The sequence below is a fragment of the Microcaecilia unicolor genome, chromosome 11 (genome assembly GCF_901765095.1).
Source record: "Microcaecilia unicolor chromosome 11, aMicUni1.1, whole genome shotgun sequence".
Taxonomy (NCBI): Eukaryota; Metazoa; Chordata; class Amphibia; order Gymnophiona; family Siphonopidae; genus Microcaecilia; species Microcaecilia unicolor.
The window spans coordinates 159,818,368-159,962,546 of record NC_044041.1 but is presented as its reverse complement, the minus strand read 5'-3'; the positions used below and the strand labels follow the sequence as shown (position 1 = coordinate 159,962,546).

Sequence of the window (144,179 nt, the reverse complement as noted above, 5' to 3'; positions counted from 1 at the left end):
AATGTTGTTACTAATTGAGATTCTGCCAGGTACTTGTGACCTGGATTGGCCGCTGTTGTAAGCAGGATACTGGGCTAGAAGGACCATTGGTCTGACCCAGTATGGCTATTCTTATGTTCTTATGTAATGTCAGTACTATCCCTAGCGGCAGGGATGTAGCCGGGATTCAATTTTTAGCGGCAATACATTTTCTCTTCACTCAACCTCCCATCCCCATTGCCACAGTAATAATTTTACCTTTGCTGGCAGGGATACCCAATCCCCACTAGCTGATGACATCCGCTGCCCAGAACTGCAACAGTGTGCCTCAGCGGGGAAGAAATTGGTGGCTTTCTTTCCAGACTTGCACATGCTCAGTTCATGCGCAAACTGAGCATGCGTAAGGAGTACAGGTGTTGGCGGATAGAAAGGAGGCCGCCAATTTCTTCCCTGCTGAGGCAGCCCTGGGGCAGTTCCAGGCAGTGGATCTCATCAGCTGGCAGGGATTGGGCATCCCTGCCAGCCATTCACAGGTACTTTGGTTTTGAAGGGGGCCTGAGCCCAAACTGGGGGATCCAAGCCCTCAAGGTTATGCCACTGCCTAGCAGACCATAAAACATTATGGAATGTTGGGACCATTATGTGCATGTGATGGGGTTTATAGAACACTGCCTCTCACCCTTAAGAAAAGTCCCTCTGTAAGTAGCCTGGGCCACCTTAAGAGCACTGATCCCGCCCTGGGAGGAAGTGAGTCAGGAGGGGTAGAGTTAGTACCTGGGAGTTTAAAAGACAGGGCCAATCTAAGGGTAGGGAGGCCAGGAAAGGAAGAACTGGTCCCAGCATACGCCTTTACCTTAGGAGCAGGCTCTGTGGGTGCTTGAGCACCCCCAATATTGAAAACATTCCTTGTATATATCCAGGGAGGGGTTATTTCTATTGGGCTTAGAACCCCCAATAATTTTGAAAAGTTGGCTCCTATGGCCTTTATAGAATACGTTTAGCTGCTGTGATCTGAATGAGGTAAACCAATCTTTTATTTGAAAAAATTGTGAGCCTTGTTCCAGTGGTGTAGCCATAGATGGGCCTTAGGGCTCAGGCCCACCCAACAGTAGAACATGTTTTGCGGTAGCTGGTGGGGATCCCAAGCTCTGTCAGCTGAAGACTTCCCCCTGATGGTAATGAAAATGCTGCTCTCCACGATACTGGCACCTGTGAATGCTCAGTTTTCAGTGCATGCCTTATGCAGACTACCAAGGTGGACAGAAGCATTTTCCCACCAGCTGAGATATTTTTTTGGTGGTGGGGGGGAGAACATTTGGTGCCCACCCGCTTCTTGCCTAGGCCCACCCAAAATCTGCTGTCTGGCTACGCCCCTGCCTTGTTCTGAGGTCTGGCTGGAGCCAGATCTGGAAATACAAAGAGAGAAAGAAAGAGATAAACTACAACTGTGTTTGGGGTGTGTCTGTCACGTGCCATAGACTGTGTTTTGGACCCGGTAGGCCACAGGTCCAAGTAAATTCTTTCCCCCCTCTAAAGATTTTACTTTTTGTTCTAGGCCTGTGAAGGAACAGGCCTCAGATTTAAGTTAATAAAAGCACTTATTTTATGTTTACAATCTTGTCCGACTGTGATATTGACAGGGCCACCCCACAACCCTCGCTCGGGGTCTCAGAGTGCAGTTATGGAGACCATATTTTCAAAAGGATGAAAACAGGATGGAGTCAGTCCAGAGAGCAGCTACTAAAATGGTAAACTGTCATCATGATAAACCGCCCAATATTCAAAATTATTTCACCGGCCAGGAATAGCACCTGGCCGGTTAAATACTTTCAAGTAGACTATCTGCCGGTATTCAGTGGGAGATAACTGGCTATCTATCTCCCACTGAATGTCCCAGTCAGCGGCTAACCCGGTCACTGGCTATATCGTGTGACATAGCCGGTTACTGATTCTATAAGCAGGTCTATCTTGGGCCACTGGAACCTAGCCAGTTAGCCGAACTGGCTATGTTTGCAGCACCAAAATAACCCCAGAAATTCAATACTGGTGGCAGGATATGGCTCCAGCATTGAATTTCCTGGTTCACTGGTGACAGCGGGTGTTAGCTGGTCTAACTCCCACTGTCTCAGTATCAAGACCAAAGGGTATGGGGACTTACTTAAATATTTAGCCATATATACCCTGCAGGAAACGTGGGAAAAACTGTGATACAAACATTTAAATACCTCCAAGGTATAACTGCACAGGAATGAAAAGAAGCTCTTGAACAAGCTTCTCCATTCACTCCTTAGGACACACCCACCAGTCAGATTTTCAGGATAGTCATGATGACCATGCAAGAGAGAGATTTTGCATGCATTGCTTTCGTTATATGCCAATCTCTCTCCAAGGACTGGATTCAGAGCCTCTGCTCTAGAATGAGGGGTCATAGGATTAGGATGAAAAGAAGTAGATTCAGGAGTAATCTAAGGAAATATTTCTTACCAGAAAGGGTGGTAGGTGTATGGAATGGCCTTCTGGCAAAGATGATGAGGACAAAAACAATATCTGAATTCCAGAAAGCATGGGATAGGCAGAAGATCTCATAGAAAGAGGAAGGGATTGTGCAGCTGAGCAGTTGGTCTAGATAGGCAGGACTGGATAGGCTATTGGAGTTTTTCTGCTTTCATTGTTTATTTATTTGACTTATTTAATATACTATCTTTCAAATCACAATGTCAATGCAGTTAAGACAAGTTCAATTGACTGATGTGCTGTTTATTTAGATAAACATCTAACAATCAAGCATTAATGGATACAACTGGAGGGGGTATGAATAGAATGACAATTTATTTTCCAGTAGACATTGAAAGAGTAACTGTAAACATTAGGAATAGAGTCAGAGAAGTGGACATCCGCCAACCAAATCCGCCCCTGTTCTGGGTGCTTGGGCTTCATATGGAAAACACAGATTATTTGTATCAAAGGCTTGATTAAACATCCATGTCTTTAGGCCTACTACTACTACTACTTAACATTTCTAGAGCGCTACTAGGGTTACGCAGCGCTGTACAAATTAACAAAAAAGGCCTGCTTTGAATCTAGAATAAAAGCCTTCATATCTAAGAGTTTGGGGAAGAGAGTTCCAAAGCTGAGGCACAATACAGCTCAACACTGCAGAGCAAGAGGAGTCCAACCATAGATTTTTATGAGATGGAACTTTCCAACAGTTTGCCTGTGTGGACCGTAGGCTTTGCATCAGTCGATAGGGAAGGAGGAGAGAATGTAGGTAGGAAGGTACCCCTGTATAAAATGTCCTATGGGCTAGTATGAGGATCTTACATTTAATCCTTGAACATACAGGCATCCAGTGCTGTTTAGAAAGGTAGAGTGTCACATAAGCTGTGGACCAGGATCTTTAGAGTAACCTGATTGCTGTGTTTTGTAGCAGCTGTAGGCGCTTTATTTGATATTGAGGGCAACCCACTAATAGGGAGTTACAGTAATCAATTCTGCTTATCTCTAAAGCATGATTTAAGAGCTTGGTTACTTTCTGATCTAGGAAATGCAAAAGAGATCTGATTTTCCTCAAGTTATATAAAGTGAGCTTTTAACCATTTTTGAGATATAGAGATTATACAAGAGCTCTAACCTGCTTAGTCTTTCTTCACAGAAAAGCTGTTCCAACCCTTTTTATAATTTTTATTGCCCTTCTCTGTATCTTTGCTATTTCCACTATATCTTTTTTTTTTTTCCGGATATGGAGAGTAGAACTGCACCCAGTACAAACTTTTTGAACTTGTTTCCTTTTCCTCATTGCATCATTGCCCCCTAAATACATGGGGAGCCACACTCCCAAACTCAGAGCATGAGATCCACCCATCCCCAGCACACTAGTGCCAGTATTCACACTTTCCTTATTTCAACACAGCAGGATCCATGTCAGCACAGTACTGCACAGATTTGCACTCTCATAAGAACACAAGAATTGCTATACTGGGTTAGACGAAAGGTCCATCTAGCTCAGTATTTTGCTTCCAGCAGTGGCCTATCCAGGTCACAAGTACCCGGCAGAATCCTAAGAAGTAACAAGATTTTTGCTGCCATCCTCTTCCCCCCTCCTGGCTTTCCCCAGGTCTAAATTAATAAATGCTTATGGACTTAACCCCCCAGCATTATGGAATCTGGATATCAAATCAAACTTTTCAAATCATTCATCTGTCTTTCTTCACGGCATTCTTTCCTTCTTCTCTGCTCCCTTCACCCCCCACCTAATGTTAGCAGTTTATGTGCTGCACACACTTTCACAATGACTCACTTTTACTTCCAAGTATTTATTACCTAACCCTGAGGCCACCACACTCCGCTGGTTCCTTTGAGAGAGCAGACTGACTGACTGAGTTCCCTCCAGAGAACAAGGCACTGATCCTTTGGAAATGACCTGATCTGCTTGTTAGATGGGAGGAGGAGGATGCAAAACCTGAGCCTGGGTGACATCTGTGGAGAGAGGGCCTCCACTGATAAACTAGTCCCAGAGATCAGGCTGAGGTGGATGTCTGGGCTTTAAAGGGGATTTCCTCTGCTTGGGGAAAAACGTATTTATCAAAGAGTGGGGGAGTGGCCTAGTGGTGGACTTTGGTCCTGAGGAACTGAGTTCAATTCCCACTTCAGGCACAGGCAGCTCCATTGCCCCATGTAAGATGCATTGAGCCTGCCATGAGTGAAAAAGCACGGGGTACAAATATAACAAAAATAAATAAATCATTCTAGGGAGAATGAGTGCCTGAAGTTCCAGTCTTCCCCAGCAGGAGATGCAGTATGGAATGGTGCAAGAGTGTTTACTCTAAGGGTGTTCACAGCTCTTGCAGTCACATTCTTTTCCAGAAGGGGGCAATGTAAGAATGGTGCTAGAATGCTGGCTGAGGGGAGGGGAGGGGATGGGATGTGCTTACTAGAGCTGTATCAAATAGCATAATTTACTATTTGGCCAAATACAAATAATTAAATATATTATTCAGCCAAATACGAATAATGGGCATTGAGCTTTAATATAACAAATAATAAAAGAAGCAACATGAAATCAAAGATCGAGTGTTTATTTCAGTAGGATTTAGCATAGTAGAGCCCCAGATTATTCGTATTCAAATTTAAATCACTATTTGGCCAAATCAAATGGAGTATGAATAGTCAGTACAGCCATAGAGCTTACAGTTACTCCAGTCTCATCCTCTCCCAATGAGAGATGCAGTAGGGGAAAGATGTAACAACCAAAAAACTAAGCTATAAAAGATTTTAAACCAACATGATTTGTTTGGCGACTTCAGTAAATGGCTGGGTCTGAGAATTACTTTGTATAGTAAAGCCAGCAGCCTATTCTGACCCTGATCTGGCTGTGGACTTTTATCCTGTACCCCAGCCTTTCCTCCACCCCTATTTTGAGAGATGCCTCAGGATGCTGAGTGCCTCTTAGGGCTCCTGAACTTCCTCTCTCCAGGTGTCAGGTAGCTGTTCCCATCCATCAGATGGTGACCCATGTGCAGCAGTGTATGTTGGGAATGTGAAGGGATGAGCAGTCCGTGGAGCTTCCTACAAAAATACAGCACACAGATTCCCTTTCAGGCAATGCTACATGAGAGGAAACTTGCTATGCTGCTGCTTGTGCTGGACCTATTCTCTGCTGGTCATTTGTAAGCTCTACAGGACAAGCAGCTCCCTTGCCTGCTTTACCTAATAATCACATTAGTCTATTAGGACTTAATATAGCAATATCATTGCTTTAACCAAAATAAAATGTACAGCAGGAAATCAAAATGAAAATCTAGAAAACTGAAAAAGTTTACAAATAACACTGAGAGGATTAGTGTGACCTCTTCATACCTTGCCTTTTTATTATGAACCGAACCACATGTAACCAGATCCAGCCTCAGTGCCTACATAACAACCCCCCCCCCCCCCCCCTACAACCACCTGTCCCTGCTCTCTGTGTCATTGCAAGCGGCATAGGGTTACAGGCTGAGGATTATGGCAGGATCAGTTGCACAGCAACAGAGGCTGCCAGATGCCAGCAAGGCTCTCTCAGCCAAACCAGTCCTGGGCCACAGGCGTAAACTGATACCGTTTCCATGACAACCTCAGGGGCAGAACGATGGAAATCGCCAGCTCTCCTAATGCTGCAGAAGGAAACCTTATATACCTTAGGTAGGCTGGTCATATAAGTAGCCCCTTTCTAGGCTTATTATAGTATTAAAAGCTCTCCATGAATTCCTAAGTGGAAAAATTTAATTTAAAGGCTAAAAGATCAGAAACCCCTCACTACTTTAGGAAGTGGGGAGGAAGGGGGAGAGGAAAGACTGAGGTGCAGCTCCCACAGAGGCCAAAGGGATCCTGCAGGAAGAGACCCTCCAAGACATATCAAGACCCTTCAAGAAACATGGACACCAAGGCTTGTCCCATTTCCTCAGTCACCCAGAGTTACACAAAAGCAAAGAATCACTGTGCCAGTGGCTGCAGGTAGAATTCTGCCCTGTTCACCTGGCAAGAGTTTTACAGTTTACAGTATATTAAGAACTTGCTATACCGCCTTTAGTGTAACCATAGCAAAGCGGTTTACAGATTAAATTACTATTGAAAAGAATGTCATAATCAAATAGGAAAGATTAAGCGAAAACATGAAGGATTGCCTGAGAAGAACCTGCAGCAATAGAGAAAAGATGAGGTGAGGGACCCTAGGGGGCACTGCAGTGGACTTCACAAATTGCTCCCAGCTGCATAGCTCCCTTACCTTCGGTGTTGAGCAAACCCACTCCAAAACCCACTCCCCACAACGTACCACTACCATAGCCCTAAAGGGTGAAGGGGAGCACCTACATGTGGGTACAGTGGGTTTTGGAGGGGGTTGGAGGGCTCAACATTTACCAGCACAAGTGTAAGAGGTGGGGGGGATGGGCCTGGGTCCACCTGCCTGAAGTGCACTGCACCCACTATAAACTGCTCCAGGGACCTGCATACTGCTGTGATGGAGCTGGGTATGACATTTGAGGCTGGCATAGAGGCTGGAAAAAAATGTTTTTAAATTTTTTTGGGGGTGGGAGGGGGTTAGTGACCACTGGGGGAGTAAGGGGAGGACATCCCTGATTCCCTCTGGTGGTCATCTGGTCAGTTCAGGCACCTTTTTGAGGCTTGGTCATGAAAAAAATGGAACAAGTCGGCCAAATGCTCTTCATGGATGCCCTTCTTTTTTCCATTATCAGCCAAGGATGCCCATCTCTAAATCACGCCCCAGTACCGCCTTTGGTACGGTGCTGACACGCCCCCGTGAATTTTGGTCTTCCCCACGACGGAAAGCAGTTGAGGACACCCAAAATCAGCTTTCGATTATGCCGATTTGGGCGACCTTGAGAGAAGGACGCCCATCTCCCGATTTGTGTCGGAAGATGGGCGACCTTCTCTTTCAAAAATTCACCTGATAGTGTCAGAAGAGAAGCCAAATATACTCGAGTGCCAGTATGAAAATTCTTATGGGAGTAGCAAATCTCCTGGACCGGATGATATCCATCCCAGAGTACTGATAGAATTAAAAAATTAACTTGCAGAACTATTGTTAGTAATATGTAATTCATCTTTAAAATCGAGTGTGATATCGGAAGATTGGAGGGTGGCCAATGTAACGCCAATTTTTTAAAAAGGTTCCAGAGGTGCTCTGGGAAATTATAGACCGGTGAGGCTGACATCAGTGCTGAGCAAAATAGTAGAGACTATTATAAAGAACAAAATTACAGAGGATATTCAAAAGCATGGATTAATGAGACAAAGCCAACATGGATTTAGTGAAGGGAAATCGTGCCTCACCAATCTATTACATTTCTTTGAAGGGGTGAACAAACATGTGGATAAAGGTGAGCGGTTGATATTGTGTATCTGGAAAGACGTTTGACAAAGTACCTCATGAAAGACTCCAGAGGAAATTGGAGAGTCATGGGATAGGAGATAGTGTCCTGTAGTAGATTAAAAACTGGTTAAAAGATAGAAAACAGAGAGTAGGGTTAAATGGTCAGTATTCTCAATGGAGAAGGGTAGTTATGGGGTTCCTCAGGTCTGTGCTGGGACCGTTGCTTTTTAACTTATTTATAAATGACTTAGAGATGGGAGTAACTAGTGAGGTAATTAAATTTGATGATGGCACAAAGTTATTCAAAGTTGTTAAATTGCAAGAGGACTGTGAAAAATTACAAGAGGACCTTACAAGACTGGGAGCTGGGCGTTTAAATGGCAGATGACATTTAATGTGAGCAAGTGCAAAATGATGCATGTGGGAAATAGGAACCCGACTTATAGCTACGTAATGCAAGGTTCCACGTTAGGAGTCACTGACCAAGAAAGGGATCTAGGTGTCGTTGCTGATGATACGTTGAAACCCTCTGTTCAGTGTGCTGCGGCGGGAAAGAAAGCAAATAGAATGTTAGGTATTATTAGGAAAGGAATGGAAAACAAAAATGAGTACATTATAATGCCTTTGTATCGGTCCACGGTGCGACCGCACCTTGAAGATTGTGTTCAATTCTGGTCACTGCATCTGAAAAAAGATATAGTGGAATTAGAAAAGGTGTAGAGAAGGGCGACAAAAATGATAAAGGGGATGGGACAACTTCCTTATGAGGAAAGGCTAAAACAGCTAGGGCTCTTCAGCTTGGAGAAAAGACGGCTGAGGGGAGATATGATAGAGGTCTATAAAATAATGAGTGCGCTGGATAATGAGTGGCGTGGAAAGGGTAGACATGAAGCATCTGTTTACTCTTTCCAAAAATACTAGGACTAGGGGGCATTCAATGAAGCTACAAAGTAGTACATTTAAAATGAATCAGAGAAAGTTTTTCTTCACTCAACATGTAATTAAACTCTGGAATTCGTTGCCAGACAAGGTGGTAAAGGTTGTTAGCTTAGCGGGGTTTAAAAAGGTTTGGATGGCTTCCTAAAGGAAAAGTCCATATACCATTATTAAAATGGACTTGGAGAAACTCCACTGCTTATTCCTGGGATAAGCAGCATAAAATGTTTTGTACCTTTTGGGATCTTGCCAGGTATTTGTGACCTGGATTGGCCACTGCTGGAAACAGGATGCTGGGCTTGATGGACCTTTGGTCTGTCCCAGTATGGCAATACTTATGTACAGTGATGAACATATTACATAATTTACTCTAGTAAAAATAAAGTTATTGCCTAATATAATACTTTTTGAGTAAAAGTAAAAGGAACATAACTACAGTGAATGCAACTATTGTTGATGCTTTTATCCCAACAACTTTATTGCTCTACAATACAAACCACTTTGTTTTTAATAAAACAAAATTTTTGAAAATGACTGTTGCTCAAGGAAGCTCACGTGTGAGTTTTTAATCCAGCGCAGCTAAAATGGTTTAACAACTGCACTAGCAAAAAGTGGATTGTTCAGTCTGATAAAAAGTTTCTTCAAATTAGGCCAGGTTACAATATTACTTATGTCTTCTGACTGGGTCTGTAAGTTTTAATCAAGGGAATCTCTGAAACACTTGACTTCAATATAGCAAAGAGTACTTTATCATCATTATTGTCATTATCATCTGCATTAGAAGTAGTGCTGTCTAATTCATCATTTGCATCTTCATTCTAATCTAATTACAAAGAAGGTTTTCACAAAGTTGGAATCATTGTCTGTTGTTGTAACAATTTTTCATCTGATGGCAAACTCTGAAAATCTTTGAGAATTGATGCAAGGACTTCAAATGTGTGGGAACTCTTCAGTTTTAAGGCCAGACAAACAAACTTCTTCCCTATCAATCCAGTGAACAGTTACCCCAATGTAAATTTTTTCATGGGATGATGAACAGTCTGTTGTGGTGGAGACATGCACCAAGAATTGTTACCAGCTTCATCTTCACTTTAAAGTGACCCAACTCATCAGTATTCTGTTTGGCTGGAGACTAGTAACCAGCTCAACAGACACAGGCAACTCCACTGTTGTATAGATTATGCTCACTGAAGAGCAAAATTTAAGATGAAATGATTCACTGCTTGTGTGACAAGGTTTGCAATAGCAAAATCCTGTTCCCAGTTTTGCTGTTTCATTTGGTTTACTGAGAAATCATCACTTACATCTCTCTTCCGCTGTTACTTTTAACTTTTAACTTCAAGCATCAGATGTAGCAGAGTAAAAGTAGTAAAAATTAGCAAAATTATTACTTTGTCAAAAGTAACAAATGTTATCCTGTACTTCTTTACAAGTAAAAAAAAAAAACTTTTATTTTATAGCAGGTACAGATATTAAAACTCTGGATTAATGTAGCCAACTGACTCAAAACTATGTTAAAAAGAAGCTTGCATGCCTAACTGCACCTGCAATTCGTGTGTCTGATACTATTCTCTAAGTGTGCATATTGCTAGGTGGAACACCCGTGACATGCTCCTGCTGTTATGTGCCATGAGACTAGTGCACCAGTGTTACAGAATAGCACCTATCATATCCGTGCATAAATGCTAATTTGTGACATCATTCACCTATTCTATAACTTACAGTATGCAGAAAGTGGGTCCAAATCAGCAAACACATGCATGCCTGGCCCATACATGTGCAGGATTCCTTGGCTGTGAGGCCCCTGGCCATGTAGCGCCTGCAAGGAAAACCCTGTACCTGGGATCCAGTGATGGCAGTACACGTGTGGCCATACATGTGCAGTGCTAGCCATACAGCATCGTGTGACCAGACTCCAGTAAACATTGAGATCCGTGGTCAAAGAGCTATGCCAGGCGTCATGTAGTCAGCTTTTCCCAGCAATGCCCAGGACACTACTACTACTAATTATTTCTATAGCGCTACTAGATATATGCAGCACTGTACACATTATATGCAGGTACTTTTTCCGTCCCTAGAGGGCTCACAATCTAAGTTTTTGTACCTGGGGCAATGGAGTGTTAAGTGACTTGCCCAAGGTCAGAAGGAGCTGCAGTGGGAATTGAACCCAGGTTTCCAGGATCAAGACCCACTGCACTATTAGGCCACTCCTGTACTCCAGAGCCCTGTGTTTGTGGACCAGGTTCTGCAATATATACAGCACCGATGACCAGGACGTGCAAGATGAAAACCAGAAGGGAGCACAATTTCTCAGATAAGGACAGCAACCTTCTGGCATTCCTAGTGCTACAAAATGAGGAGAGCCTCTTCAGGGAGGGCAGGCAAAGGGTACCCGAAGCTGCAGTATATCAAGTTTTTAATAAGCTATAACTGTAAATGGTCTGGGAATAGATCTGGAAGACCCTGGCAAGGTAAGGACCTATAGTGCCAACAAGTCCCCACATCCACACGATACCCTGAAAAGCCACACAGCTAGTAAGATGTTGACAGCACATGTACCCAACTGTAGACCTCAGAGGTCACTGTACTGTGGAAGGGTGGCAAGTACTCATTCACACTATTCACATGCAACACAGAGCAGCTGCCATGTGAGGTGTGACACCCATGGCCACAACTTTGCCACATACACGTAATGATGGCAACTACCTGGGCCACCCACCCAAAATTTACAGCCCACCATACCGCAGTCTCATCATCCTCCCAAACCCAACCAATAACTGTGTTGTGGAAGCAGATGACAGCTTGATTTGGAGGATGTCTGTCATATAGGTGTACACATTACCCCAACTCCCCCATGTGCTGCCACAAGTGTGTCATTCATGGGCTGTATGCCAATGCAGCAGGGAGCATCATCCCATAATATATACAGCCCTGACCCAGGGATGTTGAGGCACTAAAGAGCTGTTACAGGGCCATCTGGAGGACCAACCCCTTCTTGCCGGTACACACCAGGCATTACCTTCAACAGTAGAAAGGTATGTACCCTCAAAACACACACCCCTATTGCCTACGTCAGCTTAGCAAAAACATCGCTGGCTCTGTCCTAAGCTGCTGCTGCAGCATCCACATCTGAACTGTGACATGGTGGACAGTCATGATGTCAACTACCTCTCCCTGGCTGCAGTCAGGGTTACAAGCTACATCACCCTGCAAATTTGTTATCTATTGCTGATGAATTGAGCTAGCGGGTGCTTATTGAATTTAATGAAGTTGCTCCTGAAGAAGCTAACAAAGTGAAATGAATGGCCCTGTTGGGCTTAAAAAGATATGTTTCCAATGACTGTTTAATATAAGAGAATTCCTTATTGTTTTTTTTATCAATGAAATAAGACACGAAGGCAACAGTTTTAGCATTATCACTGCTGTGTACAAATTCAGGAGTTTTTTTTTTTTCAACAACGATTGATATGCTGTAAGGCTCCAGTCACAGCATTTTAATGACGAGGGGCCACTGAGGGTTTTTTCCTCTTGTATGCAAACAGCTATTGTTTGATGTATGATTTTTTTTTTTTTTTGTTAAGCAAGAATGGGGCACTTATATAGCAACTAATGATAATGGTGAGCACAAACCAGTAGGCTACTCCTCTGCTCTGTAGGAATCTGTAGAACCACATATGTACATATGTGTATCAGATGTCAAGCTTCTTTGGGTCACAACGGTTAAGTGCATGCTCTGGTTAACTGCATGCATTTCTTTGGTCCCAGACCCTTGCACTTAAGCGGATTGCACTGTATATGACGCCTGCAAGCTTGACGGCTACTGAAGTGATATACATTCAGGTACAGTAGATGTTTTTCAGGTCTTGGAGGGATCACGTTTACAAAAAAAGTTGAGTGGGGTTTTAACCTTTGTCCCTTGGTCTACAGTCCACTGCACAAACCAGTAGGCTACTCCTCTGCTCTGTAGAACCATCTGTGTGGCCATATTTTTGAAAATGATGCCAGACATTCATGTCCCTGTTTTTTTGTCATTCAAAAGTTGGACCTTTCACTTTGGAAAATTTCTATTCATTTTGGATGTTTTTAGTGTAACAATGTCCATCTCACAGCTATCAGGAAAGCTAGACGGTTTTCCTGTTTGATTATGGATGTGAGATGAACTTAGACATTTTTTTGAAAATGCCCCTCCACATATACTATTGGGCAGAGGGTCCCCCAAGAAGACTCCATTAAATGAGTAACAAAGGAGAATAAATGTTCCTTTAAACCTTTATAAGATTCAGCAGGGAAACCACCATCTCTTGCAGCCTTTCCTACAAAGAGGTCCTTAATAGTTTCTATGACCATTGTGCAGTGGACTGTAGACCAAGGGACAAAGGTTAAAACCCCACTCAACTTTTTTTGTAAACGTGATCCCTCCAAGACCTGAAAAACATCTACTGTACCTGAATGTATATCACTTCAGTAGCCGTCAAGCTTGCAGGCGTCATATACAGTGCAATCCGCTTAAGTGCAAGGGTCTGGGACCAAAGAAATGCATGCAGTTAACCAGAGCATGCACTTAACCGTTGTGACCCAAAGAAGCTTGACATCTGATACACATATGTACAGTACTGTTTATTATTATACGTACAGTATACAGTCTCCGTTAACTGACATTAGGCTTACTTGAAGTAATCAGTTATAGTCCTCTGTACAATCTTGGGTCTGTGAGTTCCATAGACTACATCTACCAGACGGTAAAAACTGTCATAGCACTGACATCCAGTGGCCTCCAGATAGGCCCGCATGGTTTTGAGACTCTCCAGCGCTCTTGAAAAAGTGACAGGAGGAGGTTGTTTAATTTTGTCAGCATGTGTCTCGCTGCTCATTTCATCATCTGTTCCATCATCAGCCGTTGTTGCCTGCGTGTAGGCGCATATCTTGACATCAGTGCTGTCTTCAGCATTTGTAGATCGTAATCAACAGCTACGCAGCGATGGAACTCCTCTTCAGTAACACTGGCTGGGATGCCGATAAACTCTACATCTGACGCGTTTGCAACAGCTGCATCTGTTTCGTCCCTCTCCACATCCTTAACAAAGCTTGCCCGCTTGTAGCAGTTCACAATGGTTGCCTGTGTAACATGATTCCAGGCTTCTTTCTGCATATGTAGGGAATCCAACAGTGATAGATTACGAGCCAGTTCAACAGCACGTTTATCCTTACCAGTCTGGTCATCCATAATGCTCATCAGACGATGTAGCACAAGAGCCCAATAATGTTATTTGAAATTGGCTATTATGCCCTGATCCATAGGTTGGATCAGAGAGGTAGTGTTTGGTGGCAGGAAGACCACCTTGATGTTAGACAGCCTGACATCATCCCTGTGTACTGCACAATTATCACGAAGCAGCAAAATCTGACGCTTTTGTGCCCACATTCTAGTGTCTAACTTCTTTAGCCACTGCTTCCAAATTTCCCCAGTCATCCATGAATTTGCGTTAGCCTTGTATGACACAGGAAGTCGCTTAACTTTCTTGAAGCAACGGGGCTGTTTGCTGTTTTCAATGACGAGGGGTTCCAACTTCTCACTCCCATCCATATTGCAGCAAAGGAGGATCATCAGTCGGTCCTTCAACGTTTTACCTCCAGTAGTTTTGGCATGTTTGAATGCAAGTGTTCCATCAAGAATCGCTCGCCAGTGGAGACCGTTTTCATCACCATTGAAAATGTCACGAGGTGCAAACTCGTTCAAGATGGTAGGAAGAACTGAAACAACCTAATTTTCAGCACCAAAGTCATCAGCGTCTTGTTTCTCACCATGCTGTTTCTTGAATTTTATGCTGTTCCTCTCCTTCCATCTTTCCAACCATCCAACAGTGGCTTTGAATTCAGTTAGTCCAAGACTTTCAGCTAGCTGGTTAGCTTTCTCCATAAGCAGTGGACCACTGACAGGAAACTGTCTGCTCCTGACTTAAGAAAACCACCGAAGAAGAGCATCTTCTACCTCCTCATCTTTTCCTGCCCGTTTTCGTTTCCGTTGTGGATTTGTATTGTTTTGCCAGTCTTCCAGAAGCTGGTCTTTCTGCTTCAAGACACGTGAAATTTGACTGGGATTGACACCATATTCTTTAGCAATAGATGCTTGACTTTGTTTGTTTTCTAAATTTTTAAGAACTTCTATTCGATCAGCCAGTGTTAAAGTCTTACAGTTCTGCCGCGACGACGAAGACGACCCCGGTGTACGCTCTAACAACATTCTTTCGCTTAGTCTGCCTGTGGCAGTTAAAGAGGCAGTAAATCTGAAATCTCATTGGTTGTCATGCACCAATCGGCTTCCATATTCCATGCGCGCGCTTATGCGGAGTCTCTCCTGCAGGGGAGCGGTCTTGAACCATGCATATAAGCGAATCTTGCACTTATCAGTGGTGCGCTAAACCGAAGTTTGTCCCCATAGAAATTGATGGTGCCAAAAACAGGACCGAAGTACGGCATGCAGTTAAACAGAGCATGTGCTTATCCGACGTGCACTTAAATGGAGTGCACTGTATTTAGGTACACTAGGTATTTTTCTATTTCTGGAAGGTTCAGAATTTTTTTTTTAAAGTGGGACTTCAACCTGGATCCCTTGGTTCACAGTCCACTGCACTCACCACTAGGCTACTCCTCCGACCTAATTGCTGCTTGCTTTATTTATTTATTTAACCATTTCTATACCACATAATCCAAAATTCTCAGCGGTTAACAAAGCATGCATACATAAAATCAAACACTGAATTCTTACAAACGTAACATTTCAAAAAATTAAAACATATAAAATTTTAAAAATTTATTTTTGAGCTTCATTCTAATTACTCAGACAACATTATTTCTGCCAACTCAATTCTGATCTTCTGCTACCCCATACGCTTGTTTAAAAAGATAAGTCTTCAACTCTTGCTAAAATTGTTTTACTTCCTGGAGTTTTTTTAAAGCCTTAATGGTAGGCTGTTCCACATAATAGAGCCTGCTAAATAAAAATAAAATAGCTTCTCTATATTTATTCAATTGCACAACCTAATATGATGGTACATCTAAATATGCCTGCTGTGCAGACCTCAAAGCTCTCAAAAGCTGATAAACATGCAGTTTTGCTACCAACACTTCTGATACCTGACCAGTTAAGATTTGAGAAGCATTGGGTGCAGACTGAAAAAGATTACTTGTCTGCTTTCTCTGTCGCTAGGAAAGCGAATAGAATGTTGGGTGTTATTAGGAAGGGTATGGAGTCCAGGTGTGCGGATGTTATAATGCCGTTGTATCGCTCCATGGTGCGACCGCACCTGGAGTATTGTGTTCAGTACTGGTCTCCGTATCTCAAAAAAGATATAGTAGAATTGGAAAAGGTACAGCGAAGGGCGACGAAAATGATAGTGGGGATGGGACAACTTTCCTATGAAGAGAGGCTGAGAAGGCTAGGGCTTTTCAGCTTGGAGAAGAGACGGCTGAGGGGAGATATGATAGAAGTGTATAAAATAATGAGTGGAATGGATCGGGTGGATGTGAAGCGACTGTTCACGCTATCCAAAAATACTAGGACTAGAGGGCATGAGTTGAAGCTACAGTGTGGTAAATTTAAAACGAATCGGAGAAAATTTTTCTTCACCCAACGTGTAATTAGACTCTGGAATTCGTTGCCGGAGAACGTGGTACGGGCGGTTAGCTTGACGGAGTTTAAAAAGGGGTTAGATAGATTCCTAAAGGACAAGTCCATAGACCGCTATTAAATGGACTTGGAAAAATTCCGCATTTTTAGGTATAACTTGTCTGGAATGTTTTTACGTTTCGGGAGCGTGCCAGGTGCCCTTGACCTGGATTGGCCACTGTCGGTGACAGGATGCTGGGCTAGATGGACCTTTGGTCTTTCCCAGTATGGCACTACTTATGTACTTATGTACTTATGTCTTTGAATCACGAATAAAAGGTAACACTAAAATAAAGGAGCTAATCTTCAAACTCATCGGGCAGCAATTAAAGTGCAATTAGGCATTTTCAGAGAGATCCCATACCGCTTTCCATTTACGCTGTTACAGAGAGCATTAGAAAAATTACATACGAAACACTGCAAGGATTTATGCCCACTACCAAAGGTAACAGGATGCTAGAGCTATGAGCTCAACTGAGTCTTCTGCTATGCATTTACTACAGCAATTGCATGCTCAGGTATAACAGGTTATGGGAGCCGTTGATAAGCTGAATCAGGGACGTAGCCATGGGTGGGCCTGGACGGGCCCAGGCCCAGCCACTTTTGCTCCAGGCCCGCCCAGCCTCTTCTGCCCACTCTCCCGGTCCGCATGCTCACTTTTACTGCCCTGAAGCGCCGTTCTCCCTCCAGCACCGGCGATTCCCATAGCCAGCCTCTGTCAGCGCACGCCGTCGGAGCCTCTTCTCAGGCACGTCCCGCCTACTCTGCAACTTCCTGCGTCCCACCTTTGCGGAAAACAGGAAGTTGCAAAGTAGGCAGGAAGCGCCTGAGAAGAGGCTCCAACGATGTGTGCTGGCAGAAAGCTGGCTAAAGGAATCGCCAGTGCTGGAGGGAGAACGGCGCTTTAGGTCAGTAAAAATGACCAGAACTGACCATGTTCAGGGGGCTGTCAGGGGGGGGGGGGTAGCGGGTGGAGAGGAAATGCGGCGGAGGCAGCGGGTGGGCGGGGTGGCAGCGGGTGGAGAGGAAATGCGAGGCCTGTGCCCACCCAGTCCACCTCCAGGCCCATCTAAAAATTAAACTCTGGCTACGCTACTGAGCTGAATCAACAGGTGGACACTCTTTCTGCTACTGTAACTGCTACTGGAGCTATTGGGAACCAGGGGCATAGCCACGGACGGGCCTGGATGGGCCCAGGCCCAGCCACTTTTGCTCCAGGCCCGCCCACCCTAACTAGCCCCAACCCAACAACATCCAAAACTCATTTTACTAACCTGACTGAAGTCATGACTGCAGAAGCAGAGTACAGCCGGCTCAGCCTTCCCCTTCTCTCTCAGCTGTGGTCCCGCCCTCATTTTCTGTTTACGCAAGGGCGGGACGCTGAGAGAGAAGGGGAACGTCTTTGTAGTTTCTCCTGGGCCAAAATCGAAAGGCACTCAACCTGCATAGGCTCAGACTTGTTTCATGAAGCATGATCCCAGCTGGGGAGACAGGATTTGGGCAGAACACTTTTCCTCCCCAGATGCAAGTATTGGTACCAGTCCTGCTGTCGGTGAAGTTTGACCCTTGTGTGGAAGCCCTAATTGACTCTGGTGCTAGAAGTAACTTCATCAGTGAAGTCCTAGTACGTGATCATCAGATCCCTACCCAAACATTGGCTCATCCCATTCCGGTGTCATCTGTGTTTGGTCATGTTCAAGGAGTTCTACGTTCTAGGACCATACCCATCCCAGTGCAGGTGGAGGTGTTACATCAGGAGACTATCTCCTTTTTTATACTTCCAGCCACTATCAATGCTATCATTGTAGGATTACCATGGCTTCGTCAGCATAACCCTCATATTGATTGGGAGCGGGTCAATTGTTGGCCTGGGGCCCAGCTTGTCAAGAATCCTGCCTGGATAAAGTATCTCCAATGCAACCTTTGCTTCATTTGGCTCAGCTGGATGTACAACTACCAGCCATGTACCAATCCTTTAAAGATGTCTTCTCCAAACGAAGAGCTGAAACATTACCCCACATCGTTTATATGATTGCACCATTGAATTGATGCCGGGTACAGAACCACCTTGGGGTAGAGTGTACCCTTTGTCTTGCCTGGAGACTGAAGCAATGTCTATGTATATTCAAGACAATCTCACTTGTGGATTTATTCATCCCTCAAAATCCCCAGCAGGAGTTGGATTTTTCTTTTGTGGGGAAAAATGATGGAGGTTTACTTCCTCACATCAACTACAGAGGCCTCAATGCTATCAATGTGAAGGATAAATATCCATTGCCGCTCATTTCAGAGTTGTTTGATCATCTTCAAGGGGCCCAGATATTTTCCAAATTAGATCTACGAGGGGCCTACAACCATATTCAGCTACGAGAGGGTGATGAGTGGAAGACCACATTTAAACACATGACGGGCACTATGAGTATCTAGTGATACCCTTCAGGTTGGCTAATGCCCAGCTGTATTTCAGTCCTTTATGAATGATATCTTTAGAGATCTCTTGTACAAATTTGTCATGGTATACTTGGATGACATCCTTATATTCTACAAGTCTTGCAAAGAACACTATGATTATGTGAAGACAGTATTGCAGCGGTTGAGGGAGAACCAATTTGTTTGTGAAACTAGAGAAATGTGAATTTAATTGTCCTGAACTGCCTTTTTTGGGATATTGTTTCAAACCAAGGATTGAGGATGGACCCCAGCAAATTATCTGCAATTTTGCAGTGGCAACAGCCCACAGGGTGTAAAGTGTTACAATGCTTCCTAGGGTTTGCCAGCTACTATAGACAATTCATTCAGAATTATTCTTCATTGGCTGTTGCTCTTACCACCCTGACTAGAAAGGGTGCTGACTCTCGTTATTGGTCTCAGGAGGCTTGTAAAGCTTTTGAGAATCTCAAACAGGCTTTTGAATCAGCACCAATCCTGCAACATCCTAATCCAGTGAAAAACACTTTTGTGGAAGTAGATGCTTCATCTGTTGGCACAGGGACAATATTATCACAGGCCTATTCCAGTGGGAAGCTTCTCACATGTGCTTCTTTTTCTAAAAAATATACTCTGGCCGAAAGAAATTATTCTATAGGAGATCAGGAGTTATTAGCCATTAAATTGGCTCTTGAGGAGTGGTGCCTTTTACAGTATTCATGGATCACAAGAATCTTATTTATTTGCAAGATGCCAGATGACTGAACTCTCTCCAGACTCGCTGGGCACTATTTTTCTCAAGCTTTAATTTTTCTTTGACCTACTGTCCAGCGGAGAAAAACACAAAGGAAGATGCTCTCTTTAGATCTCTGGAACCAGATATCAAGGATGAGTGATTGTAGCATGTGATTGATCCTGCTGTTATCATTCTTGCAATGGTGGCAGCTATACCTCCCGGTATGACTTTTGTGCCTCCTCGTTTGAGAAAGTGCTTCGATGGGGCCATTCCTCGTGAATTACAGGACATCCTGGTATCGTGGGAACGAAATGCTTTATATCACAAATATATTGGTGTCCCACACTTGACCATGATGTTTAAGAATTTGTCTCTGCTTGTCCGAATTGCGCTCAGCATAAGGTTGTTCATCAAAGACCCCAGGGATTGCTTCTGCCACTACTGGCACCTGAAAACTCATGGACCCATATAGCCATGGATTTCATTACTGACCTCCAATCCTCTGAAGGGTATACAGTCATCTGGGTAGTAGTAGACCGGTTCTTGAAAATGGCACACTTTGTGCCCATGCTGGGACTTCTCTCTGCTGTGAAACTTGCACAACATTTCATCACATCAGTCTTCCATCTTCACGGTTTACCAGAGACTATCACTTCAGACCATGGAGTACAATTTGTGTCCAAGTTCTGGTAAGCCCTGAACCAGGCTCTGGGTGTGAAGCTGAATTCTCCCTCAGGATATCATCCTCAATCAAACGGCCAGACCGAGTGTACTAATCAGTGTTTGAAACAGTTCCTGCGAATGTATGTTAGTGCCCATCATGATGACTGGAGTAAATTGCTTCCCTGGGCAGAATTTGCCCATAATAATAGAGAAAGCTCTGCCACAGGATCTTTTCCAGTTTATATCATTTATGGGCGAGATCCATGTATCCCACTACCTTTGAAGGCTATTTCTGATGGTCCAGCTGCAGCCAGAGTTGTAACCTCCCTCCGGTCTATTTGGCAATCGGTTCAGAAGACACTTCAGCAAAATACTGCCCGTATGAAGTGACAAATGACAGACACAGACGACTGGGGCCTCTGTTCCATTCTGGTAATTTAGTCTGGCTTTCCACTCACCATCTCCAATTGAAGACTCCTTACACTCGGTTTGCTCTGCGATTTGTGGGTCCATATCCCATAATACAGAAATCAACCCAGTCAGTTACCAACTCAAACTGCCAACCAGTTTGCGAGTATACAATACTTTTCATGTGTCTTTGCTTAAACCTGTGGTTTTAAGAAAAAATTAATTGTCTTCACTGTCTTCTCGACCAGCAGTGTATGCCTCCCAAGGTGAATATGAAGTACAGAGATTCCTCAATGCTCGACACCATAGAGGACAACTACAATATTTCATCTCTTGGAAGGGTTATGGACCAGTGGATAACTCTTGGGATGCTGCTACCCAAGTTCATGCCCTCATGTTGGTTCAACGCTTTCATTGACTCTTTCCTCATGAACCTAAACCCTGCACCCGAGGTAGGAGTGGCCCTTGAGGAGGGGGTGCTGTCACAGTCTTACTGTGATTTGGCAACATCCAAGGACCAAGCTGACCTGTGAGAGTGAAGAGGAGTCTACAGCTGCACCCACCAGCGCTTTGCCAGGCACACATTGAACCATTTCAGGGATTGGACGAGCTGGCATCTGATTTGGATGACATCAGATGCCGGACCCGATTTAACCCCACCAATATTTGAATCAGACGCTCTAGCATCAAAGCCACCCTAGCCTTGGTTTGTTGGTGCTGTGGGTTTTGAGACGTATGCTGCTTGTGCCAGTGTGGGTTCGCCTTCAGCCCTGTGCTTGCTGAGTATTGCTGCTTGAGACTGTGTGAGCTTACTTCTTGACCTTGCTTCTGTGTGTGTGTTACCAGTGTGCTGCTTGTGTCAGTGTGGGTTCGCCTTCAACCCTGTGCTTGGGGGGAATCCAAGATGGCGTTTTAGTGAGTTGCTACACCGGACGCCCAGAGATGGTCTTGGAGTCAGGGCTTTGAAGGATTACTGAACCCAGTGAGAAATGGGGAAAAGGAGAGGAAAAGTAAGGGTAATTCCCTCGACTCCAACCGGGACTCACCTTCCTCAGCAATTGACTCTCGAATGCTACGGGGTAACGATGGGACCTAGACAAGCGTCTTCCCCCGCTACCGGTGCCGACTTGCTTGAGTCGGCTGGCAGTGTAGACGGGGTTTCCTTAAGCCCCGTTGAGCATGCGGCTCTCTCACAGCCAGGAGAAGGAAGCATGGAAGTGGAGTCTGTAACTCGGCTTCCAGAAGAGGAGCCGAAGGAACAGGGAGGGAACCTGCCCATGCAAGATGAGGTGGAAGAGAGAAATCTGGTAGGAGAACAAACTTTTAATTTTTCATCAAAAATAATTACTGATTTAAACCAGATTCTTAAAGCCCCCTCTCATTGGGATCAGTGAGCAAACCAGCCGTAGTGACAATGGAGTCACTCTGGGACTTGACTTTCAATTTACATTCTTCCCTTCAATTTTTGATATAAAAAAATAATATGGAAATAAAGGTTTTGTCCGAGGCAGTCCTAATCCAAGGACAAATTAATACTCAACAGATCTCTGGAATGAAACAACTTGGGGAAAATACATATAAGTTGGAGCAATTGAATGAAGCGTCAATTAAAGAGAAAAATTTTACTATGCGTAAAATGGATATTTGGAAAATCAATCTAAGAAGCTTAATCTAAGGCTAACCAATTTCCCAAGGTCTCCATTGATGTCGGCTGTAGATATGGTTAAGAAATATCTGGTTGAGGTTCTAGGGATGCTGAGTGACTCACTGCCTCCTATAGTGCATGTGCAGTATATTCAGAATAATATTAAATTTGGTGAAGGTGTTTCTCAACCACATATAGGAGATGGTATGAACTTAACATCCTTTTTGGAATCATCATTGGAATTTATTACCCAGAGAACTACTGCAGTGGTGTCATTTGCCTTGGAAATGGATAGAGATGCCGTGTTGAAACTTTTCTTTAGACATTTGGGTTCTTTATTCTTAGGTTCTTTTTTATTGGACATATAAAAAAGGTATCATCTCATTTTCTTATCCATGTTTTATTTTGTTTGATTTCTATTGATAACCTTTAAGAGTGGACTAACACAGCTACCACACATCTCTTCTTAGGTTCTAAAATAAGAATGTATCCAGATCTATCTAGAGAAACACAAAGAAGGCGCAAGGCCTTTTTGGCTATGCGTCAGAGAACTTTGGCCTAGGGGCCAATTTTGTACTCAAATTTCTATGTATATGTCGAATATTATTTCGGTCAAAAAATTACCAATTCTTTGATCCTAAGCAATTAGAGGATTTTTTAGTTTCAAAGGAAGAAATGAATGCAAATGTGATCGTTCATTAACAGAAGCACACTCACTGTATAATAGCTAGGGGGAAGGAAATAGGTCAGCAATAACTCCTGTTTTGAACATGTTAAAAATGTATTATTAATATTATTTTTATTTCCTCTCTTGGATCTATAACTTTGGTATTTCCTAACTATAAGAGTCGAAAGTGTTAAGTGAATTTCAACTTAATGTTAATAGTGTTAATTATTTGAACATAATGTTACAAATTGCCATATCATCTCTGTTTGAGTTGTATAACATAAATTAAATTAAAAAAAAAAAAACCCTGTGCTTGCTGAGTATTTCCTAGGCAGTGTGTTGCTTGCTTCTTGACCTTGAGTCTGTGTGTGTTTCCAGTGCAGCGCGCGCTGCTTGTGTCAGTTTGGGTTCACCTTTACCCCTATGTTCGCTGAGTGTTCCTAGGCAGCATGTGGCTGCTTGTGTTTGAATGGGCTTGCCCTTGGTATTCTGCTTGTGAGACCTACACAGCATGTCAGTGTTTGTGTTTGAGTGGGCTTACCCTTAGTTTTGTGCCTTGTGAGTAAGCCTACGCAATGTTTTGCTGCTTGGCCCTGTGTGGGCTTGCCTTTAGCCTACAGTAGTGATGGCAAACCTATGGCACACGTGCCAGAGAGGGCACGCAGAGCCCTCTCCCTTGGCACGCGCACCGTCGCCATCGCTGGTCCGCCCACTCTCCCTCCCTTCGGCCTCCCTCCCTCCAACCCAACAAGCATCAGACCGCCCGCCCGTCCTCCCTCCCTCGTCCCTCCCAGCACCAGGAACCCCCCTCCTCCTAAAATTTAAAAAGCGTACCGTCCTCGGAGTCGGGGTTAAGGCGGCGTGCGTCGGCAGCAACAGCGAAGCGTGTGTTCTTCACTCGGCGCGCCTTCGGCCTTCCCTGTCTCTCAAGCTCTGGTTCCCCTCGTAGGCGGGACCAGAGCTTGAGAGACAGGAAAGGCCGACGGCGCGTCGTGAAGAACATGCGCTTTGCTGCCAACGCACGCCACCTTAACCCTGACTCCGAGGACGGTACGCTTTTTAAATTTTAGGAGGAGGGGGGTTCCTGGTGCTGGGAGGGAGGGAGGAAGGACGGACGGGCGGGCGGCCTGATGCTTGTTGGGTTGGAGGGAGGGCGGGAGGCCTGCCTGGTGCTGTCTGTGTGCTGCTGGGTGGGAGGGAGGCCTGCTGTTGTGTGCTGGGTGGGAGAGAAGCCTGATGGTGGGTGCTGGGAGGGAGGGAGACCTGATGGTGGGTGCTGGGTGGGAGGGAAGCCTGATGGTGGGTGCTGGTTGGGAGGGAAGCCTGATGTTGGGTGCTGGGAGGGAGGGAGACCTGATGGTGGGTGCTGGGTGGGAGGGAAGCCTGATGTTGGGTGCTGGGAGGGAGACCTGATGGTGGGTGCTGGGTGAGAGGGAAGCCTGATGCTGGGTGGGAGGGAAGCCTGATGCTGGGTGCTGGGTGGGAGGGAGGCCTGATGTTGGGTGCTGGGTGGGAGGGAAGCCTGATGGTGGGTGCTGGGTGGGAGGGAGGCCTGATGTTGGGTGCTGGGTGGGAGGGAGGGAGGCCTGGTGCTGGGTGCTGCCGGGTGCTGGGAGGGAGGGCAGGGGGGAGAGGAGGGTGGCTGGACATTTGTGGCTGGAGGGGAGAGGAGGGTTGCTGGACATTTGTGGCTGGAGGGGAGAGGATAGTTGCTGGACATGGATGGAGGGCAAGAAATGAAGAAGAAAGGAGGAAAGTAAAGAAATAAATGGAAAGGAAGCCCTGGAAATGGAGTTAAGAGAACAGATAGAGAGCAGCAGAATCAGCGACTAGAACCAATATGGATAGAAAAACAAAATCACCAGACAACAAAGGTAGGAAAATCATTTTATTTTCATTTTAGTGTTTTGAATATGTCGAATTTGAGAATTTACATCTGCTGTCTTATTTTGCACTGGGTATACTGGAGCTGTAACAGCTTACAGAAATGATTTATAATGGAAGAAAATCATGTTATTTTTTTCTCCTATACTAGTATAATATTTTCAGTGATGTCTGTTTATATGCGCCATGGCTGGTGTAAGGGGTCTGGCTATCATAGGGGTGGAGTCATATGTGGTGACCCCGCCCACAATGAGTACTGGCACTTTGCGATAAATAATTCGATTTTGGGTTGCTGTTTGGGCACTCGGTCTCTGAAAGGTTCGCCATCACTGGCCTAGAGCTTGCTTCTGCCCACTTCTTCTACTCTTATCTTCCCTTTCTTGCTCATTGCTGGACTCTGTTAAGCAAGGGTTCCAGTTCGGCCTTGCAACCCATATGAGTGTTCTGCCTTTGCCTCCTGGTTTCTTTGTGCGTGCTGGGCCTTGCAGCCTTTTAGTTTCCCTTTTGCTAGCATGGGTTCAGTCTGACATAGGCCTCGGCCTTTGTCCAGGGGCTCACTACCAAACATAACAATGAGTAGGCATGGCTCCTTGTTTCTTTCATGTAACATAGTAAATGATGGCAGATAAAGACCTGAACGATCCATCCAGTCTGCCCAACAAGATAAACTCATTTTACATGATATGCGATACTTTATACCCGAGTTTGATTTGTCCTTGCCTTTCTCAGGGTACAGACCATAGAAGTCTGCCCAGCACTGTTCCTGTACTAAAAGTTCTGAAGATTTTGGAATCTCCATGTAGAACCCCAAAGAGTAACATAGTGGCAGATAAAGACCTGAACAGTCCATCTAGTCTGCCCAACAAGATAAACTCATTTTACGTGGTTTGTGATACTTTATATGTATACTTTATATATCTAATATAATAAAACGCACCGTGAACGTTCTAATGAGGACAACGTTCTGTGAAGCCATCTGACGTCACTGAAGCTGTAGGGTTCGTGGATTCGTGGTGTGAAGCCTTCAAGCCAGCCAGCCGTCTCTGCCCCGCCCTCGCGAAAAAAACAAACAAATCGGGAAGCGAAACGTCAGGGAAGGAGGCGGCGCTCCCGACGTCTAGCCTTCCCTTCGCTGTGTTCCGCCTTCAAATAAGGCGGAACACAGCGAAGGGAAAGCTAGACGTCGGGAGCGCCGCCTCCTTCCCTGACGCTTCGCTGCACGAACCGCCACGGAGGTAAAGTTAAAAAGAATAAAAAAAAAAAAAAGGGATGCATGGATGCGAAGGGGTGGGGGGGCATGGATGCGAGGCATGGATGCGAAGGGGGGGGGGGGGAGAAGAGGGCGGGCCAGGCTGGGACATGGGAGAGAGAGTAGCATGGATGCGAGGGGGGGGGGGTCATGGAAGGGCGAGAGGGGAATTACTGGAAATGGATGAATGGAGGGGGCAGGGGACAGAGGAGCATGGATGGGCATGGATTGGGAGGGCAGGACTCAGGGAGAGAGGGAAATTGCTGGATAGGGAAAAATGGAGGGGCCAGGTGACAGATGAGCATGGATTGGAAGGGCAGGACTCAGGGAGAGGGGAATTGCTGGATAGGGATGAATGGAGGGGACAGGTGGGCATGGATGGATATGGATTGCAGAGCAGGCCTCAGGCAGAGAGGGGAAATGCTGGATAAGGAAAAATGGAGGGGCCAGGTGACAGAGGAGCATGGATGGGCATGGATTGGAAGGGCAGGACTCAGGGAGAGGGGAATTGCTGGATAGGGATGAATGGAGGGGACAGATGGGCATGGATGGATATGGATTGCAGAGCAGGCCTCAGGCAGAGAGGGGAAATGCTGGATAGGGAAAAATGGAGGGGCCAGGTGACAGAGGAGCATGGATGGGCATGGATTGGAAGGGCAGGACTCAGGGAGAGGGGAATTGCTGCATAGGGATGAATGGAGGGGACAGATGGGCATGGATGGATATGGATTGCAGGGCAGGCCTCAGGCAGAGAGGGGAAATGCTGGATAGGGATGAATGGAGGGGGCAGGTGACAGACAAACATGGATGGCCATGGATTGGGAGGGCAGGGCTCAGGGACAGAGGGGAATTGCTGGAAAAGGATGAATGGAGGGGGCAGGGGACAGATGGCCATGGATTGGGAGGGCACGGCTCACACTCTCTCTCTCATATACAATGTCTTTCTGACTCTCACTCTCACACACTCTGTCTCACACTGTATCACATTCACTCTCTATGTGCCACACAGTCACTCACGCACTCGCTTGGTGTCATACACTCACTCTCACAGAGAATCTGTGTCTCACACACACTCTCTCTCTTGCCCACACACACACACTCTCTCTCACACTGTGTCTCACATACACACTTGCACACACTCTCATTCTCACACACACTCTCTCACAAACACACTCACACCCAGACTCACTCTCTCTCTCACACACTCACACTTTCACTCTGACTCTCAAACAGTCACTCTCACATACACTCTCCCAAACATACACACTCCAAGGAAAACTTTGCTAGCGCCCGTTTCATTTGTGTCAGAAACGGGCCTTTTTTACTAGTATACATATATGTATATGTGTATACCTTGTTGATTGTATGATGCCTGGTATGTTATTTAAGCTTTGAGGTACCATTCTTGTCAAACTCTTCTTCCCAGGGGGTGGGGGAAGAATGGACAGAGGAGGAGGGTGGGTGGGTGGGTGGGGTTGGAATGAGGATAATGGGGTTGTATAACTTGATTTGTAACAAATTAGCTGTAGAATTGTTCCGGTGCCTAAGAGAGCTCTTTTCTAGTGATGTGATACACTGGAAGAGAGGTTTTGGACTGCTGAAATATGTTTATGCATCACAGCACTAGAAGACAGCTCTCTTATGCCCTGGAGCAGTACTGGTTTGGATGATCCAGTATGGGGACAGGATGCCTCTTCAGTCAAGCTAAGTATCTGTGGAGCTGTATTTTGATATAATTCATGAATTACCTGCAGTATTTATTGGGACTAATGGGGATTTGATGTGGAAATTTGGGGGTTTGATACTAAAACTGACTGTGTGGGTTTTGGCTATTTTTTCTGTTTTTTTGATGAGCAACTTTTTCTGTTTTGGGGAGTTTGTTTTGTTATTGCTGTTGTTGCTCTTTTTTCTGGAGTTTGTGGTTTATTGAGGCCAATGATAATATCTGGGAATTCATTTGGAGGCCTTGTTTATTTAAATTTTGAGATGTTTGTAGCCCCCCATAGTCTGTGTTAGCCATTTGGTTAGCAGACTGCATGTTTCATGCTTTTTTAGGATGTTTTGAAAATTTGTTACTCCTTGTGTATTTTTTCTGTTTTTATTAAAATAGCTAATAACACTAAACCCACCGTATGTGTAAAATAAGAATTCAAGATGATTCTGAGGTTCACGCAAACAAGTAAGGCTTTTTAGGACCAACCGGCTCAGTCGCGTAATTTGATTGAGGACATGGAATAAGAGGGAGGGAACTGGGAAGGGAGGGGGATATATATACAAAACAGGAATGGGGCATGTGTGTTGTTTGTACCATTCCTTTGGTTGATAGTTTGGGTTTCTTATTATCTTGCTTGGTTGTATCATTTTTTTCCCATGGATTTGTTATTGAAGTTCCTATGTATTGTATGGTCTTTTTTGTGTGCCATTCTTTAATTAATAGATTTTTTTTTTTAATTACTATTATTATTTGAGTGAATAAATGAGTGATTGGGGGAGTTCTCAGTATACAACAACGTGACTCTACGAAAATAGAGGAAGTTATCCCACATTCAGGAGGGGGCTATACACTACATTCAAAAATCTTGGACTGCCTTCCCTCATCTCTTCATACATCATTGGGCTCTCCCCATGTGCCCATACCCAATGTGTAATGCAATGGCAATATGTGACATAAAAGTTCACAATCCTACAGATTCATCTAAGTCAAAATTATAAATACACTGACATCACTAATCATGGATCAACATATGATAGTCCACTATGGTCCCAAAACTGAAGATAGTAAAGCACAAGCTAGGCTTATCTTGATTCAAATCCAACTTGGCAGATTCTGCAGAGTTCTGTTTTAGAAAACACTTCTTCAGGAACCCCATCAGAGCTTCTAAACACAGACCATTAGGACTGGTCCTTGTAGAAAAATATAGCGAAAAGTCATCTTTCACCTTCTTTTGATATTTGGGTTTTAGCATTTGGTTTTTATTAAAATAGACCAACATGGCCATGTTTCATCTATGAAATCAGACAGTAGGACTTGGGTAACGTTTTGGATTTCCAGGTTTTGGAATAACCATGATTTGGGCCATCCACAAGGAGTCTGGTATAGACATTCCCTCAAATTCTCTATATGGCATCCAAAAATGTGCGTGGAAATCTGTGCACACTGCCAACTGCTGCACACAGCTTAATTGGTTAAAAGCCAATCAGCACCGATAATTGACTACTAACAAGCAATTATCAGCACTAATTGGACTTTACATGCACATCCCTCTAAGTGAATTCTATAAAGTTATGCGCTAGTTTTCCAAGGCGCACAGCTGAAATAGGCGCACAATGAGGGCATGTCCAAAATGTGTGTGTGCTGTTATAGAATCATGCGTAACTGCGCATAAACTGGCCGCAGATATGCGTAACTGCGCATAAACTGGCCGCAGATATGTAGGCCTCCTCAGAGGAGGTTGTTCAGCACTAAGTGCGATTCTGTACAACATGTTTTTCTGTGTTGTTTTTCACAAGCTTTCAATGGTGTTTAGGTCAGCTTCAAATGTGTTCAGGACCTTAGGTGTGCTGGAGGGTTTAGGGTGCTGCTTATAATTCTGGTGAATGGGCCATGGTATAAACAGGTGTTGCAACCTGTATTGTACCTCATATCTCTTACTAGGGTGCTTTGTGCTTGGCCCAAGATCTGGGATACCTACCCTATGCAGTCCCTCATTGGAACACTAAAGAATGTATGTAGACCAGTGGTCTAGTGGTAACAGCTTAAGCCTGAGAGCCTGGTGACCAGGGTTTGATTCCCACCTGATCTATAGCTGACCTACTCACCCAAGCCTATACTAGTGTTTTGAGACAACCATACCTTGTGGATATATGGGATCTGAGAAAAGGTGTTTAAAGTTGAATATTGGGAACATGTAACATGGCCATTTTGTCCTCTGAAGGATCCCTTAGGTACTTTGCCATAGCAACATCACTGGACCTCTCCTTTGCTACATAGGATGTGTTATAGATTGTTGTATAACAGGCTGTTTGGTCTCTCAGACTTCAAGGGAACCTCATTGTTTGAGTCTGCAGACTGTAGTCACCTTTCCTCCAGAGATATACGCACTTCTTCACTCAGAGATATACTTATTCTCCCCCTAAGGCATCAGTACAGACACCTGTGAGCTACAGCTCTAGAACAAATGAGGTGGCCTAGTGGTTAGAACAGTTGAGGGTGGTTATTCCAGATCCCTAGGAAAGTTGAGGGTGGTTATTCCAGATCCCTAGGAAATCAGGTGTGTTATCCATGTGGAATACGCACACTGAAAAGTTTGTTTTCAGTGCATTCTGATGTCTGAATTCCGCATCAAAATTTTCACTTTAAATTGATGGCGGCCAAGGTAAGTGGTGTTCCTTCTTTTGGGATTCAAACACTGTGTTGCCATGTTGCAGATGTTATTTGGAATTCAGATGTATGAAACAGGGGTGATATGATACAGATGTTCAAATATTTAAAAGGTATAAATCCGCAAACGAACCTTTTCCATAGATGGTAAGGCGGTAGAACTAGAGGACATGAAATGAGATTGAAGGGGGGCAGACTCAAGAAAAATGTCAGGAAGTATTTTTTCACAGAGAGAGTGGTGGATACTTGGAATGCCTTCCCGCGGGAGGTGGTGGAGATGAAAACGGTAACGGAATTCAAAAATGCGTGGGATAAACATAAAGGAATCCTGTTCAAAAGAAAGGGATCCTCAGAAGCTTAGCGGAGATTGGGTGGCAGAGCCGGTGGGGGAGGCGGGGCTAGTGCTGGGCAGACTTCTACTGTCTGTGCCCTGAAAATGGCAGATATAAATAAAGGTCAGGTATATACATAAAGTAGCACATATGAGTTTATCTTGTTGGACCGTACAGGTCTTTCTCTGCTGTCATCTACTATGCTACTATGTATGCATTCAGTGCACTGCTCAGCCTATTCACTTGCATTCTGTCGTTGCTATTCTGCTGTACACCCTGGCCTCTCCCTGCCCTACCTGTGTCCATTTCTCTGTTCCCAATCACCTCCTGTGCCTTACCCCCACCCACTTTTCCCTTCCATGACCCTTTTATGTAAAAGTATGTGTGTATCTCTGTGTGTGGGGGTGTCTCTACAACTATTATTTGTCTGCAGTCTATCTGTGCTGTGTGGCTGCCAGAGAAGGCATGAATGCTGTCCATATCATTGCTTCTGCATTTCACAATCTGCAGAGGCACACACAAGGGGAGAGGGAGAGGTCTGATGCAGTTCATAGCTAGTGTATACACAGAGAAACCCTGTGATAGGGAGACCAAGTACCCCTGTGGGCAGCTGCAGGAAGATATGGAGGTCAGTACTTGGAGGGGACATGCCCTGCCACTGTTAAGGTCAGTGCCGCCTTGGCTTCCCTGGACACAGGAACCTGGCCACCTTCCCTGGAAGATGGTGCAGACCTTAGGCAGCCAGCCATCTCATGTTGCATTGTGATGTTCCTGGACTGTTGTCTGAACAGGCCTACTCAGAATAACAGCAGACCATGACAGCCTTGTATGAGTTGGCAGACCTCCAAGGTATGGAGAGTGCTACAAATACTCAGTGGATATGCTGACACCAGAGATAAGGTCGTTACTTTTTTAAAGTACTTAAGTAAAAAGTAAACATACTAGCTTCAAAAGTAGTGAAGTAAAAGTAGAAAGTCTTATTTCTCCCCCCCCCCAAAAAAAATACTCAAGTAAAAGTAAAAAGTACAGCTCGTAAAACTACTTTTTTAAATTATAAAGTATGTTTACAAGCAATACTGTATTGTGATTATGCACCTAGCAACTTGTAATCTGTCTAGATCTCTGTGGGTACAATTGAACAGAAACTTAATAAATGAAATTACAAATGTAAATTAAAAATCTTTATCAAGCTTGTTAAATTTATTTGTGAGTGGGTGGAGGAGGGAAGGAGTTTTGTGTTTTACATTTTGAAATGATTGCCACTATAAAAATTTTATAGCTATATGCTTAGCATTTTAAATGTAATTTTACATTTGTAAACGTTTTGTCTTTTAATTCCATGTGGGAAACTAGCAAGAAGGGTGGGACTGGGAAAGGGAAACCCTATCCAAAAGAACAAGGTGACAAGCCACCAGTGTCTACTGGATTTCCCTGCAAACTGATTGCAGACTTGCAGAGCAGTGCCAGCCCATTTCTGCCAAACAACTGCACCAGGTCTTGCAGCCCTGGCAACTGGAGATGAACAGCACTAATGGAGCGGTTATGGGCAACCTGGTCAGGCTGCAGGAGCAGGACTTCACTGAACACAACATGCACATGTGACAACTTCAGTGCATAAGTACCACCTCCTCCAAGTCCTCCTCGCTTCAATTGGCGCAGTTGCACAAGTCTGCTGCTAAATTAGAAGGAAGAGGCAGTAGCAGGGGCCACCTCAGAGGACTCTGGGTAGGTGAGAGGCTACTGGTACACTTTCTCAACCAATCATATTCGGGGGGGGGGGGGGGGTAGTGGGTTTCCAAATAATGTCAGACACTGGCTTGTATCCAATTGGGACAGGAAGTTCAGACCCAATCAGCTGCAAGCTGGGTCTTGACATCGCCTGTAGAGGAAGAGAAGCAGAGGTACGGAAAATACTTAAAAAAAACCTTTATAAATTTGTACTTTGTTGCTAAATAAAAATGTACAGCTTAATTGTAACTTGTTACAAATAAAAGTATTGCCACGAGAGACGTATGTGTTAGGCGGTGAGAGTCTGATATGTACAGACAGGGAGAGGGATCTTGGGGTGATAGTATCTGAGGATCTGAAGGCGACGAAACAGTGTGACAAGGCGGTGGCTGTAGCCAGAAGATTGCTAGGCTGTATAGAGAGAGGTGTGACCAGCAGAAGAAAAGAGGTGATGATGCCCCTGTACAAGTCATTGGTGAGGCCCCACCTGGAGTATTGTGTTCAGTTTTGGAGGCCGTATCTTGCTAAGGATGTAAAAAGAATTGAAGCGGTGCAAAGAAAAGCTACAAAAAATGGTATGGGATTTGCATTACAAGACGTATGAGGAGAGACTTGCTGACCTGAACATGTATACCCTGGAGGAAAGGAGAAACAGGGGTGATATGATACAGACATTCAAATATTTGAAAGGTATTAATCTGCAAACAAAACCTTTTCCAGAGACAGGAAGGCGGTAGAACTAGAGGATATGAAATGAGGCTGAAGGAGTGCAGACTCAAGAAAAATGTCAGGAAGTATTTTTTCACGGAGAGAGTGATAGATACTTGGAATGCCCTCCCGCGAGAGGTGGTGGAGATGAAAACGGTAACAGAATTCAAAAATGCATGGGATAAACATAAAGGAATCCTATTCAGAAGGAATGTATCCTCAGAAGCTTAGCAGAGATTGGGTAGCAGCCCCGGTGGTTGGGAGGCTGGGCTACTGCTAGGCAGACTTCTACGGTCTGTGCCCTGAAAACAGCAGGGACAAATCAAGGTCACATATACATATAAAGTAGCACATATGAATTTATCTTGTTGGGCAGACTGGATGGACCACACAGGTCTTTCTCTGCCATCATCTACTATGTTACTATGTACTTGTACTCAAGTATTACTACCCATCTCTGGCTGGCACACACACAATAGAGGTATGTTTCTAAACTGTCATAGGCAGGTAACCATTCAGGTTGCCAACTATATCCAGAATTGCCTGACAGGGTTGATCCATTCCTGGGGCTTTTCTTAGGGAATGCAAAGGGGAAATCAGAAGTACAAGTGCCTGCACACAATTGGGTAAATCCAGGGCAAAATCAAACTTGTCAAGCAAGTCTGGATTCAATTGGCAACCCTAGAGACCATGGCTAGACTCTGACAACATGTCTGGTGAAGCCCATTGTGCACCCACAGGGAGAGGATGAAGAAAGGTACAATGATGGCCAGTTCCCCGCATCTGCTGGGGAGGGAAGCTATACAGGCCCACCCAAGTATGTGAATGCTGCATTAACCTGGCACTATATGCCTGAGCCAGGGAGGAAAGTGGCAGTCCAGATGAGGCACCTCAGAAACAGACCCAACAGAGAGGGCAGCATGTGAGACAACTGATGTACACAGTAACACTGCAAAAGGTTAGTACATTTTTTATTGAAAATAAAATTACAAATCCAACATTTCTCCCCCACGCCCAGTAGCAAAATAAAGTGTTGACAATCTTCATGAAACAAATCAAAAATAATCCATTCCCACACCCCTCCCCCCATAACAAACTAAAGTATTGACAACAGCCATGCTCCCCCCCCCCCCCCCCCCCCCCACCATTTTGAACATTCCTCCTCAGGGACACAAGCCTAGATGCATCAACCAAACGTTAAAAAATCTAAATCGTAAAAGTGCTTAACGAATTTGAAACAACCAAGAATGCACAAAAAAAACAGCTCAGAAATGTTCGGTGCGGTATTGAAAAGTACAATGTATCAAGCGTACGTTATCCCCGTCGTTAATTTGCTCCTTAAGCATGCGCAGAGCAGCCACAAACGTATTAAACCTACGTAGGTTGCTTACGTCAGACTGGGGCGTGCGAGGGGGGGATCCCGACCTGCAAGCCTTTTAGCTGTCTGATCTAGCAGAAGAGTGCAGTTGAAGATAATTCTAAAAAGAACGACCCTCGTAAATCCCCTTTTGTAACAAAAGACCTCTTTGCAGTTTGTTTACAGTACTGGGAAAATTGGCTTTAGGGGATAGAGTGTTAATTTTCAAAGCTGTTGGAGAAGGGGAAAGACAGGATTTTTAAGCTGCAGGGAGAAGCAGTATCTTTTGTTTTGTAATGATGCAGGGGAAAGCGGAGAGCCACGTGTTTGTGTTTGTAGCTCACTTTTCTTTTTAAACATGCTGGCTTGGATTTTTATGGTGCAGGGGGCCTTAACGACAGGTCTGAGCACACATAAAATTTCTGACGGTAAATGATTCGTTGCAATCATCGGTATGGTTAGTGCATTCCGAATTGTCCACATTTCAATGGTAGTTTCTCCTTTGCATTCCGTTTTCGTTAGCTGCTTGCTTCGTAGGAAAAAGGCCTTTAATGCATGCAACGGTTAGGAATTTCCTTCGTTAAAGGGTTATTAGAGGGTCGTTAAGGTTTAGTGCATCTAGCCCACAGTCTTTCCCATTCTAAAAGGCATTGCTACACAGGGGAAGAGGTAGCTGAGTGGTTGGAACACTTGATGTATCATACTGGAGTGGCAAGTTCAAACTCCTTTACTGGTGCCTGCTCCCCTGAGCTGCTAGCATTTTGCACCTCCATCAGGGACGCAGGCTTTCCCATTCTAAGAGGCATCCCTACATATGCAAATGAAAAATGAGCTTGCGGAGCTACTGCTAGTGATATGCAACTTATCCTTAAAATTGAGCGTGGTACCGGAAGATTGGAGGGTGGCCAATGTAACGCCGATTTTTAAAAAAGGCTCCAGGGGAGATCCGGGAAATTATAGACCGGTGAGTCTGACGTCAGTGCCGGGGGAAATGGTAGAGGCTATTATTAAAAACAAAATTACAGAGCACATCCGAGGACATGGATTACTGAGACCGAGTCAGCACGGCTTTTGTGTGGGGAAATCTTGCCTGACCAATTTACTTCAATTCTTTGAAGGAGTAAACAAACATGTGGACAAAGGGGAGCCGGTTGATATTGTGTATCTGGATTTCCAAAAGGCGTTTGACAAGGTACCTCATGAAAGGCTACAGAAGAAATTGGAGGGTCATGGGATAGGAGGAAATGTCCTATTGTGGATTAAAAACTGGTTGAAGGATAGGAAACAGAGAGTGGGGTTAAATGGGCAGTATTCACAATGGAGAAGGGTAGTTAGTGGGGTTCCTCAGGGGTCTGTGCTAGGAACGCTGCTTTTTAATATATTTATAAATGATTTAGAGATGGGAGTAACTAGCGAGGTAATTAAATTTGCTGATGACACAAAGTTATTCAAAGTTGTTAAATCGCGACAGGATTGTGAAAAATTACAAGAGGACCTTACGAGACTGGGAGACTGGGCGGCTAAATGGCAGATGACGTTTAATGTGATCAAGTGCAAGGTGATGCATGTGGGAAAAAAGAACCCGAATTATAGCTACGTCATGCAAGGTTCCACGTTAGGAGTTACGCACCAAGAAAGGGATCTGGGTGTCGTTGTCGATAATACACTGAAACCTTCTGCTCAGTGTGCTGCTGCGGCTAGGAAAGCGAATAGAATGTTGGGTATTATTAGGAAAGGTATGGAAAACAGGTGTGAGGATGTTATAATGCCGTTGTATCGCTCCATGGTGCGACCGCACCTTGAGTATTGTGTTCAATTCTGGTTGCCGCATCTCAAGAAAGATATAGTAGAATTGGAAAAGGTGCAGAGAAGGGCGACTAAAATGATAGCGGGGATGGGACGACTTCCCTATGAAGAAAGATTAAGGAGGCTAGGGCTATTCAGCTTGGAGAAGAGACGGCTGAGGGGAGACATGATAGAGGCATATAAAATAATGAGTGGAGTGGAACAGGTGGATGTGAAGCGTCTGTTCACGCTTTCCAAAAATACTAGGACTAGGGGGCATGCGATAAAACTACAGTGTAGTAAATTTAAAACAAATCAGAGAAAAATTTTCTTCACCCAACGTATAATTAAACTCTGGAATTCGTTGCCGGAGAAAGTGGTGAAGGCGGTTAGCTTAGCAGAGTTTAAAAAGGGGTTGGACAGTTTCCTAAAGGACAAGTCCATAAACCGCTACTAAATGGACTTGGGAAAAATCCAAAATTCCAGGAATAACATGTATGGAATGTTTGTACGTTTGAGAAGCTTGCCAGGTGCCCTTGGCCTGGATTGGCCGCTGTCGTGGACAGGATGCTGGGCTCGATGGACCCTTGGTCTTTTCCCAGTATGGCATTACTTATGTACTTATTACTACTACTACTACTACTACTATTTAACATTTCTAGAGTGCTACAAAGTGTACGCAGCGCTGTACAAACACAGAAGAAAGACAGTCCCTGCTCAAAGAGCTTACAATCTAATAGACAAAAAGTAAAGCATTTAAATTTAAAATATTTAAGCAGTCAAGCACAAGAGAACAGTCACAGAAGGACTGAAGATGTTGAAGGGTGGTCAGTGTGATTAGGTGTAACTCTGGTTGCAGTAGTGGGAGAAGGTGAGCAAAGAGGTGGCTGAGTAGTTAGGATGATTGCCTTAGCTATCTGGGGTGGGGAGTTTAAATCCCATCACTGGCCTCCATCCCAGAGGCCTTCCCATCCCAAGAGGCATCCCCAAACAGGGTAGGAAGTAGCCTTGTGGTTTGAACATCTGGCACTACCCCAAGGCCAACTACTACGAGCATGAACATAACTTGTGCACAGCACTTTGTATACTTACAGTCGTGGGGAAGGCTTGGAAGGAGTGGCCTAATGGTTAGTGGGCTTTGATCCTAGCAACCTGGGTTTGATTCCCACTACAGCTCCTTTTGGCCTTGAGCAAGTCACTTAACTACACTGGCTCCCAATCAAAGAGTGCATTGCTTTCAAAATCTGCACTCTGGTTCACAAAATTATCTGCGGTGAAGCCCCGGGATACATGACCGAATTGATCGACCTACCCATAGGCGCCCCGTATAAGAGGCTTGGGGAGGCTAAGCCTCTCCAGCCCAACCATGACCTTCCCCTGGCTGCTGCCCCCACAAACGTGGTGCAGCGCTGCAGCCAGGCAGCTCTCCGACGGTCCCTCCTTCCTTCCCGCTCTCAGCTCCCCGACAAACAGCCCTCCTGCTCTCCGTTCCTCCCCTCCCCCCGGCGTGTGCGTGTGTTTTAACCCTTTTACTTTCCGTGGCAGCGACATCAGTGATGAAAAAGGCACTGCGGGCTCGCATCCAGCTCTAGCTTCTCCCTTCCCTCTTCACACAGTGTCCCGCCTTCTGTGATAATGCATTGCTTGTTTCCGCGAGGGCGGGACACTGTGTGAAGAGGGAAGGGAGAAGCTGGAGGCGAGCCTGCAGTGCCTTCTTCTTCACTGACATCGCTGCCATGGAGAGTAAAAGGGTTAAACGCGTGGGGGGGGGGGGCAGAAAGGAACGGAGAGAAGGGCTGTTGGGGAGCTAAGGGAGGGCATGGAGAATCGCTGGACATGTATGGGAGGGGAGGGCAGGGGGAGAGAACAGATCGCTGGACATGGAGAGAAAGGGAGGGCAGGGGGAGAAAACAGATCGCTGGAGAGGAGGGGAGGGCAGGGGGAGAGAAGAGTGCTGGACGGAGAAAAGGGGAGGGCAGGGGGAAAGAAGAGATCGCAAGAGAGGAGGAGACGAGGGGAGGGCAGGGGGAGAGAAGAGATTGCTGGAGAGGGCAGGGGAGAGAGGAGAATTACTGGACATGGATGGATGGAGGGGAGGGCAGGGGGAGAGAAGAGATCGCTGGACATGGATGGATGGAGGGGAGGGCAGGGGAAAGGAGAATTGCTGGACATGGATGGAGGGAGCAGGGGAGAGAGGAAATTTGCTGGACATAGATGGAGGAGAGGGCAGGGGAGAATGGAGTTGCTGGACATGGATGGAGGGGAGGACAGAGGAGAATTGCTGGACATGGATGGATGAATGGGGGTAGGGGAGAGAGGAGAATTGCTGGACATGGGTGGATGAATGGGGGTAGGGGAGAGAGGAAATTTGCAGGATATGTGTGGATGGAGGAGAGGGCAAGGGAGAATGGAGAGTTGCTGGACATGGATGTATGGAGGGGAGGGCAGGGGAGAGAGGAGAACTGCTGGACATGGATGGATGGAGGGGGGCAGGGGAGAGAGGAAATTTGCTGGATATGACTGGATGGAGGGAGAGAGCAGGGGAGAATGGAGAGTTGTTGGACATGGATGGATGGATGGAGGGATCTCAGGAAGGAGATGCACATGGTTGGAGGTGAGGGAAGACAGCAGTGGCGTAGCCAGACCTGACATTTTGGGTAGGCCCAGAGCTAATATGGGTGGGCACTATGTATATATAGGTGTGAGTAGTTTTTTGGGGGATCCTAAATAATTTTTAACAAACAGTATGCCCAACAGCTGTCCTACAGCAACATAAACCACATACATATTCGGAACCTATGTTGCAAACCTTAAAACCACCATACCGAGAATACAAAACACTCAGGACCTATAGAGCAATTCAACCATACCATAAGCAGTCATTACTATGAGTCACACAAGGAAAATGAAAGCATCTTAAACACTACAGTGAGCACTAGAACATCAATTCACCTATTGTAAAACAAAACCAGACAGAATAGTACAGATTGTCGATCCTGCACAGTCAATGCCAACTGAAAGCCATGTCTTTTTCACAAATACACCCTAATCCACTATAAAATAAGTAATCATAAACTTTCTATTTAGACAAAAATTAAACTGAACCCCCAAGATGCCAGACTCTGCATACAATGCACCACAGAAACAGAAAATGTCCCCTAGTGCTGTGCAAAATATAATGACAGCAGATGTAAATTTGAAAAAACTAACAAATACCAATCACCACTTTACAAATTAACAAATAGAAATAAAACAAATATAGAAAATAAAATAATACCATTTTATTAGACTAATACATTTAGCTGTCAGAGGCCAAAACCTTCTTCCTCAGGTAAATACAGTATAGTGCTGTTACAGTATCCTATCCTGACCTGAGGAAGGGGGCTTTGTTCTCCGAAAGTTTGTCAAAATGTATTAAAATTAGTCCAATAAAAAGATTACCTTATTTACATGTTCTATTTTAAACATTTATTAACACAGCTACAATACTACTTTATCCTAAAGCAAAAAAACAAAAAATATATTTTATTTACAGTTTGTTGTCTCTGGTTTCTGCTTTCCTCATCTTCTTTTCACTGTCTTCCTTCCATCCAGCATCTGTCTTCGTTCTTTCTCTGCCATCCAGTGTCTGCCCTTTCTGCTGTCCCTCCATCCAATGTCTGCCCTCTCTCCCTGCCCTTTCCATGCACATCTGCCCTCTATCTCTGCCCCTTCCATCCACCATCTGCCCCTGTCTGACTCCCAGCTCTTATTAGGACTGAAAATTAAGTATTATTTCTCTGTAAAGAAATATAAAGTCCTCCTCTGCGGGTGGGGAAAGACATTTTGGGTGATTCCAGGCACTTGCTGCACTGTGGAACAGTGGAATCCATCCATCCATGGAAAAGGGCAATTAAGCAGCGAGCCACTGTGAACTTTCTCGCAAAGGGAAATAAATGCTAAATATATGCAAATTCTACAGTTCACATACAATTATGCTGCATTAGGGAAAAAAAAGACTAACATGCAGCCATTCAGACCAGTGGATCCCTTGAAACAAACTCTGCACCTACCTAGGACCCAAGCCCATTAAGAGTAAGATTAACTGAATGCACCATTCTAATGTTTAGCTTTACATGTCAAGAGGGTGCTAATTGCTTGAAAGTATTTTTCTGAAGGCTTTGGAGAGCCACAGGCTTCAGTTTCATTTTTGCTCCGGTTACCGATTTCAACTGCAAACAGTGCAAAAACTATTCTTTTACCCAGCTGCTCTTAAATAAGCGGCTCAGACCCTCGAAACAGCACAGTGCCTGTTTGTTTACCTGACCTTTTCACAGCCGTGCTCAGTGACCCCTTTCAGAATAAGTTAATATATGGTGGTTAATTAAAGCAGTACAAACACTGCTTTAGACCTGTCCCTGCCTGGAAGCCCTTCTCTCTCCTACACGGAAGTTCGGGAACAGGAAGTTGAAGGAGAAAGAAAGGCTTCTCGGGCAGGTCTAAAGCAGCGTGTGTACTGCTTTCTCACTGACGCTATCGGCGGATCAGGGGATTGGAAGGCTGGGGGGGGGGGGGGGCATACCTGGTGGCTGGTGCCGGGATGCTGGAAGGAGAGAGAAGAGCTGCTCTTTTCTGTTCGCTGAAGGGCTAAAGGCTGGCTGTGCACTGATTGGAGGAGCAGGGAAAACTGGGTGGGCCTAAGCTAAGATTGGGTGGGCCTGGGCCACCCAGGCCCACCGATAGCTACGCCCCTGGAAGAGAGGAGGAATGTTGGACAAGGATGGAGGGAAGGAAAGACAAAGGAAGGAGATGCACATGGATGGAGTGGAAGGGAGAGAGAAGAAATGCTGGACATGGATGGAGGGGAGGGGAGTGAGGAGAAATGCTGGATATGGATGGAGGAGAAATTGCTGAATTTAAGGGCTGGATTGAAACACTTTGAGGGCAGATGTTGAAACTGGAGAAAGGCTAGGGACAGGGCTACAGATGGTAGACAGGATGCATAAGGACACAGAAGGATGGTGGACATGGTGAGAGAAAAAATATCAAATGGAAAGAAGACACTGCATAAAACAGAAGACACTGGGACCAAAGCTAATAGAAAAACTAAATGCTCAGACAGCAAAGGTAGAAAACATTTTTTTATTCTGAATTTATTAATTGGAATATATCAGCTTTTGGAAATGTGCATCTGTGATATTTTGCATGTAAGTTTCAATTTTTCTAGTATTGCTGTATGTCAAGTCTCACTTCTTGAAGTAACTTTCCAGTTCAGTATTTTGCCTTCATATCTGTTGTGTCATGTGTTTTTCATATGTGATCAAGATGCAGTATTCTGCTAGCGTGTAGTATTTGCAGCCCTTTTTGCTTTGTTTTTGTTTCACTAGGTTGTGTACTGGTGTTTTAGAGCCCGGTGTAATTATAGTGCTGCCTTTCCATGCATACGCTTGTAGCTCGTCCTGTCTTTGGAATTAGTGCTGTTATGGTTTGGTAAGGTTATGAGTGTGATTTTGCACGTTTGTGTATAGTGTTTTGCAGTGGAGAGATTGTGTGTTAGCCTTACTGAGGTGGCACCAAAACATCAGAAAGGACGTAGAGCCTAAATCATGACACACTACCTCTTGAAGGATCTACATATGGTTGTTAATAAAAGGAGCTCATTGTGAACACTATCCACCCTTAAAGGGTGTTTTGTGGCTCTACATGAGAATTGTGATATTACGTATTAATATACAGACTTATTTTCGAAAGTGATCGCTGGCCATTTTCCGACATAAATCGGGAGACGGCCGGCGATCTCTCAAAAGCGCGAAATCGGTATAATCGAAAGCGGTTTTTTTTACACCATCATCGCTTTCCTGTCACCGCACCGGCGAAAGTTCAAGGGGGCGTGTCGGCGGCATAACGAAGGCAGGACATGGGTGGGCATGGACGTGGCTACCAGACGGCCGGCTTTCGCGGATAATGGGGAAAAAAAGCGGCGTTAAGCAGTATTTCACCGGGTTTACTTGGTCCTTTTATTTTCACGACCAAGCCTCAAAAAGGTGCCCCAACTCACCAGATGACCACTGGAGGGAATGGGGGATGACCTACCTGTAGTCCCCCAGTGGTCATCAACCCCCTCCCACACTAAAAAAATAAAAATAAAAACCTATTTTTACCAGCCTGTATGCCAGCCTCAAATGTCATACCCAGCTCCCTGACAGCAGTATGCAGGTCCCTGGAGCAGTTTTTAATGGGTGCAGTGCACTTCAGGCAGGCAAACCCAGGTCCACCCCCCCCCCTACCTGTTACACTTGTGGTGCTAAGTGTTGAGCCCTCCAAACCCCCCCAAAACCCACTGTACCCACATGTAGGTGTCCCCCTTCATCCATAAGGGTTATGGTAATGGTGTAGAGTTGTGGGGAGTGGGTTTGGGGGGGATTTGGGGGGCTCAGCACCCAAGGTAAGGGAGTTATGCACCTGGGAGCTATTTGTGTACTTTTTAAACATTTTTAGAAGTGCCCCCTAGGGTGCCCGGTTGGTGTCCTGGCATGTGAGAGGGACCAGTACACTACAAATGCTGGCTCCTCCCTTGGATTTCACAGGGTTTGAGATGGCCGGCATTTTTTTCCATTATCGCTGAAAAACAAAACCGGCAATCTGAAACCCGGCGAACTCTGGCATTTGGCCGGGCTAAACCGTATTATCGAAAAAAAAGATGGCCGGACAGCTGTTGCACCACCGGCGACGTTCGATTATGCCCCTCATAGTAACATAGTAGATGACGGCAGAAAAATACCTGCACTGTCCATACAGTCTGCTCAACAAGATAAACTCATATGTGCTACTTTGTCTGTATACCTTACCTTGATTTGTATCTGCCATTTTCAGGGCACAGACCGTAGAAGCAGTGGCGTAGCTACGTGGGGCCTGAGGGGGCCTGGGCCCCCATAGATTTCCTCATGGACCCCCCTCCCGATGACCCTCTCGACCCCTCCCGCAAATCCTCCCCCGCCGTCGCCTACCTTCGGTTTTGCTGGCGGGGGCCCCAATCCCCGCCAGCCGACGTCCTCTTCGTCCTGAAGTCAAAAAAGTCTTCGTTCTGTTGCATGCACGTTGTACGGGGGGGGGGGGGCGCGAGGTTGTGAAAAGTGGCGGCGGGTTGGCAATGGCGGGGGGTGGGTCAGTCGGCGGCGCCGGGGGGGGGGGCTAAAATGTGTCCCCTCACCTCGGGCTCTGGACCCCCTCCCACCGGTCTGGCTACGCCCCTGTGTAGAAGTCTTGCCCAGCACTAGCCCCGCCTCCCAACCAACAGCCCCGCCTCCCCCCACTGGCTCTGCCCCCCAATCTCGGTTAAGCTTCTGAGGATCCATTCCTTCTGAACAGGATTCCTTTATGTTTATCCCACGCATGTTTGAATTCCGTTACCGTTTTCATTTCCACCACCTCCCGCGGGAGGGATTCCAAGTATCCACCACTCTCTCCGTGAAAAAATACTTCCTGACATTTTTCTTGAGTCTGCCCCCTTCAATCTCGTTTCATGTCCTCTAGTTCTACCGCCTTCCCATCTCTGGAAAAGGTTCGTTTGCAGATTAACACCTTTTAAATATTTGAACGCCTGTATCATATCACCCCTGTTTATTCTTTCCTCCAGGGTATACATGTTCTGGTCAGCAAGTCTCTCTTCATACGTAATGAAAATCCTATACCATTCTCGTAGATTTTCTTTGCACCACTTCAATTCTTTTTACATCCTTAGCAAGATACGGCCTCCAAAACTGAACACAATACTCCAGGTGGGGCCTCACCAACGACTTATACAGGGGCATTAAAACCTCTTTTTTTCTGCTGGTCACACCTCTCTCTATACAGCCTAGCAACCTTCTAGCTACGGCCACCGCCTTGTCACACTGTTTCGTCGCCTTCAGATCTTCAGATACTATCACCCCAAGATCCCTCTCCCCGTCCGTACATATCAGACTCTCACCGCCTAACACGTACGTCTCCTGTGGATTTCTACTCCTTAAGTGCATCACTTTGCATTTCTTACATAGTAACATAATAGATGACGGCAGAAAAAAGACCTGCATGGTCCATCCAGTCTGCCCAACAAGATAAACTCATATGTGTATACCTTATCTTGATTTGTACCTGCCTTTTTCAGGGCACAGACCGTACAAGTCTGCCCAGCAGTATTTCCTGCCTCCCAACCACCAGTCCCGCCTCCCATCACTGGCTCTGGCACAGACCGTATAAGTCTGCCCTCCACTATCCTCGCCTCCCAACCACCAACCTCTCTTCCCCCACCTGCTCCGCCACCCAATTTTGGCTAAGCTTCTGAGGATCCATTCCTACTGCATAGGATTCCTTTATGCATATCCCACGCATGTTTGAATTCCGTTACCGTTTTCATCTCCACCACCTCCTGCGGGAGGGCATTCCAAGCATCCACCACCCTCTCCATGAAAAAATACTTCCTGACATCTTTTCTGAGTCTGCCCCCCTTCAATCTCATTTCATGTCCTCTCGTTCTACCGCCTTCCCATCTCTGGAAAATTTTTTTTTGCGGATTAATACCTTTCAAGTATTTGAACGTCTGTATCATATCACCCCTGTTCCTCCTTTCCTCCAGGGTATACATGTTCAGGTCAGCAAATCTCTGCTCATACATCTTGGAACGCAAATCCCATACCATTCTCGTAGCTTTTCTTTGCACCGCTTCCATTTTTTTAACATCCTTTGCAAGGTACGGCCTCCAAAACTGAACACAATACTCCAGGTGGGGCCTCACCAACGACTTGTACAGAGGCATCAACACTTCCTTTCTTCTGCTGATCACACCTCTCTTCTTCTGCTGATCACACCTCTCTCTATACAGCCTAGCAACCTTCTCGCTACGGCCACCGCCTTGTCACACTGTTTCGTCGCCTTCAGATCCTCGGATACTATCACCCCAAGATCCCTCTCCCCCTCAGTACCTATCAGACTCTCACCGCCTAACACATAAGTCTCTCGTGGGTTTCTGCTCCCTAAATGCATCACTTTGCATTTCTTCGCATTGAATTTTAATTGCCAAACCTTAGACCATTCTTCTAGCTTCCTCAGATCCCTTTTCATGCTTTCCAATCCCTCCCGGGTCTCCATTCTGTTGCAAATCTTAGTATCATCCGCAAATAGGCAAACTTTACCTTCTAACCCTTCGGCAATGTCACTCACAAATATATTGAACAGAATCGGCCCCAGCACCGATCCCTGAAGCACTCCACTACTCACCTTTCCCTCCTCCGAGCGAACTCCATTTACCACCACCCTCTGTCACATTGAATTTTAATTGTCATACCTTAGACCATTCTTCTAGCTTCCACAGATCCTTTTTCATGTTTTCCACTCCCTCCCGGGTGTCCACTCTGTTACAAATCTTAGTATCATCCGCAAAAAGGCAAACTTTACCTTCTAACCCTTCGGCAATGTCACTCACAAATATATTGAACAGAATCGGCCCCAGCACCGATCCCTGACGCACTCCACTACTCACCTTTCCCTCATCCGAGCGAATTCCATTAACCACCACCCTCTGGCGCCTGTCCGTCAACCAGTTCCTAATTCAGTTCACCACGTCGGGTCCCATCTTCAGCCCGTCTAGTTTATTCAAGAGCCTCCTGTGGGGAACCGTGTCAAAAGCTTTGCTGAAATCTAAGTAGATTACATCTATAGCACGTCCCTGATTCAGTTCTTCAGTCACCCAGTCAAAGAATTCAATGAGATTTGTTTGGCACGATTTACCTTTGGTAAAACCATGTTGTCTCGGATCCTCCAACTTATTGGCTTCCAGGAAATTCACTATCCTTTCCTTCAGCATCGCTTCCATTACTTTTCCAATAACCGAAGTGAGGCTTACCGGCCTGTAGTTTCCAGCTTCTTCCCTATCATTTTTGTGAAGAGGGACCACCCCCGCCAATCTCCAATCCCCCGGAACCTCTCCCGTCTCGAAGGATTTATTAAACAAATCTTTAAGAGGACCTGCCAGGACCTCTCTGAGCTCCCTCAATATCCTGGGGTGGATCCCATCCGGTCCCACAACTTTGTCTACCTTTAGATTTTCAAGTTGTTCATACACACTGTCTTCCGTGAACGGTGCTGTATCCACTCCATTCTCATTTGTACTTTTGCCAGTCAATCGCGGTCCTTCTCCAGAACAAAAGTATCTATTTAGCAAATTTGCTTTTTCTTCATCATTATCTACATAGCGGTTCGCAGCATCTTTCAGTCTCACAATTCCTTTTTTAGTCTTCCTCCTTTCACTAATATACCTGAAGAAATTTTTGTCACCTCTCCTTACCTTTCTAGCCATTTGTACTTCCGCTTTCGCCAGACGTATCTTTCTCTTGGCTTCTTTCAGTTTCATCCGGTATTCCTCTCCATGAGTTTTTCTGTATTTCAGGAATGCCAACTCTTTGGCCTTTATTTTCTCGGCCATTTGCTTGGAGAACAATATCGGTTTCCTTTTTCTCTTGCTTTTATTTATTCTCTTTACATAAAGGGTTGTGGCCCTATTTATAGCTTCTTTCAGCTTGGACCACTGTCCTTCCACTTCTCGTTCATCCTCCCAACCCCTCAGTTCCTTCCTCAGGTATTCCCCCATTTTACTAAAGTCAACGCGCTTGAAATCCAGGACTTTGAGTTTTGAGTGGCTGCCCTCCACTTCAGCTGTCATATCAAACCAAACCGTTTGATGGTCACTGCTGCCCAGGTGGGCACCAACTTGGACATTTGACACACTATCCCCATTTGTGAGCACCAGATCCAGCGTCGCTCCCTCCCTCGTGGATCCCTTGTTTCATATTGTTGATGGTCTGCATTTTCCATACGGATGGTATATTGGTGTTTTAGGGTCTGCCCAGTGTAATATTTATGGTACAGTAAGGTTCTGAGTGTGTTTTTGCACAAAGTTGTGCATAGTGTTTTGCAGTTGAGCGATTGTGGTTAGTATATGCTTTGAGCAACCACTTTATTCTTTGACATATGATACACCTCTTCAATGTCGCCTTCGGCACCTAACCACCATACCTCTATTCAGGAAATCTAGACTGCCCCCACTTGACACTTCACCATTAGATTGTAAGCTCTTTTGAGCAGGGACTGTCCTTTTTGTTAAACTGTACAGCGCTGCGTAACCCTAGTAGCGCTCTAGAAATGTTAAGTAGTAGTATATCTAATATCTACATTTAATAAAAGGTATTGTGACTTATTTTTACTTATTTTTTTTCTGTGTGTTGTCAGACAATTATGGATGTAAGCCCCACCCCTAACCCCGCCCCTTTAGCCTCCTCAAACAGTTGGGTTACCGACTGCCTATGGACCTACCAATGAGAAACACATCCGAATCAACACGAACATACCTAAATCTGCACTACCCAAGCTGCAAAGGACTCAAATACAAATCAACTTACGCATCCAGCTTCTCCTACATAAGCACACAACTGTGGAACGCATTACCAAAAGCCTTGAAAACTATGTGTGACCACCTAAACTTCCAGAAAAAAAACTAAAAACGAACCTGTTTAAAAAAGCTTACCCTACCGATCCAACATAAATGCCTGATCTTTGCAACACAATATAACCAAAATACGTAATGGACATAACTCAACTCTCCCAATGTACGATTCCCAAATGTGGCTGTGTTTGTATTTGTTTACACCGGAATTGACAAACGCCGCTCCGGCACTATGTAAGCCACATTGAGCCTACAAATAGGTGAGAAAATGTGGGATACAAATGTAACAAATAAATAAATAATTCCTCCATTGCCCCAGATTCCCTACAACACAATACTAATCCAAGAAGTAGGGAAGGGATGCTAGGTAACCAATCCAAACTGGACTCCAGAGGTTAATGAAGAAAGAAATGTTTATTGCCACAAAAAGGTTCCAGAGCTTTTTGAGCGGACTTTTTGGCGTTTCACATTCTGGTTGCAGAATCTTAAGCTATAGTGGTTTTGTGCCACCTTTATCTAAGGGAATGTTTTTGGTTCACACAGAGACTTTGACTCCTAAAGCAGGCATATTACTGCCGAAACATGGGACCGCGTCAAGTCCATTGCACATTTTGGTCTGCCTCCCTGCCGCCACCCACCACTGACGCTCTCCACCCATCTCCGCCGCCTCACATACCTTGGCTGGCGGGGGTCCCTAACCCCTACCAGCTGAAGCATTTATCCAGTGCTGGTGTCCGCCACATTGCCTGCCCTGCTTTCTTTTCCCCTCATGTCCCGCATACTTGTTTTAATGAAATTGAGCATACGCAAAATGTCGCGTAGGCTCAGTTTCACTAAAACAAGCATGTTGCAATGTGAGGTGAAGAGAAAACAGGACAGGCAATGCTGGACCAGCGCTGGACAAACTCTTCAGCTGGTAGGGGTTTGGGGACCCCTGCCAGCCAATCCAGGGGCCCAGAGCCAATTGGTGGGGGGTCCCAGGCCCCAATAGCTATGCCACTGGACAGAGCTGCTCTTGAAACTCTTATACATGCCTTGATGATTAGCTCTTTGGATTACTGCAATGCCTTATTGAATGGCCAGTGAGCAAAGGACATCAGATGATTAGTTTACACAAAACACTGCAATTAAGCTGCTTACTGGCTCTAAAAAGTATGATCACATGACCCCTTTACTCAAAGAGGCCCACTGGCTTCCAGTTACTCATCATATTACATTCAAGCACTTGTTCATAAAGTGCTTCATAGCAATCACTATAGGGGCTCATTTTCAAAGCACTTAGCCTTCCAAAGTTCCATAGGTTTCTATGGAACTTTGGAAGGCTAAGTGCTTTGAAAATCTCTCTTGGCTATTGATACCTTATCTTCCACCCCATTCATTAAGATCTTCCTCCCAAAACCAGCTTATAATACCTTCTGTCTGGCAAATTGTATTTGGCTCCACTCAGGCCACCATTTTTAGTGTAACTGCCCAGACATTGTGGAACGCACTACTGCCTGCTCTCCACTCAGAACTATCACTTGATAAATTCAAGGCTCCACTTTAAAACTTACCTGGTTCTGGGGCCTCATCCCGGGATTCAGTATTCTATCGGTTTGCTGGACCTGATAGTGTGAACAGTTCTAGCCCTAACATCAGTGGCTGAGGGAGGTGAAAGACCTACAAGGAAGGGGTCGAATTCGCAGATTGCGAGGGCCTTGATTAAATACTACACGAGGTAACAGGTCTTGAGCCCCCCCCCCCCCCCTTTGCATTGAAAGCTACAAGTACTTTTTTTTTTTTTTTGCTGCTGCTGCTGGAATGTTGGAATTCATCATTTGTCCTGGGGCACTGGACGTTTTGCATAAGGAGCCATGTATAGTGACAAAATGTAGTGGATATAAAGACATGCTGGGATTGTGTACAAGGCGTGGAAGGAGTTATTTGTATTTGCTGTGCGATTGAGAGGGGAATGTATGATGTTTTTTTTCTCTCTCTCTCTCATCCTCTTCTCTCTCACACTTTTACTTTTCTGCTTTTCTCCTTCCTTTGAATTTTTTTTTTTTTTGAGTGGCTGTGTTGTGGGCAGAAGCGTCTATGGTTTGGTGGGGAGGGCAAGGGTTTGCTTGCAAGGTGTTTTGGTGAGGGTGTGAATCATTCTACTGTTATAACATAAGGGGATTGGATCTGGAGGATTTACTTATAGGGTAGGGCATGGGGGGAAGATGTTTGTTTGTGGGCGGGCGGTCCTGGGTCCAGAAAGTTCTGTGTGGTAAACGGAACGGCGGGGGTTATGGGAATGGGGAGGGCGGGGGGGGGGGCGGGGTTGGAGTAGGGATGTAGGGGGAAAGGAGGGTGCAATGCTCTATGGCTTAGGTAATTTGGCATTGGCGGAAAGGCTAATGGTGTGGTTAATTCACAATCTGAGGGGGTGGAGGCTGGGACACTCCCTTGGCTGTAAAGGGGAACGGATGTCAGCTAGAAAGCCAACAATCCCTAGGGAGCAAGAGGGAATAGGTTGAGATGTTGGGGTTAAAGTTTACAACTTGGAATGTAGGAGGGATTCACTCCCCAATTAAAAGACAAAAACTGTTAAAAGTGCTGCGAGATAGAGGGACCTCGGTTGCCTTTTTACAGGAGACCCATCTTTCAGATGCGGAACATTTAAAACTAAAAAGATGGTGGGTTGGTGAAATTTACGGGGCTCCGGCAGCGGGAAAGAGGGGGGGGAGTAGCGATCCTGATCAAAAAGGGACTGCATTTGGAGACCAAGAAGGCTATAGCAGATCTGGAGGGTCGGTATGTATTGGCGTCAGTGGTACTGGAGCATTAGCCTTTTCTGCTATGTAACTTGTATGCTCCTAATGTTTTTGATAAGCCATTTTTCAAATGGGTTATTCGCATGATACTTGAACTAGGTGAGGTGCCGATAGTGCTGGGGGGCGATTTGAATGATGTGGCGGATCCAATTTTAGACCGCTCAAGACCAATGTATAGGGAATTGGCTAGGACAGAGAGGGGGGTGACCTTGCTGGAATCGGCTTTAGGATTAGTAGATGCTTGGAGAGTTCTTAATCCTTTGGAGAGAGATTACACCCATATTTCGAGAGTACATTCTACAATGTCTAGAATAGACTACTTGCTAATTTCTAGGGACCTTCTGACTCAGGTGGAGGAGGTTAAAATAGGCCCAATAATGATTTCTGACCACGCTTGGGTAGAGTTGGGGCTACAGGGGAGGGACCATACCCCCTCGGGGACAGGGTGGTGATTTCCGTCTTTTCTTTATAAGGATACTCACTTTCTGCCATTCTTGGTCTCTAAGTGGCAACAATAACATCTTACTTATCCCTGTACCCAAAGATGCCAAGAAAAAGAGTAGTGACCTGTCCAACTACAGACCAATAGCATCTATTCCCCTTTTCGTGAAACTCATGGAGAGCTTGGTGAATAAACAACTTAGTGAGCACTTGGAGAAGTTTAATATTCTGCAAACCCCGCAGTCGGGATTCCGACCGCTCCACAGTATTGAGACCGTACTAGTCACTCTCCTATCCAACTTTAAGAGGGAAATAGCTGTAGGGAAGAGTATTCTACTCCTGCAGTTCGACATGTCAAGTGCCTTCAACATGGTGCACCATGGCATCCTGCTGTGGCTCCTAGATTACTTTGAAGCCAGTGGAAAAGTGCTAGCCTTGTTGAGGGGCTTTCTAACATCAAGAACCTACCAAGTAAACACCATTTCTACCTTATCACCTCACTGGAAAGCAGACTGTGGAGTGCCACAGGGTTCCTCACTATCACCAACCCTCTTCAACATGATGCTGATTCCTTTAGCAGCGGCCCTTTCCAAACTGGGTCTTAACCCATTTATCTATGCTGATGATATCACTATCTTCATCCCTTTTGAGAAAGACCTAAATGAAATAACCAGTAAGATCCGGCAAGGCTTTAACACCATGCTCGACTGGGCCAACTCGTTTCAATTCAAATTCAACGCCGAGAAAACACACTGTTTGATTCTCTCCTCTCCCTACAACAAACTCAGACCTCCTACATTAATTACTCCTGAACTCGTCCTGCCAATTTCGGAGTCCTTAAAAATCTTGGGAGTTATAGTAGATAGATCCTTGACACTGGAGCAGCAAGTGAACTCTACAGTCAAGCAAATGTTCTTCTCACTCTAGAAGCTTAAACGTATTCAGAGAGAAGTATTCCGCAATCTAGTCCAGTCTCTTGTTATTAGCCGTCTCGATTACTGCAACAGTATCTATGGGGGATGCACAAGTATGCACCTAAAAAAACTGCAAACTGCTCAGAACACCGCAGCCCGACTCATCTTCGGTAAATCGAGATTTGAAAGCTCGAGGCCACTGCGAGAGAGGTTACACTGGCTTCCTGTGAAAGACCGCATTGCTTTCAAGATCTGCGCATTGGTACACAAAATCATCTATGGAGAAGCCCCTGCCTATATGGACACCCTTATTAACTTGCCGCCCAGGAACTCCCACAAGTCAGCTCGTTTGTACCTCAATCTTCACTACCCAGCTCTTAGAGGCCTTAAATATAAGTCCGTCTATGCTTCTTCTTTCTCTTATCTCTGCACTCAATTGTGGAACGGGCTGCCTCAGGTGGTCAAATTCACTCCTGATCACCCAACCTTCAAGAAGCGACTCAAGACTTTCCTTTTTGGTAGAGCATACGCCGTGTGTCCGCCTGGCGCCACATCCTTCTGAACCATGGCTATCCTAGTGACAAACTGTCACCTCCTCCTCTCTCCCTTTCCCTCCTCTGTTATTTCTCTTTCTCTTTCATGACTCAGAATACTGTATTTTGTATCTATGTTTGCTTATTAGACAATTGAACACCACATTGAGCCTGCCTCTGGGTGGGAATATTGTGGGATATAAATGCCATAAATAAATAAATATAAAGAATCGAATGAGCAACATAGATCAAAAGCAGTTCTTAGAGGGGAAATCATTTCATATGTTAGTTTCCAGAGGAAGGTAAAGCGCAGAGAGGTGCTCTGTTTGGAACACCGAGTAACAATGCTTCGGAGACAGTACGGGGTAGACCAATCCTCACAGGTCAAGAAGCAGCTGTTGGAAGCTCAACAAGCTCTGAATGAATTGTTGCATGAAAGGGCAAAGAGGTCCTGGGCATTTTATAAGTATCAACTTTATAGGTTTGCAAATAAGGGGAGCACATTAATGGCTAGACTAGCACTGGCAGCGAAGAACGTCGAAAAATAGCTACTTTGACGGATGCTAGGGGAGCAAGACAGCATGAGGATAGGGCTATAAATAAGGTCCTCTCAGAGCTCTAGGGAAGTTTTACAAAATTTTGCAGTCAGAGGTGAGCCTGGTGCTGGCAGATGTTTTCAACAATCATGTTCGGGGGGGGGGGGGGGGGGGGGGCAGCTGCCGCCTCATCTTAACATGGCTTAGATTATAGTTCTTCAGAAGCCGGGTAAACCTGCGGATCGTCCAGAGTCATATCGCCCAATATCACTTCTTAATACGGAAGTGAAAGTTTTGGCTAAGATCATGGCCAATAGGCTAGCAAGAGTACTACCCTCTTTGATAGCTGAACCTCAAGTGGGGTTCACCCAGAGACGGGTGATAGTGAAGAATATGAGAAGAATTCTGGTAGCATTGGAAACAATTAGATCAAAAGAGGAGCAGGCGTTACTAGTAAGCGTTGACGCAGAAAAAGCATTCGATAGGGTTGATTGGGGATTTATGTTTGGAGTTTTAGAAGCATATGGTTTAGAGGGTTGGTTTGTTAAAGCGGTACGGACTCTGTATGGCGCAGGTGAGTGCTAATGGGAAGTTATCGGATTGGTTTTCAATCAGAAGGGGGACTCGGCAATGTTGCCCTCTATCGCCACTTCTAGTCATACTAACTTTAGATCTCCTTTTACGGGAGATACAACTAAATTCGGATATAAAAGGGGTGCGGATAGGAAATTTCATCTTTAAGTCAGCGGCATTTGCAGACGACTTACTGGTGCTAATTACAGACCCACGGTCCTCACTGCCGACTCTTATGGAAAGTTTGAGGGAGTATGGGGACTTCTCTGGGTTCCAACTGTATCTCGCAAAGTCAGAAGCATTGTCGAGGTCACAAGATTTGAGGCAGTCCTGGGGGGCAGGGTTTTCATTGACGTGGGCTCGGGAGTCATTTCGTTACTTGGGTATTCAACTATCTATGGATACATCAGATTGGATGTTGTTGCAATCACGGAGACGTAGCTCAAGGGTTCCCATGAATGGGATGCAAACATACCAGGCTATAATCTATTTAGGAAGGATAGAGAGGGTCGTAAAGGTAGAGGAGTAGCTCTGTATGTGAGGAATGATATCACAGCGACTGAAATGACAGGGACCTGGGGAAAGGAAGAAGCGATATGGATCACCTTAAAAAGAGATGATAGAACCTCTGTCCACGTGGGTGTTGTCTGCAGACCTCCGACACAATTGGAGGAATTAAAGACCTGATCGCAGATATTCAAAAGTTGGGAAGCAAGAGACAGGTGCTCTTGCTGGGAGATTTCAATCTGCCGGATGTAGATTGGAAGGTTCCGTCTGCAGAATCGGAAAGAAGTAGAGGGATCGTGGATGCTTTCCAAAGTGTTTTGCTCAGACAAATGGTGATGGGACCCACGAGGGAGGGAGCGACACTGGATCTGGTGCTCACAAATGGGGATAGCGTGTCAAATATCCGAGTGGGTGCCCACCTGCGCAGCAGTGACCATCAAATGGTTTGGTTTGATATAACAGCTAAACTGGAGAGCAGCCACTCAAAACTCAAAGTCCTGGATTTCAAGCATGCTGACTTTAGTAAAATGGGGGAATACCTGAGGAAGGAGATGATGGGCTGGGAGGAAGTACGAGAAGTGGAAGGAGAGTGGTCCAGGCTGAAAGAAGCTATAAATAGGGCCACGAACCTTTATGTAAGGAAAGTAAATAAAAGCAAGAGAAAAAGGAAACCGATATGGTTCTCCAAGTGGAGGAGTGGCCTAGTGGTTAGGGTGGTGGACTTTGGTCCTGGGGAACTGAGTTCGATTCCCGGCACAGGCAGCTCCTTGTGACTCTGGGCAAGTCACTTAACCCTCCATTGCCCGCTGCATTGAGCCTGCCATGAGTGGAAAAGCGTGGGGTACAAATGTAACAAAAAATAAAGCAAGTGGTTGGGAAAATAAAGGCTAAAGAGTTGGCGTTCCAGAAATACAGAAAAACTCAAGAAAAGGAACACATGGAGGAATACCGGATGAAACCGATAGAAGCCAAGAGAGAGATACGGCTGGCAAAAGTGCAAGCGGAAGAACAAATGACTAGAAATGTAAGGAGGGGTGCCAAAAATTTCTTCAGGTATATTAGTGAAAGGAGAATGACTAAAAAGGGAATTGTGAGACTAAAAGATACTGCAAACCGCTATGTGGATAATGAAAAAGCAAATTTGCTAAATAGATACTTTTGTTCTGTTTTCACAGAAGAAAATCCTGGAGAAGGACCGCGATGGACTGGAAATAGTACAAATGAGAATGAAGTGGATAGAGCACCGTTCACAGAAGAAAGTGTGTATCAACAACTTGAAAAGCTAAAGGTGGACAAAGCCATGGGACCGGACGGGATCCACCCCAGGATATTAAGGGAGCTCAGAGAGGTTTTGGCGGGTCCTCTTAAAGATTTATTTAATATATCCTTGCAGACGGGAGAGGTTCCGAGGGATTAGAGAACGGCGGAGGTGTTCCCTCTTCACAAAAGTGGTGATAGGGAAGAAGCTGGAAACTACAGGCCGGTAAGCCTCACTTCGGTTATTGGAAAAGTAATGGAAGCCATGCTGAAGGAAAGGATAGTGATTTTCCTGGAAGGCAATAAGTTGCAAGATCCGAGACAACATGGTTTTACCAAAGGGAAATCGTGCCAAATGAATCTCATTGAGTTCTTTGATTGGGTGACAGGAGAATTGAATCAGGGACGAGCTATGGACGTAATCTACTTAGATTTCAGCAAAGCTTTTGACACGGTTCCCCACAGGAGGCTCTTAAATAAACTGGATGGGCTGAAGATAGGACCCGAAGTGGTGAACTGGATTAGGAACTGGTTGACGGACAGACACCAGAGGGTGGTGGTTAATGGAATTCGCTCGGGTGAGGGAAAGGTGAGAAGTGGAGTGCGTCAGGGATCGGTGCTGGGGCCGATTCTGTTCAATATATTTGTGAGTGACATTGCCCAAGAGTTAGAAGGTAAAGTTTGCCTATTTGCGGATGATACTAAGATCTGTAACAGAGTGGACACCCGGGAGGGAGTGGAAAACATGAAAAAGGATCTGAGGAAACTAGAAGAATGGTCTAAGGTTTGGCAATTAAAATTCAATGCGAAGAAATGCAAAGTGATGCAATTAGGGAATAGAAATCCACGGGAGACGTATGTGTTAGGCGGGGAGAGTCTGATAGGTACGGACGGAGAGAGGGATCTTGGGGTGATAGTATCTGAGGATTTGAAGGCGACGAAACAGTGTGACAAGGCGGTGGCCGTAGCTAGAAGGTTGCTAAGCTGTATAGAGAGAGGTGTGACCAGCAGAAGGGGGTGTTGATGCCCCTGTATAAGTCGTTGGTGAGGCCCCACCTGGAGTATTGTGTTCAGTTTTGGAGGACGTATCTTGTTAAGGATGTAAAAAGAATTGAAGCGGTGCAAAGAAAAGGTACGAGAATGGTATGGGATTTGTGTTACAAGACGTACGAGGAGAGACTTGCTGAACTAAACATGTATACTCTGGAGGAAAGGAGAAACAGGGGTGATCTGATACAGACGTTCAAATATTTGAAAGGTATTAATCCGCAAACGAACCTTTTCTGGAGATGGGAAGGTGGTAGAACAAGAGGACATGAAATGAGATTGAAGGGGGGCAGACTCAAGAAAAATGTTAGGAAGTATTTTTTCATGGAGAGAGTAGTGGATGCTTGGAATGCCCTCCCACGGGAGATGGTGGAAATGAAAACGGTAAAGGAATTCAAACATGCGTGGGATAAGCATAAAGGAATCCTGTGCAGAAGGAATGGATCCTCAGGAGCTTAGTCAAGATCGGGAGGCGGGGCTGGTGGTTGGGAGGCGGGGATAGTGCTGGGCAGACTTATACAGGCTTTGCCAGAGCCGGTGGTGGGAAGCAGGACTGGTGGTTGGGAGGCAGGGATAGTGCTGGGCAGACTTATACGGTCTGTGCCAGAGCCGGTGGTGAGAGGCAGGGATAGTGCTGGGCAGACTTATACGGTCTGTGCCAGAGCCGGTGGTGGGAGGCGGGGCTGGTGGTTGGGAGGCGGGGATAGTGCTGGGCAGACTTATATGGTCTGTGCCCTGAAGAGCACAGGTACAAATCAAAATAGGGTATACATAAAAAGTAGCACATATGAGTTATCTTGTTGGGCAGACTGGATGGACCGTGCAGGTCTTTTTCTGCTGTCATCTACTATGTTATGTTACATCGCTGCTGTATAAACTTAATGTTTCAAAACTGCTCAGAGTGACGAAGGAACAGCTGGCGCATTGGGAGGCTCTCCCATTGTAATTTATGGGCAGGCTACATCTATATAGAATGATTATCTTCCCGAGGTGGCTATATGTGATGCAAATCTTGCCTCTTTGGATAACATGGCGAGATCTGCTGTTGTTAAGGAAGCTGGTGGCAAGGTTCTGATGGGGGGGGGGGGGGGCGAAAAGCAAAGATGAGGTGGCACTACTTGATGGGAGCCCAAAGGGTGGGGGGGGGGGGTTGGGGCTTCCTGATCTTAGACGATATAACCAGGCTTGTTTTCTTAGGCATTTACGAGACTGGCTAATATGTACCTCCACATATACAGATATAGGACTAGAACAGGCTTACTGCAGTCCTTGGCATGTGAATTCGCTGCTTCATGTCTCCAGGGGAAAATGGCCGGAGAGATCGTGGATGCTTTCCAAAGTGCTCTGCTCAGACAGATGGTGACGGAACCCACGAGGGAGGGAGCGATGCTGGATCTGGTGCTCACAAATGGGGATAGTGTGTCAAATGTCCGAGTGGGTGCACACCTGGGAAGCAGTGACCATCAAACGGTTTGGTTTGATATGACGGCTGAAGTGGAGGGCGGCCACTCTAAACTCAAAGTCCTGGATTTCAAGCGTGCTGACTTTAGTAAAATGGGGGAATACCTGAGGAAGGAGATGATGGGCTGGGAGGACGTACATGAAGTGGAAGGGCAGTGGCCCAGGCTGAAAGAAGTAATAAATAGGGCCACAGACCTTTATGTAAGGAGAGTAAATAAAAGCAAGAGAAAAAGGAAACCGATATGGTTCTCAAAGCAAGTGGCTGAGAAAATAAAGGCTAAAGAGTTGGCGTTCCAGAAATATAGAAAATCTCAAGAAGAGGAACACGGGGAGGAATACCGGATGAAACTGAAAGAAGCCAAGAGAGAGGTACGTCTGGTGAAGGCGCAAGCGGAAGAACAAATGGCTAGAAATGTAAGGAGGGGCGACAAAAATTTCTTCAGGTATATTAGTGAAAGAAGAATGACTACAAAGGGAATTGTGAGACTAAAAGATACAGCGAACCGCTATGTAGATAATGATGAAGAAAAAGCCAATTTGCTAAACAGATATTTTTGTTCTGTTTTCACTGAAGAAAATCCTGGAGAAGGACCGCGAGGGACTGGCAAAAGTACACCTGAGAATGGAATGGATATAGCACCGTTCACGGAAGAGAGTGTGTATCAACAACTTGGAAAGCTAAAGGTGGACAAAGCCATGGGACCCAGGGCCGTGCCTAGGGTCTCTGGCGCCCCCCTGCAGACTATCAGTTGGCGCGCCCCCCCCCCCCCCCCCCGGTGAAAATGATCGCTTACCACTTGCCACACTGACAGGAATTGTCAGCAATATTCTTAGAAACAAATTGCTATACATTGCAAAATAAGATAGCAGATGTAAATTCTCAAAGTGGACATATTCCAAACGCTAAAATGAAAATAAAATGATTTTTTTTCTACCTTTGTTGTCTGGTGACTTTCTTTTTCCGATCATGCTGGCCCAGTATCTGAGTCTGCTGCTATCTGTCCTCTTAACTCCATTTCCAGGGCTTCCTTTCCATTTATTTCTTTACTTTCCTCCTTTCTTCTTCATTTCTTGCTCTATATCCATTTCCAGCAATTTCTTCTCTCTCCCTGGGTCCTTGACCTCCCATCCACGTCCATCCTTGTCCCTCTCTACCCTTTCCTCCTCCATCCATAGCCAGCAATCCTCCTCTCTCCCCTCCCCTCCATTTCCAGCAATTTGTCCTCTCCCTGGGCCCCCATGTCCATCCTTGTCTCTCTCTGCCCTTCCCTCCTCCATCCATAGCCAGCAATCCTCCTCTCTCCCCTCCCCTCCATTTCCAGCAAATTGTCCTCTCCCTGGGCCCCTATGTCCATCCTTGTCCCTCTTTGCCCTTCCCTCCTCCATCCATAGCCAGCAATCCTCCTCCCCCCCCTCCATTTCCAGCAATTTGTCCTCTCCCTGGGCCCCCATGTCCATCCTTGTCTCTCTCTGCCCTTCCCTCCTCCATCCATAGCCAGCAATCCTCCTCTCTCCCCTCCCCTCCATTTCCAGCAAATTGTCCTCTCCCTGGGCCCCTATGTCCATCCTTGTCCCTCTTTGCCCTTCCCTCCTCCATCCATAGCCAGCATTCCTCCTCCCCCCCTCCATTTCCAGCAATTTGTCCTCTCCCTGGGCCCCCATGTCCATCCTTGTCCCTCTCTGCCCTTCCCTCCTCCATCCATAGCCAGCAATCCTCCTCTGTCCCCTCCCCTCCATTTCCAGCAAATTGTCCTCTCCCTGGGCCCCCATGTCCATCCTTGTCCCTCTCTGCCCTTCCCTCCTCCATCCATTGCCAGCAATCCTCCTCTCTCCCCTCCCATCCATTTCCAGCAAATTGTCCTCTCCCTGGGCCCCCATGTCCATCCTTGTCCCTCTCTGCCCTTCCCTCCTGCATCCATAGCTAGCAATCCTCCTCTCTCCCCTCCCCTTCCAGCAATTTGTCCTCTCCCTGGGCGCTGCTGCTGCCCTCCCATCCATGCCTCTCTGCCCTCCCATCCATGCCTGTCTCTCTGCCCTCCCATCCATGCCTCTCTGCTCTTTCCTCCGTGCCCTGGGGCCTTTAAATCTTTTACTTCTGGTCGCAGCAACGTCAGTGAAAGCAGAGCGCTGCCGACGTCTCCCTTCCCTTCGCGCTCTTGGTTCCCTCAGTGTCCGCCTTCTTCTGACGTCAGAAGAAGGCGGGACACTGAGGGAACCAATGAGTGCAAGGGAAGGGAGAAGTCGGCAGCGCTTTCACTGACGCTGCTGCGACCGAGGTAAAAGATTTAAAGTCCTCGGCGGCGCGGGGCGAGGGTAAGCACCGCGGTGGCGCCCTGCAGAGGTGGGCGCCCCCCTGCGGCGCTTACCCCGCTTACCGCATCGGCACGGCCCTGATGGGATCGGACGGGATCCACCCCAGAATATTGAGGGAGCTCAGAGAGGTTCTGGCGGGTCCTCTTAAAGATTTATAAATCCTTGGAGACGGGAGAGGTTCCGAGCGATTGGAGAACGGCGGAGGTGGTCCCTCTTCACAAAAGTGGTGATAGGGAAGAAGCTGGAAACTACAGGCCGGTAAGCCTCACTTCGGTTATTGGAAAAGTAATGGAAGCGATGCTGAAGGAAAGGATAGTGAATTTCCTGGAAGTCAATAAGTTGGAGTATCCGAGACAACATGGTTTTACCAGAGGGAAATCGTGCCAAACGAATCTCATTGAATTCTTTGATTGGGTAACTAGAGAATTGAATCATCGACGTGCTATAGACGTAATCTACTTAGATTTCAGCAAAGCTTTTGACACGGTTCCCCACAGGAGGCTCTTAAATAAACTAGATGGGCTGAAGATAGGTCCCGAAGTGGTGAACTGGATTAGGAACTGGTTGACGGACAGACGACAGAGGGTGGTGGTAAATGGAGTTCGCTTGGAGGAGGGAAAGGTGAGTAGTGGAGTGCCTCAGGGATCGGTGCTGGGGCCGATTTTGTTCAATATATTTGTGAGTGACATTGCCGAAGGGTTAGAAGGTAAAGTTTGCCTATTTGCGGATGATACTAAGATTTGCAACAGAGTGGACACCCGGGAGGGAGTGGAAAGCATGAAAAGGGATCTGAGGAAGCTAGAAGAATGGTCTAAGGTTTGGCAATTAAAATTCAATGCGAAGAAATGCAAAGTGATGCATTTAGGGAATAGAAACCCACGAGAGACTTATGTGTTAGGCGGTGAGAGTCTGATAGGTACTGAGGGGGAGAGGGATCTTGGGGTGATAGTATCCGAGGATCTGAAGGCGACGAAACAGTGTGACAAGGCGGTGGCCGTAGCGAGAAGGTTGCTAGGCTGTATAGAGAGAGGTGTGATCAGCAGAAGAAAGGAAGTGTTGATGCCTCTGTACAAGTCGTTGGTGAGGCCCCACCTGGAGTATTGTGTTCAGTTTTGGAGGCCGTACCTTGCGAAGGATGTTAAAAAAAATGGAAGCGGTGCAAAGAAAAGCTACGAGAATGGTATGGGATTTGCGTTCCAAGATGTATGAGCAGAGACTTGCTGACCTGAACATGTATACCCTGGAGGAAAGGAGGAACAGGGGTGATATGATACAGACGTTCAAATACTTGAAAGGTATTAATCCGCAAAAAAAAATTTTCCAGAGATGGGAAGGCGGTAGAACGAGAGGACATGAAATGAGATTGAAGGGGGGTAGACTCAAAAAAGATGTCAGGAAGTATTTTTTCACGGAGAGGGCGGTGGATGCTTGGAATGCCCTCCCGCGGGAGGTGGTGGAGATGAAAACGGTAACGGAATTCAAACATGTGTGGGATATGCATAAAGGAATCCTATGCAGTAGGAATGGATCCTCAGAAGCTTAGCCAAAATTGGGTGGCGGAGCAGGTGGGGGAAGAGAGGTTGGTGGTTGGGAGGCGAGGATAGTGGAGGGCAGACTTATACGGTCTGTGCCAGAGCCAGTGATGGGAGGCAGGAAATACTGCTGGGCAGACTTGTACGGTCTGTGCCCTGAAAAAGGCAGGTACAAATCAAGGTAAGGTATACACATATGAGTTTATCTTGTTGGGCAGACTGGATGGACCATGCAGGTCTTTTTCTGCCGTCATCTACTATGTTTGCTTCGACCTGTGTGGCACCTATGGAGACTGGTGCTTGGGTTGTGGGGTCAGTGTCCTCACAGCAGTGTGTGGCTGCCAATCCAAGGGAATTTAGACTTCACACCAGTTTTTTGATTTTTAAAAGAGAAGGAAATAACTCTCCTAGAAAGTGTAATTAAAGAAGATGGGTCCCTCTTGTCGATTCATGATTTCACAGCTCAGTGTGTTCAGGGTCCGGCTACAATGTTTGCTTATAGTCAACTGTCGCACTACGTACGCTCTCTCCCAAGGGATAGCTTGTCTCTAAGGTTTGGACGGCAGCTGAGGGAGCTATTGGAAGGGGATGCAGCGGGCCAAATTTCGATATCGTGGTTTCATGGTGAATTAAACAAAAGGGAGCAATGGAGGGATTTGCAAGTGGTAGCAGATAGGTGGAGTGGGGAGTTGGGAAGAAGAGTTTCCGCACAGTTGTTACTGACCTCTCTAAAGAGTGGTGTTCAAATGGTGCATAGCGTGGAATTGCAGGAATGTCATTTTCGGACAGTGCACAGGGCATATTTGTCTCAAAGGCAGGCTTTTCACGTCGGGGTGCTGGAGTCGCCAGGCTGCAACAAGTGCAAGAGGGAGGAGGCAACGCTTTTCCATGGTATGTGGGAGTGTAGGTACATCTTTAAGTTTTGGTCAGCCATAGCTCATTTTCTCCAGGGAGTGATAGGACGAGTGGTGAGGTTATCATTTGAGAAGGTGATGTTTAGTGTGCCAGGCTCGTGGCAAGAGGGGACGAGAGGTGAGAACCTGTTCTTGGGGAAGTCCTGCATCTTGGGAAAAAGTGTATTCTCCTTTATTGGACTCAGGATCGCCCCCTCCTCCTTTTGGCACTGGAGGAACAAGCTGCATGAGTTGATGACATGGGAATCCAGAGGGGCAGGGTTGTCTCCTGGAAGGCAGCGGAGGTTTCTTGCAATCTGGGAAGCTTATTTGTCCAAATTATCGCCATGGGCATGTAGTCAAGTCCTGAATAGACTCCCATGGGACGGCTAGGAATTGTGGAGAGTAAAGAATGGGCATTGCACTGTCAGGGGGGGATAGGAGGGAGAGGGAGGATGATTAGTATGAGGGGGGGGGGGAGAAGCTAGCAGCTCAAAGGGGAGGGGGGAAAGGGGGTTGTAGAGAGATCAGAGCTGGGGGGGTTGGGGAGTGGGGAGGAGGAGAAGAAGAAGTTGGAATAGTGGGGATGGCTTGCTCGTTACTACTTGGTTTAAGTATTTTGTTATGTGTATTAATGAGGTTTACAATGAAATGAAACTGAGGGGTGGGGAGAAAATGTTAAAAGTTTGACGACGGACTGTACCATTTTGTTTTAAGGAGTACATGTTTATTTTTTAATCTATATGTATTCATTTTATTAGATGTATTTCCTTTGAATTGTCATCAATAAAAATGTTGAATCATAAAACATACCTGTTCTGCAATGTTTTTTTTATTTATCGTAATCCTAATCATCTCTCTCCAGATATAAAGAGCATTACTGTTTCCAAGAGCAAGTCTGGATCTGATCAGTTCTTTCACTTCTTTTCTCTTTTCCTCTAATACAATTGTCAAATTTTCTATTTTCTCTCTATATAACATATACCTATTTTAATTTTAAATATTGTAAGCTGCTTTGATGGGCCTCCCTTCAAGCAGGATATCAAATAATAAAGAAACTTGGTGCCAGGGGCCTTGTAGATATTCCCATTTCATTTTAGTGTTCTTTCCCCCCAGCAGAAATTTTGCACAGCCAGTTGCAACACCACGAGGTCTTTCTGTAGAAGATGGAGAGGTAAAGTTTGAAGCAAATACAGCCACCGAGGAAAAACTAGCATTCGAAAGAGACAAATTCTCCCCATCAGTGAGAGAAGCAGATTCCCCAGCTATTCAGTTGTTGTGTTTCTCTTAACAGCTTATCTACATTTATCTTGTATAGGCGTGTAGTATCAAGTCAATTGGAAGACCAAGTAACAAAAAGAAACGTAGCCCACTGCAGGGGGAAAGTATCACTCCACTCCTGTTCAGTGGAGTCATCGCCCACCAAAGTCTCTGATTTTGACAGATTTAATTTGAAACCTGAAAAGTACCCATACTCCCAAAAGAATCAATTCATTTAAAGCTAATTGTGTGGCTAGAAGTTAGACCTTATTGTGTGGAGACAGGTTTATACCGTAAGTCTATCAATAGAAATCAAACAAAATAAAACATGGAAAAGAAAATAAGATGATACCTTTTTTATTGGACATAACTTAATACATTTCTTGATTAGCTTTCGAAGGTTGCCCTTCTTCGTCAGATCGGAAATAAGCAAATGTGCTAGCTGACAGTGTATATAAGTGAAAAACATTCAAGCATTGCTATGACCGTCTGACAGGGTGGGAGGATGGGGGTGGGTAGGAAGTATGCATGGGGACATCAAAGTATATCTTTGGTATTCTAACAGGGTGGGTGTGGACAGGTGAGGGGAGGGTGATCAACAGAGACATACAGCTTTATGGTTTATAATGGGCTAGGAACCCCAGGTCCTTGTTAAGTCCTTTCTGTTGGGTGTTAAAATATTCAATCATTCTGACTTCAAAGGTCTTACGTTCTTGTATGGTTTTAAAGTTACCTTGATTTAATATACAATTTCACACGAGAGGTAGGTTTTTAAGAGGAATCTTTACAGGTAATCTGTGCTTAAAATAGAACAAAGTAGCAGGTCTAGATCAACTTACAAGTCCTTGTTACAAGCATGCTGTGGTCCAGCAGGACTGATGAGCACATGTTGAGGACAGGAGGCATCAGCAGATCCCAAGAGAGCAGCAGGTCCCAAGAGGAGGAGGTTCCAAGAGGGCAAGCTGGGCTGTTTCCAGGCCTTTTATAATGTTAGCAGAGAAGCATGGTGTGTGCATGTCTTGGATATTTTGCAAGGCATTATGGTTAATGTAGTCTGTTCACATGACCACATTATAAGTCCTTCTTTCTGCAGATGTCCTGGCGTCCATTTGTCTGATAGATGATTGAGCTTCTTTTGTCTGATAGATGGGCTTCTGAGTCTGAGTAATAGGTGGAGTTTCACTGTCTTTTGTTGCTGTAGCCTCTGTGATTGATTCTTTGGATAGGTGTTGATGGGCTTAGGTAACCACCCAGGCTAGTAGTTTTCCAGTGGAGAGGGGGGTTTTGTTTGATTTCTATTGATAACCTTAAGAGTGGACTAACACGGCTACCACACTCCTCTACCGTAAGTCTGGAACTCCTTTCTAACCTGTTGTTGCATCTGGAGAAGTTCAAAGTCCTTAACATTTTTCATGCGACTAGAATAAGCTAGTATTTGAACCCTGGCTTTCCTACTTCTCAGCCTCCTGCTCTAGCTACCAGGCTTCTCCTTCACTCCTGAGTCTCAAGCCTATGTGGGCAGGGTGGATGTTGTTTACCAAAATTATACTTGGGCTTGCATTTTCTGAATTGCTGCCATGTTTATTTATTTACTCTAATGAAGCTAACAAACACTCATAAGATATATATATATATATATATATATAATTTCCATTTTGCTCACACCTTTTTCAGTAGTAGCTCAAGGTGAATTACATTCAAGTACACTGGATATTTCTGTCCCAGGAGGGCTCACAATCTTGGTTTGTACCTGAGGCGCAATGGAGGGTTAAGTGACTTGCCCAAGATCACAAGCAGCAGCAGTGGGATTTGAACCAGCCACCTCTGACCGGTGCTCTAACCACTAAGCCACTCCATATATATATACATGCACACAAATAAAAGAAGAAAACTTAAACACATCACCCATGCATATAAAGAAAAAAATAAAAGACGAAAACATCAAAGTAAGAATTACAGCTGCAGTGGTGGCCACTATAACTATCAAACAGAACATCCAGTGGGTGCCCTGGGTCCCTGATGTTTATTCCCCAGTTGGTGTCCCTAGGAGCTTATCTCTTTTTGTCAACTGGAGAGAAACAGGCAGCAGAAACCCAGCAAATATACTAACTGGGGCAGAGAGGGAAAAATAAAAGGAAGGGGAGGTGAACACAAGGCACTTTTGAAGAAAAAGTAAAACTTCTGCCAAATCCAACTGAGTATCATGGGCTTAGGGAGTGGAGGTTTGAGAGACTGAAGGAAAGACATTCTGGTACATATATTTAAACTCCATTATTCTGCTAGTTTGTTTGCATTTCTATCTCCCCGGTCCAGCTTTTTGTTTACTTTCAGCATTTTTGGCAGCAAAGTTTTGTTGAAGAGAAGTGCTACATCTGAGCTACTGATCTATTGTGAGCCCCGATTAGTATTTCTAAGGGAAAGGAAGGAAAAATAGATGGCACGAATAGGCAGACTGCATAGGCCATAGTCTTTATCTGCCTTCATTTTTTTTTCTCTGTTTCTACGTTCTCTCTATAGGGGAAGGCAGGCAGAAAGCAACAAGGTGGACAATGTAAAGAGTAAGAATGCGGGTGTTGTTGGGATAAAGCGAGGGAAAAGGTAGGACTGGCGGTACGCTAGGATCAGGAAACCGCGGCCTGGCAGGGGGGACTGCGACGGACGGAGCAACAGTAGCGAAAAGTTGCAGAAGAGTCAGAGAAAAGTTTCGGTGCAGCGGCGCCGGGGGCACGGGGCCTCCCCGGGGGCGGGGGGGCGCATGCACGGCAGGCCGGTGTGACGTGCAGCATTCCTCCCGGAGGGGGAGGGGGGGGGAGAGGAAGGATCAGGATCAGGATCCGGATCCGGGGGAAGATGGCCTCGTCCTCGGCGGGCCCTGACTCAGGAGCGGGAACGGCAGCGGCGGCGACGACCCCTCCTCCTCCCTCGGAACCGCCGGCTTCCTTCACGCCCGAGCAGGTGGCATGCGTGTGTGAGGCGCTGCTGCAGGCCGGTGCTGCTTCCCGCCTCGCCATCTTCCTGGCCGCGCTGCCCCCGCCACAAGCGGGTGAGGCAGAACCGCTACTGCGCGCCCGAGCGCTCGTTGCGTTTCAGCGCGAGGACTTCGCCGAGCTGTACCGGCTACTGGAGAGCCGGCCTTTCCCGCCCCGCCACCATCGCTTTCTGCAGGACCTCTTTCTGCGCGCCCGGTACCGCGAGGCGGAGCGCGCCCGGGGCCGCCAGCTGGGCGCGGTGGACAAGTACCGGCTCCGCAAGAAGTTCCCGTTGCCGCCTACCATCTGGGACGGCGAGGAGACGGTGTACTGCTTCAAGGAGCGCTCCCGCAGTGCCCTGCGAGAGTGCTACCGCCGCAACCGCTACCCAGCACCGGACGAGAAACGCCGCTTGGCCCAGACCACCGGCCTCTCTCTAACGCAGGTCAGCAACTGGTTCAAAAACCGCCGCCAGCGCGACCGAGGAGTTGCGGGAGCGCCCGCCAAGAGGTGAGCGCAGATGCATTGCTGGCTTTGTACACCAGTTTACCCCAAAAGAATAGAACTCATCAGTCCTTACATCCAGGGGTGTGCTGGTAAATTGTTAACAGGGGGCTCTCTCTCACCAGCAAAGTAAAAGAGAATTCAGGAGGGGCCCAAGCCCACATTTTGGGATCCATTTGTTAAAGTAACCATGGAGAACCGGCTCCCAAAATTCTTAAAAACTTAATAAATGGCTCTCGAGAGCCTGTGAGAGCCTGCTCCAGCACACCACTGCTTACATCCCTAATATATATCCTTAGAGTGCTGAGAGTCTGGTATATGGCACCTCCCCCCCCTCAAACCAAGAGGCGCCCAGTGCATCGCCTCGCTATAATAAGAGAGACTATACTCCTCCCCCACCAATACACATCCCCTCTCTTAAGCCGAGAGGATCCCCTCCCCCATATGGTCGGGGGGGGGGGGGGGGGTTCTGTCCACCAACTCACCTGAGTACAGAGCCCACTACACCCCTTCCCCCAAACCATAAGCGCATAAGTATTGCCATACAGAGACAGACCAAAGGTCCATCAAGCCCAGCATCCTCTTTCCAATAGTGGCCAATCCAGGTCACAAATACCTGGCAAGATTCCAAAAACCAAGAAGAGCACAAGACACCCCTAATACTCAGCCCATAAACCTCACCCCCCAAGAAGTGAGGGAGCCTTGTGCACAGCTGGCACCTTTAATTCAGAGTGCAACCCTTATACACACCTCAAATCCCCCCCCCCCAAGAGCTTAGGGAGACCAACTCAGCAACATAAATCTTCACACCAAGAGGAGAGCTCAGTACACTCCTCCTCACCGAAACCAAGAGGTACTTGCTGCATCCTTAACATCACCCCCCCCCCCTCCCGTGGGCCAATGCTCAAAATGTAATGCCAGCACTAGAGGTGATTATTGGGAGACAATGTTCGTGGCAAAGATTAGTGCAAATAGCATGCAAATATAGTCAAATGGATGTTAATGAGGTAATTTCTTGTTCCCTATTCCCTCCCAATGCTTAGAAAACAGCGCACAAAACAAAGCTGTCCTTACTGCTGAAAACCTAATGTCAGCTCGGAGCAGGCATTAGGTTGTTTGAAGAGAGGATGTCTCGCGATTCTTGTTTTAAAATCTTCTGGTTTTTATTTCATTTGGAAGCATGTGCAAGCCCCTAAGCACTGGTAGTGAAAGACGAATGTGTGCGAGTCAGAGCAAATCCAAAGTAAAAGCGCACATTAGCGACTTTCCTGCGCTTAACTGTTAACCTTCCAAGTAAAAAAAAAAAAATTTGAAAAGCTTATACTTAAGGCACAGAAGACAGATGCTAATGTGTGCTTCACTTTCGGGTTTGCCTGGCGCATTCACATAAGAGCTGAGGTTACCGCAAAACTCTTCTGCACATGCGCCAATCACTTTCCTCCCCCCTTTCACTTTTACAGCATGCATATAATTTGGTTTCTGCCAGGTACTTGTGACCTGGCTTGGCCACTGTTTGGAAAACAGGTTACTGGGCTAGATGGACCATTGGTCTGACCCAGTATGGCAACTCTTATGTTCTTATGTTTATTTCTTTTGACCATGAGCAAGCTAGTTTTCTGCACTGTTCCAGTGGTATGGATACCTCGCTGTTGGCTTTACTTTAGGAGTTCTGAGCATCGGCCGAGCAGAGAGCCCATTACAGACCTCTTCCACCAATAAATGCTCTCTCTCCAAAACCAAGAGGAGCCTCTACACTCCTAATACACACCCCATGTTCCCCAAGTACTCAGAAAGCCCGCTACACCCCTTATCCCAATACACACCTCCTGCCAAATCAAGAGGAGCCTGCTGAACTCACACCCACACTCCCCAAAGAACTGAGGGATCCCTACACAAACATACTCCCCAAAGAGCTGAGGGATCCCTGTATACCAACTAGTCCAAGAGGAGAGAGCCTGCTATGCTTCTCCCTCACCAATACACATTCCCTCTCCCAAACTGAGGAGCCCATTGCATCCCTATTACGCACATCCTTATCCTCCAAGAGATGAGGAAGACCTGTATACCAACTCAGTCCAAGAGGCGACCCTACTACATTCCTCCCTCACCATTACATATTCCCTCCTTCAAACCAAGAGGAGCCCACATCCCCCAACAACTGAGGGAGCCCTGTGCACCAAGTCACCCCAAGAGGAGAAAACCTGCTACACTCTTCCCTCACCAGTACACTCGCCTGCCTTCAGACCAAGAGGAGCCCACTGCACCCCTAATAACACACCTTAATTCCCCTGAGCTGAGGGAGCCCTATGCACCAATTAATCCCAAGAAGAAAGAGCTTGTTAAACCCTGCTCCACCAATACACACCTCTCTCCTGAACCAAGAGGAGCCCACTTCTTCCTAATACACACCAAGAGCTGAGGGATCCCTATGCACCAACTCACCTCAAGAGCAGAGAACCCACTAGACCTCTCCCCATCAATACACACTTCTTCCCACAAACCAAGAGAAGCTGCTGCATCCCTAATACCCATACCCATAACCCCCAAGAGCTAAGGGAGCCCTGTGCACAAACTCACCTTGATAGGAGACAGCTTGCTATATCCTTCCTCCACCAATACACTCTCCTTCCCCAAAATTGAAGCATCTGCTGCACCTCTAATACACACCCCTTTCTTCCCCAACAACCGAGGGATCTCTGTGCACCAACTAACCCCAAGGGCAGAGAGCCTGCTAGACCGCTTTGCACCAGTACACACCCTCTCCCCTTGCTGCATCCCTAACACAGAAGCCCCAGATCCCTCAACAGCTGAAGGAGCTCTGTGCACTAGCTCATCCCAAGAGGAGAGAGCCCACTACACCCTTCCCCCACCAATGCAGTCCTCTCTCCCAAAGCTTAGCGGGGTTTAAAAAAGGTTTGGACGGCTTCCTAAAGGAAAAGTCCATAGACCATTATTAAAATGACTTGGGGAAGATCCACCGCTTATTTCTGGCATAAGCAGCATAAAATGTATTGAACGTTTTTGGGATCTTGCCAGGTATTTATTTGTGACATGGATTGGCCACTGTTGGAAACAGGACACTGGGCTTGATGGACCTTTGATCTGTGCCAGTCTGGCATTACTTGTGTACATATGTAAGATGAGCCTTCTGCACACCTAATACGCACCTCCACTACCCCACGAGCTGAGGGAACCCTGTGCACCAACTCCCCAAGATACAACTTCATATCAAGAGGTGAGGAGCCTAGTACACCTTTCATCCCCCTACCCAATGTACTCCCACAAATAGAAGTAAGGAGCTTTGTGTACACCCTCATCAACATACTCCCCACTTTCACAAAGAGAGCTAAGGGAGCCCATTATAAGCCCCCCCCCCCCCCCCCCAATACTTACCTACTTGCCCAAACCAATAGATGAAAAGACTGGCATACTTCTCCCCAACCCCTTTCCCCCAGCTGAGGGAGCCCTGTGCATCCACTCACCCACACATGTACACATACACTCTTTCAAGCAAAGAGGTGTAGGAGCCCACAATAACCCCCAAATAGATCGCAAGGTTTAAATTACAGTGTGCTAATTTTGTTAATGGACATTGTTAATAAATAGGTTCCTTTGCATAAAATGGGACCTGTAGTAAATAATGTATGCTAATATGTTTTAGCGTACAGTAATGCAGGAGTGCTTTTTAGTACTTTTATGAAGCGACAGTAAGCCAGTGTGGGTTTACCACTCGCTAAAAGGGAAGTACTGCCGGGCTACCACAGCAGCCCAGCGGTAGTTCCCTCCCCCAGCGCGCACAATTTCTGGCACTGCAAAATATTTCAATTTCTGTAGGGCCAGTGTGTACCTGGTGGTAATTTCTGGTTACTGCTGGGTTAGCACGGGACCCATTATGCCACCTCAATGGGTGGCAGTAAATGCTCCTCCCCGAAATGGCTGTGTGGCAAGTGCTTCACTTTTCCGCATGGCCATTTCTTGAAAAAAACAAAGACCTGCCTTTTACCCGCTGCGGTAAAAGGGGGTCTCAGTGCCCATCAAAAACATGTGCCAGCTTTTTGCTACAGCTTTGTACCGTGTTTCCCCGAAAATAAGACACTGTCTTATATTAATTTTTGCCCCCCAAAATGCGCTGTCTTATTTTCAGGGGCTGGCTTATTTTTCGTGGAAACATCGGGATTGGATCGGGGTTGGCCCTCCCGCCCTCTGTCGCTCCCGGAACTAACCTTAAATGCCTCCTTTCACCTTCGCAGCAAGCAGCAGCAGGGCAGGCCACTCCTTCCTTCCGTTTCCCGCCCTCACCTGACGTAACAGGAGAGGTCTGCCCTGCTGCTGCTTGCTGCGAAGGTGAAAGGAGGCGTTTAAGGTTAGTTCCAGGAGTGACGGAGGGTGGGTGGAGGGGGGGGGGGCTGGTGACCTCGGGTGGGGGGGCGGCCCGAGGGCGGCCTTGTCCGGCTCTCGGCGGCCCTGCTTTCAAACAAAAATTTGCTAGGTCTTACTTTCGGGGGAGGCCTTATATCTACCAATTCAGGAAAACCTCTACTAGGTCTTATTTTCGGGGGATGTCTTACTTTCGGGGAAACAGGGTAGAAGGACCCCTAAGTTTGCTATAGAAATGATTTGTAGTAGTAGTAGTAAGTTTGTACCTGAGGCAGTGGAGGTTGAAGTGTCGTCTCCAAGGTCACATGGAGTGTCAGACAAAACAAGATTTGAACTCTGGATCCCCTAAATCTGACCCTGTTGCTCTACCTGTTGGTTTTTGCTAATGTTTAAGTCAGGGCTACTTTGGTTCCGAAAGAGCTGAAAGCTGATAAATACTTTCCTGTGTGGGGCCACAACACTGACCAATGTATGCCAACATCTGTCATCACTCATCTGTGACTGTCTCAAAGTGTCCCATGACCTAGGTTTATGCCACTAGTAATTTCTTCCCTTCCCCATCCCCCGCCCACCCAGCATTTCTCCCTTTCCCCCTTCCCAGCTAGGCCCAGGAATCAGTCCTTGTCCTTTCTCTTCCCCCCCCCCCCCCCCCCAAACCAGGTCCAGCATCTCTCCTCGTTCCACTTCCCTCCCAGGAAGTCCAGTATCTCTCTTCTACCCTCCCTCCCCCCAACAAGCAAATACAGCATCTGTCCTCCTTCTCCTCTTTACAGCAGGTCCAGCGTTTTTCCTTTTCTTGCCTCTCCTCAACCAGGTCTAACATCTCTCCTTCTCTCTCAACTCCCCCGTCAGACATCTCCCGACCCCCATCTTAATCCACCTCTTAAAGCAGGAGCATTTCCCAATTGCTCCTACTCCCAGTGGCATCTGAAACCTAGCGTTATGTTGACCCAGTGATATCTAGTTATTTTTTTACAGGATGTTTTGGATTTGATGGTGTTGGGATAAGAACTTAAGAAAAGCCATGCTGACTTGGAGACAAGATGATGGGCTTTATAGACCCTGATCTAACAATGGCCGGTGCAGTTCAGAAGTACCCAGCAGATACCAAAAAAGTAGATGTATTTCTTAACGCTCATTTCCAGGGAGAAACAGTAACTTTCTGAAATCTCCTTGGTTAGTAATTATGGACAAAGAGCTGGAAAAAAGTCCAAATCTCTTTTGAACCTAACTATGGGGGTCTTTTTCAAAGTGGCAGTAAACACGACTTGTTCTTGTAGCCTGCTAGTCCAGAACTACCGCCGGCCCAACGTGGCTGCCAGTGGTAGTTCCAGCTGGACGCATACCATTTTCGGTTCTCCGTAAAATGTTTTTTTCTGTAGCGTGGTGCTAACCCGGCAGTAATTGGGCATCACAGCACACTGCCCAGTTACCGTGGGAGCCCTTACCGCAACCTTAGTGGATGGTGGTAAGTGCTCCCCACCTCATGGCCACATGGTAAGGGTTATCTTACCACGTGGCCATTTTTTTTTTTTGGGGGGGGGGGGATTTTACCTGCTGCAGTAAAAAGGGCCCTGGCACGTGGGAAAAACTGCCCCCCCCCATTACCGCAGGGTCCTTTTTCCTGCAGCTTAGTAAAAGGACCCCTATGTTTGTCAGCTTGACCACATCCTTAGCTGAAGGTGTAGTAACTTATGTTGAAGAAATCCTTCATTAGGCCAGTTTTGAAGAACAACCCCAACTTGACATTTCGTCCTTTAGATTGTAAGCTCTTCTGAGCAGGGATCGTCCTTATTCGTCAAATTGTACAGCGCTGCGTAACCCTAGTAGCGCTCTAGAAATGTTAAGTAGTAGTAGTAACATCCTACCTGGATAGTTCTAAGATTGAATATTATAGGCTTGTACTTAGAGTAATGCAATGTTATTAATTTCCAAGAAATAACACCTAAAAGACAGTATGATAGCACAGTATAACAGATTACATGAATAACAAAGCAAACCCACAGCCCTGTTATAGACTGGTACTTAATTTTCCTTTTTGAGGTAAATTGGTGGGAAAAGCAGTTGGAAATCACTAGTGGAGTTTGCAGATTCAGTGGCACTGATAAGTAATTGTTAGTCTGGATTTAGGTATCTTACAGTACAGGATTGCTCTTGGTATCTTTAATGGATGATCTTTGCCATGAAGAGAATAGATGGAGATCCATGATAGTGATTTGTGTAGATTTGTCATCAGCTGTTGATATGATAAATCATAACCTGCAGACAGAGTGACTGCAGGTGGTGGGGTTTAGGGGCAAAGGTTTGAACTGGTTTTATTTAATTTTTACAGGGCAGAGTGGGGGTGGGAGATCTTAGGGCCCTGTTTACTAAGCTGTGCTGTAGGCGTGCTAACGTTTTAGTGCAGGCTAACGATAGAGACACCGATTATATTCCTATGGGTGTCTCTAGTGTTAGCACATGCTAATTTTTAGCGCATGCTAAAAAGTTTGAGTACCTATAGCGCGGCTTAGTAAACAGGGCTGTGGAAGTTACACTGTAGCAGACTCCAAGGTTGTGTGCATGCTTTCCATTTTTGAAGGTCAGCCACCAAAATGGAAGAACAAGAAATACTACAAATGTAGAGGGATAAGCAAGGGAGTAGTGTAGACAACAGGACGCTTCCAAAAACATGAGGGAGTCGAAGAATATCATACATAGGATTTATTCATTAAAAAATCCACTAGTCGACTCGACACAGTACTGTGTTTCAGCCAAAATGCCTGCATCAGTAGTCTAAAAGTGAATAAATATACAAACATATTACTGAAATACACAAAACTAAAAGAAATAAATACTTGAGATATTTACAATTGAAGTAAAAAATAAAATGTAAAAATAAACAATAGATTAAGACAAATACAATTAGAAACCTAAAAAAAAACTAGAGAAGTTGCTCCATAGTACATTATAAAAAATTGCTCCATATGTTGAAAAATAAATACACCGTCACTATTGGTCTCTCTCCAAAGCTTAAATAAAACATAAAAAAGGTAAAAATAAATAATAAATGTATAAGACAGTTACAATTAAAATCAAAATGAGACTTAAAAGACTAGGGGGTCCTTTTACTAAGGTGCGCTGAAAATGGCCTGCGGTAGTGTAGATGCGTGTTTTGGGCGCCCGCAGAATCATTTTTCAGCGCAATTGTAAAAAATGTCTTTTTTAAATATTTGCCAAAAATGGACATGTGGCAAAATGAAAATTGCTGCGTGTCTGTTTTGGGTGGTAATGCTGGGCTATGTCAACATTACCGGACGGCAGCGGCAGCGGCTAGCACAGCTTTGTAAAAATGAGAATTAAATAGAATCCGGAGTTGATTGGCACAAAGCAACCAAAAAAGATGCCACACATGCATGCATGAGCAAGACGAGTCCCGAGTAGTGAACGGCATCAATGAGTGTTGGAAAGAACTCATAAATACACAGCATAAATAAGTATAGCGAAAAGGAAAGCAAATTCTTTCCATGTGAAGTGAATGAAAAAAAGAATAGTACATTTTTTCTGTTTGAAGTGAATAAAAGAAACAAGAAAAACTCAAAGGTTTCATCTATATGTAAGAAAGTTGACATAAATGGTGAATACATTTATATCAATGTGAAAACAATATTGAAGTGAAATCAATGTTTAATGGAGTGCAGCTATATATAAGAAAGTTGACATAAATGATGAATACATTCCTGAATTGATGTGAAAACAATATTGAAATATAATCAATATTTAGTGAAGTGCAAATCTGCCCTTCAAGAAAATAAATACAATACATAAAAACACAATACATTGAAAATGGCGTAATATAAATAAGGAATAAATATTGATAATAGACAATCATGAATGCATCTAATTATTAATAAAAATAAATCAAAGAGCTTTTTGTTTCTAAAAATATTTATGGTGAAGTAACTGATGTGGGAAAACTCATATGGGACCCTGGGGTATATGTATTTTGCAGAAATGGTGTATAATCTGTATCTAAATTGAGTCCTGAGGGAGCTACAGTCTGAAAATAAAAATTAGTCTTTGTTCTTCCTGGAGCAGTAGCTTATCTACACTTCACGTGTGCCAATTGTCTTTGAAGACCTTGAATACAAAAATTTTAAAATTTCCAAAGGGAAATCGTGCCAAACGAATCTCATCGAATTCTTTGACTGGGTGACCGGACAATTGAATCAAGGACGTGCTATGGACGTAATCTACTTAGATTTCAGCAAAGCTTTTGACACAGTTCCCCACAGGAGGCTCTTGAATAAACTAGACGGGCTGAAGATAGGATCCAAAGTGGTGAACTGGTTAACGGACAGACGCCAGAGGGTGGTGGTTAATGGAATTCGCTCGGATGAGGGAAAGGTGAGTAGTGGAGTGCCTCAGGGATCGGTGCTGGGGCCGATTCTGTTCAATATATTTGTGAGTGACATTGCCGAAGGGTTAGAAGGTAAAGTTCGCCTTTTTGCGGATGATACTAAAATTTGTAACATAGTGGACACCCGGGAGGGAGTGGAAAACATGAAAAAGGATCTGCGGAAGCTAGAAGAATGGTCTAAGGTTTGGCAATTAAAATTCAATGCGAAGAAATGCAAAGTGATGCACTTAGGGAGTAGAAATCCACGGGAGACGTATGTGTTAGGCGGTGAGAGCTGATATGTACGGACGGGGAGAGGGATCTTGGGGTGATAGTATCTGAGGATCTGAAGGCGACGAAACAGTGTGACAAGGCGGTGGCTGTAGCTAGAAGGTTGCTAGGCTGTATAGAGAGAGGTGTGACCAGCAGATGAAAGGAGGTGTTGATGTCCCTGTACAAGTCGTTGGTGAGGCCCCACCTGGAGTATTGTGTTCAGTTTTGGAGGCCGTATCTTGCTAAGGATGTAAAAAGAATTGAAGCGGTGCAAAAAAAGCTACGAGAATGGTATGGGATTTGCGTTACAAGACGTATGAGGAGAGACTTGCTGACCTGAACATGTATACCCTGGAGGAAAGGAGAAACAGGGGTAATATGATACAGACGTTCAAATATTTGAAAGGTATAAATCCGCAAACGAACCTTTTCCGGAGATGGGAAGGCGGTAGAACGAGAGGACATGAAATGAGATTGAAGGGGGGCAGCCTCAGGAAAGATGTCAGGAAGTATTTTTTCACGGAGAGAGTGGTGGATAATTGGAATGCCCTCCTATGGGAGGTGGTGGAGATAAAAACGGTAACGGAATTCAAACATGCGTGGGATAAACATAAAGGAATCCTGTTCAGAAGGAAGGGATCCTCAGAAGCTTAGCAGAGATTGGGTGGCAGAGCCGGTGGAGCGGGGCTGGTGGTTGGGAGGCGGGGCTAGTGCTGTAAGGTATACACAAAAAGTAGCACATATGAGTTTATCTTGTTGGGCAGACTGGATGGACCGTGTAGGTCTTTTTCCTTCGTCATCTATTGTGTTACTATTTAGGGGTCCTTTTACCAGGCTGTGGTAAAAACGGCTCTACAGTAGCGGTGGGGGCTGTTTTTGTTGCATGCCAGGGCCCTTTTTACAGCAGTGGGTAAAAAGCCCTTAAAAAAGACATGGCCATGCAGTGAGATTATTCTTACCGTGTGGCTATGCAGGGGGGGGAGCACTTACCACCACCCATTGAGGTGGCGATAAGGGCTCCTGCAGTAACTTGATAACTGCAGGGTTAGCGCCATGCTAGAAATTACGGAATTACTTTCCATAGTGCTGGAAATGGCACGTCTTCAAGGTGGAACTACTACCAGCAGCTGTGTTGGGCTGGTGGTAGTTCTGGATTGCTGTGTGGCAAGCCCGTTGCTGTTATGGCCTGTAGTGTATGTCCAGCAGTCTGCCAGTGGTTCACCAGAGGTGCTGATCCATTATTCCTATTGATGTTACTACAATGTTCAATTATCCTTGTTTTAATTTTTCTCTTTTATCATTTTTATCATTGCCAATGTACATCAGGTGACGTGGACATTGAAAAATATAAATAACACTGGCAGTAGTACAATTGGATGTGTGCTTGAATATGTATTCCTTTTGAGTATGTGGGTGATGATATTTCCAAAATGTGCTTACAAACACGACACGGTCCGTATTTTGAATGTCCCAGGAATTGTGCCTTGGGATTTTGAGTAGGTAATTCAGGAAGGCAGGAAGGAGCAAGGTTTTCTCTAAGATTCTTCTCTTTCAATTAAGCAGTGATCAAACCTTTTCTTGGAAACAGTCATTGCCCTCCAGGATGTACCAATGATGCCAAATGCTCTTTTGGATCTGTCCTGCCAGGTGCAAAAATTTGAGGGTACATACAGTGTTGAGAGCTGCTCTTTCTCTTGTAGATTGGAGTATTTCTTCCCAGTCTTCCATTCTTGCCTTGTTGAATCCTGATAATACATGTTGTCTAGGGTATCCTCCACTCTCAAATCTTTTGTGTCATGATAGAGGCTTGCTGATTAAAATCGTCAATGTTGATACAGATTCTTCTTGAGCAGAGAAATTGACATGGGTTTGGTTCTTTTTTTTTTTTTTAAAGAGTTTGATGGTGATTGCTATAGTGTAGGAAGGTATTGCGATCCGTCTGTCTTATGCATTTAGGGCCCTTTTTACCAAACTGTAGCAAAAGGGGGCCTTCACTGGCATCGACGTGTGTTTTAGACTCACGCCGAGGCCCCCTTTTACCGCATTAGGTAGAAGGTAGGTCTTTTTTCAGGAAATGGCCATTCTGCAATTGAAGCACAAGCTGCACAGCTATTTCAGGGGGGAGCCATCAATGGGTGGTGGTAAAGGCCTGTGCTAACCCAGCAGTGCACAGCACTGCCCGATTACCACCAGGTACACACTGGCGCTACAAAAATAAAAAGTTTTGGTAGCGCCGGATATGAGGCGTGTTGTGGATGCTGAAGTAGCCCAGCGGTACTTCCTTTTTAGCAAGCAGTAAGCCCGCTTTGGGCTTACCACCGCTTTGTAAAAGGGGCCCTTATTGTTTATTTTTACCTTTTTTTAATGTTGTATTTAACCTTTAAGCATATGGAGCAATTTTTTAGAATATATGGAGCAACTTCCTTAGTGTTTTTATGTTTCATTTTGATCCTAATTATATTTGTCTTAATCATCTATTGCTTATTTTTACATTTTATTTTTTTTTTACTTTATTTGTAAATGTTTCAAGTATTTATTTCTTTTAGCTTTATATATTTTAGTAATATGTTTGTATATTTATTCACTTAGACTCCTGAGGCAGGCATTTTAGCAGAAACACGATGCCATGTCAAGTCGACTAGTGTTTTTTTAATGAATAAATTCTGGTGTATGATATTCTTCGACTCCCTTGTGTTTTTGGAAGCGTCCTGTTGTCTACACTATACTCCCTTGTTTAGCTTTCCATTTTTAGTTAACATTTTTATGACCCCACTTTGCAGAGTTATTAAAGAAGCTGTTTCCAGGTGTAATATTGTATTCCTGGAATTTTTCTGGTGCTTCCCTTTGAACAAGATGGAATGGAAAGAAAAAAATAATAGAATGTTAGGAATCATTAGGAATGAAATGGAGACTAAAACGGAGAATTCATAATGCTTCTATATTATTCAATTGTCTTATCATATCTTGAATATTGTGTGCAATTCTGGTCATTGCATCTCAAAAAATATATAGTGGAATTAGAAAAGGTAAAAGAAAGGTGACCAAAATGATAAAGGGCATGGAATGGCTCACTTATGAAGAAAGGCCAAAGAGGTTAGGGCTGTTCAGCATGGAGAAGAGATGGCTGAAGTGAGAGGTCTAAAAAATAGTGAGTGGAGTGAACAGTTAGTTGTGAATTGATTATTTAGGGGTCCTTTTGCCAAGCTGTGATAAAAGGAGGCCTGCACTGGTGTCAGTGCATATTTTTGACATGCGCTGAGGTCCCCTTTTACCGCAGCAGGTAACAGGAGCACTTACTGCCACCTATTGAGGTGTCAGTAAAGGCTCCTGCGCTAACCTGGCGGTAACTGGGCAACGCGTGGCACTGCACAGTACAAAAATTAAAATATTTTTGTAGGGCTGGAAGTGGCGCACACTGGGGGTGGGAACTACCGCCGGGCTGCTTCAGTAGCCCAGCGGTAGTTCCAGATTTGTAAGCGGTAAGCCCACGTTGGGCTTACCGCCACTTCGGAGTGCATGTTGCCTGATGCAACCAGGGGTATGCCGGCTCTTCAGGAAGTCCTTGCAGCAGGAACAACGCTGAGGGAAGGGAGTCAAGTCCCTCAGCCTTCTGGAGGATTGGTAGAGGGTGCGATGGGAGAAGGGGCTACTCCATCTGTCCCTCCTTCGATGAGACCCTCTGAGGTAACCCTTGACAGCATCTGGACAGCCCTGGACAAAATGTGTTCAGGAATTTCTTTTCAAGTTCAGCAGCAAGCAGAAAGGATCGCCAAATGTGAAGAGGTGTTGAAGACCCAGACAGGTTGAATTTATTAGATTCTTGTATTTCAGAAGTCTCAGAAAATTCAGACAAATTTGGTCCAAGATAAATTAATGTTGCAGAAAATCTGGACAACTTTACTAGACATTTAAACTTACGACTTTTGAATTTTCCTAAAATCCTGACTGCTACACCTAAAGCCTTTTTATGTTTCAACGGTTTTTATTTGAAAACACAGCAAGAAATAAAAATCAACCTCATCATGTTGGCTATAGTACAGTATTGCAACACTTAAGAAGACAACCTAATAGATATACAACATGATGTACAGTCATCAAACTTTAACATTTCCACCCCTCCTCCTCCCACTATACATAGCCTATAAACCTGTTATGGCAATTCCACTTTGCTGGTATGTTTAAACATTGCACTAACTCTAGCATTGAGTTTAACAGGTCATACCACAGCGATAACCCTCACTTAGCAGATTACACAAACTTTCAGTGTGAGGATCTCACGCCTTATTAAACCGCACCCAAAACTTATAACATGTTGTCCCCTTTTCCCCAAACTTGTCTTTTACCTCCAGTACATAATTTCAAACATATTATCACTGGAAACATTCAGATCACAACCAACTTTACTATATATTGCAAAATACAGAACAATTGCCCATTAACCCGCTAAACAACATGATCCTTTATGTTTAAATCTTTTTATTGGTAAACAACGACAAATTTTGAGACATTTGTCAACATAGTGTATAAAACCAAAAGTCATTCGAGAAACTAAACCAGCAGGTAAAGTACAACTGCAGAGATTCTTATCATTTTCATTTTCTCCCCTCCCTCCCTATGCCACCTATTGTTAACTTGATATATTCAATAATTTATAACATAACTTGTATTAATTCACAACATAATTCACAACATAACTTGTATTAATCTATTCAACTCTTTCAAAATCCCTTCCCCCCTTTCGCCAACCCCCTCTCCCACCTTTCTCCTTACCTACCCTTTTAACCCCTCCCCCCCAGACATCGTCCCTCCCCATCCCCTTCACCCCTCCCTAACCCTCCCTCCCTCTCGTCCTCTATCTTAAGTCTCTATAAATTCAGTAGGTAACTCCTGGCCGGTGCTGACAAAGTGTTCCAAAAAGGGGACCATATTTATTGCAATTCTTCCCCTGCACTCGAGTCCATGTTCTTGATTCCAATTCGTTCCATACGCATCAAATGTATCATCTGTGTTCGCCATTGTATCACTGTGGGATATTTGTGCGTCAGCCATTCTTTCAAAATGACCTGTCTGGCAACCACAATAGCTTTATTAATGAAGTTTTTGTATCCTTTTGGAATCGGATGTCTTAAGTTTTAGTTGACCAAATAATAGAGTTGGTTCACATTCCCATTTATTCTGCCATAATGTAGATATATTTTGTACCAAATCTTTCCAAAAATTGTAGATTCCTTTACAGGACCAAAACATGTGGCCCAATGTTGCACCATCTGATCCACATTTGGGGCACTCTCCCCATGGCGAGAGTCCCATATAAAAAGCTCTCCGGGGTGGTATATAAAGACGGAAAGCAAATTTGTACTGTTGTTCCCAATGTCCCACCCATACCGAGCGCTTAGGAATGGTCAGGATGAACGTCTTAATTGTTTCTGTCGTTATGTTAACTTTCAAGTCTAGTTGCCAGTCAGCCTCCAATTTTTTATAGTTTGGTTCTGGCATTGTATCTCTAATGTGCTTGTGGTAAAAGGATAGGGGCACTTTCTGTTGTGACTCCAGTGAAAGGGCTGCCGAAAGTTCTTCCTGGACGTCCTCTGCCAAATGTTCCCAGTGTAGCGATGTCACATAATGCTTTAACTGAGCATAAAAAAAGGTCTCTGTCTGGCAAGGCAAATTCCTCCTTCAGGGCCGAAAAGGGTTTCATGCGTCCCTCTTCTGTAACCACTTGCAATACATATTTTATTCCCTTTCTCTCCCATCTGCGAAAGACTGAGTATAGCTGCCCCGGGATAAATGCTGCATTATCACATATAGGGAGGAATGGGGTTGTATTTGGGGCAAATTTATGCATATGACAGACCCATCTCCATGCTGCCCGGGCCGTCTGCATAATGCTAGTTTCTCTTAGTATGACTGGAATGCGGGCCCCTGTACCATGTAAATAATTGCTAAAGTGTACCCTCGGCGTTAATTGCAATTCTAAGTCAGTGTTGGAATATTCTTGGGTGGATCTGAACCAATCATTAATGTGTCTCATGCCGCATGCCACATTGAAATATCTGACGCTAAGCAGCCCCAGCCCCCCATAGTCCACCGGGATCTGTAGTGTCTCTATTGGAAGGCGCGCCCTCTTTCCCTGCCACAGGAATCGTTGTAACAGTGAATTTAATTTTTTTTCATCTGACCTTCTTAAATATACTGGTATCGTCTGAAGTACATACAGCCATCTAGGAATAATCGTCATATTATATAACGCGATTCTTCCCCTTAGGGTCTCAACTCAGTATCTTTGATCAGTCGTCGTATGTTTTGGTCGTATAGCTTTGTAAGGTCTGAGGGAATATGTACTCCTAAGTATTTAATTGTTTCTGTTGCTCTTTGCAGTGGCATGGTCTTGTCCTTAACTTTCGGTGTTTCTGGACCCAGTGTGAGAACGTAAGATTTAGCTATGTTTAATTTGAACCCCAAGAGTTGGCCATACTGATCTATGCTTTCCAACAGCACTTCCAATGAGTGGTCTGGATTAGTTAGTGTTATCATCAGATCATCCGCATAGGCTAAAATCTTCACCTCCTGATCCGCTACTCTTACACCCTCGATTCTCTTTGCAGTTTTCACCACTCTGATCAGCGGTTCCAGCGCCAATAGAAAGAGCAAGGGCGACAACGGGCAACCTTGCCGTGTTCCTTTCCCAATTGTAAACTCCTCCTCGCTAATTCCATTCACTATCACCCTTGCCCCTGGGTTACAATATAAGGCCTTCACAGCTTGTACAAACCAGCCTTGTATGCCCATACTTTCTAAAGTTGAGAATAGGAAGTCCCATCGTACCAGGTCGAATGCCTTTTCTGCGTCCAGACTAATCACCATAGCAGATTCTCCCATGTTGTGGCAGGATGCTATTGCAAGTAGCAACTTCCTGACATTATGTGTTGCCTGCCGTCTCCGTACAAACCCCACCTGTTCTGGGCCTATAAGCATGGGAAGCCACTGGGCCAATCTCTCAGCCAGTACTTTAGCTAGCAATTTCACATCTTAGTTTAGCAGGGAAATTGGCCTATAGGAGCCAACTTCATCGGCCGGTTTGCCGGGTTTGGGGATCATTGTGATAAGTGCCGTATTTGTATGTAGGGGAAATTTCCCGGTGTTTACTATCTCTTCATGATATTCCAAAAGTGATGCCAGCGCGTCTGGGGGTAACATTTTATAGTATTCCCCAGAATACCCATCCGGACCCGGGGCCGAATGTCGTTTTAGGGATTTCACAGCCGTTTGTATCTCTAACAATGTTATTGGGCTGTTTAACCCATCTAAACCTTCTTGGGTATCTGAACTAGTCCTGCATTTTTGAGATACTCAGAGAGGTGTTTACCCGCCGGCCCCTGCTCTACCGAATATAGCGCCGAAAAATATTCAGTGAACATTTTCCCAATTTCTTTCCTATCTGTGATTATATTTCCATATGTATACAACATGATCCTTTATAACATTACCTCCCCCCCCATTCCTATCCCCTCCAACCCTTCCCTCCTGTCCCCGCCCCCCAACCTCCCCTCTGCCCCCTTGATTCTCATATCCAAAGGCTGAGACTGCATCCTACAGATCCCTTGCGGGACTTCACTCCAGACACCATTCGCTCCACTCATTCTCATGACCTAACCTAGTACATTCAAAACTTGACTCCGTGTCCGTGGGGATATTCTGTTTAACTAGGCCCCCATACCCGCATGAAGCGTTGCCTTTTCGGTGTGAAGCTAGCATCCCGCAATTCCCATAGCATAAGTTTGTGAAGTTTATTTCTCCAATACCAGTATGATGGCGCCCTGTCCGAAACCCAATGGTTGAGAATGCATTTTTCCCCCAAAATACAGGCCTTACAAAGAAAAAACGTCTTCTCCCGTGACCCCTGGTCCCATACTGCGTTTGAACAGAACATCATTCGCTCAGGAGTACCCGATGCCGCTGAACCCAAGACACAAACCGAGAGAGAGCTGACCAGAAGACTCGAATGTCCCTGCATTGCCACATACCATGATAAAGCGTGGCTCTCCTCGTTGCACACTTCGGACATGTGTCCGCCTCTACGATATCCGCATGCCATGCCTGTCTGGTGGAAAAGTATGCTCTATGAATAGTTCTAAAATGACATTCCTGCAGTTCGGCACTATGCACCACCCCCCACCCCCATTCCCTTTCAGTGCTGCCAAGATTCTTCCTTCTGTTACTCTCCCTCCTGATTCCTGACTCCACCGCTCCGACACCTCCTTAACTTTCCTCTTGGGCCTATATTCTCTCAGTGCTTTATGGAACGCTGATACCGATACCTGCCCAGCCGCATCTCCAGACAGAAATTCTCTCAGCTGCGTCCCAAAAGCCAACGACAGGCTCTCACTAGGAAGCCCTTGCATATAATGTGTCAGCTGGCGATAGGCAAACATCGTCATCGGCCCCCCAGCGCATTTTCCTGCAAATTCTGAATATGAGAGGATGCTTCCATCCTCCCTTAGAAAATTCTCCAAAAGGATAACTCCAGTACGCTCTAAGTCTCTAAAGACTTTGCTTTCCCTTCCTGGCTGAAAGTCCACATTACCAGTCACCAGTAGCAGTTCACTACTTTCTGGGTTCTGCCCCCAGAGTCTCAATATATCCCGCCATACTAGTCGCAATGGGGTTAACAGGACACTATCCTTCATCAAGGCAGGGAGAGCTTTTCGCTTTGCGTGCAGTAAGAAATCAATGTGCCATGGGGCAACATAGGCTTTCTCCAGGTCCATATCTGTGTAAGTTGTCGTACCCAACACCCAATCCCTTAGGTGCCGCAACATACATGCCTGATTATACTCCCGCATGTCAGGCATACCGAGCCCCCCATCTATCGGAGCCCCACACACATACCTCCATAGCATTTTCGCTTTCCTGCCAGCCCAACAAAAACGAGCCACTACCCCTTGAAGTCTCTGCAAGTCTCTCTTCAGCAAACGGATGGGGATGGCTTGTAGTACATAAAGCCATTTTGAGAATCATACGGTACACATGCAACCTCCCCATGAAAGACAATGGTAAAGATACCTAGGAAGACAGTTGTACCTTAGTCTCTCTCAACAGCCTCGAAACATTCCTCTCATATAACTGAGCTGGGTCCATTGGCATCTGAATGCCTAAGTATCTGAAGGATCCAGTCACCCAGCGCAGGGGGAACTGTTCCCATTCCGCTTCTTTCAACCCCTGGGCTCGCCATGGCTTCCTACTTTGCGAGATTCAGTTTAAACCCAGCAAAATCACCATATTCCCTTATACTTTCCATAAGATACTCTAAGGAACTCTTCGGATCCTGGATTAACACCAGCAGGTCATCCGCAAAAGCTGCCGTTTTAAATACCCGAGTTCGGATTTGTACCCCATGTATATCCGTGTTATGGCCTATCTCCCGCAACAAAGGATCAAGAGACAACACAAATAGAAGCGGGGACAGAGGACAACCCTGCCTGGTACCTCTGCTGATGGGAAACCACTCCGAGAATCCGCCGTTGACAGCGACTCGGGTCGGTATAAAAAGTTCTAATTGCCTGTACGAAAAACCCTGTCATACCGTATGCCCCCAATGTAGCAAATAAAAATCTCCAGTCCACTCTGTCGAAAGCCTTTTCGGCATCAAAGCTGATCAACATTGCGGGCCTGTCCTCCCTATGCACTGTTTCTAACGCTGCTAGTATTCTCCTCATATTCTTCGCTATCTTTCTCCCTCTGACAAAACCCACTTGTGATTTCTCCACCAACGAGGGGAGGTATCTAGCTAGTCGGTTTGCCAATATTTTCTGAATTTAGCAATGAAATAGGGCGGTATGATTCTGGTTGTGTTGCCTCTTTACCCTGCTTCAACAGCACCGATATATGGGCTTGATTTAAGTGAGCCGGCATATAGCCACGCCGCACAATGTCATTGAATGTCTCTGCTAACACCGGGCTGATCTCGTCTTGCATCAGCTTATAAAATTCGTTACTCAGACCATCAGGCCCGGGAGTTTTCCCTAAGGGACTCTGTTTAAGCACCTAAGCCACCTCATCTACAGAAATATCTGCATTTAATACCCTTAATTCCTCTTCAGATACCTGAGGCAGATCTATACTTCTCAGATATGCTTCACTGGGAGTTACAATCTCCGCTTGTGGGATATATAACTTTTCAAAAAACTCTTTGAAAATGTTGGAGATCTGGCCATCTGTATGAGTTAACCTCCCTTGAGCATCTGCTAAAGCTACAATTTTACGGGTTCCCTCCCTTCTGTTTATTAATTTCACCAAAAGTCTTCCCCCCTTATTAGCAAATTTATATAATTGGTATTTATAGTACACTGTGGATCTCTGGACTTGTTGATGTAGCAGCTCATTAAGAGCTTGCTGCGTCTCTAGTAATTGGACCCGAATGCTATGGTGATGGTCTCTGCTATATTGCCGCCGCAGCTGTGTGACACGCCTCTCCAACCGAAGCATTTCTGCGTGTCTCACCTTTCTCTTAAAACTTGCGTATGCTATAATTTTTCCCCTGAGGACAGCTTTTGCAGTGTCCCAAAATAGTACCGGGTCCCTCCTATGTTCCTCATTATGGCTCTGATATGTCTTCCAGCAGCTTAACAGGTGTGGCAAGAATTGATTGTCTCTATATAACCAAGTTGGGAAGCGCTACGGATAGTCTCCTCTAGGTCTACCCCCCATATTTAGCCTCACCCCTACCCAGGCATGATCTGATACTATTGGGCCTATTTTGGTGGACTCCACCTGAGTGAGTAACTCCCTCGTGAGAAATATATAACCAATACGGGAGAGTGTGGAGTGAGCCCTTGAAACATGCGTGTAATCCCTATCCAATGGATTTAGGGTCCTCCACACATCCACTAGGTCTAATGCCTCCTCTAAAGCTGCAATTCCCCCCTTAGCACTAGACAGCTGTCTCCCTGTCGGCCGGGATCTATCCATAGTCGGATCCGCTGCCTCATTGAAATCCCCCCCCCCCCCCCCATCACTATAGGGATCTCTCCCAAACCCTGTATCCTCCGGAGGACCTGTCTAAAGAACTGCTTCTCATATGTATTTGGGGCATAAATATTACATAGTATCATAGGTTGCCTCTCCAACACAACAGATGCCAGAACATACCTCCCCTTGGGATCTCCTACTACTTTTTTCACTTCCACATGGACTCCTTTCCGGATCAGGATTATCACTCCCCCTTTCCCGCCCATTGCAGGGGCCTCAAATATCTCCCCACCCACCAACGCTTCAACTTCATATGCTCTGCTTGTGTTAAATGAGTTTCTTGTAAAACGGCTATGGAGGTTTTCTGGTCATTGAGGACCTTCAGAATTTTTTGTCTCTTAATCGGGGAGTGTATGCCCCCCACATTCCAGGTGACTGTGTAGTGTTTTCATGTCTCCCCTATTTGGTCTTCCAGATTATCCCACTGCATACCTCCATTCACACCCGAGAGATGTCCCAGCCTCCATCCCCCTGGCCTGTCATTCCACACCAGTATCTGTAGTGTCTCACTTCTGTGCACAATCAACCATCTCTCACACACCCACAGTCTCAGCTCACAGATTCTTGTTCCGTCTCTCCCTCCCTTTCCCCCCCTTGCCCCCTCCCCACTCCCCTACCCCAAGGCCCTTCCCTCCCCCCTGCTCCATTCCCATATGTTACCCCTCTCATGCCACCAGGCATAAAAACCCCCACGTGCAGGGATCGATGCACCCACACTTTATGTTGAGGGGCCAAGCCCTCTTACTGTCCCTCCAATCATTCTTCTCCATCTTCTTTTGGATTCCTGCCAAAGCAACCTGAGTTTACAGTCTCTCAACTTGATTGACTTTCCTCTAGGGAGCTTTGGGTCCATGTTCCCTTTCATCTTATCCCGAGATCTCCCTTGTGTAATTTCTATGTTTAAAGATTTGATGCTCTCCTTTATGCCACCTGGGCTATAATTATATTCCATAGACCCTCTACAGCATCTTCACTCACTGTTGGGTGATCTGGTTAGTGTATCGACATAAGCCTGAGCCTCCTGGATCTTGTCAAAAAAAATGAGCTTGTCCATTATGGATCACCTTCAGCCGCGCTGGATACAATAAACTAAATTTGTATTTCATCCCAAACAGCTTAGTGCACAACGGGGCAAAGCTTTTCCTTGCTGCAGAGACCTTTGACGAGTAATCCTGAAAGCACAAAATTTTTTTGCTCTGATATTCCAAAGTTTTTCCAGCTCTTAGGGATTGCAGGATTTCCATCTTGTGAGCATAGTTGAGCACCTTTAAAATAACCACTCTAGGCCGATCTGAATTTTCTCGCCTGAGTCCCAGCCGGTGGGCCCTCTCTATTTTCAACCCCTCTGCCAGGCTTGTATTCGGCAGTTCGCGTGCCAGCCATTGTTCCAGGAAGTGACAGAGGTTTCTTTCTGGTAAGTTTTCAGGTAGACCCATCAGCCTGAGGTTGTTTCTCCTAGAGTGATTTTCTAGGTCTTCCACCTTGTTCTCAAGCTCCAGTAAGCAGGCAGCCATCTTAGGTTGCTCCTCTGCCACCTGAAGAATGTCTTCTTCCATATCATCATGCTGATCAATCCATAGACTGGTGGGTTGTGTCCATCTACCAGCAGGTGGAGATAGAGAGCAATCCTTTTGCCTCCCTATATGTGGTCATGTGCTGCCGGAAACTCCTCAGTATGTTCTCTATCTCAGCAGGTGGTGGTCACACACAGCAGCAGCTCTGGCTAGGTCTCCAAGCCTAATTTTTAGGTTTTGTTGAGTACCTGGGGTTGAGGGCTCTTCTTGAGCAAGTGCAAACCTGGTGGCGCCAGGTCCCTCCTTTTCTCCCCCCTCCCGCTGGCTCCGTTAAAAAAAAAAAAAAAAAAATTTTGGACGTCCTTAAAGGCGTTTATTTTGACGTTTATTTAAACGTTTATTGCAGCTACTCACTGGGACACCAGGTCGTTACAGCTCGGAGCGAGAAGCAGGTAATTTTTACCTTTTTATAGCGGGCAGGGGGTTCCCCGATCGATCTCCACGTGGCCTATGGCGTCTGAGGGCGAGGGCGCGAAGAATCGCTTCCCGGACCACGTGTGCGCTTCTAGCGGGGATGCGGGGGTCTTAAAATCTGATTCGCCCTTGTTGGGTGTCAGTTCGGAGTCCGGTCAGTCTCCCGGGTCTTCCTCCGGTGCGGCGGTTTTTCCCGCCATAAACGCCCATCCCCCGCTGCTCGCCTCCGCCATCTTGGCCGGCCACTCTGCTCGGACGGCTTCTTCTTGGGCCGCCCTTGAGCTGGGAGACGTTAATGCCATGGCCGCCCTTGATTTGGGCGACGGCAAAAAAAGCGGCTAAAGTTAAGTGCCGTTCTTCCCGCGCGGCTCCTTCGCGGAGTGTTGCGCCGGACACCATCTTGGATGCGCAGCATGTTTCTCCCCCGCTCTTGTGAGCGCCGGTTGAGGGTGCGTCTAGGGCTGTGGCCCAGGCTGCTGAAGTGCACAGTCTGGGGGGGTTTCTCCCCTGAGTTTATTTTGCTGTTGCATCAGGCCTTCCTTATGCAAAACGCTGCCCCTTCTCCCTTGTCCGATAACGGGGTTGAGGCCCCCGGAAGTAAACGCCCTCGGGTGGATTCCCAGGCCTTAGAGGACGCTGTTTCCTCTGATGTAGATGAGGGCAGCGTATCTGAGTTCTCCCAACGGTCCTTTGGGGATTCCTTGGAGGAGACGGATTCCCGCTCGGATGGAGCGGATGACCCCTCTGCAGCGCGGATCTTTCGCTCAGAGGATTTGCCCAACCTGTTAGTGCAGGCCATGAGCATTTTGAAGATTTGCTCTCCAGAGGACGTCTCTCCCTCAGCCCCTGTTGGCTCCGCCATTATGCTGGGGACGAAGCGCCCGCCTAGAACCTTCCACGTGCATGATGCCATGCACACCTTAATTTCGGCTCAATGGGATGTCCCGGAAGCGAGCCTCAAAGTGGCTAGGGCTATGTCCCGCCTCTATCCTTTGCCTGAAAGTGAACGGGAGGCCTTTCTTTGGCCTACCGTGGATTTTTTAATCACTGCGGTGACTAAGAAAACGGCGTTGCCGGTGGAAGGTGGCACGGCCCTAAAGGACGCCCAAGACAGGTCCTCGTTTCTGGGCGAGTGGACCAGAGTAACTTCAGACGCTTGGGTGCTGGAAGTCATCAGAGACGGCTACAAGCTAGAGTTCTGCCGACCCTTAAGAGACGGGTTTGTACTCTCTCCCTGCAAGTCTCCGGTCAAAGCTGTGGCAGTGCAGCAGACCTTGGACAATCTGATCCGCCTGGGTGCGGTCATTCCGGTGCCAGAAAATCAGATTGGCAAGGGACGTTACTCCATTTACTTTGTGGTACCAAAGAAAGGAGGTTCTGTCCGGCCTATCCTCGACCTCAAAGGGGTCAATCGGGCCTTGAAAGTTCAGCACTTTCGCATGGAGACTCTCCGCTCTGTTATAGCGGCAGTGAAGGCAGGGGAGTTCCTGGCATCCTTGGACATCAAGGAAGCGTACTTGCATATTCCCATCTGGCCTCCTCATCAACGCTTTCTGCGTTTTGCAGTCCTGGGCCGACACTTCCAGTTCAGAGCCCTCCCGTTCGGGTTGGCTACTGCTCCGCGGACCTTCTCCAAAGTAATGGTGGTCATCGCGGCCTTCCTGCGAAAGGAAGGAGTACAAGTCCATCCTTATCTGGACGACTGGTTGATCCGAGCCCCCTCTTATGCAGAGTGCGGCAAAGCTGTGGACCGGGTGATTGCTCTTTTGAGCTCCCTGAGGTGTATCATCAACTGGGAGAAAAGCCAGCTGCGCCCGACTCAGTCCCTGGAGTATCTGGGAGTTCGATTCGACACCCAAGTGGGCAGAGTGTTCCTGCCGGACAATCGGATTGTCAAACTTCAGGCTCAGGTGGACCAGTTCCTAGTAGCCTCTCCGCTTCGGGCTTGGGACTATGTGCAGCTGTTGGGCTCTATGACGGCCACGATGGAAGTAGTGCCCTGGGCCAGGGCTCATATGAGACCACTACAACACTCTCTGCTGCAGCGCTGGACTCCAGTGTCGGAGGATTATGCTGTGCGCCTTCCCTTGGACCCAGCAGTGCGCAAGGCGCTGAGCTGGTGGCTGAAGACAGACAAGTTGTCTGCGGGGATGCCTCTTGTGACCCCGGAGTGGATTGTCGTCACGACGGACGCCTCTTTGACGGGCTGGGGAGCCCACTGCTTGGGAAGGACAGCGCAGGGGCTCTGGTCTCCTGCAGAGGCAAAGTGGTCTATCAACCTCCTGGAACTCAGAGCCATTCGGTTGGCGCTTTTGGAGTTCCTCCCGGTACTGGCGTTGAAGCCAGTACGGGTCCTGTCGGACAATGCCACGGCTGTGGCCTATGTCAACCGCCAGGGAGGTACCAAGAGCGCCCCTCTAGCCAAGGAAGCCATGAATCTATGCCAGTGGGCGGAAGCGAACCTGGAACAGCTGTCAGCTGCCCACATTGCCGGAGTCATGAATGTCAAGGCGGACTTTCTCAGTCGCCATACCTTGGATCCCGGAGAGTGGCAGTTATCTGCTCAGGCGTTCTTGGACATCATGAAGCGCTGGGGCCAGCCGAGCCTAGATCTGATGGCGTCATCGGCCAATTGCCAAGTGCCGTGCTTTTTCAGCAGAGGACGGGACCCTCGATCTCTGGGAGTAGATGCTCTTCTCCAACAGTGGCCGACACAAGAGCTTCTCTATGTGTTCCCGCCCTGGCCCATGTTGGGCAGGGTACTAGACCGGGTGGCAAAGCATCCGGGCCGGATAATCCTGGTGGGTCCGGACTGGCCCAGACGTCCCTGGTATGCGGACTTGATCAGGCTCTCAGTGGACGACCCTCTGCGGCTGCCAGTGGAGCAGGGCCTGTTGCATCAGGGTCCCGTGGTGATGGAGGATCCCTCCCCCTTTGGTCTTACGGCCTGGCTATTGAGCGGCAGCGTCTGAGGAAGAAGGGCTTCTCAGACAAGGTCATCGCCACTATGCTGAGAGCGAGGAAGCGCTCTACTTCTACTGCTTACGCCAGGGTTTGGCGTACCTTTGCAGCGTGGTGTGAAGCAGGCTCACTTTCTCCCTTCACTGCTCCAATTTCTTCAGTGCTGGCGTTCCTGCAAGAAGGTCTGGAGAAAGGCCTGTCGCTCAGTTCCCTTAAAGTCCAGGTAGCGGCTCTGGCTTGCTTCAGGGGCCGCCTGAAGGGTGCTTCCCTGGCTTCGCAGCCAGATGTGGTACGTTTTCTCAAGGGAGTTAATCACCTGCGCCCTCCTCTGCACTCAGTGGTGCCTGCGTGGAATCTCAACCTGGTGCTAAGAGCCTTGCAGAAGCCACCTTTTGAACCCTTGTCGAGGGCATCTCTGAAAGACCTGACGTTGAAAGCAGTCTTTTTGGTGGCTATCACTTCAGCCAGAAGAGTTTCCGAGCTCCAGGCGCTCTCATGTCGAGAGCCTTTTCTGCAGTTCACTGAGGCAGGAGTGACTATTCGCACTGTGCCTTCCTTCCTGCCCAAGATTGTTTCTCGCTTCCATGTGAATCAGCAGCTCTGTCTCCCTTCCTTTCGTAGGGAGGACTACCCAGAGGAATACTCTGCTCTCAAATATCTGGATGTGAGACGAGTCATCATCAGATACTTGGAAGTGACCAATGATTTCCGGAAAACGGATCATCTGTTTGTCCTGTTTGCAGGTCCTCGTAAGGGTCTGCAGGCTGCTAAGCCTACAGTGGCAAGATGGGTCAAAGAAGCTATTGCAGCGGCTTATGTGGCCGCGGGGAAGGTGCCGCCTATTCAGCTGAAGGCTCACTCCACTAGAGCTCAGGCGGCCTCGATGGCAGAGGCCGGGTCCGTCTCCTTGGAAGAGATATGCAAGGCGGCAACTTGGGCATCGGCCCATACCTTCTCCAGGCATTACCGCTTGACTGTGGCTGCTCGGGCGGAGGCCCGGTTTGGAGCTTCAGTGTTGCGGTCAGGGATTTCAATGTCCCGCCCTGGGTGAGTACTGCTTCGGTACATTCCACCAGTCTATGGATTGATCAGCATGATGATATGGAAGGTAAAATTATGTATCATACCTGATAATTTTCTTTCCATTAATCATAGCTGATCAATCCATAGCCCCTCCCAGATATCTGTACTGTTTATATTCTGGTTGCATTTCAGATTCAAGTTTAGTCTTCAGTTCCTGTTCAGGAGGACTTCGTGTTCAAGTTTTTTCACTTGGATTCTTCAAGAGTTGAGACGAGTTTGTGTTACAGTGAGCTGCTGCATTTCTCTCCCCTCCGTTTTACGGGGCTGGATTGAGACATAAATTCTGCCGGCGCTCCCTCCCGCTTCGTGCGGCTGTAGGGCAGCCTTGTACCCCTCCCGCTTCGGCGGTGTTAGGGTCAGTCAGCTCCTCCCGCGGTTGCGGTTGCAGGATAAGCCAGATCCCCCCGCATCGGCGGGGTGGTGTCCCTCCCCCGCTCTGCGGGGATGAGCTGGACGGATTCCCCTCCCCCACTTGTGTGGGGATGAGCTGGGTTAATTCCCCTCCCCCGTTTTGGCGGTGGTGAGCTGGGCAGAGTGTCCCTTTGTGGGTGTAATTCTCTAAGTGCTGAGTCCTGCGGATGGAGCTTGGATATCGACATACTGAGGAGTTTCCGGCAGCACATGACCACATATAGGGAGGCAAAAGGATTGCTCTCTATCTCCACCTGCTGGTAGATGGACACAACCCACCAGTCTATGGATTGATCAGCTATGATTAATGGAAAGAAAATTATCAGGTATGATACATAATTTTACCTTCCGCCTTCCCCAATCTCTGCTGTGCCTCCAGAAGATCTGTCGCCAGTGCTGTTTGCCTCTCTTCTGTGCCGTCCAGTTTGTCGAGTATGAGCTGCAGTTTTTTCCCCACCGCCTGCTCTATTGCCGCTTTGACATTTTCCATAATTTTGGCGGCCCACAGCGAGCTTAGGCGTAGGAGAAGATGGGGCTCCCTGATCCGCCATCTTAGCTTCTCCAACCCACGCTTTCTTTCACCTCTTTTCATGCCGCTTTCGCCGCCATCGGCAGCCTTGCTTGCGATATCTTGTAAGCCAGAGGATTAGCGCTTAAACACGTTCCGTTTTTTCTCCGCTTTTGACAGGAGGGCGGCTGTTATTGAGCGCAGATGCTGTGGGTGTACCGGAGCAGCGATTCCTTGCGACCTCGCTACTCCATTCCCTAACCGGAAGTCTCCACCTAAAGCCTTTTTATAGGTTTTTGAAAGAAAAAGTTAAGTATTCTGATTCTGGACTTCCACCATTACATAAAATATATTATTTTGCCAATTTCTAGACATACTAGCTCTCCCACTGGCAATTCTTTGGTAGAAGTGTCTTCTGCTAGTCTTAACATAACTAATGTCTTGGAAAGTTTGGCTGAGGAGGTTGTTTCCAGATCTACATTACTTGTAACTTTTGTGTTTCAGCAGGATAAAGATGCACTCTGAAGTTTTATTTTTTGATGGGAAAATTTCTATCTTTCTGGACATTTCCAAGTGGACTCGAACTAGGAGGAGGAAGAAATTTTCTGTCTTTCAAGCAGCATGTTATTGCTTTGGGGGCTAAAGTTCAGCTTAGGTACCTGTGTAAATGTTTGATGTATTTGGATCATCATTCTTATTTAATGACCCCGTACAACTTCAATTTTTCCTTGAAGGTAGAGGAGTAACAGAGCTGTGACAGATCAGAGGGTTTCTCTTTCTTTAAGTTCGGTCATATGTTATTATAGGTGGGCATCCACTGTGTATCTTATTTAGTGGTTTCTTTTGAATATATTATTTCTTCTAAAATGTGAATTGTGATCTCTCCCCTAAATGTGGTCTTGACAGATTGTTTCAGGTTATTATTTTATTTCCTGTTGATTGATGGTGAATATAACGAATTGTTTACTGAATGCCTGTATCTTTATTCAAATGTATTTTGATGTTTATTGAAGTTAGTAAAATAAAGAAAATGATAGTTACAGAACATTATTGCTAAGATTGTCGGGGGGGGGGGGGTACCTAGAGATGATGTGTTGCCATGGTTGAAGCAATTAACCTTAGTTTCCTGTAGGGTACCATCTAAGGTTTAAAATGTTGACATTTCATATTTAAGGCACAGAAGGGTATAGGTCTGGTTAATCAGACAAATGAATTACTGGATACATCTCCACTCATAGTTTGTGATCAGTGAGCTCCAGATTTTATATAGGTCACCCAGAGTTGGACGCGGAGCCCAGATGCTGCACACAGATTAATTATTCAATTGGGTGCTAAAAAACCAGTTATTGAGGTTAATTGAATTTCATTGGTACTAGTGCGGATTTATGTGCGCATCTGCCTACGCTCTATTCTATGATGTGCGCTCAAAATGTCTCGCATACAACCCAAGAGGAGGCATGGGCAGATCAGGGGCATTCCAGATAATTGGGTATAGTGGTCTAGAACACTGGGGTTATCTGCCAGGATTTACGCAAGATTTCAGCTGGCATAAGTCCGTGCGCTGTAGTCCTGTGTGGGGGTAGGGGTCCGTCCTCACACACAAAAGGCCCCCTTCAATAGGTTGGACTCTCCTGACAGCTCAGAGCCCGGTCCCGTCAATCAGGTAGTCACCTGCCCAGGGCAGTGGCCGCCCACAGGACAGGTATTACTCAGTGTTTGGTATCTCCCTCCTCATCAAGCAGCTTGTGCAGTCTAGAGGTGGATGACCGGACAGTGCTCTTAAGAATTTTCTGGTACAGTGCAGAATTCATGGTTCCTTCAATAATGGCAAGTTTTCCAGGTCCTGAGCAGCAAAGCATCCTCACATCACAGCAGAGTTATTGAGACCTATGTTGTCCAAAGAGTTCTACCTTTGACTTATCTGTCCATAGAACATTTATCCCAAAAGACTTGAGGGATCATCCAAGTGTGTTTTTGCAAATTTGAGACAAGCTTACTCTTTAGCAGCGGATTCTGCACTGGTGCTCTTCCTTGAATCCCATTTTTGCCCATTGTTTTTCTCATTATGGCGTCATGAACACTGACCTTAGCTGAGACCAGAGAAGCCTGCAGTTCTTTGATATACTGGGATGCTTTATGACTTTCTGAATGAGTTGTCACTGCGCCTTTGGAGTAATTTTGGCAGGCCAGCCACTCCTAGGAAGATTCACCTCTGTTCCAAGTCTCATTGTGGTTCAGTGGAGTCCTAGAGTTTTAGAAATTTTGGCTTTGTAGTGCTATCCAGATTGATTTATTTTAACAACTTTTTTTTTTCATTTCTTCTTGATTATGGCATAAGGTTCTTGTAGTAGCTTTGTGGTGACTATTTTACTCTTATAGTGAGGTTTAGATTCAACAGGGCTGGCTGTAATCAAGCCTGGCTGTGTTCAACATGGGTGTTGAATAAATTTATTCCTTAAATAAATGACATGGAAGGGAATTTTCAAAAGAACATCCAAGTCAGAATTGGGACATCCCGCTCATAGCGTGCAAAAAACCCATCCGTCTCACAGCTGTTTTCGAACAGGAAAATGCCAGGGTTTCCTGTTCCAAAATACGTGAGAATGTCCAAAATGAACAGCCATTTTCCAAACTAAAATCTCCAAATTATGAACACCAAAAAACAGGGACAAGGATGTCTGTCTGGCAGCATTTGTGTGAAAATGGCCACACAGACTTCCCTGCAGAGCAGAGGAGCAGCCTAGCGGTCAGTGCAGTGGATTTTAATCCAGGGCACCCAGGTTCATATTTCACTGCAACTCTGTTATTTTATTATTAAAGATTCTGTTTATAGATATATAAACAAAATACAAACCAGCAATACAATGAAAAGAAAGTGACCCGTCCTGGGACAGGAACATTGCACAACTATTAGCAATAATGTGTCCTCAATTCCAGAATCCACCCCAACCCACATACAAATATAGCTTGTATACCCTGCTCTAGAGATCTAAGACCTTGACTCTGATAGTCCTAGATATAGGTTATAGACCCTACCCCTGTACCAAACTGCTCTAAGTTCGTACCCTCCTCCCCTTAATTCCTAAGATGTATAAAGGATATTAAGGTCTGTGAAACTTGTTTAGTAGTTGGCTCTGAGCCAGAGCTGATATGGAATCCAAATGTGCTCTCCAAATGGCAAGAAATTTAACTTGTCTGTTCTGATATGGCCTGGCCGACCACGCCTCCCAAATCATTAAAGCGTGAAGCCTATTCCTCCACATCCAGAAAGATGGAGAAGTATCCTGAATCCAGTAACTAAAAATAAATTTCTGTCTTTGCCCAAAAATAGGCTTTCATCTCGACCCTAGGACCCGAAGAGGGAGGCTCTATGAAAGAAGACACCTTCAAATGACATATTCGTGATTTAGTATTCATTGGCGATAAACCATAATTGATCTCCAAAAGGCTTTTATCTTTGAGCATGTCCAAAGGCCATGTAGGAGTCGGTTTTCAGGGACCCCACATTTTGAGCACACAGGTGTTTCTACACATCCTGTACGGAAGGCTCGCCACTTTGAAAAGTATGCTCGATGGATTATACGGTATCGGCATTCCTTCAACTCTGCTTGATGCACCAACTTTGGTATCGCAGCAAACATTGTGACCTATATTTTTATCCTTGGTGGTCTACCCAGTTCTTTAACCCAAGAGCTTTGTAAAGACTGAAAATTTGGAATTTCTGTTATTTTAAATAAGCCCTCCAGAGACAGGGAAATGCCTACTATACCTGAATGTGCATCACATTAGTAGCCCTCAGGCTTGCAGTTGTCTAATATTTAGGTACAGTAACCTGCTTATAATCAAAAGAGAAAAACGCCTGTATTGCGACCCAAATCGAGAGATGGGCATCTTTCTCCCGTGGGCGCCCAAATCGGTATAACCGAAAGCCGATTTTGGGCGTTTCCAACTGCAATCCGTTGTGGAAACAGGTAAAGTTGACGGGGGCGTGTCGGAGGTGTGGTGAAGGCAGAACTGGGGCGTGGTTATCGGCCGAGGAGAGATGGGCGTCTTTAGCTGATAATCGAAAAAAAAAAGGCGTTTTGACCACGATTTTGGGTCACTTTTTTTGGACCCTTTTTTTTTTAACGAACAAGTCCCAAAAAAGTGCCCCAACTGACCAGATGATCACTGGAGGGAATCGGGAATGACCTCCCCGGACTCCCCCAGTGGTCACTAACCCCCTCCCACCAAAAAAAACCCACTTTAAAAACTTTTTTTCCAGCCTCTATGCCAGCCTCAAATGCCGTACCCACCTCCATGACAGCAGAATGTGTTCTATCCTGTGACAGCCTTTCCCTGGTTCTGATGTGGCTCTCGGGTGAGTGTGACACCTTTTCTGTTATGCGCACTGCAGAGTCACATCAGCAATGCATTGTGGTGGGTGTAGGGTATTGGGCTCCGTGATTCCACTAGCTTGTGGCAAATGCTCACAATGTTGGTAGTTGGTAGGCTCTACTCCCATGGTGATTTTCCCCCTGCTTACTGGGTCAGTGTGCCCTGTTTTGTTTCCGGTAGACCATGAGGTAGTGGCCATTTTTGTAAGCCAGTTTTAGATCCCTTTCACGTGTTAGCCACGTTACAGAACTTAGTTCTTACCTTGAATGTGGCTGAAAGAGGGCATTGTACACAATTCTACCAGCTCTGACCTACTGCTAATCTCAGTACCAAGGAGACTCTTTGCCAGTGGGGCACAACTTCTGATCTGCAGTTAACTGTGAGTAAGCGTGCTTATTCCAATAAAGGACGTTTTCGGAGAGATTAGTCTTCAGGTGTCAACTGGTGTGCCAGTGTTATATAGCAGCAACAAGTCCTAGAGGCCTGCGTGTATGCAGGTCCCTGGAGCACTTTTAGTGGGTACCGCAGTGCACTTCAGCCAGGTGGACCCAGGCCCATCCCCCCCTACCTTAACACTTGTGCTGGTAAATGGGAGGCCTCCAAAACCCACTGTATGCACATGTAGGTGCCCCCTTCACCCCTAAGAGCTATGGTAGTGTTGTACATTTGTGGGTTTTGGGGGAGGGGGCTTGGATGCTCAGCACCCGTGGTAAGGGAGCTATGCATGTGGGAGCGTTGTCTGAAGTCCACCGCACTGACCTCTAGGGTGCCCAGTTGGTGTCCTGGCATGTCAGGGGGGCGAGTGTACTATGAATCGTGGCCCCTCCCACGACCAAATGGCTCGGATTAGGATGTTTTTGAGCTGGGCGTTTTTAGTTTCCATTATCGCTAAAAAAAACAAACGCCCAGCTGAAAAACGTCCATTTTTTCGAAAATACTGTCTGTCCCGCCTCTTCACGTACCTGTTTTCGGACATAGACGCCCATGGAGATAGGCGTTCGCGTTCGATTATGCCCCTCTAAGTATTTCTCTGTTTTTGGAGGGCTCACAATTTAAAGGTTTAAAAAAGAGAGAGAGAGAGAGACTTGATGTGGGATATAACTGTGGGTCCCTGGTTTCTCCAAGGACAAGCAGGCTCCAATATTCTCACAAGTGAGTAGATGCCGATCTGCGTCGCCCGGTCCGGCATTTATGTCAAAGTAAAAAAAGTAGCGCAAGCACCTTCCCACCTGTTGCGTGAACGCGGTCTCCTCAGTTCTCATTTTTCCGCTCGAGAAGCTGCGTCTTTTTAGTCCTCTCCTCACTTGCCTGGTTCAGAGAGCTTTTAGTGCCTTTTGGCTTTTCCTTTTTCCTATTTTCATTGTGTTTTTTTACATTTTCTACCTTTTCAAACCTGTCCTTTATTTTTTATTGAGTTTTGCCTGGGTTTAAGTTTTCTTTCTTTTTTTATGTCACGGGCCGTTTTTAGGCCCTGACTCCGGTTGGGTTCTTCTCTTCTTTTTTTTGAGCCTTTGCCCCTTTTTAGGCACCATCAAGTTGTTTAATTTAGCTGATGAGGTTTTCCTGTCCATGTCCATGAAGACTCCCAGTGGCTCGAAATGCTGTACCCTGTGCAATCAGACTTTCTCTGGAAAGGACACTCATTCTTGGTGTCTGCAGTGTCTTGAGCCCAACCATAGCCCTGCTAACTTGTATCGGGTATTATCCGAGGACAGCAGGCTTCATATTCTCACAGTTCCACCTACTTCCCTTTGGAGTTGTCTCCTTGGTTATTTTTACTTTGTTTTTTGCTTTAATATTGAACTGAGACTGCATTCATGTGACGGGCAGGAAGGCACTCGTGCATGTGTGGTGGAGTGTGACTCTTGCTTCACAAAGCTGTACTTTTTACTGTGGCATAAATGCCTGATTGGGTGATGCAGATCAGCGTCTACCCACTTGTGAGAACGTGAAGCATGCTGTCCTCGGAGAATACCTGCTACTAGTAAGTATCTTTGCTTTACAGTCTACTGCACTAACATCTAGGTTACCCTTGAGATCTGTTTGCTGCTATGTTAAGAATGCCCATAATACCTGATGTCAAGGAGCCTATTTTCCCTTTCCAGTGTCATTTTCAAGAGTGAGGGAGGGGGACAGTAACCACTGAGAGATTCATGAGGGATCATGCCTTAATCCTTCCAGTGGTCAGCTTATCAGTCAGAGCACCTATTTGTACCCTGGACATTATTGATACAGGTCTAAATGAAAACGGTCTTTTTTTTTAGACTTGGACATTTTTTCCCGTTCAATTATCACTGTTGGACATCCTAAATTTGGGCCCTCCCTAGTTTCACACAGAATATGTCCCTTGTATTTTGATGCACTGCAGTGTAGGATGTTCCAATTCTGCCATTTGGACATTTTGGGCAGATAGATGTTTTTTGGGGGCATTTTGAGATGTCCATCTGCTTTGAAAATGAGCACCATAATAACTGAAAAAACTGTGTTATGTGTTTATTCATGTTCCCTTTGTCTAATATTACATTTTGTTTAAAGATAAGAAGCCATTCAGTGTGACATATATGTAACAATAGGGGAAATCAGGAGGGAGGCTAAAACTGTACCTCTAGCATCCTTTTGGCTTTGGCCACCGCCTTGTTGCATTGTTTCACCACCTAGCGATTCTCAGACATTATCACCCCAAGGCCCCTGTCCTGGTCCATGTATATTGGCCTCTCACCACCTATTACATACAGCTCCTTTGGATTTCTACACCCCTAGTGCATCATTCTGCACTTCTTCACATAAAAGTTTAACTGTTAAGCATTAGCTCATTCTTCTAATTTTTTTAGATCACTTCTCTTTGTCTACTCCACTCCGGGGTGTCTACTCTGTTGTAAATCTTCATGTCATCCACAAAAAGCAAACCCTTCTAACCCTCCAGCAATGTTGCTCACAAATATGTTGAATAGAATCGGCCCCAGTACTGATCTCTGGGGTACTTCACTACCTACCTTTCTTTGCTCAGAATGAATTCCATGTACCACATCTGTAGTCCAGTTTTTAAACCAGTTCACCATTTTGGGTCCTAACTTGAGTCCACTCAGTTTATTCATGAGCCACTTTAAGGAACTATGTTGAAGGCTGTGCTAAAATTCAAATAGACTACATGAAGCATGTGTCTCAATCCAGTTCTCATCACCCAGTCAGAGAAGTCAGTCAGATTCATTTGGCATACTTCAGTAAACTCATGTTATCTTGGATGTTGAAAACCGTTGGATTCCAGGAAATTTCACTCCCCTTTCCTTCAGCAGTACCTCCATTACTTTTAACCTTTCAAAGTGAGGTTTACTGGCCTGTAGTTCCCACTTCTTCTATGTCACCATTTTATTGAAGAGGGGCCACATCTGTTTTCTCCGAACCCATGGAACCTCTCCCGTCTCCAAGGATTTATTAAACATATCTTTAAGAGGACCTTCTAGAACCTCTCTGATCTCCCTTAATATCCTGGAATGTATCTTATTTGGCTCCCTGGCTTTGCCCATTTTCAGCTTTTCAAGTTGTTTGTAAACACTTTCTCCATGAATGGTGGATATCTTCTCAATTCCCATATATACTTTTATCAGCCGACCATGGTTCTTCTCCAGGATTTTCTTCTGTGAACACAGAATTATTTGTTTAACATGTCTGCTTTTAACTCATCACTCTCTACACAGTGGTTCACAGCCTCTTTTAGTTTTAGAGTTCCATTTCAATGCTTCCTCCTTTCCCCAACATTCTTTATTGATTTCTTGATATGCCACTTAAACTGATACACATACATTCCTTTTCTTTTGTTGTGCTAATTTAATACAGGTTTCATCTCATCCTGTGTTTTTTTTGTTTTGTTTTATTTCTCTTTATTAAGTTTCAAAATAGTTACCGTACCATTTTATCTAACATACCTGAAACAAGTCTTAACACCTATCTTTACATCTGTAGCCATTTTTTTCTAACTGTGCTTTTGCCAGCTGTGTTTCTCTGTTTGCATCTTTGTTTTATCCAGATTCTCTTCTGTGTTCCTCTTCTTGGATTGTTTTGTACTTCATGAATGCAACCTCTTTTGACTTTATTTTTTCAGTCACTTATTTGGAGAACCATATTGGTTTACTTTGAGGCATATTTTCAAAGTACTTAGACTTACAGAGTTACATAGAAGGGCATTTTCGATGTGACGTCTACGTCCAACTTTGGACGTTTGTGTGCTCTGCGTGTTTATCTTTTTGGTCCATTTTCAATTAAAAAAAACATCCAAGTGAAAAATGCACAAAATCAAGCCATTGGGATGTGGGAGGAGCCAGCATTCTTAGTAGACTGGCCACACAGACATCCCAGGAGAACAATGGGGCACCCTAGGGGGCATTGCAGTGGACTTCAAATAAATGCTCTCAAGTACAAATTTCACCATTGCTCCCTTATCTTGTCAGCTGAGCCCCCCCAAAACCCACTACCCTCAACTGTACACCACTACAATAGCCCTTATTGGTGAATTGGAGGGCTCACAGTTTCTACCACAGATGTAACAGGTAGTGGGGAGGTATGGGCCTGGGCCCACCTGTCTGCAGTGTACTACACCCACCATTAGACTACTCCATGGACCTGCATGCTGCTCTAATGGACCCGAGTATGACATCTGAGGCTGGCATAAGTAATGTTTTTAATCACATTTTTGGGGGTGGGGGGGGGGGGGGTTGGTGACCACTGGGGGAATAAGGGGAGGTCATCCTTGACTCTCTCCAGTGGTCATCTGGTCATTTAGGGCACTTTTTGTGTTTTTTTGTTAATAAAACAGGTCTAGACCAAAACATCCAACTTATAGCCTTGGATATTTTTGTTTTGTTCCATTATGGCAGAAAAACGTCCTAAGTGTTAGGAATGCCCAAATTCTGCCCTAAACACGTCCCTGACATGCCCCATTGTGATTTGAATGCACGTCTGACAAACTTCATAGAAAAAGTCTAAAAATTGGTTTTGAAAATACCAATTTGGACGTTTTTATAAGAAAACATCCAAATGTAGATTTATGCCACCTTTTTAGACATTTTCTCTTTTGAAAATGAGCCCTATAGTAACCTATGGAACTTTGTACGTCTAAGTGCTTTGAAAATGAGCCCCTTTTTCTCTTACTTTTATTTACTTTCCTTACATAAAGATCTGTTGCCATTTTTATTACTCTTTCCCGCTTGGACTACTGTCTTTTCACATCTCTTATGTCCTCCAATTCCATTCGTTCTTTCTACAGGTACTTCCCCATTTTACTAAAGTCAGCCTATTTGAAATCCAGGACTTTTTGAGTTTTGTGTGTCTGTACTCCACTTTAGCTCTTGTATCAAACCATATTGTGTGATGATCACTACTGCCTAGGTGGGTTACCCACCCATACATTAAACACACTTTCTTCATTTGTGAGAACTACATCCAGCGTTGCCCCTTCCCTTGTTGGTTCCATCACCATTTGTCTGAGTAGAACACTTTGAAAGGTTCCACGATCTCTCTATTTTCTGATTCTGCAGATAGGACATTTGAATCCACATCCAGCAGGTTGAAATCTCCCAACAACAGCACCTCCCCTTTCATTCCCAACTTTTGGATATCTAAGACCAGATCAGCTTCTCCATTTCTGTTGGCGATCTGTAAGCGATACCCATGTGAATAGAAGTTCCATCTTCTCTTTCCAAGAGACCTTGCATTCCCCAGGTCCTTGCATTTTAGCTGTTTTAATATTGTTTTTCACATGCAGTGCTGTTCCTCCACATTTTCAGCCATCTTTATCCTTCCAAAACAGTTTATGGTCCAGCATAGTTGTGTCCATTCATTGGAGTCATTGAACCATGTCTCTGTGATAGCAACAATCTCTAAGTTTGCTTCTAACCTTAGGTCTTGGAAATCCTAATCCTTATTGTTTAGACTGCAAGTGCTTGTGCTCATTGCTTTGCAAGTATGTTTTATTAGCACTCATGTTCTGCATAGCTTTTTGCCTAGTCTTCCCTTACTGATGTAAGTTACTTCTACTACTACTATTTAGCATTTCTATAGCGCTACAAAGCGTACGCAGCACTGCACAAACATAGAAGAAAGACAGTCCCTGCTCAAAGAGCTTACAATCTAATAGACAAAAATAAAGCAAGCAGATCAATTAATGTGTAGAGGAAAGAGGAGAGGAGGGTAGGTGGAGGCGAGTGGTTACAAGTCAAAAGCACTGTTAAAGAGGTGGCCTTTCAATCTAGATTTAAAGATGGTCAAGGATGGGGCAAGACGTAGGGGCTCGGGAAGTCTATTCCAGGCGTAGGGTGCAGCGAGGCAGAAGGAGCGAAGTCTGGAGTTGGCAGTAGTGGAGAAGGGAACAGATAAGAAGGATTTATCCATGGAACAGAATGCACGGGAAGGGGTGGAGAGATACTGGGGAGCAGCAGAGTGAGTACATTTATAGGTTAGTAGAAGAAGTTTGAACAGGATGCGAAAACGGATAGGGAGCCAGTGAAGCGACCTGACGAGAGGGGTAGTATGAGTAAAGCGACCCTGGCGGAAGACGAGACGGGCAGCAGAGTTTTGAACCGACTGGAGAGGGGAGAGGTGACTAAGTGGGAGGCCAGCAAGAAGCAGATTGCAGTAGTCTAAACGAGAGGTGACAAGGGTGTGGAGGAGGGTTCTGGTAGAGTGCTCAGAAAGAAAGGGGTGGATTTTACGGATGTTGTAAAGAAAGAAACGACAGGTCTTGGCGATCTGCTGGATATGAGTAGAGAAGGAGAGAGAGGAGTCAAAGATGACCTCAAGGTTTCGAGCTGAAGAGACAGGGAGAATGAGAGAGCCATCAACAGAAATAGAAAACGGGGGGAGCAGGGAGGTGGGTTTGGGGGGAAAAATGAGAAGCTCGGTTTTGGTCATGTTTAATTTCAAGTTACTGATGTAAGTTGCTAAAATGGTTCGTTACATTATCTTCCCCACTGCTGGCATGCTTTCGGTTTTGCTGTGTGGCCTGTCCCATAATTTGGAACAAGTGTCTTTCAGAGCTGTCAAGGGGTCCTGATTTTTGAGAGGGAGATTTTAGTACACGCCCCTAGCCCCCCCACTCTTCCTTAGTCCCGCCCACTCTACCTCATGGCTCCATCCCCTGGCACACCTCAATCCCACAGCCATTGCAGAAAATATTTTATTTATACCAGTGACCACAGAGATGGGTAAAAGGGAGTGTTTCAGTTCACTCTATTATACCCCCTATCAGGCATCTATTTCCACCAGGTGCATAACCGCAAGGGGACCTTGCCCCCCCTCCACTTTGAGCTTAAGCTCACTCCAAAATTGTGGCACTGGTTGAATCGCTGGTGGAAATACCCAAGCCCCGCTAGCTGAAGTGGTCCACTGCATGAGCCCCCTACCTTGCTTTTTCAGAAGTGTAGCAATTGGTAGCATGCTTCAGCCTCCAATGCCGGACCTCCTGTATAAGCTCAGTTTAGGCACTTGAAAATGGAAAATAAGATGATATATTTTTATTGGACTAGCCTAATACCTTGTTTCCTTGTCATCAAGCAGATGAAGCCATTACGTATGGGTTGTGTCCATCAACCAGCAGGGGGAGATAGAGAGCACTCAACTTTTCACAGTGCCTCATGGCCAGCCAGCTCCACTGCCTCTTCAGTATTCTCTATCTCCCCAAGCAGGGTGGCTGCAGCTTCTTCGAGCTCCATCAGAAATCTGCCTGGGGGTGGCTCCTGGCTTGCCAGTTGTTAGCCAGGGTGTTAGAGGCTATAGCAGCTTCACTTTGAAGGCACATAGGTTAGCCCTTTCCCTGCCTTACCCATGCCCCCGTGGATGTGGACATATTAGCTTGCTTTTCCCTGTCCTTTCCCACTCAGTGGATGCAGGCATATTGGTTCGCCTTTCCCTGCCTTTCCCACTCATCTGAGCCTCCGGAGTTCTTATTACCTCTGCTTTCCTCACAGCGTTTAAAAAAAAAAAAAAATGGAACAGAGGTTTTCCTTTGATTCTTCTATGGGACCGGAGCTGTGATACTCGGTCCGGTGAGGTAAGAGTGTTTTCTAACTCCTCCGGGGTGGACCCGCGATCGGGGCGTTTTTGGCGCAAAACTGCCATTTTGAATTTTCCCGCCGTTTTCGGCGATGGCTGCAGAGAATGTAAAGTGCTGTTCCCAGTGTGGCAAGCGCAAATCAGCAGCGGGGCTCTGTAAATCGTGCTGTACAGACGTAAGAGCCGGCCCGAGCATGGCGAGCGATGATTCTTCCCGCTCAGAGCTGGCAGCGGACGCTATTTTACATTCCCCGCATGGCGCGGCCTCCGTAGAGACGGAGAGCCCTGAGCCCGGGGTGGGGGGGGGGCCTCGAATTGAGGCTATTCAGGGAGCGGCTAGCCCCGGATGGGATCTGGGTGCCCAGGGTGAGTTTTTCTCCCCTGATTTTGTGTTATTATTGCATAAAACATACATGCTGAAAAGAGCTCTCCCTCAAGGGTCGTCTGAGGCCCCTTCTATTGCCCCCCCCCCCCCCCCCCCCCCCCCGGTGGATTCTGGCCTGGGACTGTCCACTGAGGCTATTTTCCCTGATAATTGGCATAAAGAAAAGCGTAGAAGGGCGAATTCCCCTTCAGATTGTGGTGCACCTCCCCCCCCTCCCCCCCGTGGTCGGGCTGTGAGGATTCGGAGAGTTCTGGCAGGCCTTCGTGGTCTGAGGAGCCAGAGTCAGGTGCAGAATTACCACAGGATCTGGATGATCCCTCCGCGGTGAGGATTTTCCACCATGATGAGCTGCCAGCGCTTATTTCAGATGCCCTACAGGTCCTTTCTATTGAAGAGCCTGACAGTGGCATGGCCTCCTCTGTGAATCCTAGGATGGCTAGTACCAAAAAGCCTGCTCGAGCCTTTCCTTTGCATGACTCCATCCAAGAGCTTATTTCCGCTCAGTGGGCTGACCCCGAGGGACCTTTGAAAGTTTCCAGGGCTATGGGGCAATTATACCCTCTGCGTGAGGAGCATTTGGCTCGCATTGCAATGCCTAAAGTAGATGCCCTAGTCACTGCGGTGACAAAGAGAACTACCCTCCCTGTGGAAGGAGGAGTTGCCCTGAAGGATATACAAGACCATAGGCTGGAAGCAGCACTTAAATGGTCCTTTGAAATTGCAGGTCTTACTGTTCGGGCGTCTGCATGTAGTTGTTATGCTGCTAGAGCCTGCCTGGCGTGGTTGCAACAGGCAGTGGAACAGCCCGGAGATGGAGCGGAGCCCTTCTCGGATGTGGCTCTGCGGCTGGAGTCGGCCTTGTCCTTTTTGGCTGATGCCCTTTATGATATTGTCAGAGCTTCGGCTAAACAAATGGCAGTAGCAGTGGCGGCTCGCCGTCTTATTTGGCTATGACATTGGGCAGCGGACATGGCTTCTAAGCAAAGGTTGGTGAAGTTGCCCTTTCAAGGCCTTCTCCTATTTGGTGAGGAGTTGGAAAAAAAAATTTGTTAAAGACCTGGGAGACCCTAAACCCCAGCGCTTGCCCGAAGATAGGCCGAGGCCTTCCTCCAAGGGCCAGGCGGTCCACTCCTTTTATAGACCTCGCTTCCGTGAAGCTAGAAGGTACCGCCCGGGGCGTTCTGCTGGGTTCACTTCTCGTGCCTGTTTTTCAGCAGAGGAACTCCTTTCACTCGGACAAGCGTTCCGCAGCCACCGGCTCTAGGCCTGGAGTTCAGGGTCGACCCTCTCAATGATGGTGCGCCGGCCCCCTCCTCGCTTCCTGTCATCGGAGGACGTCTTTCCCTCTTTGCCGAGGAGGGGGCCAATATTTCCTCAGATCAATGGGTTCTGGACCTGATCAGAGATGGCTACAGAATAAAATTCAACGCCCCAGTAAGAGACGTGTTTGTGGAGTCCCGATGCGGTTCTGCCGCCAAACGGGCGGCGGTAGAGGAGACTTTGCAAGGTCTGATTCAGTTAGGGGCCGTGTCCCCGGTACCTCCCGCCGAACACGGCTACGGCTGATACTCCATCTACTTTGTGGTGCCGCGAAAAGGTGGGTCTTTTCGCCCTATTCTGGACTTAAAAGAATTAAACAAGTCCACCCTGCGCTCCGTCATTGCTGCGGTACAGCCAGGAGAGTTTCTCACGTCTCTAGACCTGAAAGAAACTTACTTGCACATACCAATTTGGCCCCCGCACCAGAAGTTTCTGAGGTTTGCGGTGTTGGGAAAACATTTCCAGTTCTGGGCCTTGCCTTTTGGCCTCGCCACAGCTCCCCGATCCTTTTCGAAGGTAATGGTGGTAGTAGCTGCTTTGCTCAGGCGAGAAGGTATCAGGGTTCACCCGTACCTAGACGACTGGCTCATCAGAGCAGACTCTGTAACAGAGAGCTATCAAGCTACAGCCAGAGTGGTCTCAGTACTTCAATCTCTAGGCTGGGTCGTCAATATGGCCAAAAGTCACCTGACCCCCTCGCAATCTCTAGACTATTTGGGGGCCAGGTTTGACACAGACTCGGGCTATGTATACCTACCCGAGCTAAGGCGGTGCAAGCTTCAGAATCAGGTCCGTCTGCTCCTGAGGATGCCCCGCCCGCGAGCTTGGGACATTGTCCAGCTGCTGGGATCGATGACAGCCACATTGGAAGTGGTGCCCTGGGCGAGAGCGCACCTGAGACCTCTACAGTATTCCCTACTTCAAAGATGGTCTCCAGTTTCTCAGGATTATCAATGCAGACTTTCTTGGCTCCCTGCGGCCCGTCTCAGCATGGAGTGGTGGCTCTCAGACAGCATGCTGCGGCGAGGAATGCCGCTGGCGCTCCCTGATTGGTGTCTAGTAGTGACAGATGCCAGCCTGAAGGGCTAGGGCGCACATTGCAAGAGGAAGCATGCACAGGGTCTATGGATACCCGAGGAGTCCGAGTGGTCCATCAACCGCCTGGAGTTGAAAGCGGTGTTTCAGGCGCTTCTGGCCTTTCAAGTGACCCTGGAAGGATTGACTGTCAGAGTGATGTCGGACAACACAACAGCAGTGGCCTACATAAATCGACAAGGCGGCACTCAGTGCAGAGCACTGGCCGAGCAGGCCGAACAGATTTGCCACTGGGCCGAGCTGCATCTTCAGTTTCTGTCGGCAGCTCACATTGCAGGTCAGAGCAACGTGCAAGCCGATTATCTAAGCAGGCATCAGATCGATCCAGCAGACTAGGAACTAGCAGACGAAGTATTCCTGCAGAAATGTGCCAAAATGGGGCAAGCCCGTGATGGATCTTATGGTGACAAGTTCAAATGCCAAAGTCCCGTGCTTCTTCAGCAGACAGAGAGATCCTCGCTCGGCAGGGTTGGATGCCTTGACTCAGCCCTGGCCTCCGGGCCTACTATATGTGTTCCCTCCGTGGCCCTTGATAGGGCGCATGCTCCTGCGGATTCAGCTGCACCCAGGAGAAGTGGTCCTCATCGCCTCGGATTGTCCCAGGAGGCCTTGGTATGCGGACCTCCGACAGATGCTAGTGGAGGCTCCCCTTCCTTTACCTCTGATACCGAACCTGTTGTCACAGGGCCCGGTAGCCATGGAGGACGCCTGCTGCTTTGGTCTTATGGCATGGCGATTGAGAGGGCGCAATTGAGGGACAAAGGCTATTCAAACACAGTCATTTCCACTTTCCTGCAGGCCTGCAAGCGTTCCACTTCCGTGGCTTATGCCAGGATTTGGCGCCAGTTTGAGTCTTGGTGTGCTTCAAAAGCGATCACACCCATGTGGGCTCCTGTCTCGCCGATTCTGGACTTTTTGCAGGATGGTGTACAAATAGACTTGGCCTATAATTCCCTGCGGGTGCAAGTGGCAGCGTGGCCTCCCTTCGAGGTAAGGTTGAAGGCGTGTCTTTAGCTGCTCATCCAGATGTGGCACGGTATCTTAGTGGGGTGGTTCGGCTCCGGCCTTCCGTGCGAGCACCCTGTCCAGCTTGGAATCTGGGGCTAGTTTTGAAGGCCCTGCAGGCTTCTCCTTTTGAGCCGCTTCGGCGAACATCGGAGAAAGATTTGACACTAAAGGCCGTTTTTCTTGTGGCCATTACTTCGGCGAGACAGGTGTCAGAGCTCCAGGCGCTGTCCTGTAGAGACCCATTTCTGCAATTCTCAGAGTCCGGGGTCACGGTTCGGACCGTGCCTTCCTTCATGCCTAAGGTGGTTTCAGCATTTCACCTAAACCAGCCTATTTTCTTGCCCTCCTTTGATAAGGAGGAGTTTCCAGAATCTTTTGGGCAGTTGCACCTGTTGGATGTGCCGAGTTACTATCTCTTTCAGGATCTATGATCATCTGTTTGTTTTGCTATCAGGTCCTCGCAGAGGGTCTCCAGCGTCTAAAGCCACTATTGCCCGCTGGCTCAAAGAAACTATCTTTTTAGCTTATCTGCTTGCCGGCCGGTCTCCGCCTGTAGCCTTTAAGGTGCATTCTACCAGAGCGATTTCTTCCTCTTGGGCTGAAACTGGAGCACTCTCTCGTCAAGAGATATGCAGTGCAGCAACATGGGCTTCTAAGCTCTCTTTTGCCCGACATTACAGGCTGGATGTGGCTGCTAGGAGGGATGCGCGTTTTGGAGCACAAGTGCTAGCGCGTGGTGTGACCTTTCCCACCCTATATAGGGATTGCTTTGTTACATCCCATACGTAATGGCTTCATCTGCTTGATGACAAGGAAGGGAAAATTAGGTTCTTACCTTGGTAATTTTCTTTCCTTTAGTCATAGCAGATGAAGCCATGAGCCCTCCCTGTATGATTGTCTGTATTGCAGTGATTCTGATTTTAGGTGCTGTTCTTGTTTCCTGAAGTTATATTCCTTCCTTGGGGAGTCGGAAAACAGTCTTCAGGATTCATGTTCACTTATAGGAGGATGAGTCCATTCCCTCCAGTTTATGTTTTGGAGGATGAGTTTATTCCCTCCAGGAGGTTGCGTGTATCCCCTCCAGTTATACAATAAGGAGGACGAGTTTATTCCCTCCACGAGGATGTGTTCATTCCCTCCTTTTGAGTTCATGCCCTTGTTAAGGGGCCATCGTTTGCTGTGAGGAAAGTTCATGTTATTCCCATTGCGGTTTGCCATACTGCTTTGGAACCTTCAAATACTGAAGAGGCAGTGGAGCTGGCTGGCCATGAGGCACTGTGAAAAGTTGAGTGCTCTCTATCTCCCCCTGCTGGTTGATGGACACATCCCATACGTAATGGCTTCATCTGCTATGACTAAAGGAAAGAAAATTACCAAGATAAGAACCTAATTTTCCCATCCTCTCCTGACTTATGGAAAGAAGTGTTGGGTCTCTCAAGACTAGTCAAAAATGTATTAAAAATTAATCCAATATGAAGGTATCATCTTATTTTCTATTTTATGTTTTAATTATATTTATTAACCTTTATTAACACAGCTACCACATTACTTTATCCTAAATTAATAATAAAATTATTTTCTCTGCCTTTGTTGTCTGGCCATTTACTTTTTCCAATTGTGTTGGTCCCATTTTCTTGTTTCTTTTTTCCTTCATCTTCTCTTAACTCTCTTGCCAGGGTTTTCTGTTCATTTGTCATTTTCTCCTCCTGTTTCTTTCAGTTTTCTACAATTCATTTTTCTGCCTTTCTGTCCAGATTTAATTCATTCTTACTAGCCAATATTTAATTTCCCTGTTTTTACTTCATCTACATATGGCTTTTCATCTTTCTTTCTCTCACCCTAGTTCTCCCCATGCCCCTTCCTCTTATTCGTCTGTCACTAACTTTATCCTCTCCCCTCTTTCTCTTCCCATCCTTCCAGTATCTGCCCCTCTTTCTCTCTGCACCCTTACATCCTGCATCTTTTCTCTTTCCCTCTCTAACCTTCCATCTTTCTCTCCCTACCTTTCTATCCAGTGTCTTTCTTCATTCTCTCCCTACACCTTCCATCCAGCGCCTTCCCTCTTTCTCGCCCCATCCTTCCAGTTTCTTCCTTCTGCATCTTCTCATCTAGCGTCTCCCCTCTTTCTGTCCCCATGTTTCCAGCATCTTCCCTCTTTCTCTCCCTCCTTCCATCCAGCACCTTCCCTCTTTTTCTGGCCATCCTTCCAGCCATGCTCTCCCCTTTCTCCCCATCCTTCTCCCCAGCACTTTCTCTCCAGCCCTTTTCCATCCACTGTGTCCCCTCTTACTCTCCCCATCTTGTTTCCACTCATCATCTTTCTCCCCTCTCTCTATCCCTCCATCATCCTCACTTTTCTATCTATCATTTTTCCTCCCTTATCGTCATTTAGCATGTCCTGCCTCTCTCTCTATGCACCCCCTTCCCTTCCGTTCTCCTTCCCCTTGGTATGTTGTGTTTCCTGCTGCCACTGCAGCTTCTCCCAATGAGCAGCAGTGGTGGCAAAACAACAGAAAGCAAGCACGGAGCCGCAGCCTTCAGGCATGTGCTGTTGGCTCTGCTGGTTCTCTCCTCCAGAATGAGAAGTTGACATCAGCGAGGGCACAGGACCAGCAAAGTTGACAGCGCTTCCCTGAAGGCTACGGCTCCTCGCTTGCTTTCTCTTCTTTTGCCACTGCTGCTGCTCATCTGGAAATGGCGATGAGGTGGTGGCAGTCTGTCTCAGCGCCAATGGGAGTGCGGGAGATGATCCGCCAAAGCAGGAGTCTCCCGCTCAATGTGGGAGACTTGGCAGGTCTGCTTTTTGGAGGTTTCTCTTTGAGATTTAAGGGTTACAATTATCAGATTGTACTGTATGACCAGGTATAGGTTTTGGAATAGGCTTCTTTGAGGTTTTACTATGAGTTCAGTATTGTAGCTGTAGGTATTAATTGCGACCATAGGCGCCCCGTATAGGAGGCTTGGGGAGGCTAAGCCTCCCCAGCCCAATCGTGGACTTCCAATTTCCCTGCTGCCCTCACAAGCACAGCGGTTTTGCGAGGCAGCTCTGGCTCTCCCTCCATCCTTCCTTGGTTCCCGCTCTGTGGCTCCCCGAATCGATCGGCAGCCCCCCCCCCCCCCCGCGCGTTTTAACCTTTACTTTCCAACGTGGCAGCGACGTCAATCAAAGAAGAAGAAGGGCACAACAGGCTCCCTCACTTCCAGCTTCTCTCTTCACACAGTGCCTCGCCTTCGCGGAAACAGGAAATGCATCATCACTGATGCTGAAGGCGGGACACTGTGTGAAGAGAGAAGCTGGAAGCGAGGGAGCCTGTTGTGCCCTTCTTCTTCTTTGATTGACGTCGCTGCCACGTCGGAAAGTAAAGGTTAAAACGCGCGGGGGGGGGGGGGGGGCTGCCGATTCGGGGAGCCAGTCAGAGCGGGAACCAAGGAAGGAAGGAGAGTCAGAAAGGAACAGAGAGGAGGGCTGTTGGGGAGCTGAGGGAGGCAGGGAGAATCGCTGGATGTGGAGAGAAGGCGAGTTCAAGGGGAGAGAACAGACTGCTGTAGAGGAGGGGAGGGCAGGGTAGAGGAGAATTACTGGACTTGGATGGTTGGAGTGGAGGGCATGGGGAGAGAAGAAATCGCTGGACAGGAGGGCAGGGGAGAGGAGAATTGTTGGACATGGATGGGAGGGGATGGCAGGGGAGAAAGGAGAATTGCTGGGCATAGATGGAGGTGACAGGGGAGAGAGCAAATTTTCTGGAGATGGATGGAGGAGAGGGCAGGGGAAAATGGAGAGTTCCTGGACATGGATGGATGGATGGAGCGGAGGGCAAGGGAGAGAGGAGAATTGCTGGACATGGATGGATGAATGGGGACAGGGGAGAGAGGAAATTTGCAGGATATGGGTGGATGGAGGAGATGGCAGGGGAGAATGGAGATGTCCTGGACATGGATGAAGGGGAGAGAAGAGAAGAGAATTGCTGGACAACATGGATGTGGATGGAGGAGGCAGGGGTGAGAGGAAATTTGTTGGACATGGATGGATGGATGGATGGAGGGGAGGGAAGTCAGGAAGGAGATGCACATGGATGGAGGGGAGGGAAGAGAGGAGAAATGCTGGACATGGATGGAGGGCAGGGAAGAGAGGAGAAATCTTGGACAAGGATGGAGGGAAGGAGATGCACACGGATGGAGTGGAAGGAAGAGAGGAGAAATGCTAGACATGGATGGAGGGGAGAGAAGACAGAGGAAGTAGATGCACATGGATGGAGGGGAGGGGAGTGAGGAGAAATGCTTTATATGGATGGAGGGGAAATTGCTGAATTTAAGGGCTGGATTGGAACACTTTGAGGGCAGATGTTGAAACTGGAGAAAGGATAGGGTCAGGTCTACAGATGGTAGACAGGACGCATAAGGACACAGAAGGATGGTGGACATGGTGAGAGAAAAAAATATCAGATGGAAAGAAGACACTGGGACCAAAGCTAATAGAAAAACTAAATGCTCAGACAGCAAAGGTAGAAAACATTTTTTATTCAGAATTTATTAATTGGAATATGTCAGCTTTTGGAAATGTACATCTGTGATATTTTGCATGTAAGTTTCAATTTTTCTAGTATTGCTGCATGCTGAGTCTGACTTCTTGAGTTAACTTTCCAGTTCAGTATTTTGCCTTCATATCTGTTGTGTCATGTGTTTTTCATGTGTGATCAAGATGCAGTATTCTGCTCGCGTGTAGTATTTGCAGCCCTTTTTGTTTTGTTTTGTTTTGTTTTGTTTTTGTTTCACTAGGTTGTGTACTGGTGTTTTAGAGCCCATGTAATTATAGTCCTGCCTTTCTGCACATAAAGGTTGTAGCTCGTACTGTCCTTGGAATTAGTGCTGTTATGGTTTGGTAAGGCTATGAGTGTGTTTTTGCACAAGTGTGTGTATAGTGTTTTGCAGTGGAGAGATTGTGTGTTGGGCTTACTGAGGTGGCACCAAAACATCAGAAAGGGTGTACAGCGTAAATCATGACACACTACCTCTTGAAGGATCTACATATGGTCGTTAATAAAAGGAGCTCATTGTGAACACTATCCACCCTAAAAGAGTGTTTTGTGGCTCTAAATGAGAATTGTGATATGATCCCTTGTATCATATTGTTGACGGTCTGCATTTTCCGTATGGGTGGTATATTGGTGTATTAGGTTCTGCCCAGTGTAATATTTATGGTACAGTAAGGTTCTGAGTGTGTTTTTGCACAAAGTTGTGCATAGTGTTTTGCAGTTGAGCAATTGTGGTTAGTATATGCTTTGAGCAACCACTTTATTCTTTGACATCTAATATCTAAATTTAATAAAAGGTATTAACTGTGACTATTTTATTTTTACTTATTTTTTTTCTGTGTTGTCAGACAATTATGGAGGTAAGCTCCGGCCCTGGCCCCACCCCTAACCCCGCACCCTTTAGCCTCCCCAAACAGTTGGGCCACCGACCGCCTATGATTGCGACGTAAGCCTCTTGAGGTGTCTTTTGTTGTGAAATATGATCTCAGATTTCTTCAAAATGTAAAACCTTGGACTTGATCTGGCATTGGTTCCTCCTAGGCAAAAAGAGCAGGGATGGACAATAGACCTCCACAACCAAATCAAGAGAGAACTCCAAAAAAAAAGTCAATTGAAAAACAATTTTAATATTAAGAAGCACCAACTAAAACACCACATGATATCAAAAGGACATCTCGAGGGCCGTGTTACGGCAGACCATCATCTTTCCTCAGGGATTATAAGATCTTCAGTATGGTGAATAAGTACTGACGAGATGAAGATGATGTTAAACAAGTGATTTAATCTACTTCCTCCTTTTTTGTTTCGGACTCGGCATGAGAGCATTTTTAAAGTGGTACCTGCTGGTTACATAAGTACATAAGTAGATACGTTTTGCCATACTGGGACAGATGGAAGGTCCATCATGCCCAGCATCCTGTTTCTAACAGTGGCCAATCCAGGTCACAAGTACCTGGCAAGATCCCAAAAAAGTACAATACTTTTTATGCTGCTTATCCTAGAAATAAGCAGTGGATTTTCCCCAAGTCCATTTTAGTAATTAGCTATGGACTTTTCCTTTAGGAAGCCAGCCAAACCTTTTTTTAAACCCCGCTAAGCTAACTGCTTTTACTACATTCTCTGGCAACAAATTCCAGAGTTTAATTACATATTGAGTGAAGAAACATTTTCTCCAATTTGTTTTAAATTTACTACTTAATTGTATGCCCCCCTAGTCCTAGTATTTTTGGAAAGAGTAAACAATTGATTCATGTCTACCCGTTCCACTCCACTCATTGTTTTATATTATATCTCCCCTGAGCTGTCTTTTCTCTAAGCTGAAGAGCCCTAGCCACTTTAGCCTTTCTGCTACTACTAATCATTTCTATAGCGCTACTAGACATACGCAGCTCTGTACACATTATATGCAGGTACCTTTTCTGGTCCTAGAGGGCTCACAATAAGTTTTTTTGTTTGTTTGATGTTTTGTACCTGGGGCAATGGAGGGTTAAGTGACTTTCCCAAGGTCACAAGGAGCTGCAATGGAAATCGAACCCAGGTTGCCAGGATCAAAGCCCACTGAACTAACCATTAGGCCAATCCCCCTGGGTGTGGGGGGAATGGGTATGGTTAGGGATGGGGACTGCCCTGTCCTTCTGCCCTCTTCTCCCCCCCCCCCCCCACCCCACCCCATCACCAGCCGGTTCTTGTACAGCATGAGCACACTGTCCGTCTTTTCGAAGGAGCCGGAGGCGAGTCTGTGGCCGTCGCAGCTCCAGGCCACTGAGTAGACCTTCGCACTGTGCACCGGGAACTCACAGCTCTTTCTGTTCCGGCAGAAGTAGCTCAGCATCGTGTTTCCTCATAGGGAAGTCATCCCATCCCCTTTGTCATTTTCATCACCCTTCTCTGTACTTTTTCTAATTCCACTATATCTTTTTTAAGATGTGGTGACCAGAATCGAAAACAATATTCGAGGTGCAGTCGTACCATGGAACTTATACAAAGGCATTATAACGGCCTCATTTTTGTTTTCCATTCCTTTCCTAATAATACCTAACATTCTATGTGCTTTCATAGTCGCTGCTGCACACTGAGCAGAGGGTTTCAACGTATCATCACTTGTTTAATATCATCATCTTGTCAGAACTTATTCACCATATTAATGAAGATCTTGCGACCCCTGTGGCAGGCGGTGGTTCATTAGGGTCTGTGTCGGGTCGTTTTGATTTCATGTGGTGTTTTAGTTTGTGCTTCTTAATGTTAACATATTTTTTTGAGTGACTTTTGGATTTCTCTCTCGATTTGGTTGTGGAGATCCCTGCTTTTTTTGCCTTTGATTTTTGTGGAAGGATTATTCTGGTCTCATCTTGATAGGTTCCTCATAACCAGAGAGGCAGCCATCCTTAGGGGAAAGGGGGGTGCAGGATGAGTCAGCCCTAGATATACGCACACACTGTTTCTGTTCTGGGAGAAATGGATGTTTTGGAGGACTCCCAGTCCAGCAGCTGGTGGAAGGGCTCATGAAGGCGACAAATGGTTGCTGAATTCTGTCTCAGTCCTGCTCTGAGCTAAAAAAAAAATACCCCTCTCTAGAAGCTGTTCACTGGTGATAGGACATCTTTTCATTTCAACTAAATTTGGTGTGTTAGATGCATGTGGACACTAACAGTAGGAGAAAGAGTCTGTTTATTTTTACTCAGCGTGTGTTAAGTTGTTTGTTCACCTGTGTAATAGATACAGCAGGAAATCTGGGTGTGCTAGACAAAGACAGTTTTCTATTTTTCTATTATTTTCCTTCAGATATTTCAGATAAAATTTCTGTTTGGATCATTTGAAAGTTAATTTGAGCAGATTTACTACTACTATTTAACATTTCTAAAGCGTTACTAGGGTTACGCAGCACTGTACAATTCAACATAAAAGGACAGTCCTGTTTACTAAGCCATGTGGTAGGCATGTTAGTGTTTTTAGCGTGCACTGAAAATTAGCACACGCTAATTCTAGAGACACCCATATATTCCTATGGGTGTCTAGCATTAGTGCGCGCTAAAAACACTAATGCACCTTAGTAAACAGGGCCCTTAGTTTTCTGGCAGAGATTAATTTATTTTAATCTGGTTCAATTAAAAGTGGCAAAATTCCTGGAGAATTTTGTTTTCTTTAAAAGCAGAAAATAGCACAGTGGGCCACAGAATTGGTGTGGAGGAACAGATTTTGTTGAAAGATACTATATGGGTTGTATTTCAGCAATACACCTGTGTCAGGGGTCTATAATTTAAATATATATATATATATATATATATATATATATATATATATATATAGTTTTTGCAATCATATGTACATAAAAGGATAAAGCATACAAATGCAGAATAAAAAAACAATTGTATATGAATTGTATGAACACATAAATAAGCATATGATAAAATCAGAATCACACAAAAAAAATTAATATACCGTAAAAATTTTTTTAAAAGAAATAAGCATATAAGTATAGTAAAGAATCTATTATGTATTCAAAAGCAATGTGAAGTTAATCAGAGCTACCAGCTGGACAGGTGTTCCAACACAAATCAGGATTTGTACTCAATCAGGTAAAAGTAGGTGAGTTCAATGCATATACTGGGTACACAACTGTAAAAATTAGCATATGGCTCAGTGACTCAGTAATATAAGTTCTAAAATTGACCAAACATTCTGCATATTTTTGAAAATTATGAAACGTTATACAGACTTTAGGGGCCCTTTTACAAAGCTTGTGGTAGGGCTACCACATAGGTAGCATGCGCCAAATTGACCCTACTGCCGGGGTAGCACGAGCACCTGGCGGTAGTTCCGAAGTTGGCACGCACAATTTCCCATGGTAGAAAATAATTTAAAATTCAATGCGAAGAAATGCAAAGTGATGCACTTAGGGAGTAGAAATCCACGGGAGACGTATGTGTTAGGCAGGGAGAGTCTGATATGTACGGACGGGGAGAGGGATCTTGGGGTGATAGTATCTGAGGATCTGAAGGCGACAAAACAGTGTGACAAGGCGGTGGCCGTAGCTAGAAGGTTGCTAGGCTGTATAGAGAGAGGTGTGACCAGCAGAAGAAAAGAGGTGATGATGCCCCTGTACAAGTCGTTGGTGAGGCCCCACCTGGAGTATTGTGTTCAGTTTTGGAGGCCGTATCTTGCTAAGGATGTAAAAAGAATTGAACTGGTGCAAAGAAAAGCTACGAGAATGGTATGGGATTTGCGTTACAAGATGTATGAGGAGAGACTTGCTGACCTGAACATGTGTACCCTGGAGGAAAGGAGAAACAGGGGTAATATGATACAGACGTTCAAATATTTGAAAGGTATAAATCCGCAAACGAACCTTTTCCGGAGATGGGAAGGCGGTAGAACGAGAGGACATGAAATGAGATTGAAGGGGGGGCAGACTCAGGAAAAATGTCAGGAATATTTTTTCACGGAGAGAGTGGTGAATAATTGGAATGCCCTCCCACAGGAGGTGGTGGAGATGAAAACGGTAACAGAATTCAAACATGCGTGGGATAAACATATAAAGGAATCCTGTTCAGAAGGCAGGGATCCTCAGAAGCTTAGCTGAGATTGGGTGGCAGAGCCGGTGGGGGGAGGTGGGGCTGGTGGTTGGGAGGCGGGGCTAGTGCTGGGCAGACTTCTACGGTCTGCTGTGAGGATGGCAGATACTAATCAAGGTCAGGTATACTCAAAAGGTAGCACATATGAATTTATCTTGCTGGGCAGACTGGATGGACTGTGCAGGTCTTTTTCTGCCGTCAGCTACTATGTTACTGCAGGGGGCGTTCCTGGCAATAATCGACAGTGTGGCCACATTGCCGCCCTGCCTAATTATCGCACGAATAGTGTGTGAGCCCTCACTACCAAGTAAATAGATGGTGGTAAGGGCTCAGGCAGTATAATACCGCACGGATATTTACTGTCTCATTTTTAAAAATATAAAAGGCCCTTTTACCCGCCATGGTAAAACATAGCCTAGCACGCGCCCAAAATAGTGCAGGCCACTTTTTACCACAGCTTAATAAAAGGGCTACTTAGTTGTTAAAGTAACATGAGGTGAGTGGAGGAGTGGCCTAGTGGTTAGGGTGGTGGACTTTGGTCCTGGGGAACTGAGGAACTGAGTTTGATTCCCGGCACAGGCAGCTCCTTGTGACTCTGGGCAAGTCACTTTACCATCCATTGCCCCATGTAAGCCGCATTGAACCTGCCATGAGTGGGAAAGCGCGGGGTACAAATGTAATAAAATAAATAAATAAAATATGAAAATACATTAAACATAAAGAATTAAGGGCCTCTTTTACTAAACCGCGCTAGCGATTCCTGTGCTGCGGCAAATGCAACACAGCCTATTCAGAATGAATGTACTGCAGCACATTTGTCACACCGGGAATCGCTAGAGCAGTTTAATAAAAGAAGCCCTAAATCTTATTCTATCAAATATTTCTTAATGGAAAATAGAAACAGATTCAGGCTTATTTTCAAAAGAGAAGGGTGCCCATCTTCGATACAAATTGCAAGATGGGCATCCTTCTCACAGGGTCACCCAAATCTGCATAATCGAAAGCCGATTTTGGGCGTCCTCAACTGCTTTCCATCGCGGGGACAACCAAAGTTCACGGGGGCATGTCGGAAGCATAGCGAAGGCGGGACTGGGGCATGCTTAACACATGGGCGTCCTCGGCCGATAATGGAAAAAAGAAGGGCATCCCTGACCAAGCCACAGAAATGTGCCCTGAATGACCAGATGACCACCGGAGGGCATTGGGGATGACCTCTCCTTACTTCCCCAGTGGTCACTAACCCCCTCCCACCCTAAATAAAAATTATATTTTTTCCAGCCTCTATGCCAGCCTCAAATATGACAGCAGTATGCAGGTCCCTGGAGCAGTTTTAGTGGGTGCTGCAGTGCACTTCAGGCAGGTGGACCCAGGCCCATCCCACCCCACCTGTTACACTTTGTGGTGGTAAGTGTGAGCCCTCCAAAACCCACCAGAAACCCACTGTACCCACATCTAGATGCCCCCCTTCATCCCTAAGGGCTATGGTAGTGGTGTACAGTTGTGGGGAGTGGGTTTTGTGGGGGTTTGGTGGGCTCAGTACACAAGGTAAGGAAGCTATGCACCTGGGAGCTTTTTCTGGAGTCCACTGCAGTGCCCCCCAGGGTGCCCGGTTGGTGTCTTGGCATGTCAGGGGGACAAGTGCACTACAAATGTTGGCTCTTCCCATGACCAAATGGCTTGGATTTGGTCATTTCTGAGATGGGCGTCCTCTGTTTCCATTATCGCTGAAAATTGGGGACGACCATCTCTAAGGATGACCTAAATGTTGAGATTTGGGCATCCCCGACCGTATTATTGAAACGAAAGATGGACGCCCATCTTGTTTCGATCAGGAAAACTTGGGCGTTCGATTATGCCCCTCGTTGTTCATCATTTAAAAAGAGAGAGCAAAAACATATAGGGTAAAACTAGTATTCACACATTTTAAAAATATAATGTAAATATCTCTTATATGTGTTTGGCACATAAACCTTAAGAATAAAGTTGTTATATGAATGCTGTACTTTTTGGTGTCTTATTCCTCATGCTTACTGGTATCACTGATGGATCTACAGTATTACTATGCTTGGAAAGATCCCTAAACTAACAGGTACAAACATTGAACAAAATGCTAAGGACTAGGTGCCCTGTTTACTAAGCCGCGCTGTAGGCACACATTAAAAATTATCGTGCGCTAATGCTAGAGACATTCATATATTCCTATAGGTGTCTAGCGTTAGCGTGAGCTAAAAAGTTAGCGCGGCTTAGTAAACAGGGCCCTAGATTCTGTAAATGGCACCCAAAATTGTGTGCTAAAAAATGAGTGCTAATTGCTATTCTGTAAACAGCACTCCGAGTTGGGCCTAAATTAGGCACAAATCTACCATATTCTATAATACTGTACACAAATTCTAGTACCCCCCCCTTATCCACCTACGCCCCCCTTTTCAGATTCGCACGGAAAAATTGACATACGTATCTTTGCATACGCATAAATTCTAATTGTTGACAGCGCCAATAATTGTTAGCACCCAATTGTTGGTGCTAATTGGTTAATTCAATTAAATTGCACGCATGCACAATTTTGAGCGCCACATATAGGGCTCCTTTTACTAAGGTGTACTAATGGATAAACCATGTGCTAAATGCTAAGAAGCCCATATTATTCCTATGGGCTTATTAGTATTTCATGCATGCTACTCCATTGGCATACCTTAGTAAAAGGAGCCCATAGAATTTGGGGGTAAATGAGTAAATTTTAAAAGCTTACTGGTAGATTAGGAAAGCTCTAATTTGTCATTTATTGAATGAACAAGCCAAAATACCTTTAAAAAAATACAGATGGAACTGGCTTTAGTAAAAGCTATATACAGAGGGGCATTTAAAAAAAAAAAAAAGTCTAACTCCCCCCCCCCCCCCAAAAAAAAAACCCTGTCCTGCTTATAGTGTAAAAAAAAAAACCGTCCATCTCACAGCCATAATCAAACAGGAAAAATGTCTAGATTTCCTGTTTGATTATGGCTGTGAGATGGATGTTTTCCCACTGAAAATGTTCAAAATGAATAGCCATTTTCCAAAGTGAAACATCCAACTTTTGAACGACACAAAACCAGGGACATGAATGTCTGGCATCTTTTTCAAAAATATGGTCACACAGATGTCCCTGCAGAGCAGAGGAGTAGCCTAGTGGTTAGTGCAGTGGAATGTAAACCAAGGGACTGGTGCTATTTAACATTTATTAATGATCTGGAAATGGGAACGACGAGCGAGGTTATTATTTTATTTATTTATTTTATTGCATTTGTATCCCACATTTTCCCACCTCTTTGCGGGCTCAGTGTGGCTTACAATATAAGATGAATGATGGAAATACAATTCGTTACAACTTGGTTATGGATTACATTGTGAAGAGTTATGCGAGACAATCAAAGTGTCGTTAAGGAATATAGCAATGGAACAAAACTTTGAAACATAGGAAACATTTGCAGATGATGCCAAACTATTCAAAGTTGTTAAAACACATGCGGATTGTGAAAAATTGCAGGAAGACCTTAGGAAGTTGGAAGACTGGACATCCAAATAGCTGATGAGATTTGTGCACATGTCAAAATTATTCACATTGGCAAGAATAATCCAAATCATAGTTGTTTGATGCTAGGTTCCACCCTAGGAGTCAGCACCCAAGAAATAGATCTACATGTCATCATGGACGATATACTGAAATCTTCTGCCCAGTGTTTGGCAGCAGCTAAAAAAGTAAACACAATGCTAGGAATTATTAGGGAAGGGATAGAAAATAAGAGAATATTATAATGCCTCTATATCGCTGTATGGTGCGACCACACCTTGAGTATTGTGTGCAATTCTGGTCGTCATATCTTAAAAAACATATAGCAGAATTAGAAAAGGTTCAAAGAAGGGTGACCAAAATGATTAAGGGGATGGAACTCCTCTCATATCAGGAAAGTCATAAGAGGTTAGAATATGATAGAGGTATACAAAATATTGAGTGGTATAGAACAGCTAAAAGTAAATCGGTTTTTTTTTAACTCTTTCAAAAAGTACATAGATTAGGGGACACTCAAGGAAGTTACATGGTCCTACTTTTAAAATGAACAGGAGGAAATATTTTTTCACTGAACGAATAGTTAAGGTCTGGAACTCGTTGCCAGAGGATGTGGTATCGTTGCTTAGTTTATCTGGGTTTTAAAAACTTTTGGACAAGTTCCTGGAGAAAAATTCCATAGTCTGCTAATAAGATAGACATGGGGAAAGTTACTGCTTGTCCCTGGGATCGGCAGCATGAATCTTGCTACTATTTGGGATTCTGTCAAGCAACGCTGGAAGCAGGATACTGGACTACATGGACCATTGGTCTGACCCAGTATGGCTATTCTCAAAAAAGATATAGCAGAATTAGAAAAGGTTCAAAGAAGAGTGACCAAAATGATAAAGGGGATGAAACTCCTCCCATTTGAAGAAGGCTAAAGAGGTTAGGGCTGTTCAGCTTGGAAAAGAGACTGCTGAGGGAGGATATGTTGGGGGCCATAAAATCCTGAATGGTGTAGAACGGGTAGAAGTGAATCGATTTTTCAGTCTTTCAGCACCCAAGTCTTTCAAAACGTACAAAGACCAGGGGACACTCAATGAAATTACATAGAAATACTTTTAAAACAAATAGAAGGAAATATTTTTTCACTCAAAGCATAGTTAAGCTCTGGAACTCACTGCTGGAGGATGTGGTAGCAGCGGTTAGCATATTTGGGTTTAAAAAAAGGAATGTTGCTACTATATGGGTTTCTACCAGGTACTTGTGACCTGAATTGGCCACTGTTGGAATCAGGGTACTGGGCTAGATGGACCATTGGTCTGATCCAGTATAGCTATTCTTATGTTCTTAAGTTCCATTATTCTGTGAACTAAGCTTGTAAATGTCAGCTCCATCCATGTCCCTCCCTGTGAAAGCCCCCCCTTGCATTTAAGCACTGAGGCATTTGCGTGCTGGGATTATAGAATAATGCTTTTTGCATGGCTATTTATGTGCATAAGTATACTCTTACACACGTGAATGGCAGCATTCTATAAATTTAAGCACGCAAATGGCACTTAAACCCTCTCATTCTATAACAGGTCACATAAAGTTATTTGTTTATACTTTTTTTGTGAACGAAGAGAACTTAAGAGTGTAAAGCTGGCCAATTTCTTGCACAGAGCATCAGGCATACATCTATTTCAGGGCTTCTTGACCTCCTGGGGATCCTCAATCAGATTTGGTTTCAGTGTGACCTAAATTTGCAAATTAATCGGGTACCCATGTACTGATTGAATACAACTTGCCTTGAACACTAAAGCACTGAAAAAGTATGAACAAAATAATAATAATAATATGCAAATAGAGCTCAAGAATATTTGTGGTGTGTGTCCTGTAAGCCAGACTGTGTTTAGGGTTGTTTTTCATGTCTCTGATGCTGATCATTTTCTGAATTTCCTTCTTCTTGCAGTGAGTCAGATGGGAATCACAGCACAGAAGATGAGTCCAGCCGGGGTCCAGAAGACACGGAAATGGGAACCTCCAGCCGACAGGATGAGGAATCTGTGTCCAACAGTGTCTTCCTGTCTGCCAACACTACCTGTTCCAGTGCCTCTTCTGTGCTCCTGAATGGTAGCTTTGTCACCACTAGCCCTCAGCCTATTGTGCTAAATGGAGGATCTGTCATCCAGACTTCCAGTGGGGTGATTATTAATGGGCTGACTCTGGGGGATGGCCAAGCTATCACCCTGAGTCCTGTTAATGGTACTTCACCCATCTTATTTAATGGTTCCACTCTATTAGGTAATAAGTCTCCCCTGCATCCAGTTGAGCTTGAGTCCAAGCCACCACATGATGCCCTGTCAACGGTCATATTGAGCTCCAGTGGGTCAGCAAGTTTTCAGAATGTACAAAGTGGAATTGATATTAAGGTGGAAGAAAGTAGAGAGGCTTCACCCATCTCAACCCTGCCATCCTTCGTATTCAGCCAGAATGGTTCAGTGGCACGTCAGAGCCCCCAGGTCAGTGGAACAAGTACTCAGGAGGTGAAGGCTGATGGTCAGCAGGCTGTTGCATCCCAGTGTATTTCTGTCCCTGGGGCAGTACAGAGCCCCCATGTCCTATCCCTGACCCATCTGCCCCAAGTACAGCAAGTAATGTCTGATCCAAAAGTTACTCAGATAGTTTCCATTCCACAAGTAGTCCCATCAGGTGAAGTAGCTGCCATGTCTCAAGTCCTCCAAGCACAGCCAGTAGTCTCTGGGTCTCAGGTTGTTCCTATGTCGCACATCGTGCCTTCTTCCCAGCCTAGCCAGATGACCAGTGTTCCATCTTCTCAAGTCTCTATAGTTCCTCAGGTTTCTCCACCAGCCCAGAGAGTTGTGACTTCTCATTCCCTCCAAAATCCTCCAGTTGTATCGCTGCCCACGGCGAACCATCTTGCAGTGCCCTCCATGCAGAATACCCCAACCAGCACTGTAGCAACAGTGGTCCAAGCCCCCACCGGACTTGCAGCTGCTCCACCATGTATTCCTTTATCACAGTTTTCACCATCATCCCAAGTGGTCCCCCTCTCCCAGCCAGCACAAGGGACTCAAGTGATTTCCCCAGCTCAGATGGTCCCACTATCTCCAGTCTACTCTGTTTCCCAAGCGGCCACTACATCACATCAGTTACTCTCAGTACCTCAAGTGCCTCAAGGGTCTCAGATAATGTCACTTCCTCAGGTGGTGCCCACATCTCAGGTGGTAACTCTGCAGCAGGGAATTGGGCCTATTCAGATTGTAGCCAACACGACCCCCATAAAGATTAACCAAGTTGGAACTTCGCAGGTGGCCAGCGGAGGAATCAGCCAGGGCAATGTCCATTTAATCAACACCAACATGGGGATGGCAGCTTTGCAGCTACAGACTCAAACTCCAGGTAGGTCAGTTCTTTATTTTTATTCCTTTCCACAAAACTTCTATTTTCTCCCAGTGAGCAAATCTCTTTTTAAGGTTGGGGAGGAGGGCAGTGGTTTTGAATGTTTGGAGTATCTGTTTTACACTAGCTGATCAGCCCGTAAAAAAGGGCTAGTATAGGAAGGGGGGGGGGGTTGAAAGGCCCCCCACCCCGCCGCCGAGTTCGCCGCTGCCGCTCCCCCTCCAATTTGCCCCCCCCCCCCCCCCCCCCCCGGGAGCCGTCGCCACCCACCTTCCACCCGGTCGGGCCCTCACTCCGCTATTGAAAGAGCGAGGGCATGCAGCACACAGCTCTACTGCTGAGCTGCTGTGGCCTTCCTTCTTTTTCTCTGCCTGTGTCCCGCCCTCGTGTGATGTAACGTCGTCGAGGGCGGGACACAGGCAGAGAAGAAGAAGGAAGGCCGACGCAGCTCAGCAGAGCTGTGTGCTGCGTGCCCTCGCTGTTTCAATAGCGGAGCGAGAGCCCGACCGGGTGGAAGGTGGGTGGCGGCGGCGACTCCGGGTGGGGGGAGCGTTAGCGACGGCGGTGTCCCTCGCAAATGCGCAGTAGAGACCCTCTCTGTTCCGCCCCTGGTGTCATCATGTATTGACGCAGGGGCGGGGCAGAGAGGGTCTGTACTGCGCATTTGCGAGTGAGTACGACACTCGCCATTTATATATATTGATTTTTGTTTTATCTGTTGTTATTTAAGTTGTCCTTTATATTGTGTTGGGTTCCTAGGAGGAGAAAGTGAATAGTAAATGGGTAATAATTCTCTCATTTTATTGAGTTGTAACTGGTGATAATTAAGCTTGGTGCAGTCCATTACAGGTTCCAGAAATGTACTGACTGACTATTATACTGCAGGAGGTAGCAGAATCCATGTAGCTGAAGTTATGTTTGGGGGGCAAAAGGCAAAACCAGTTATACTCTGAAGGGATTCTTCATATTATATGAGCGGTGGATGCGTGCTTAGGATTCGGAATTTATTATTTATTTATTTAGATTTTGTTCACACCTTTTTCAGTAGTAGCTCAAGGTGAGTTACATTCAGGTACTCTGGATATTTCTCTGTCCTAGGAGGGCTCACAATCTAAGTTTGTACCTGAGACAATGGAGGGTTGTGACTTGCCCAGGATCACAAGGAGCAGCAGTGGGATTTGAACCGGCCACCTCTGGATTGCAAGACCGGTGCTGTAACCACTAGGCCACTCCTCTAGAACACTCCTCCAGAACACTCAAATCAGAACATTTCCTGACACTTCTGAGCGTAATTCTTGATCCTCCAACACTCTTATTTGGCAAAGTTTTTTTGTTTTTTTTTTCCTTTTCATTTTGTTTAAATCGTAGGCCACCTCGGTTTATTTTGTTATTTTGTTAGTAAAGCTTTCCCTTCTGGATGCTAATGTCCAACATTAGCCAAGTCAGCTCATTGACAAGTGTTGCATGATGTGGGACCTGGGTTTCATCCAAAGCCAGGCTTCTGCCCTCTAGGCTAGCCAAGGCAGGGAGTGTTGTAGAGGCAGCATTCACAGCCCCTGAAGGGAAGGTATCTTTTTTGTCATTCAGTAGCATTGTTGCCAAGCCTAGAGTTAGTTTAGTTCCAGAGGGAGCTGGAGTTTATGCCCCTGGCTGAGGGCCCTCGTGATAGCTGGAAGAATATAAAAATAGAGGGAAAATCCCCTGGTATTTGTAAGTGAAGGCTCATGTTGTTGTAGTTCAATAGAGTATTGTTCCCAGAAGGAATCAGTTGGGTTAAAAATAAACAGGTCAGTTTTCGTTTTTAAAATTTTTTTTATCATATTCTCTCTTCTTTATTGAAAGCTTTTTAATAGTACAAACATTCAATTCTTTGACACATAATCCAAATAGCAGCCCTCTCAGGTCCCTGAAGAAGTCTGTGGTTTCATCTATAAAGTCAGATTGTTGATGCTATTGGCCGTGGAGCATCGAGGTCCACCCCTGTCCCGTTGTTTGTGGAATGGTACAATTCCTTATCATCAACAGCAGATGAATCCAGGAACTGGTGAGTTGTATCCGCCTACCAGCAGGTGGAGATAGAGAACACTGAAAGAAGGCAATGACCCTGGGCGTCTAGTCCCTTCCATCTTCAGTATATCTCTATCTCCAGCAAGTGGTGGACAGATTCCTTCCAGCTCCTGGATTTGTGCCTTTGGGAGGCTTCACTTTGCCAGTTGAGCAGGGGGTGTGAGGCTGGTGGTGCCCACTTTGAAGGCATACTTGGGCTCCAGGTCCCTGCCTTACTCCATCTCTCCCTTCCTCCCGGCTTCTGTACTGTTAGCTGCCTGCATCCTAACTTGACAGTTTAAAAAAAAAAAAACAGAGGCTCGTTTACCTCTCACTTTAGTGAGACGCTGCAGACAGACCCGAGCTCCTTCGGACTGGGTCTCAGCTGTGTGGAGCGTGGTGCTTGGCTCCTCCTGGGAGGGTTCCCGGTTTCAGTGCATCAGAGCTGGCTGGGTAAGTTGATTTTTTTTGGCGTGCCGCGCCATTTTGTTTTTTCAAGTGCTCCCGTTTTGGGTTATGGCAGCTGAAGTGGTGAAGCGCTGGTCCCGCTATAGCAAACAGAGGACCGCGGCGGGGCTCTGCAGCGCGAACTGCCTTGACTCTTCGGGTCTAAGGAGTGTGGCGGTCTCATCTAACAGAGACCTTTCCCGCCCTTCTGATTTCAGTGCTGGGACATGCGCCTGCCCGTGGCTGATGACAATGAGTGCAGGGGGACGACTGGGGTGACTCCTGATCTTGGGCTTTAGCCGAGGGATTCTCGTTGTTTGGCACCTCCCTCGGGTTCAGGGACAGACGGGCAGAGTGAGTTCTTCTCCCCTGAGTTTTGTCTTATTGATGCATTGGGCTTTTCTTCTCAAGAGAGCACTGCCTGAGTCCTCTGATATGTCCATGCAGGCTGGTGTTCCCTCAGTTCCAGAGGCCCCTGTTTCTTCTGGGTACTTGCTACCTTCTCCTGCAGACGTACCTGATCCTAAATGCAGGCGGGTCTATTCTATGCCTGAAGCAGCCTCCCTTCGTCCTCATTCCCTTCCCCATTCTATTTTTGGGGAGTCAGAGGAATCTGGTAGGCCCTCTCAGATGGAAGACCTAGAAGAAGGAGGTATTTTGCCACAGGAATAATATGACCCTAAGGCGGTCCGTATTTTCCACCGCGACGAGCTCCCGTCCCTCATTTCTGATGCTTTGCAGGCTCTCGGTATTGAAGATCCTGAGGTGGCTATGGCCTCTTCCTTTAATCCTAAGATGGCCAGTACTAGGAAGCCGACGTGGGCATTCTCCGAGGACAAGCAGGCTGCTTGTTCTCACGAATGGGTGACGTCCACGGCAGCCCCGATGAATGGAAAATCTTCCTAGCAACAAAAGTTTGCTAGAGCCTTCGAGCGCGCGCACCTCGCATGCGCGACCATCCTCTTCCTGCCCGTTGCACGAGAGTCCCGCCAGTTTTTTCTCTTTTCGCAGTAGGGAGCGGTTGTTTTTACTGTCTCTCTCTGTGCCCTGAGAAAGAGCCTTCGTTTTTGGTCGCGAGTTTTCACGCTTTTTTCTTTGTTTTATTCGTTTCTTCTGTTTCAAAAAACAAAACAAACAAAAAAAAGTTCCCTTACGTTTTAGAGTTGGGCCCTCTTTAAGTTGTCTTTTGCTGCCGTCGCGGCCCTTATTGGGATGCACATTTGTGTTTCTCCTTTTTGTGCCATTTTTTTCTTGGCACCATCGAGAATTTTGACTTTGCCACCGCTATGTTTCCATCCATGACATCGAGGATTCCCAGCGGCTTCAAGAAGTGCGGTCGGTGCAGCCGGGCAATTTCAGGTACCGATCCCCATTCGTGGTGTATCCAGTGCCTTGGGCCCGACCATCGCCCAGACACATATAAGTTGTGTCTTAGCCTTAAAAAGCGGACATAGGCGTCGAGAAAGGCTCAGCGGGAACGTCTGTTTGGAGCTTTGCCTGGCACTTCGGCGTCGATGTCGACAGCGGTACCGAGGTCGGTGGCGTCGACATTGGCACCGGAGATGGCAACGACATCGGGAGAGCAGGTAATACCTGTCCGGAGATCAACGCACGCTGGGAGCAGTGAGCCGTCGAGTGGGTCTCCACCTGTCTCGAAGGCTCCTGCTGCGCAGGCCCATTGGGACCGACCACTTTCGGACCCAACCCAGAGGAAGCGTGTGGATTCCATGTCCTCGGTACTGAGGAGCACCGATGCCGTGCATCGAGCGAAGGCTAAGAAGCATCAGCATCGATCTCCACACATGGTACCGGGAGCTCCGGGGCGTCGAGGAGCTCGGCACCCGAGAAGCGTCGACGCCGGGAGGACTGCTCACCCTCCATCCAAGACGTGTTGGTGCGTCGGTCTTCAGACAGTCCGGTACCGCCTCCCTGCTCTGCACAGGTTCTGCCTCCGGCTCCTACACCGGCCCCACAGCCTTTCCCGGTAGACACTCTGGACGTGCACCTCCGAGCCATTCTTCCAGGTCTCCCGGAGGGGCTGCTGCGTCAGTCTGTTCCGGTACCTGGACGACACTTGTATGGTTGAAATCTGGATAACCCAGCAAGGGGGAATGTGGTGACATTTACTTTTTCTTTATGTATCATTGAAGAAAATCGTTGTGAAGATAAGTTTCACGGCGAATTGTTAAGATCTTTGGACTAAACACCGTTTCATGGTTAAACAAGGTGTTATGTGTTTTGGCTAAAGGATATCCATTAATTAGTGGCATGAAGGAGTTGAATCGACTAATAGGGTGCATGTGAGCGCATGCTGGAGTGGTTATGAATCTGGGAGGGGAGCTTTGGTAACCTAAAGTGGATGTATTGCTACATGATCATGTATTAATAAATCAAGGATTTGTTTTATGACAATTTCAGAGTACAAGTGTTGTATTTAACCAAACGATAATAGCCAGACTTTCTGTGCCAAAGGTGGCTGAATAAATGTTCTATGGATATAATTCACTTTTATTTATGTGCAGTTCTTTTCTACAGTTGCTGAATGCTCACAAGAGGTACAGCATTGCAGAATGCTTATATGTGTTGTCTCTTACTTTTAATTCTCACTTCTTGTTTATCCTTTCAGGAAATCTGCTTCTGACAAACCCAGTGGTGGGAAACACAATCTTGACAGGTGTAACGCTTCAGCAGGGGAAGCTAATCTTCACAGCCGCCTTCCCTGCCAGCATGCTCATGTCCACAGTGCCATCCACAGCCACGCCCATCAAGCAAGAAGAGGTGGCCCTTCCTGATGGTGACATCATGCTACCAGTAGCCACTGTGAATACATCAAGTGCTGCTAGCAAAGACCCATTGGGGCCTGGGGTTATAGTTACCACCTCTGTGCCAGCAGCACCCAGTGGAGCAGTGGTGGCCCCTGTGCACATGTGCCCTTCTGGAACTCTGAACAGCATCATGAACCAACCAGCCATTGCCTTTGATGCAGATGGGGCTGACAGCAGTATGAACACTAGCACGCTAGCTCAGGCTGGCCTCTTCTCAAACCTCCCCATGGAGGGTCTGGTGCTCCCATCTATGCCAGTATCGCAACAGCATATAGTCTGGCCAGGTTCCCTTAGTGGGCAGAGTGCTTCTGCAGGTATAGAAGTACAAGGAGTTGACTCTGAGGAGCTCTTTGAGATGGAAAAAGGGGCTGTGCAGATATTGGATGGAACAGGGGAGCAACATGGACTACTTCAACTTCCTGATAGTGAGGGAATGCTGTTGGGCAGCTCAGAGGATGAGGAGCATCTTCAAGGGGGAAGCTTGGACTCTCATGAGATGACAAGAGAAGGGAAAGTGCTCACCCAGCTTCAGTCTGTCCCAGTGGAAGAATCTCTAGACTTGTAGGATGGTGAAAGGTTGCCTAGTGTTGTTTCACCTTCAAAAGCTGTTGGACTTGGTAAATTAAGGCAGGCAGGCATGCATGCATGCCTGCTGTCTTCGTTATCTTGGCCTAACCAAAATATAGATCCACCTCCTCTTCTCCTTCCCAATTCAGCCTTTCTGGTTGCACCGAGATTTTGCAGTTTGGAGAAGGACGCTGAAGTAATGGGGTCTGAAGCTGTAATGCCTCATGGCAGGTATGGGGTAGATAGTTGATTGACAGAACCAGAAAAAATTGCAAACATATTGGTGGTAGTGTTCCCAAGTCTGAGTGACCAGTATTAACTGTGGTATTGTAAGCACTACTGGATAAAAAACATTTCTCAGTGATTCTGACATTTGGGGTGAACAGGGGACAAAATGGTAAGCTAATATAGACATGGGCCAGCAGTACAAAGAAAAAACAGATTAAAGACATCAGAATAGCTTTCTGAATGGAAGAGCTTTAATATTGCCTGCCCCCTCTTCCACACTGTTATCTTAAAAAGGCTTCTCAGGACCTAGGGCCATTACCCATGATATGGAAAGAAAGTGACACATATGAAGGATGCTGTGAGACATCTTAGATTATTGAATCCCAGGCATGACTAATGAAGAACATCATTGGGCCTTGATGAGGGCCACACAACTCACAAGTGAGTTAAGTCATCGATTGTCCCTTCTTCCCCTGTACACAAGTCACACTTTGTTTTGGTGGTGGTGGGGGGATTGCATATTACTTGGCCATGTCTTTCCTTTAGAAGAAATAGAATCTTGCTCAACTGCTGGTGTTTTTCCTGGGGAAGAAGGCTTCCTTATTAGGCGGTATATTAAGATTTTAATACACCTAGTAATAATAAATTGGAGACTAATCTCAGATAATGATGAGTGTAGAAACTGGGAGAACCATCTCAAACCCTGTGAGCATCTTGCCTATTAGTGGATCAGGGTCTTCATACTGTGCCTTAACCAAACATTCCCTGCTAAGAGCACACAAGAGGAGCAGGACCTCCTATCCCTTCTTCTTTACTTTCTGGAGATGGCTGCTGGATTTAACCTTTTCTAGTTTGTTCTCAGAGGCTGATTGGGAATCAGCATGAATCCCATCAGTTGGTGCTAAGCAGAGGGCAGTGACACAGATTTTTATCCCTAGAAGGGGGGAAGTCCATCCCTGTTGGATCTTTCATGGAAGGAGCCACCCTCTGGAACTGTAGCCATTTACAGCCAATCCACCCCCTTGCTGGATTTGACAACACATTTTTCCTCCCTCCCTTCCCCCAAGAAACATTTCCATTCATATAGAAAGACTAGCCTGTCCTGTACCTATGAACATTAAGTGAGGTGGGGTCTTTTAATCTTTCATTTTCAATCCCTTTGGCCTACAATCCATGTAATGATTCTGCTTCCCATGTACGAGATGAGGGAAAATCTTGTGTAAATAGGCAAAGAAAAACAAAAAAAAAGGGGGGTATATTTTCCATCTTGCAACTACAGCATAAGCAACATTATTGCTGAGCCCGTGACAGAAAAGGAAAATAGACAATTTCTTTGCAGAAATACAATACTGAATTGGTTTAAGTGGGGTTTTTTTTTATACAAGCACAACAGAATCATGCTATTAAAACACTAAGTTGCCTTCTGTCTTCCCCGCCCCCTACCCCCTTTTTGTTGTAAAATGTAGCCAAAAGCTGATAGGACAGCTACAAAATAACCTTTTCTCTGTGCCTTTAGAATCTGATTGTTTTAACTTGGCATGTTGCCACAATTGTACCTCGCAGACTTATGCATGCAAAACACTTGTAAAATTTTACCCATTAGATCTAAATGTCATGAACTAGAAATAATTTGACATCCCTTAAATAAGCCAAGTTCTGTATTCCAGCTTCTTGGTGTGGGGGAGGGGGGTAGGAGGATGAAGCCTAAGTAAAAATTCTCAGCCCTTATCAGTTTAAATTCATTGAGGATAATTTTATAAAGTCAGTTTTGCATGTATGTGGCCTGTTACACCAACCAGCATAAAAGTATGTGTGATGACATGATGGTGCATACTTTACCCGTAAGAACAGATACAGGGTTGGGTATGCATGTGTGTGCACAGATTATAAAATATGCCTTTGAATAATCTAGGTGTGAACATTTATACTTGGAAGACATGCACAATTTGTGCTTCAATGCTACTATTTTTATAAAGACACAGGTGTGTAGGTGTCCTGTTATAAAATAACCCTTTATGTGACTAAGCCCTTTTTAAAAATTCCTTTAAAGCTGCCCCCCTGATCCTATACTTCCCCTTGTGCCCTAAAAATTAAATGGGCTGTTTGACTAATCTGCTGGTCATAATGTCTTTCACAACATCATAGCCAAATAGTGAATGCAGAATAATTGTTTAAAGAATATATATTATTATTTTTAAAAGAATTATGAATTGTCAAGGGTTATCACTACTACTCATATGCAATTTTTGGCATATAGTACAGATCCAGACTATGCAGTTTTAAGAATTTCTGTGGATAATTTTTGTGTAATCCTAATGAGTAATACCCATTTGTTCTTTTTTAGCCACTGTTGCTATATTGTTCTAAATTAATTTATGAGGTGGGTGATGCTGCACTGTTGTGTTCAAAATTCTGTGCTGGCACTACTCTTACATCTGTGGTATACTGGTGGGACAGATTGGTGCACAGTGACCACATAAGGAAAAAGAGGGGCCTCCATAGCGTGAATAGCACAAAAAGACTGACCCCTTTCCTCCTATCCCACACTTCTCCTTCCTCCAGGATTGGGTGCTGCATCCACAACAGCTATGGGAATCTCTTTAAGAGGGCATTTGTAAAAAGCATTCTAGCATGTAAAACAGTGTTTTTGCCTGCAGAAATGGGCTGTTTGAAAATTGCCCACCCTATGCAGGTAAATCTTGTTCTCTGTCGCCACATAGGATGAATGAGTTACATAAGTGGGCAACTTCATTTTGATGGTATCAGCATGGGCTCTGTCACAGCTCAGGAAAAAATAAAAATTGTTATGGCCATGCATGGGCATTGCCCCCCTCTGCTTCTTCTCACAGTACAGAAATCTTGCCAGTGCTCTGTTCTATTCTAATCCTTCCACTATTGTCATCACTTTGAAGGCCTTTCATCTATAGAAAACCAGAGTTTAAAAATGCAGGTGTGGCTGGAAAATAGCCACAGGAGAGTCACATTCACTTTGTTATGTCTAGGACCAGACCATGACTTAGCCAGTTAGCCTCATTGTGGTGGAATGTTTCCACATGCTAGTAAGTAATGAATATAGATAATAACAAGAGCTGGGTATTTCAGGATTGCAGTTGCCAGTCTGGTCCAGGTTAGACCACCTAAGACCCTAAAATGGCACCTTAGAGAAAACCTGGATCCTGATAATAAGCGAAGATCATTCTGAAGGGGGTTCAGATCTCACTGAATCTGGCCAAAAGTCTAACAACCATTGCTCATGCCATAGGAATGAAAGAAAACATTGCCTCTGTAAAACCACAGAATTGGGAAAATGAGAATACTCAACTGATGCAAGTCCCTGCCCCTGCTGTTCCCCACCTCCCCAACTCACCATCTGAAACACTTCTCCACAGGCATTTCAAAGTAACCAATACCATCTGCACTGGCAACATTGACAGTTGGAAGAACCATAACCTCTTCCCCATTTTCAGAGTAGGATAAGAGAAACCTATATGATGTGATGTTCCCGCTAAACAAGTGTTGATTCTGGTACAGGACTATCATCTAATCTTACCCAGATCCTTTCATTAGATCACTCTCAAAGTTTAAATGCTAGGTCCAATTCGTTTCCAGGAATATGAACCCATTCCACCACAAGAGGAGCTCCCTTCAATTTTACAAAATATGCAGAAATGATCACTGTCTCAACATTGCCAAGCTTGGGTGAAACAGCCAGATGATACCCAGCAGCAACAAAATTTACCCTCTGTGTTCCCCAGAAATACAATTCTTCATGGTACCTCACGACTACCATTCTCTGGGTGATGAAGTTTTGCCATCGCAGTCCTTCTCTTTGCCACATTTTTCTGGTAGTGTTTCAGACAAAGGATTGGTGAAGGAGTATTCTTCTGCCTCTTCCCTGATTCTTGATAAGTGACTCCAAGTAGTATATCCTTGGCAGAGGATATTTATGTATTTATTTGGAATTGGCTCACTCCTTTTTGAGTAGTAAGTCAAGATGAATTACATTCAGCTACAGTAGGTATTTCTCTGTCCTTAAAGGACTCACAATCTAAGTTTGTACCTGAGGCAATAGAGGTTTATGTCACGGTTGTGGCCGTGCCCTTATGTTCAGACCTACTGTTTCTCCTTATCTAGCTCTGTGACCTCTCCAGTCTGCTTCATTTGCTATTGTTGTTCTTCCTGTAAGCCAAGCCTTGCTTTGGTCTCCCTGCTTCTGCTTCATTTCCTACTTGTGACATCATCAGCCTACTCCTTTATAAGGACCCAGGGAGCTTTCCTATGGGCTTTGCAAGAGGTCTCTTAATCTTGTGTTACCTGTTTAGATCATATCCATGCTTGGCTATGTTCCTGAGTGTTTTACACCTGAAGGTCTGTGCTGTGTTTCTCTGAGTCTTGTTTTTCAATGCTTTCCTTTGTTTCTGTGAGTTTGCTTTTGAATCTTGTTTCCTGAAAACCTGGCTGTAGAGCCACACCCTGGCCTTGGTGCCACCCTGCCTGTATCTGTTTGACTTCCCTTGGCTTCTGCTTTTAGTCTAGGGCTGCTTTTGACTCTTGCTATAGTTAAGCTCCATGTTTAAGCCAATCTCTGTGTTTAGCCAAGCTCTGTTCCTGTTTTCTGTTTCCTGTGTGTGTTGTTCTTGTCTGTTAATTCTGAGAGTCTGTAGAAGCCAGCATTGTCCCTAATTACCTCACTGCTATGCAGGTGTGTCTGCTGCCTCTCAATCTGCCTGGCCTTTCCCTTCCAGCTGTGGATGCTGGTAAGCACATTGCTTCCTTCCTTCCTTCCTTCCTTCGTTCGTTTGTTTGTCTTCCCTTAGTCTGCTTAATCCTTTGCCTGCTATGTTTGCGTCCTGGCTCTTGAGCTCTGTTTCTGCTAAGTTCTGTTCCTGTTGTGTGTTTGAGCCAGGTTCTGCCCTTGCTGTGTGTTTGAGCTAGTTTCTGTCCCTGCTCTCTGTCAAGCCATGTCCCTTTCAGTATCCTGTTCCCTGTCAAGCCAAGCCCGTTGCAGAATCCGGTTCCAGTCAAGCCCGTTGCAGAATCCAGTTCTAGTCAAGCCAAGCCTGTTCCAGAATCTGGTTCCAGTCAAGCCAAGCCCGTTCCAGCATCCGGTGCCAACCAAGCCTGTTTGAGAATCCTGAATCCTGTTTAAGAATCCTGTTCCAGCCAAGCCTGTTTGAGAATCCTGAATCCTGTTCCTGCCTTGTGTATTGTCGTGTGTCTGTTATTCTGTTGCCTAGCTCCTGCCCTGTCTTGCCTGTCTACTTGTGCTTTGACTTGTCTTTCGGTCTAGTCCTGTCCAGATCCAGTTCTTGCTTTGTCCTTGTCTTGCCCTTTTCTGGACCCAGTTTAATCTACTTCCGTGTGTTGCCTTGTCTTGCATTTCTGGGTCCCAGTTTTAATCCAGTTCCAAGTTTTGCCTCGTCCTCTCTAGGTTCCAGTTTTGGCCCCTTTGCCTTCTTTTCCTTGCCTCGTCTGGATCTGGTCCTTGTGTTGTCCATTGTGTTTAGTTACCTCTGTCCTGCCTTGTTGAGTCTGTTAGTTTATCCTAGTCCAGTCTGTTCTGATTCCTGCCTGTGCCAGCCCAGGTGATTTGTCTGCCAAAGCTCTGGCTTTGGTCTAAAGGCTCACTATTCCTGACAGTTGTGACAGTTTACATGACTTGCACATGATCAAAAGGAGTAACAGTGGGATTTCAACCAGGCTTCCCTAGTTCTCAGCCTGCTGCTGCAACCATTAGTCCACTCCTCCACTCCCTTATATGCTCTTTATTAAGAAAAAGGCAAAATTCCATTTCTTATACAAAAGGACCCTAGAAAGCATATTTTCATTCTACTTCTTATAACTGACCCTGTGAAAGATACAGTGGTATTACCTGTCCACCGATTTCTGCAAGAACTTCAACGGTGCATCTGGAAAGCTCCACCTTCTTATGTCCTCATTTCAAAGAAACCAATGATTAAATATAAATTCTCCGAGGACAAGCAGGCTGCTTGTTCTCACTGATGGGTGACGTCCACGGCACCCCCTCCAATCGGAATCTTCACTAGCAAAGACGTTTGCTAGTCCTCGCGCGCCGATGTGCATGCTCGGTCGTCGTCCCGCCCAAACCAGCTCGTGTTCATCAGTCTTCTTTTGTCCGCGCTCGGGACGGTCGTGTTTTTGCCACCGTTTCGTGCCCCTCAGAGGACCCTCGCGCGTCTTTCACGTTTTTCACAAAAAAAAAAAAAGAGAGAGAACCTTTTCCCCTTATTTCTAGCTTTTTCCCAGCGTAAGTTTTCTTTCACTTTCGGGAGCGGCCTTGTTGGCCGCCCGCACGGGTTTTTTTCCCCCTTTTGTCTCGGTGCCTCGTGTCATCATCGCGAATTTTGATTTCGCCAGTGCGATTTTTCCGCCCATGACATCGAAGCCTTCCAGCGGCTTCAAGAAGTGTGCCCGGGTAATCTCGCTCACTGATAGGCACGCCTCGTGTCTTCATTGTCTGGGGGCTGGGCACCGCCCGCAGGCCTGTAGTCTTTGTGCTCTTTTGCAAAAGAGGACTCGGGTAGCGAGATTGGCCCAGTGGAACGTTCTGTTCTCCGGCGCTTTGACGGCATCGGCATCGAGAGATTCGTCGGGTGCATCGGCGTCGGCAGCACCGAAGTCTTCGGAGACCGCATCGACATCGACTGCATCGAGGCATCCTCTTCCTGCATCGTCGGTACCGAGGCTTCAGAAGAGTGCGTCGGCATCGGTGGTACCGGGACCCCGTCTAGTGCTGATGTCGGACGGTGGTGCTTCGTCTGGAGTGCAGGTGAGGGCTGTCCATTCCCCTGCTGGTGGCGGTGAGCCTTCGGGTAGGTCTCCTGCCCTGAGGGCTCCTGCGGTACAGCCCCCCCCCCCCCCCCCCCGGGATTGACCATCTTCGGCCCTGGCCCCGAGGAAGCGACGTCTGGATTCAACGTCCTCATCGGTACCGGGGAGCTCCGGTGACATGCTTCGCTCAAAGAAGTCGAAGAAGCATCGTCACCGGTCACTTCCCAACTGGGTACCGGGAGCTCTGGGTCGCCGAGGGAGTCGGCACCCAGCAGGCATCGGCACTGGGAGGACCGCTCACCCTCCATCCAGGAGGTGTCGGTGCGCTCTACCTCGGACAGCCCGGTACCGCCTCCATGCCCGGAACAGATTCTGACCTCGACGCCTGCACCAGCTTCTCAGTCTTTCTCTACAGCCGCTCTGCACGAGAGTCTCCGGGCTGTTCTTCCTGGCATTCTAGAAGACCTGTTGCGCCCTTCCCCTCCGGTACCAGGGGTGCTTGCGCCACCGGTGCCGTCGAGTGAGGCGACAGCTGGCCCTTTGCCCGGGGTGAGGTCCCCGGTACTGGTGCCGCTTGCGGTACCGGTTTCGGCTGCCTCCCAGGTGGACTCCCCGACGACGTCGGGGGAGGGAGCTTCGCCACTGCCGGCCAGGGAGTCAATGCTCCCACCGTGGCCGTGGTTCCACGGAGTCGAGACGGACACGGCTTCAGACACACGTCCGTGAACTTGTGTCTGATACCGATGATGAGGCCTCGTGGGAGGCAGAGGAGGACATCAGATATTTCTCTGACGAGGAGTCTGATGGCCTTCCTTCTGACCCCACTCCCTCCCCTGAGAGACAGCTTTCTCCTCCCAAGAGTCTGTCTTTCTCGGCCTTTGTCCGGGAGATGTCTACGGCCATCCCCTTCCCGGTGGTTGTGGAGGATGAGCCGAGGGCTGAAATGTTTGAGCTCTTGGACTATCCTTCTCCACCTAAGGAAGCGTCCACAGTACCCATGCATCATGTCCTGAAAAAGACATTGCTGGCGAACTGGACCAAGCCACTAACTAATCCCCACATTCCCAAAAAGATAGAATCCCAATATCGAATCCATGGGGACCCAGAGCTGATGCGCACTCAGTTGCCTCACGACTCTGGTGTGGTGGATCTGGCCCTGAAGAAGGCTGAGTTCTAGGGAGCATGCTTCGGCGCCCCCGGGCAAAGACCCCAGAACCTTAGACTCCTTTGGGAGGAAGGCCTACCATTCTTCCATGCTCGTGGCCAAGATTCAGTCTTACCAGCTCTACATGAGCATCCATATGCGGAACAATGTGCGGAAGCTGGCGGACTTGGTGGACCAGCTCCCTTCTGAGCAAGCCAAGCCGTTTCAGGAGGTGGTCAGGCAGCTGAAGGCATGTAGAAAATTCCTGGCCAGAGGGGTATTTTTGATACCTTTGATGTTGCGTACAGGGCCGCTGCTCAAGGTGTGGTGATGCGCAGGCTCTCATGGCTGCGTGCCTCCGACCTGGCGAATAGGATCCAGCAGCGGATTGTGGACTCCCCTTGCCGTGCGGATAACATTTTTGGAGAAAAAGTCGAACAGGTGGTAGAACAGCTCCACCAGCGGGATAACGCTTTCGACAAATTCTCCCGCCGGCAGCCTTCAGCATCTACCTCATCAGGTAGGCGTTTTTATGGGGGAAGGAGGACTGCTCCCTACTCTTCTGGTAAGCATAGGTACAATCCTCCATCTCAACAGCCTGCGGCCCAGGCTAAGCCCCAGCGCGCTCGCTCTCGTCAGCAGCATGCGCCTCAGCAAGGCCCCACAGCTCCCCAGCAAAAGCAGGGGGCGAGCTTTTGACTGGCTCCAGCAGAGCATAGCGGAGATCAAAGTGTCCGTGCCGGACGACCTGCCGGTCGGGGGGAGGTTGAAAGCTTTTCACCAAAGGTGGCCTCTTATAACCTCCGACCGTTGGGTTCTTCAAATAGTCCAGCAAGGATACGCCCTCAATTTGGCCTCCATACCTCCAAATTGCCCACCTGGAGCTCAGTCTTTCAGCTTCCAGCACAAGCAGGTACTTGCAGAGGAACTCTCCGCCCTTCTCAGCGCCAATGCGGTCGAGCCCGTGCCACCCGGGCAAGAAGGGCTGGGATTCTATTCCAGGTACTTCCTTGTGGAAAAGAAAACAGGGGGGATGAGTCCCATCCTAGACCTAAGGGCCCTGAACAAATATCTGGTCAAGGAAAAGTTCAGGATGCTTTCCCTGGGCACCCTTCTTCCCATGATTCAGGAAAAAGATTGGCTATGCTCTCTGGACTTAAAGGATGCTTACACGCATATCCCGATACTGCCAGCTCACAGACAGTATCTCCGATTTCGTCTGGGAACGCGTTACTTCCAGTACTGTGTGCTACCCTTTGGGCTCGCCTCCGCGCCCAGGGTGTTCACAAAGTGTCTGGCTGTGGTAGCAGCAGCGCTCCGCAGGCTGGGGGTGCATGTGTTCCCTTATCTCGACGATTGGCTGGTGAAGAACACATCCAAGGCAGGAGCTCTACAGTCCATGCAGATGACTATTCGACTCCTGGAGCTACTGGGGTTTGTGATAAATTATCCAAAGTCCCATCTTCTCCCAGTACAGAGACTCGAATTCATAGGAGCTCTGCTGGATTCTCGGACGGCTCGTGCCTATCTCCCAGAGACAAGGGCCAACAATCTGTTGTCCCTCGTTTCCCGGGTGCGAGCGTCCCAGCAGATCACAGCTCGGCAGATGTTGAGATTGCTCGGCCACATGGCCTCCACAGTTCATGTGACTCCCATGGCTCGTCTTCGCATGCGATCTGCTCAATGGACCCTAGCTTCCCAGTGGTTTCAAGCTGTTGGGGATCTAGAAGACGTGATCCACCTGTCCAAGAGTTTTCTCAAATCCCTGTATTGGTGGACGATTTGGTCCAATTTGACTCTGGGATGCCCTTTCCAAATTCCTCAGCCGCAAAAAGTGCTGGCTACGGATGCGTCTCTCCTGGGGTGGGGAGCTCATGTCGATGGGCTTCACACCTAGGGAAGCTGGTCCCTCCAGGAACAAGGTCTACAGATCAATCTCCTGGAGTTACGAGCGGTCTGGAACGCTCTGAAGGCTTTCAGAGATCGGCTGTCCCACCAAATTATCCAAATTCAGTCAGTCAACCAGGTTGCCATGTATTACATCAACAAGCAGGGGGGCACCGGATCTCGCCCCCTGTGTCAGGAAGCCGTCAGCATGTGGCTGTGGGCTCGCCGTTACGGCATTTTTCTCCAAGCCACATATCTGGCAGGCGTAAACAACAGTCTGGCCGACAGGTTGAGCAGGATTATGCAACCTCACGAGTGGTCGCTCAACTCCAGAGTAGTGCGCCGGATCTTCCAAGTGTGGGGCACCCCCTTGGTTGATCTCTTCGCATCTCGAGCCAACCACAAGGTCCCTCAGTTCTGTTCCAGACTTCAGGCCCACGGCCGACTGGCATCGGATGCCTTCCTCCTGGATTGGGGGGAAGGCCTGCTGTATGCTTATCCTCCCATACCTCTGGTGGGGAAGACTTTGTTGAAACTCAAGCAAGACCGAGGCACCATGATTCTGATTGCTCCTTTTTGGCCGCGTCAGATCTGTTTCCCTCTTCTTCTGGAGTTGTCCTCCGAAGAACCGTGGAGATTGGAGTGTTTTCCGACCCTCATCACCCAGAACGAAGGGGCGCTTCTGCATCCCAACCTCCAGTCTCTGGCTCTCACGGCCTGGATGTTGAGAGCGTAGACTTTGCCTCTTTGGGTCTGTCGGAGGGTGTCTCCCGTGTCTTGCTTGCTTCCAGGAAAGACTCCACTAAGAGGAGTTACTTCTTTTTATGGAGGAGGTTTGCCATCTGGTGTGACAGCAAGGCCTTAGATCCTCGCTCTTGTCCTACACAGACCCTGCTTGACTACCTTCTGCACTTGTCTGAGTCTGGTCTCAAGACCAACTCTGTAAGGGTTCACCATAGCGCAATCAGTGCATCCCATTACCGTGTGGAAGGTAAGCCGATCTCAGGACAGCCTTTAGTTGTTCGCTTTATGAGAGGTTTGCTTCTGTCAAAGCCCCCCATC

General features: G+C 46.2%; 1 protein-coding gene across 1 annotated transcript; it reads left to right on the top strand.

Annotated features, from left to right (window-relative positions):
• The first annotated feature begins 66,788 nt into the window (after positions 1-66,788).
• SIX5 (SIX homeobox 5) lies at positions 66,789-137,330 on the top strand. Its single transcript, XM_030219415.1, has 3 exons — positions 66,789-67,417; positions 125,731-127,181; positions 132,301-137,330. The coding sequence occupies exons 1-3, from the start codon at positions 66,789-66,791 to the stop codon at positions 133,062-133,064; spliced, it is 2,844 nt and encodes a 947-aa protein (XP_030075275.1). The 3' UTR covers positions 133,065-137,330.
• Positions 137,331-144,179: the final 6,849 nt, after the last annotated feature.

Excerpts from the sequence above, each read along its gene's own strand:
- SIX5 (XM_030219415.1), top strand. The coding sequence starts at position 66,789 with ATGGCCTCGTCCTCGGCGGGCCCTGACTCAGGAGCGGGAACGGCAGCG. Across the intron at positions 67,418-125,730 it reads GCGGGAGCGCCCGCCAAGAG|TGAGTCAGATGGGAATCACA; the intron begins GTGAGCGCAGAT and ends TTCTTCTTGCAG. Across the intron at positions 127,182-132,300 it reads GCTACAGACTCAAACTCCAG|GAAATCTGCTTCTGACAAAC; the intron begins GTAGGTCAGTTC and ends TTATCCTTTCAG.